This window comes from Lampris incognitus, chromosome 1 (genome assembly GCF_029633865.1).
Source record: "Lampris incognitus isolate fLamInc1 chromosome 1, fLamInc1.hap2, whole genome shotgun sequence".
Taxonomy (NCBI): domain Eukaryota; kingdom Metazoa; phylum Chordata; class Actinopteri; order Lampriformes; family Lampridae; genus Lampris; species Lampris incognitus.
In genome coordinates, this window is record NC_079211.1 from 125836196 (window position 1) to 125980374 (window position 144179).

General features: G+C 42.9%; 4 protein-coding genes across 6 annotated transcripts; 3 read left to right on the forward strand and 1 right to left on the reverse strand.

Moving 5' to 3' along the window:
* The first annotated feature begins 2124 nt into the window (after positions 1-2124).
* On the forward strand, positions 2125-7409 carry rgmb (repulsive guidance molecule BMP co-receptor b). Its single transcript, XM_056279496.1, has 2 exons — positions 2125-2739; positions 4832-7409. The coding sequence occupies exons 1-2, from the start codon at positions 2125-2127 to the stop codon at positions 5573-5575; spliced, it is 1359 nt and encodes a 452-aa protein (XP_056135471.1). The 3' UTR covers positions 5576-7409.
* A 2883-nt stretch (positions 7410-10292) lies between these two features.
* Positions 10293-35682, forward strand: erap2 (endoplasmic reticulum aminopeptidase 2). The gene is made up of 21 exons (XM_056286094.1): positions 10293-10349; positions 19809-20166; positions 20266-20452; positions 20660-20829; positions 20919-21057; positions 21154-21288; positions 21467-21587; positions 21732-21886; positions 22039-22152; positions 22303-22434; positions 22619-22750; positions 22892-22960; positions 23135-23310; positions 24295-24374; positions 24483-24666; positions 27548-27704; positions 27826-28010; positions 28157-28318; positions 33254-33394; positions 33702-33783; positions 35250-35682. The coding sequence occupies exons 2-21, from the start codon at positions 19997-19999 to the stop codon at positions 35403-35405; spliced, it is 2847 nt and encodes a 948-aa protein (XP_056142069.1). The 5' UTR covers positions 10293-10349; positions 19809-19996; the 3' UTR covers positions 35406-35682.
* A 10611-nt stretch (positions 35683-46293) lies between these two features.
* Positions 46294-69141, forward strand: lnpep (leucyl/cystinyl aminopeptidase). 2 transcript variants are annotated; one of them, XM_056273095.1, is made up of 22 exons: positions 46294-46700; positions 49669-49763; positions 49868-50070; positions 54351-54462; positions 54654-54911; positions 55114-55304; positions 56379-56517; positions 57043-57177; positions 57745-57865; positions 57981-58132; positions 58233-58346; positions 58460-58591; positions 58800-58931; positions 60737-60897; positions 60970-61061; positions 61207-61390; positions 61979-62135; positions 63998-64182; positions 64495-64656; positions 65249-65389; positions 65502-65583; positions 66356-69141. In XM_056273095.1, the coding sequence occupies exons 1-22, from the start codon at positions 46673-46675 to the stop codon at positions 66485-66487; spliced, it is 3108 nt and encodes a 1035-aa protein (XP_056129070.1). In that variant the 5' UTR covers positions 46294-46672; the 3' UTR covers positions 66488-69141. The 2 variants fall into 2 exon arrangements, with proteins under 2 accessions (XP_056129070.1, XP_056129079.1); XM_056273104.1 differs by lacking the exons at positions 65249-65389; positions 65502-65583; positions 66356-69141 and having other exon boundaries at positions 64503-64635.
* Positions 69142-112929: 43788 nt separating this feature from the next.
* Positions 112930-126352, reverse strand: slc14a2 (solute carrier family 14 member 2). Of its 2 annotated transcripts, none has more exons than XM_056291772.1 (9): positions 126287-126352; positions 121768-121948; positions 120203-120392; positions 119056-119184; positions 118204-118396; positions 114692-114839; positions 114092-114226; positions 113590-113639; positions 112930-113486 (listed from the first exon to the last, which is right to left on the reverse strand). In XM_056291772.1, exons 1-9 carry the CDS (start codon positions 126308-126310, stop codon positions 113109-113111), a joined length of 1428 nt encoding a protein of 475 aa, XP_056147747.1. In that variant the 5' UTR covers positions 126311-126352; the 3' UTR covers positions 112930-113108. The 2 variants fall into 2 exon arrangements, with proteins under 2 accessions (XP_056147747.1, XP_056147756.1); XM_056291781.1 differs by lacking the exon at positions 126287-126352 and adding an exon at positions 125592-125644.
* Between the last annotated feature and the right edge of the window lie 17827 nt (positions 126353-144179).

Consider the following 144179-nt stretch of genomic DNA (forward strand, 5'->3'; position numbering starts at 1 on the left):
ATCCATCCATCCATCCATCCATCCATCCATCCATCGTGTGTGTGTGTGTTGCAAAAATGCAGACTATGAGAGACTTTGAAGAATAAAGGCACATTATAGTGTCTTGCTCAAGGACACTTGTGCTGCTGGGATGTTGCTGACACAGGGCATTGAACACAGGTCTTCTAGCTAACAGACAACTGACAGCCTGCTGTAAACCTTTGTAAATAAGAGTCTTTGTAGTTGTTGGAGAGATAGTCAAGGTTTTTCCAGTCTCTTAATGAGAATAAACCCTCTCCAGTCAACTCGAGAGAGGTATTTATGTGCTGAAAGAGATAGGAAGTAAAGAGGGCTGCTGTTGTAGCAGCAGCCTGTCAAGGAGACAATATGTTCTCAGTGCACGGTCAGACTGTATTTACAGTAGCGGCAGACTTTCACTGGGGCTAGTATGAGAGTTGGCGTTCGAGTCAGGACTGTGTGCAGTTGTGCATGTATGTTTGCTAGTGTTTGTGGATGTGAGTTGTGTGTGTGTGTGTGTGTGGGGGGGGGTTTGAGGGTTTATGTCAGTATTTAACATGCAGGAGAGAAATTCTAAAGCAGAGTGCGAGTGGGGTCTGTATACCCCCACCCCAGCCCTGCTCTCTGATGCACAGAACACTTGCTGCCCCCCAATGGGTAGGACACCTACTAGACAAAAAGTGCACAAAGAAGAGGCAGATATACGTCGGCATGTGTGGGGATATCATGCATGTGTGTTTTAGTGTGTGTGTCATTTGTGACATTAAGGGACTTTGCTGATGCAAGTAGAGGCAGTGTGTACTTTGAGGTTCACTCCTTGTAAATCGTGCCATCATCAAATGTTTTCTGACAGTGTATGTAATGGAAGTAGAGCTGGCATTCTTACTAAAATAGCTTCTGTGTGTGTGTGTGCACGCGCGTGTGTGTGTGTGTACGCGCTCGTGTGTGAATGTGCATGTGTGAGCACTTGTGTGTGTGCATGCTGCCCGTACCCTGGAGAGACTCTCTCTTGCCTAATCTAATAGGAGCACACTGTGACTGATGCATTAGGGCTGGTCTGTAATCTCTCTCCTCCTCCTCTCTCTCTCTCTCTCTCTCTCTCTCTCTCTCTCTCTCTCTCTCTCTCTCCTCTCTCTCTCTCTCTCTCTCTCTCTCTCTCTCTCTCTCTCTCTCTTGTCGGTCTTTTCTCTCTCTCTTGTCGGTCTTTTTCTCTCTGTGTTGATATATGATATAAAAATCTGGTTGGGTCCTTTTATTTTCACTTGAAAAGAATTGCAGCGGTACCTGAAACATCTCAGCTAATTCGGGCTAAATAAAATCTTTCCTTATCCTCCATGGTTTGTGTGCAGACCGAGATTGATCAAAGGAGCATCTGAACAATCTACTCATACCCCCCCAACATATGAGATGAGAGCACCCTTGGCTCAAGTACTTATGGCTTTGCAAACAAAATGAGCACATTAAAACAAAATAAGAAAACAAAATTAAGTCATGTTTACTTCTCAGTTTTAATTACTTGCAGATAAATTTTTCTTCACTTTGGATTTTTCTGTATTATATTGACTTAAGTCTACCATGTGTTATCAACCCCTTGGCTATGGGCGTAATGTTATCTTATTATCGCACACTGCGTGGGAAAATGTTCTCTATCTCTGTCCCTTTGGCTGTTCTCTGCTCTGGTTTATTGCACTCATGGAGCGGCAATGCTGATTGATCAACACTTCCTAATGGCGCTGTGTTCTCCTCTAGTTTTATTGGGTTTTATTGTAGCAGGCCAGTAGAATTGGGAATTTAAGATCAAAGCTTTTTCCATGTTCAACTGATTTCTGTGTGTGGGTGTACTCTGATGTGTGTGTGTGTGTGTGTGTGTGTGTGTGTGTGTGTGGTGTGTGTGTGTGTATGTGTGTGCAGAACAGATCCGTGTCTCTCACAGGGCAGCCTGGGGTAAACACACACGCTCATTCTGTGTGTGTGTGTGTGTGTGTGTGTGTGTGTGTGTGTGTGTGTGTGTGTGTGTGTTTGAGAGAGAGTCAGAGAGAAATGCCACCTTGTTCGATGATTACATACAGTAGATTAACATCTCAGTTTAGCTTGAAAAAAGAGTTATCAGAGCTGGCTGTACAATAGATGGCTGTTATCAAGGTTATCACACTGACTATGCATATGTCTCCTTCAGGCCAGTGCCAGGTGTCTACTACGCAGTGTCGTATCCAGAAGTGCACCACAGACTTTGTTTCCCTGACTTCCCACCTGACGCCGGCCTTGGATGGCTTCGACACTGAGTTTTGCAAGGCTTTGCGTGCCTACTCGGCCTGCACCCAGAGGACGGCCAAATCCTGCCGGGGCAATCTGGTCTTCCACTCTGCTGTCCTGGGCATTTCAGACCTCATGAGCCAAAGGAACTGCTCCAGAGACGGGCCCACCTCCACCACACACCCTGAGGTTCACCATGAGCCATGCAACTACCACAGTCGCACCCAGCATGCTCACACACATTCTCATGCACACGGCCACACTCACAGCCACAGCCACCCTCATGGCCACAGCCCCAGTCAAACCCATGTGCAGCCTGGGTATCTGTTCTGCGGGCTGTTTGGGGACCCACACTTGAGGACTTTTAAAGACAGCTTCCAGACATGTAAGGTGGAGGGGGCGTGGCCTCTCATTGATAATGACTACCTGTCAGTGCAGGTCACTAATGTTCCAGTGGTAACTGGATCCAGCGCTACAGCGACGAATAAGGTAAAGAAAACTGTCAACTGTTTCTTTCTTTTCTTTTCTTTGTTGTTGAGGAGATGGTGTTGTAATCACGTGCATTTGATCTTGTGAGCTGCTGGAGTAATATGGTAGAATCCAGATCATTTGTGTGTGTGTGTGTGTGTGTGAGAGAGAGAGAGAGAGAGTGAGTGAATGAGTGACGTGTTTTATAATGACGTCTGAGTTGCTGTTAAGTTCTGTGTCTTGAGTTTTTATCAGTGTTACAACGCCCTTGCAGCCCCCCCCCCCCCACTCTCTCGCTCTCTTTCTCAGTCTTACTCGCTCCTTCTCCCCCCTCCCTCAGACTCACAGGTGTGAGGCAAACAGCCTGGTCTTGTGACTGTCTCTTGTGACTGGGGCAGTGTTGGAAACTTAACATCGTTAATGCCTGCATATAGCCTGACCTCTAATACCATGGAATGAGATGAGTGAAAGGACCCACTGTTTGTGTGTGTGTGTGTGTGTGTGTGTGTGTGTATGCGCGCGCGCATGCGCACGCATCAAAAGTGGCAACCTTTGCACTTAACAGTAGCAAGCTTAAAGTAATATGTGTGTTAAAGGTCCTTAGCCCGTCTCTATGAGATACACACTCAAGCACATGCAAATACACAGACTGGACCCACACATGCTCTGGCTGAAGCTAACGAGAGTTTTCTCAGATCACTAAGTGGATGACGTGTCACACAAGGAAATCTTTGTGGTGTTGAAGATGTTTCCTCCAATGATCTGCCCTCTCTAGCAAAGTCGATAGCTTTAATTATTAACACTCTGAAAGGCTCATACACACACACACACACACACACACACACACACACACACACACACACACACACACACACACACACACACACACATTAAGCAAATAGTGTGATTGCTGCAATGTGGAGCTGAAGCTTTGACCTTGTGCCGGAGGTGGGGCAGGTTATTAGTCATGATTATTAGGCATACAAACACACACACACACACACACACACACATTAACAGCCCTACAGGCTTAATGGCCAGCCGGGCCTCATTCCTCATGGCTGTCATGTGAACAAAGCGGCCATTCACCGGAACTATGATGCGAGTGCTAACCCTAATGCTCACACCACACCCTGTATCCACCACCGCTTAAATTCACCACTGCTGCCTCGTGTGTCTTTAGGTGTGCGTGTCAGTTTGTTTGCATAGCTGTGTCAAATTACAACTTGTTAAAAAGCCATTTGGTCACTTGGTAAATGTAGTTCAACAGAAGTCAATAACCTGTGTAATGGGTGAATGTTCGTGTCGATGAGTATGTCTGTATATGTGGGTATGAAAGAGAGAGAGACAGTTTTCGGCTCATTTCCGTGATTGAGCTTCTATGTTGGCTTTATATTGTAATATATACATTTCTGAACATTTTCTTAATTTATATCCACACACTGATCAATTCAGATTTAAAGTGATACTGACATCAAAATCTGAAAATTCCTATTGATAGGCTATGTTCCGAGTTAGAATGTGACCACGGAGAAATTCAGCGGCCAAAACAGCGTGTCTGCGGCCACTCGAGAGAGATCTGTGATTGACTATAGATGGTGTCCAATGACAAATTGTGCCGGTGGATACGTAGTCAGTTTGCATATAGGGTGTGTCCGTAGCGAGATGTTATAAAACCACGGAGAAGCCGTTCTTTTGCCCCCTCCTGCTAGCTACTTGGCTCGAGTTTGTGCTATTTTGCTGAGACTTTATTATCGATCTTGCTATTACTTATTTTTATCTATATAGCTACCTATTTATCTATCAGCCAATCTATCTATTTATCTAAATATCTATCATCTATCTATCTAAGCTATTTGTATCATCGAACGTATTATTCGCCAAGTTGTATTGCACTGCCGTGCCATAGGCCACTGAATTTCTCATTTTTTTCTATGGCAAGTGATGAGCTGGGGAAGACAGTAGCCAGTAGCTTTGAATTCATAAAACCACACCTATTTTCGGTTATGATTCAAATTCCCAATGTTAAAAAATGTGTTCAGAAAGGGCATGTCAGTCTCTCTTTAATGAATTCAGATTAAACTGTAGGTATTTCTTTTTCACCTCCCCATAGATCACCATTATTTTCAAACCCTATGAGGGGTGTACAGACCAGAGGGTCTACCAGGCTGTCACGGACGACCTCCCCGCTGCCTTTGTTGATGGCACTGTGAGCAGCGGAGAACCCAGCCACAGCTCTACCAGCATAGATGGTGGCACCAGTAAGGTCCGGGCACTGTGGATCTCTGAGCGTAGCCCTGGACGCCATGTGGAGCTGCACGCTGGCTACATCGGCGTAACAGTGATTGTCCGCCAGCTGGGCCGCTACCTGACCCTGGCTGTGCGGATCCCTGAGGATCTGGCCCAGGCCTACGACGCCACCCAGGACCTCCAGCTCTGTCTGAATGGGTGCCCCAGTGGAGAGCGCATTGACCGGGGAGGGCACTTACCCTTACCCTCGTCCCCTCCTGTGCTGGGCCTACAGCTCCAGCAGCCCCGTCGGCCAAGCCAGTTTTCACCCTACAGCGCCCCCCGTGGGTTTGGTGTGGAGGGGGCACGGGAACGCTGCCGAGAACAGCTGGAGGTGCAGGACATTTACTTTCACTCCTGTGTGTTTGACCTCCTGACCACCGGGGACGCTAACTTCACAGCAGCAGCATACAGTGCCCAGAAAGACATGGAGAGTCTCCACCCCCACCGGGACAGATGGAGGATCTACCCCAGTAGTTCGGCCCTTGCCACCTTTCATCCTGATTCTCAGTCAGTTACATGCCTTGTCCTGCTCCTGCTTTGTGCACTTAGTTCTGCGCTGATATAGAGCGCGTGCATCAATGTGTGCCTGTGAGTGTGTCTTTGAATATGCCTGTGTGTGTTGATCCACATGTAAGAGTATGTGCGAGCGTGTGTGTGTGCATGTGTGCGTGCATACGTGTGTGTGTGTGTGCGCGCGCAGATGCGTGCACTTGTGCAGTCCACAAGGATGTGTTTTGCTGAGGTCTGACACGGACTCTATTACTCAACATCCCCTTGGAGGTTATCTTCTCTCATGTGTAGAGAAAGCGCTGGACTGTAAAGTGACACTAAGCACTAGAAGGTTTTCTTGTGCTTCAGCAGACTGGCAGAGAGACCTAAAGAGAGCACAGGAGATACAAGCAACATGTGAGGCCTCTTGCTGCCGGGGCTGACTTGACATAATCAACTCTCTGTGGGACAACACAGGAGACATGATGATGTCCGACACAATCACTGTTCATCGTGGGATAGGAAACCATGGACAATGATCCAAACATTCCTATGAGTGTGTATATGTGTGCACGACACAACCTGTATACACTCCAGATTGTAAATAGTGTGTGTTGTTCTCGGTGCACGTTGTAATGACGTAGAGTTTGATTCTTTGTGTGCCATGCCATGTGATTGTTTTCATACCTCAGACAGAGGATGTTGGTTTTAACAAAAGCACTTTATTTTGATTTGATTTGATTTTTTTTTACAAATCCACATCAGTGTTTCTTCTCTCACACGTTTTCCTTTCCCTACAACCTTCCCTTGGATGTCACCTCGAAAGATAATATTGGCTCTTGTCAGTACGCAGGTCCATTGAACACAATGGGCTGATGTTTGTGCTAAAAGTTAAAAGTGATTGAGTTGACTCAGCCCTTGATCTGACGTCAGTTAATGTGAATTGTTCTTCGTTGAATGTATTCTGAATCTTGTCATGGCAATTGTCACCTGTACAGTCTATTTACAGTTTAATCTCTGTTTTTTCCCCCCTTAGTCCTGATTTAAATGTGTCTAAGGGTTGTGTGAAACGTGCGTGTGTTGCTCATTGAGAACTTTTCACTGATTTGTAATTATAACATGCCTTGGTGTGTTGTTATTTCCACTGAACTACATGTAAGGAGCATTCTCACTTCTTTGCCAATCACTTAAGACTGCATCAGCTCACGTATGTTGCTCCGCTAGCTGTTTTTTTTTTGTCGTTTATTTGAGCCAAAGACAGAGGAAGCCTTGTCAGAAAGAGGAATGCCAGTTTTCATGTACAAAGAGAATCACTGCTCCCTACCAAGCCAGCACCCGGTTCTCCCTACAGGCCTCCTATATCTTTTTTGTCAATTTGCTACTGTAGATTCCTACTGCCAGAACTGATGAGCTGCTCCTCACTGAGACACATTTAAAAGACTGGAATGTAGACACACACACTGCTCATTACTGAGAAAACTAGTACACAGTGTCTGCAGGGAAATGATCTCAAATGAAACTACACAGAAATGTGTAATAGGTACTTAGACATCCGTCATGACTATGAGCCTTTATGACGTGGTCGGCCATGTAAGCCCACGCTCAGTCTCTGGCATTGTGATCTCTTAAGTGATGTGTGAGTGTCCGTTTGTTGGAGAGTGACTGCTCAGTGTTGAAATACTTTTAACTTATTTATAAATGTAGTGTCCTGTAGAGGAAGTTAAGCTCCATATTCTTGCTGTTGGATAATAATATTAAAAGAAAAAGTCAGACGTGATTGTACTGCCACCTAGTGGTCATTTCTTGCTATGTCAGTGTTTTACTCAACGTGCGCTAAAAAGAAAAACATGGAGGGAAAAAATGTGTGCGTTTTATTTTAAAAAAGATAAATAAATAAAAAAGACAAACAAACCAAGACCACTTCCCATTTTTAATTTAATTTCAAAAATCATGTGAGTGTAAAAAAACAACAACTTGCGATCTTACAAAAAAAAAAATCCAGCCCTTGTTCTTTCCTTCAATGTTTAATTTGATCAGTGTTTGCCCCAGTCTTTGACATACGTTTACAACAAACATTTAGGTTCATCAGATGAATGAGTTGACAGCAAACAACTAGGTTCATAAAACGAAAGGTAGTAACTGAGAAGTCACAAGGAACTGACAAAGGCACAGAAATGAAACGTTTGAATCTAACTACTAATATACCAAGGAAGAATCATAGATCACAACAGATCTGCACACTGCTCCATATGAACACACACGCACACGTACACACACATACAGACAGACACGTGCACTCATCCATCTGTCTGAGGTTAGGCTGTGATCAGATACAGGGTTTACCCTTACAAACACAGAACTAGTTTTCAACTGTCACCGCTGACGACACCTGGGATCTCTACGAGACGGTTTTTCAGAAGTGCGCCAAAACTGTTAAAGTTGGGGATCTCCTTCTCCTGTGCTGATAGCGAAGAGTGCATCATCATCTCCCATTTTTGTTTGTGGCTGTCTTGTCCAACACTCAGTCGACATGAGAAAGGGATGTTCTCCACACAGCTTCCAGTGGAGGAACCCTCTGCACTGTGTCTCTCTAGTTGTTGGCTCTTTATTGAAACTTAGGGCAGCAGTAATCCCTCAGGTCCGGCAATCTGAAAGTTAAAATTGCTGAGTTAATGCTGATGTCTTCAGGAGGGAAAAAAAATGTAGGGTGCTGAACACAAAAGCAATTGCTGGTTTAACGGTAATAAATACCCATAGATGTGCTTTCCATTGATGTGTATTGTCATAGTTAATACCATGAACTTTGACACCCAGTTAGAAGACAGAGTGTCATTCTTCTTACCACTTAAGAATAGTGTAGGTTGTTATCAGTGTGTTAAAAGTGAGGCTCTTCAGGAGAAGCAGTCTCATGGCCAGAAACATCACCTGGTCAGTCCACACACCCGGATCTGGAGGTAAGACCATATAGACCAGTGCTGATACAGAACAATAGCGACTGCCACAGTCAAAATTAAGAATGTCAGAATTTCACAATAGTAAATCATTATACATTTACCCTCTGTCATTTCATTTTCATCGCAGATGTCCTGATCATCATCTGAAATCATAAAAATGCATGAAATTATATGGCGTGAATTCAGTAAGGACTATAGTAAACACATGTCTGTGACCATCCATGACCTCCTCATACATGTCCAGCTATAACCTTACCTGAGAAGGTGGCATGATATCTCCTGCTGACTCTGGGATGAAGTCGGTGGCTGACAAAGCAGCTGTACGATGACCATTCATCGGTTGCCACGGTAATTATTGCCACGGCGCTGTGGCTTCCATCCTCCCTGTCCTCAGCAATACTATAAGGGGCCCTGGGAAGGACGACTTCCGATGACGACCACCAGTTCACCTCTAGATGACCTCTCCCGAGGTTACTGATCACACAGACCAGCATTGACCTGCCCATGTTTACTCCTGACAGATGCACTGGAGGGGCCAGAGATGCCAGCACGTCCCCCTCTACCCCGCCTGCCCAGGTTGGAGGGAGGAAGACCCAGATGAGAGCGATTCACAGTACAGTGATACACGGAAACATTGCAATGTGCAATGAAGTATACAGAAAGATATCAAGCAAGGGCCTAACAACACAGTGCAGAAGTAAAATACATGAATAGCTGTGCATAGAAATTATGATTGAGGTACTCCTTGTTTTTATAAGTTTTAATGACCGAGTACCTTAAAATTTAAGATCATCAGTGCAAAATATTGCCGGTATTCTTTCTCCACAGGCTCTCTCACAACACCCTAATTGGCTGGGATGATACATATCGCTTGCTTTTTTTTTTTCATCTTAAGGTCCAGATCTCATTATAATTCACAAGACCAGTGGCAATGGCATTTTCTTACCTGTCCACAAATAGATAATAGGCAGGTAAAAGAAACCCCTGGATGGCTTTGTCATTTCTGTCAGCTGCGTGGGTGTTTGAGGTGGATGATGAGATGTCTTCTGTATTCTTTGCCCGGCGCATATGTAGGAGGAAGGCGTTCCACCAGGTTTGATATGGCACAGAGGACAGCTGCAATGGACTGTGTGTGTGTGTGTGTGGGGGGGGGGATTATCAGTTATCATTCATGTGACCTCACACCTGCTGTAGAGCTCCCCCCAAAACACACACACACACACACACACACACACACACACACACACACACACACACACACACACACACACACACACACACACACACACACACACACACACACACACACACACACACACACCTCTTTCAGCTCTGCTGTTATAGACTTGAGAGCCAGAGAGCAGATATGCTTCAAGAGGAGGAAAACCCCGGGGAAGGACAGTACAAAAGGTACAATAGAGAACTGTAGTAGAGACTGATTTGGGGTACGGTGTCAGTAGTGGAACATGTAACCACAGGACACACACCTGCCCGGGGCTGTTAGGTGTGAGGTGAGAAACTGATCATATCAGCATACCATCTTCTGGGGCACACACCTGTATACACTCCCATACACTAATAGCCTCTTCATGACTGCAGGGTTGGATGTTAACCACCCGAGTCCCACATGCAGGCTAGATGACATTCTGTATGGTAAATTCACAATACTGTTCCATCTTAACCTTAACTAACATCTGCATTAACTAACATTAGCTGGAGTAATAGTCCGAGCGACCGCCCTCTCCGGTTGCCACAGTATTGTTCATTGTCTCTTCGCGACGAACACCAGACGCAGGTAGCCTCTTGGTGTTTGGGGCGCGAGCGATGGGCGGGAGATTGAAAGAGAAAACGAAACCTAGAATTATGTTAAAGAAAGAACGATGCTGCTAAACGAAGGTAAAACAGAAACGCAATTAACTTTTACTTCCCGCCACACTTTGCTCTATTTTACAACTAATGGATAAAAAAAGTTGAATCATACAAGGTCGGTAGTAATTTGTGTCAAAAACGGCTCATTTCGTGGTATTGCCGCAGTTTATTTGTCCTCGTTTGAACTGTCGTGTACTGCAGCTGCTGCCAGGGGACAGTAATAGCTCTGTCTTCACCTTGCTGTGTCCACAGTGGTCATGTGGGGACATTTCTATATATACTTACTGATACTTTTGTTTTGGACAAAGCTTGAGCAATATGTCAGACAAAGCCGATTTTGTTAGCGTTGATATTTGGGGGCTAGATAGGACACGCGGTAGAGGACCGCGCGTCATGGCGAACGTTGCATACGTATTGACCAAATTACAAATCGTATATCATGTCATATCAAATATTTCTCTTTTAAATCCAAAGTTTCAGTCAAACTAACCAATTAAATAAATAAATATATCTCCAAAGATTGTGAGCAAAAGACCGACGGAGATGCTCTACTTTACCGCTGGACCCCAAACAGAAACCTACCTGCGCATGCGCAATAACCGTAGGACCACGGGGAAATTGAAGCGTTACTGACGCGCATTTACCTATTTTGTTCTTTCTTGCCCAATGGCAATACAAACACACGGGGGAAAGGTTAATTTGGCACTATTTGTTTTTGTTTTGTTTGTTTTCATAGACCGACATACCCGCTTCTTGGCCCTCTCTGCCCCCCCCCCCAACCTGCTCAATTCACGCCTATAACTGTCAGAATTACACAGTCTAAAATTCTACATAAAATTAATTTTGGATGGCAAAATAAAATCATAGATGATTGTAAGTAAGCCAGTGAATGACTACGTGTGTTATTATTTATACGGTCTACGATCATATTTGATAATGTACGATAAACAATGTTTGTGGGGGGGTATTTTAATAATGCCAATAACTGTTTGATTTTTGAGACAGACGTGAGGCCTCTCTCTCAGGGCATTTTCAAAAAGGCAGACCTGGTCACACTGAGCTTGGGGTTAAGCCGGGCAGGTGAGATGCCATGCAAGACACAATCATGATGATAGAGAATGGCGGCACGGTAGCCCGTGGTGAGCACTGTTGCCTCACTGCAAGAAGGTCCTGGGTTCGAACCCCAGGCTGTCCCAGGTCCTTTGTGGAGTTTGCATGTTCTCCCCATATCTGCGTGGGTTTCCTCCAGGCGTTCCAGTATCCTCCCACCATCAAAAAGACATGCATGTTAGGGTTAATACTCCTGCCTTTGCCCCCGACCAAGGCAATAGGAAAAAGAACTGGAGTTGGTCCCTGTAGTCCACGGGCCAGACGATATTTCGGTACACTCAAGGTGGCAAAACTTACTTATAATTTTTGAAAGGATCCATGTCTGCAGATGATATTTTGGTATGATAACCATTCCTGAGTGGCAGCTGTATCACAGTTATCAGCTCATGAAGTTAACCACCCGCTAAACTAAATAGCATTTTAGACGCTGGTGCATATCCTGGTTTAGCCTCATGGTCAGGACATTTTTCAATGTTCTATAATATTGTCTTTGGTATCATTTTAAAGGGGACCTTCTTAGCTTTCATTCAAGCCCTGTTGTGGATATTTCTCACAAATATAGAGGTCACTTGAGCTCTTCAACCTGTCAATAACACACATCTTTCTGCAATTTTCGCCTAAACTATATACTTTCTTTTAGCCCTGTGGCATCTAGGAATATCAGGGACACAAAACACAAAAACTGGAATACTCACAGGACTGTAAAGATTCAGGAAATGTATAATATACCCATACTATTTCATTGTGTGAGGTGATTGTGAGCCTTAAATGAGAACTAGACCAAAGCCAGTTAGGTCACAAACTGGTCTCTATACATTTGTTTAAATACACAATCAAAATACATGATAAAAAGGAATACCATAGTGAGGTAATGAACTATTTTAATATTTTAAACAACATTGACATTTACATATACTTAGTCAATGATACATGTAATCCCATATCATTAGTGGGTATATGTAATGGTAATGGGTAGGGTAATGGGTATATGTGAATATGGTTACATTATTGTTATCAAGCTCTGGGTAACCAAGTCCAGAATCAACATCCTGTGCATCAATAGACTACTACCACAGTAATACCATCAGAATCATTACACACTGTCATTCATCAAACTGCTCGTTTCTCTCATCATCTGACTCCCCAAGTTCAAAGTCCAGTTCTGGACCATCCTGCTGTTTTTGGTTACTGCAGGTCTGTAACCTGCACATGTCTGTGCATGGAAGTCCATTTGACAGGCACATGCAGCTTGGCATTTTGCATGAATGCACACACTTGCATGTTAGCATTTCCAAGACCACATCTGGTGCAGGTGGGGAGCGCATCCAGTAAATGGCCAGCTTGCCTTCATCGTCTGTCCATCCATACTCAGTAGGGCTTGGCACCACAGGGTTAGCCTGCAGACAGCACTTCCATATTGCTGCCTGATAGTTGGCTCGTTGAACATGCATAAAGAGACAGTCTCTACATGGTGGCAGCTGGCTGGAATCAACCTCTCCCCTTTTGGTGCAGAAGAGCTGGTAACGCAGTTTGTTCACCTCAGCAGTGCTGCTATTAGCAACATACATCCGACAGGTGAACTGCTCAATTTTCTGGAACAGCTCATCACTCACATTCCATGTCTGTCCCAGTTGACTAAAAGTCTCTTGGCAGGAAGTGTGCTTTCTCACTATCTTCAGGGCATTCAGCTTCCCTCGACCAGCGAATGCACTGACAGTGTCGCAGCCTGTGAAGGCATGTAAGCCAATTAGGCTGTCACAGATGCTGTCTCCAAGTGAACTTGCCAGTTTGGTGATGTCGACAAACCGTGTGCGGTTCTGAGTCCCACACTTCTGGTAGATGGGACAGGTGATGTCCTTCTGGAAGCCAAGACAAAGCACCATGACATCAGTGTCCTCAGCTGTGATGATAACTGACTTTGAGCTCGCATTTGCTGCATGCAATGCATGCAGGAGCAGACGGGTGTCAGCTTCTTCATGTGTGGAGTGCAGTTCTGCTGCTTCCTCACACCCATCTTCTGTCAACTTGTAGCAGGTTTCCTCACAGGTCATGTACAACACCTTGCCATGCAGCATAGCTCTGTATCGTGGGAGTTTCCACTCTTCCACCAGAAACTTGATGAGAATGGTCTTGTTGGAGGAACTGCACAGAAATTTTCTCCACTGCTGGACGTGGTGTCCCCCTGCAAGATTCTTGTACTGGAGAGTGATGTCTCCAACCCGGTTCAGTCGTTCAGCATCTTTGATCGAAGTCTGGTGATAGACATCAAAAACAACATCAATCCTCCCACTCTGTGCTCCCTCATGGAGGACCTGGGTCAAGGCTGACTCTGCCACCTGTGCAAAGGTTTTGTTGTTGCCATTCATTTTTTGGACCAGGCTCATCCCATCAATGATGGAAGTAGATGGGATTGGGATGTCTTCTGCAGGAGATACATTCTTTTCAAGCTCTCTGGCAAGTGCAGCCTTGTTTGTTTTTCGTAAGGACCCATCAGCATTTGCCAGTGCCCATGGTAGTGGGCCCAATGGGTAGGCAAGGACATCCTTCAGATTCACCTTCCTGCTTTCAGCCACCAGGATCATGTGACTGAAAAGGTTTCTATCTGCCTTCAGAACCACATCCTGTGCTTTCTTTCCATGAGCTTGTTTTGTGCTGACATTGGAGAATGTTTTCAGACTTTGCTTGGTCATCTTGTCGTGGAATTTCACAGGTGGTGGGTCTGCATCTAACCTTGTTTGCTGGAATGCTTGGTAGGCCTCTTCTCCTTTCTCAAGAGCTCTCAAGAGATCTATGGTCACATCAGGTGGAGCCATGTTGCCAGTGGAGAGGCTAACCAAATCAATCTCATCAGGGGACATAGGATTGAGCCAGTTATTCTCCATAAGGTCCATGAGAGACTGGACATCTGCTTCATCTCTCTTGATCCTTGGACTCTGTAGATCTGGATGAGACCATTTGCACCTGCCTTGACCTGTCAGGTCTCTCAGCTGTCTGAGGTACATGCTTCTATACTCAGCTGTGAGATAATATTTGGTCACAGCTCCTGGCTTCAAGCTGAATCCCTTTGTCCCTCCAGCTGTTTGGGTGTCTTTGTTCACCGTTTCTTCTATAGCTTGGTCAACAGGGATTCGGCCAAAGGGATTGGTGGAGCCCAGTTGGACTGAGAAGCCTCCTTCCATGAATTCTGTGTACACATCTGGGTGTGTGATGGGCAGCTCAGACATCTGGGCGTAGTAGTAGGGGAGGTAGCGTGCATAATTCATCCTGTCATAAGCAAAGCGCCATGGGATCATTGCTCGAATGCTAGCCAAGTGTAGCATCCAGTCTCCCTCTCTGGATGCTCGGATGAGCCCCAACAAGATTTCAACCATGTCCAAATAGGACATCCAGAAGTTCGAGAGGCTGCCGTTTCCACCTCTAAGGAACTCACGGTAGACTTCAAATAGATCCATGATGCGTGTACAAGAGCTGTTCTCGAGGACCTCCTTCAAAGCATGTTGTGAGACTTCTTTCCCAAGGCTGTCAATGGTCTTCAGTGTCTCATTCAGGTGAACCATGTCATTCCTGTGAGTTTCTTCCAACCAGGACAGGAAACCATTCAAGGTCAGTCGCATGAGAGCCTCATACAGGAGCTTGTGTAGTCGCACTGCCCTGTTGTACTTGCGGCCATCCATAACACCAGCAATTGAGCCTTCTGCAATCATGCCAGACTCAATGCAGAGGTCTTTGAGTCCAGCATCTTGGAAACGCTTTCCTATTATTGCCAGCAGTGTGCAGATGGTGTGGAATACCCCAAGCCTAACGATGATATCATGGAACTTGTCATGGTGTTTCCATGTGCTCTCGACAGCCTTCGCATACAGGGCTTGGTCAAAGACACAGACAATCTTCCTCAGGCCTAAGCACTGCATGATGCTCAGTGACTGGTTAAGCACCTCGTTGACAGTAGACATTTGTGTCGCTGGAGCATTGATGGTAGGCAGATAGCCTATATTGTCGGGGATGACCGTCATCTCTCCTCGAGTCAGGATGTTGAAGCCTGTCCAGCTGCTGACTGACTGTTCTTCTTGTTGTGACATGCGTGCTAGGACCCAAAGAAGGTTTTTCTCTCTGGCAAGCTTAGTATTGGCTGCAGTATCGGCATCTGACTTTTTGCTTTGTGGTGGCCCTACCCGTTGTCCAGCATTGTAAGTTGGTAACATTGGTGGGGGTCCATCAATGCTTCTCTTCTTTGTTTTGGGAACAGTGGGCATGGGATGGACAGGAAGTGGGTTGACTGGCTTTGCTTGCACAGCAATCCCATTGACTCTGTGAGATGTTCCCTCACCACTGACAGTTTCTTCAAGACGGTCGATATTGTCCCAGGCTAAAGTTGTGAATATGCCAGGATGGATGTTAGCTGGAAGGGCAATGCCACTCCCTGATGATGAGAGTTTCTGGAGACACAGGGCAGTGTTGATCTCTTCCATCTGTGAATAGGACACACTGTGACCAAGTCGGTTGAGGATGTTTATCAACTCTACATTTCCTGTCAACGATTTGACACTGAATGGCAGAACAATGTGCTTGGAAGGCTTGGTATTTCCACATGTCACTGCATATACTATGTCATGGCCAAATGACTGCAGAAGGCACTGCACTCTCTGGGATGCATGATCAGGATCATTTGAGCCTGTGAGTAGAGAGTACAGGAAGATAATGAGCGACTCTGGAATGGTAGGACTTTCTGCTTCTGGTTTGACTTCAGGCGGCCAGGTTTGAGGAACATCTTGACTTTTAATGTCTGCTCTCAATTTGATGGATGCTTTGGCTATAACATCTTGTGCACTGACACTTTTCAGGGTCTGCAGCTCCCTTTTGAGAGACTGATTTTCTTTGGCAAGTTCCCTCATGGACAAGTTATCGGGATAGAGGAGGAATTTTCCTTTCTCATCAGGGAATATCTGCAAGGCTCCAGCAAACTCACTCTCCAGGTTTCGCCTTAGGTGCTTCTTGGTTGATTCCTTGACTTGGGCAATGCCTTGGGAGTTCATTGAAGCTACCAGTCTAGAAGAGAGATCAGTCATTGTCATCACTTGAGGATTGCCAAAAAGCTCCATCCTGATGAAGAGGAACAGCTCATTGTATGCCTTATTCACAGCAGCTTCATACTGGGCTGCAGCATCATCATCTTCATTGCTGGCAACCTCTCCTTTGGAAACCTCTTCTTTGGTGTAAAGTCTATAGCATGACCTGTGGTAGTGCCCTTCAGCTGCTACAAGGTCTCTACTCACAATGGCAAGGATTCTGCTGTCCCTTTTCTTTGTGGCTGCACTCCTGATCTTTGCATCAGCTCGCAGTTCTCGACACTGCACCAGTACTTCTCTCGTATTCTGTCTCTTGGAATATTTGCTGTTTTTCTGACAAAATATGCACTCTGCATCATAAGTCCTAGATGTACTTGGAGCATGTCGAGCTACTCTCTTAGATTGTTTCTCTTCAGCAGAGACACAACTTTTCTTTTCTTTTGCAAGGAGGCCATCAAGAATTTGCTTCATAGTGAAGATACTGCGACACTTTCTGTGGTAGTAGATTGCTGGAATCTGTCCCTCAGGAATGTCTTTTGCCAGTTTCAAAACTGGTGCATGATTTCGTATCTGAGCTGCCCTGAGCAGAGTTCTCCATGAGTCGACACTTTGTAGTGAAACCAGCTTATCTGTATCATCAGAACAGTGGATAATGCACTCCACCCGTGGGCGCTTTGGTATTGGGTAAAAGCTTGCTTGTTCACCAGTGGCCATATTCAGTCAGTTTTCACCTGCCACATACAAACAAATACATGTAACTTAGGTGTATGAACACTACTAAAACAAAGTTTACTTTGCTTCACCAGCGTCATATTACCATTATTTATCTTACATAGCCACAAATAGATACATTACCTAGTTGCTATGCAACAGCTGTATTTTGTCCACATGAGGCCGCTAAAATCAACACAAGATGAAAGTTCCTCGTAGCCACTTTAACTAATCATATTAACATACACATTAAAAGAACATGCTAACATTATGGGAAATTAGCTTACAATCTTCTCCAGAGTGAGACAAGAAGATAGATACCAGTTTCCTCTATATGTGTTTAGTAGAAAGCTATCTGGCTGCACGTTAGCCTAGCTTAGCACAATGAATGGAAGTACACAGTACTGGTTATCCTTGGTTGTTGGCCAACTAAGAACTGTCCCAGAGTTTAAGCTAGGCTAATCAGTACCAGGGGTGTTGAAATGCTATATTTGTAAAAATCTGGGCAAATACACAATCGTGAGAGGCACAGAAACAGGTTTCCTGAAAGAAAAATGAAATAGCTGCTCATTTGGAAAGGTTATCATGTATTATTTTACTTCTGTTAGTGTACCAAATAAAAGGGCACCAGTGAAGTTGTGTCACCTTGGGTGATATCGATATCTGGTCTGACCCATGGACTAACTGGCTTTGGTCTAGTTAGTTTCTTAGTAATAATGCCCTTCTAATTTAAGGTTCACAATCACCTCACACAATGAAATAGTATGGGTATATTATACATTTCCTGAATCTTTACAGTCCTGTGAGTATTCCAGTTTTTGTGTTTTGTATCCCTGATATTCCTAGATGCCACAGGGCTAAAAGAAAGTATATAGTTTAGGCGAACATTGCAGAAAGATGTGTGTTATTGACGGGTTGAAGAGCTCAAGTGACCTCTATATTTGTGAGAAATATCCACAACAGGGCTTGAATGAAAGCTAAGAAGGTCCCCTTTAAAATGATACCAAAGACAATATTATAGAACACTGAAAAATGTCCTGACCATGAGGCTAAACCAGGATATGCACCAGCGTCTAAAATGCAATTTACTTTAGGGGGTGGTTAACTTCATGAGCTGATAACTGTGATACAGCTGCCACTCAGGAATGGTTATCATACCAAAATATCATCTACAGACATGGATCCTTTCAAAAATTATAAGTAAGTTTTGCCACCTTGAGTGTACCGAAATAGGAAATTTTGGGCTCTGGCCCATGGACTACTGGGCGCTGCACAGCGGCTGCTCACCGCTCCTAGCTACACAGCTCGGTTTGGTTGAATGCAGAGAATGAACTTCGTTGTATGTATGTACAATGACAAAATAAAATTTATTCATTAGTTGAACTGGAGGGTATATGGTAATTAAAAAAGAAAACAAATGCAGCTTGTCTTTCTGATACACTTCTCCCACTGCAGTTATGCGCTCAAACACTTTATCCATGCACGTAAAATTGCATCTTATACAGATGAAAGACAAAGATTTGTTGTCTGACATGTTAGTTAAATCTCCCATGCTCAGCTTTCTTAGCCTTGTTTTGACCCCAATCTTCTTTATTTCAGTTGTTTAAAAAAATATACATACATACACACACACACATATATATATTTCCCCCATAGAAAGACACTAGAGGGTTTTAGTACTCAAAACTGGGCCAGGAATCTCCAGGCACCTAAGAGACTGAATTCAAGATTCAAAGGTTTATTTGTGACATGTACAATGAGCAGCATGAGCAATGAAATGTTATTTTGCCAAACTCCAAAACTGTGCGAAAAACGAGGAAGAGCGACAAGTAAAAGGAATAAGATAACATTTAAAAAGTTAAAAATCTGGGAGTATACTGAAGCTACACTCTGATAATACATATCTATATAGTATATCAGATCTATACACAAATGTGCAAATACTATACAAATGTGCAAATAGATTGGTTGGATTTTGAAAAGCTGTGTTTGGATTGGATCAATTAATGATGCATCTCAATATTTACTTTGATTACAAAATGTTTTTCCTGTTTTGCTTTTTATTTGCTTACTAGCTTAAAGGACATTACATGTCATGAATTATAATGTGTTTGAATGAATGTTATCATAACAATCTTATCTGTTGCAGTGCAAGTCCACGTGACACTTTATTGATATTAAAAAGGACATACACCAGGAGTTCAGGTTGACCACCTTTTTGTCGTAGGCCTAGACTCTTGCCATAGTTTATGTACTATAGCATGATTTGCGATGAGATTGAGATGGCATTAACAAGTTATTGGCACACCTTGATCAATATCAATACCCTCGATGTTATGAAAATTATGGAGCTCCATATATAGCTACTGTGGTTGGGGTTCTTAATGGGTTGAATTGCATTTGGCCCATGTTGTTATTGTGTGGGCTACCGTTACAATAGAAGTTAACTAGCCAGTCTATCTACATAGGACCAGTGAATGGCAAAACTGAGGACTGCCCAAGTCCCAAATGGCCACCATTATATGTCCACATGTTGCCACTATTGTGTTGTATGAGTTGATTAGTGACATAATTTTTTCTCTCACTTACTGTCTTGCAGTTTCATGAAAAAAATCTCCAGGAAATTTCACAACATTAAGCTATCCAGAGGGTTTTTTGTGGCCCCTGCCACATTGTGAACGTGTGACAGTTGATGTCTTTGACGTGACAGACTGCTTTCAGTACTAGCTGTCAACTTGGACAGAAGGCTTAAGTTGCTATCACTGGGTGAACGCCATCTCCTCAAATATGATCTCAGTATGGTTGTTAGTCTCGTCTGTCTTGCATGCATCTCTGGTCGGGTCTCAGCCCAGCCAAAATTCATGGCAGATATCAAGCCCTCCCAATCCCATGCAAGAACAGTCTCCCCAGGCTCCTGGGAATCTGTCCTTCCCCTGGAGCCGTCTCCGCCTACCAAGGTATTTTTCCACTCTTTTCTGTCCATGGTCACGTTGGCTAACATTTTTGCCAATTTTGGATTCCCTGATAAACTAACCACATGTGCTTCTTTACCTTAGGCACATCACTCCCCTCCACTACCACCTCCTTCTGCATCCCAATCTCACAACCCTCACATTTACTGGCTCAGTGCAGATCCAGATTCATGTCCACAACAACACCAACTGGGTTGTACTGCACTCTAAGGGCCTGCAGATCTCCAAGGCAACTGTTTTGGACCAGAACCTAGCTCATCTATCTGACCAGGTTGTTAAGGAATTAGAAATGTTTATTCTACTACTAATAGATATTGTAATGAAAAAAAAAACCTAGAATGGACCAGAACAAAACAAATCAATTTCACAAACATGTTCAGAGGCTTGGCAGGAAAGATTAATTAGATTGGATCATTGTTTGTATTATGAGGTCATGATTTATATCTTGACTGACCCCACTCTCTATCTCTTTGGATAGGTTCTTCCAGTTGTTTACAACCTTGCCCATGAGCAGGCTGCCATTTTCTCTCCCAGGGTGCTCAGTGGTGGGCAAACGTATTTCTTGTGTATTGAGTTTGGGGCAGAGCTTTCTGAAGGATTTTATGGCTTCTATAGGAGCAGCCACAAAACCAATACTGGAGAAACCAGGTAGAATTATTGTGCTGTGAAAACATCTCTTCACCGACAGCAGCATAGAGGATTTGTAAAGATTCACATTCACTTTAATCTGTTTCCAGGACGTTAGCTTCAACACACTTTGAGCCCACTAGTGCTCGGATGGCATTTCCCTGCTTTGACGAGCCCAGTTTCAAAGCCAACTACTCCATAAGGATCAGGAGGAGCTCAAAGCACATTGCGTTGTCCAACATGCCGATAGTATGTATGCTACTTACATGGTATTTTCTTTATCAGTACAATGCCACACATATGCTTGAATGTGAGTTGTTTGCATTATAATTTTGTATACTATAGGAGGAGACAGTAGCACTTGATAAGAACCTGCTTGAGGACAGCTTTGCCGTGAGCGTAAAGATGAGCACATACCTGGTTGCCTTCGTAATCTGTGACTTTAAATCTGTCACTGCAACAACATCCTCTGGAGTGCAGGTTTGAAATCAGTGAAGATGTGCACATTGCCTGGTCCCCATTTTTTGTCCATTTATAAACATTGCTCAAAGACTAAAAGATGAAACAGTCTAGGGAATTGTAAAAAAATAATAAAAAAAATACCATCTTTATATTTGGGAGGTTCTTCATGTAGCTGGCACACTGCTTTCTTCCATAGGTGTCCATCTATGCTGCTGCTGAGAAATGGCATCAGACCCATTATGCTCTTGAGGTTGCTGTCAAGATCCTGGACTTCTATGAGAAGTATTTCAACATCTTCTACCCTTTACCCAAGCAAGGTAATCCTCTAGTTGGCTCTCTATGAACGAGCAAGGTGTATTCTTTCTGCCTTGCACTTCAAATGTCCCTCATTTTCTCTGTCATTGTCTCTCTTTGCCCTGTGCCTTGCCTTTTTCTCACTGTCTTAATTTCCCCTCCCTTAGATCTTATAGCCATTCCAGACTTCCAATCCGGTGCAATGGAGAACTGGGGCCTGACTACATACAGAGAAACCAGCCTTCTCTATGACCCTCACACCTCCTCTGCTTCTGATAAACTCTGGGTTACAATGGTTATTGGCCACGAGCTTGCCCACCAGGTGAGAATGGGACAGTGTTTGGAGTCTAACAAAAGTAGAAATTTAACTTTTGTTAATATTCTTTGTCTGGTTCAGATATCAAAAGTGCCACAGATAAATACATAAAGCCGACAAAGCAGAGAACTGGTAAACCTTTTGTTTTTCCCCCACAGTGGTTTGGTAACTTGGTGACGATGGAGTGGTGGAATGATATCTGGCTAAATGAAGGATTTGCCAGATACATGGAGTACATTTCAGTGGAGGCTACTTACCCTGAACTTGAAGTGGTAGGTGTTGTGTTTTATCAAACATTTTTGATAACATGACAAGAAAAACATCACATGCAATACAAAAACTCATTTGAAATGTGAGGAATAGATGTGTATATTATTTATGGCAGAGCTATTGTAAATCTCCCTCATACTCAAACCACATAGGGGGATTATCTACTGGACACCTGCTTTGCAGCAGTTGGTCGAGATTCTCTGGATTCCTCCCGACCCATATCCAGCCTCGCAGAGAGTCCCACTCAGATCAAAGAGATGTTTGACACAGTCTCCTATGACAAGGTACTACATCATGTTAAACTCAAACACATCCACAATTTCTCAAGTGGCTGCCACATCTGGCAATGACAATGTCTGTGTGGTATGAGCATCTAGCTGTGTCTGGATCTACAACAATAGATTGGGTGGGATGAGTTTGGCATTAAGACAAAAAAACAAACGTTTCTTTCTTTATCTTTCATACCAGGGTGCCTGTGTCCTACACATGCTGAGAATCTTTTTGACAGATGAGGTGTTCCAGAGTGGGATAGTACGATACCTCCGCAAGTACAGCTACAGCAATGCACGCAACCAGGACCTGTGGGACAGTCTAGCTAATGTAAAAAATAAAAAATCTTAGACACAAATTACGTGCAAGATAACATGTTTCCACCTGTCTGTTAACCCCTTGCAAATCAAGAATAAGAAAGACAGAAACTGGTGTTCACAAATAAAGCTTTGGGTTTGTATTCTTCCTCAGACATGCTCAGAGGAAGACTTCACTTCTGGAAGACACTGTTATAGCAGCAGCCAGGCACCCAAGAATGCAGTAAATAAACATACAGCTCTTAACCTCATATTTTTGCAGCAGACAAGTTTGCCTCTGCAAATCTCAAAACAGTTTTCAAGATCATTACTGAGCCTACATTGTTGTGCAGTCTGATGCTCACATCTTGGTGTTGTTTTAAAGGCTTGATCCTTGATTGGCTGTTGTGTTTCACAGTACCTGTTTGCAGGAGAGCACATGGACCTGACAGCCATGATGAACACCTGGACATTGCAGAAAGGTATTCCCGTGGTGACGGTAATTAGGAAGGGATCTCATCTACTATTAACACAGGAGAGGTTCTTGAAGACTGTCCTCCCCTCTGACCCCCACTGGTCTACAATGCAGCAGGGGTAGGCATGCTCAAAATACACTTTTCGCACTCAGCTATACATATTCCTTCCCTTTATGCACTCATGTATGCTTTGCTTAATATTCATCTGTTTTACCCAAGCTAACGAGTCTCCTTAACCTATTAACTCAACTCTGAGCCAGGCTACCACCACAGCAAATAAAACTTGGATTTTAGTTAACCTTAGAGCATTGTTTCCCAATCCAGTCCTCAAGTACTCCCTGTAACCCTGCATAGGAAGGTCTGCTTGTACTTAACCAATCAGCACTTAAAAGGGAAAATTCACAAACTTTTCAACCTTATCTCTGTCTATCTGTGACAGAGGTAGCACATGAAAAACATCTGCAGTTGTTCCCGATCATTTCTGCATCTCTGGAGCAGCAGTGAAACAGAGATTTTTTTTTCTGGCCGACAAGTGACGTATTCTGACATCAGATGGGAACCGGAAAATCTAACAGTCTAGCAGGGTTTTCCTAATTCTCTAATCTACTCAAAACACACTGTTCATGAAACACCTCCTAATCCTCTCAGCTAAGCTAGATTGCCTGTGGTAGAAATGATGTCCCACAATACTGGCGGAGATGATTTTATGGACGACGATACAGAAGCTAGCTTGCAGCAATGCATTCTGGTATGTGTAGGCACTATGGGAAAGATTCTGATTAGGACAACATCGATTTTTCCATTAACAGTACACAGTGAGGACTTTATTGCTGACTGACTACATTACTCATCAGTATTGATTGCACATAAAACAAATCATTGGTGAAATTTCCCTTCAGTTGAGTCAGATTTGGCTCACCTGACATAATTCAGGGCTACAGTATGATTTGTTGAGTAACTAAAAGCGCACCTACTTATAGTGCAGGGTTACAATGAAAATCTGCAGGAAAGGCAGTCCTTGTGGACTGGATTGGGAAACACTGCCTCAGTATTAAAATAAACGCTTACATAATTCAAAATAACAGTGTGTTCCCTTGTATAGGTACCTTTGGCACATCCCCCTAACGTACAAGACAAGCACTTCCAGCACCATCCACCGACACCTGATGACAACACACACAGGTAAGAGGGAAAAAAAACTATGCTCAATTTAACCTATATTCAGTACTGTATCTAAGCTGGTTCTTTTCCATCAGTACCGACAGGCTGTTATTTTTATGTGTCATCTAGACAGTGTGCATGTTGGAGAGGAAGTGGGCTGGGTGAAGGTGAACATTGACATGGCTGGATATTATCTGGTTCACTATAAGGGCAATGGCTGGACTGAGCTGACCAAGCTTCTGAGGGAAAACCACACCACCTTGAGCTACAGAGATAGGACTCATCTGATACACAACACCTTTCAGTTAGTCACGTAAGTATGTGTGTGTGTGTGTGTGCGTGTGTGTGCGTGTGCGTGCGCACGCGCGTGTGCGCGCGTGCGTGCATATCTGTTTTGTTTGGTGTTGTGTGTTGGAGTGAGACAGAAAAGCAGATTTTTTTTTAAGATTTTGATCAGCTGAACAGCTGATCAACTCAGAGTCTGGGATGGATGAAAAGTGGACCTCTCTGAGCACCACCCTCTTTGACAATGCAGCCCAATCCATTGGCTTCAAAACCACGAAACATCAGGACTGGTTTGATGACAATGCCGGAATGATCTCCACCCTCCTGGACAACATGCATAAGGCACACAGAGCCGCCCTCAGCAACCCACCATCCCAACCTCTCAAGAAAAAATGACAAGACCTCCGCTCTGAGGCCCAAGCAACTCTGCGGAATCTGCAAAATGAGTGGTGGATTTTGAAAGCCAACGAAATCCAGGCTCATGCAGACAGGAACGACATGCATGGTTTCTATGATGCAGTGAAGGCCATCTATGGCCCCAGAAACTGCTCCCTGACACCCGTTAGGTCTGCTGATGGAACAACTATCATCAAGGATCAGGCCCTGTTAGTGGAGCAGTGGGCCAAGCATTTTAACACCTTGCTCAACCAGCCCACCCCAGTGGACTCAACTGTACTGGCAGAGCTCCCTGAACAGCCTACCTTGCAAGACCTAGACCTCCCACCATCTTTTAAAGAAATCCTACATGCAGTCAAGACCCTGAAAAACAACAAAACCCCTGGACCTGATAATATTCCAGCGGAAATCCTCAAGGAAGGAGGCTATCTCTGTACGAGGACACTGTGTCTCTATATCCTTGAGGTGTGGAGTCGCGAGTGTGTCCCCCAACAGTGGAAAGATGCCAACATAGTGGCCATTTATAAAAACAAAGGAGACAAATCCATCTGCTCCAACAGTAGAGGTATTTCACTACTGGCTATTGCTGGAAAGGTTCTAGCCAAGATCATGCTCCACAGACAAACACTCGCAATAGCTGAACGGGTCATACCAGAGTCACAATGCGGCTTCTGAAAGGATAGAGGGACCGTTGACATGATCTTTGTCACACGCCAGCTCCAGGAGAAATGCCGAGAACAGCACAAGGATCTATATATAGCATTCATAGACCTCTCAAAGGCATTTGATACAGTTAACCAGGCCCTGCTGTGGCAAGTCCTGAAGAAATTTGGATGTCCGCCCAAGTTTCTCACCATTCTTGGACAGTTTCACTCAGGAATGATGGCCCGAGTGGTAGTGGGGAACCACAGTTCTGAGCCCTTTGGTGTGCAGACTGGAGTCAGACAAGGCTGTGTGCTAGCCCCAGTCCTGTTCAATATCTTCTTAGTCTCTGTTACAACACTGTTATGAAGGAGGTTGGAGAAGCAGGCTGGAGTTACCATTGACTTCAGGCTCAGTGGAAATCTATTCAACATCAGGAGGTTTTAGGCAACCACCAAGTTGACCTCTGAGAACATTATTGAGCTCCAGTATGCCGACGATTGTGCCCTGGTAGCTCACACACCAGACGCCCCACAAAACACTCTGTCGGCAGTTGTAACTGCATACAGGAGAATGGGACTGATTATCAACACCCAAAAGACAGCGGTAATCTGTCAGTTGACTGCTGGCCTCCCAAACCACCCAACAACCTTCACAGCATAAGGGCAACAACTGGCCACTGTTCCTGCCTTCAAATATCTGGGAAGTATGCTATCCGACACCTGCACAATGGACGATGAGATTCAGCACCGCCTCAAACAAGCCTCAACATCTTTCAGCCGTCTAAGGAGAAGGGTTTTCCAAAACAGCAACCTCAATCTCCACACCAAAGTGCTTGTTTACAGAGCAGTGGGCATCTCCACACTACTCTATGGATGTGAGGCATGGACCATCTACAGCCACCATCTCATAAGCCTGGAGGCCTTCCATGTGAAATGTCTCCAGAGGATCCTCGGCATTACTTGGGAGGACAGAGTGCCACACACAGAGGTGTTGGAGCGGGCAGGCAGCTGCAGCGTGGAGTCTACCCTAAACCACCATCAACTCAGGTGGCTTGGGCATGTTATTCGCATGCCCAGCAAACGACTCCCACGTAAAGTCCTCTACGGCCAACTACGCCTTGGTCAACACACTGCTGGTGGGCAGAAGAAGCGGTTCAAAGACCAAATGAAGACCACACTGAAAAGATGTCAGATCAACCCCTCTTCTTTGGAGGAACTTGCTTCCTGCTGCACAACCTGGCGTTCTCACATCTCAGAGGGAGTGAAGTATATGGAAAACCAGCGCACACAACACCGTGCAGCAAAGCGTGCGAAGAGGCATGCTCGCAAAGCTACCCTTACCCCTTCCAGCACCACTTTTACATGCCCGGTCTGCAACCGCAACTGTGCATCCAGGATCGGACTGTTCAGCCACCAAAGGACTCACAAATAGGAGAAGATGGTCATCATCGGACACAATGGACAACGAGCAAGCGTGCATATATGTTTTTTTTAGTGTTGTGTGTTGGAGTGAGACAGAAAAGCAGATTTTTTTAAAGATTTTTTTTTTGGTATTTTATACCTTTTATTGGATAGTGACAGTGGGGGCAGACGGTAAATGAGAGAGGGGGGGTATGACTTGCAACAAAGGTCGCCAGCTGGATTTGCAGCAGCAGCCATGTGGCCATGTGGTATGCGCTGTAACCATTCGGCTATGGAGGCACCCCAGAAAAGCCGATACTTAAAAAAAATCTTTACAAAAGCTAATTTTGTCTGCATGCCTGTAAAGGTAAAATTACACGTATCCAAAAAGAAAAACAAAACAAAACAAAAAACCCCTAATTTTTAAAATGCCATCTGAAACTTGAAAATTCTTCCATGTCTATACAGAGCAGGTTATCTGTCCATCGATAAAGCCTTAGACCTGATGGGTTACTTGCATTTGGAGACACACATAGTGCCACTTCTCCAAGGACTGGGCTTCCTGGAGGCTTTTTACAGCATGTTGGAGAAGCGAGATGAATCTGACCTTACATACAAACTCAGGGTATGGAACGCATGCAAGCACAGCCGCAGACACCAGTGATTATTATTTATGTGATATGGTCAGCCGCCATAGGTGCAACTTGGGTTCATGTGCTTCTGTTTATCTGTGTGCCCTGGTACAGGTGTACATTCTTGGTTTTTTCCGTAATATCATCGACCAGCAGATATGGAGTGACATCGGCTCTGTGTCCGAGCGACGGCTAAGGTCAGAGGTCCTCTCTCTGGCTTGCCACCTGAATGACCCTCCTTGTCTGGAGCAGGCAAATCAGAGCTTCAGAGACTGGCTCCAGTCCAATGGAACACTTAAGTTTGTCCAGTTTTTGAATGCTATAACATGCATCAATATTTGAATTATAGCATTTGATATTGCAATCATTTTAAATCTAAGTGAAAAGAAAAGTCTTTAAACCTGTTATCAAGCTTTTTGCATATATCTGTTTATGTCTAATTTAGCCTGCCCACAGATGTGGCAGAGACAGTGTATTCAGTTGGAGCTCAGGATGAGCATGGGTGGGCCTCTCTTTTCCACACATATACCATATCCCTCTCTGAGGCACACAAGTACAAGATCCTGTCAGCCTTGGCTAGCAGCAAAGACACCAACAAACTACACAAGTACGTGTGCTGTATTCTTCTGCCTTTTGCACAACAGGTAACAATGCCCCTACACTTGACTTGCAAGGGTGTCACTGCCATACAACCAAAGTATGTTGAGGTTAGCTTCCATGGCGCTAAAAAGCAGTGAAGGGGCAAATGGAAAAAAGGATGGGTGACATTGTGGATTACTGGTCAGCAAGAGTGTCATGGGTTCAATCTCCCTCCTGCTGTGCAGAGTTGCATCTTCTCTTAAAGGGATAGTTCAGCCCCAAAATGATTATTCTGTCATTATCAGCTCACCCTCATATCAGAAGAAACCCAGATTAGTGTTCTGTCTCCACACAATATGAAGGAGTAATCCAACAAAATGTCAGAGCAGCTTTTTTCCCCAAACAATTGCAGTGGATGATGGCCAGTTCATTAAAGTTCCAAAACTGGCAAAAAAGCCCATAAAAGTACTTCAAACATCTTGTGCAGCTCAATCCTAGTCTTCTGAAGACATAAGATAGCTTTGTAAATGGAAAAGACCTAAATTCAAACCATTATTTGCTAAAAATCATCCCTTTCTCACTCTTTTCCAAAACAAACCTCACTTGGGCATGTTCAAGTTCAGAGACATTCAAACCAAGACTTTCCCATGAGAATGTCTCTGAAAACTCAGAACATCTTTGAAATTGAATGTGCCTATGCAAGGTTTGTTTTAAAAATGGTAAGGGGAAGATTTGCATTGAATGATGGTTTACATTTGTCTTTTCTTCTCAGAGCTATCGTATAGCTTCGGAAGACTTGGTTTGTGCTGCGTGAGCCATTTGGAATACTTTTATAAGCTTTTTTTTGCCATTTTTTGTTTACTGATATTTTTTGGGAGAAAGCTGCTCTGACATTTTGTTGGCTCAGTGTTGTATGGAAACAGAACCCAAATCCATGTTTTTACCGGTATGAGGGTGAGTAGATAATAACAGAATTTTCACATTTTAGGAGTGAGCTATCCCAACCCAGCCACTGAGGATGCACAAGCCAGTGCATCCTTAGTGCCGGTCCCAAGCCCGGACAAATGGGGAGGGTTGCATCAGGAAGGGCATCCGGCGTAAAATCTTTGCCAAATCAAATATGCGGATCATAAATAAGACTTACATACCGGATCGGTCGAGGCCCGGGTTACCAACGACCGCCACCGGTACTGTTAACCAGCAGGGTGTCGGTGGAAACTATGCTACTGTTGGGCGAAGGAGAAGGAGAGGGGGAAAGCATGTCCAGAGGCAGCTAGAGAGGAGGAAGGGTAGGCATGTGGAGGTGAGAGTTGGAACTTTGAATGTTGGCACTATGACTGGTAAAGGGAGAGAGCTGGCTGACATGATGGAAAGAAGAAAGGTAGGCATACTGTGTGTGCAAGAGACCAGGTGGAAAGGGAGTAAGGCCAGGAGTATCGGAGGTGGGTTCAAACTCTTCTACCATGGTGTGAATGGGAGGAGTAATGGGGTAGGGGTAATTCTGAAGGAAGAGTATGTCAAGAGCGTGCTGGAGGTGAAGAGAGTGTCAGACAGAGTGATGAGTATGAAGCTGGAAATTGAAGGTTTATTGCTGAATGTTATCAGCGCATATGCCCCGCAAGTTGGGTGTGAGATGGATAAAAAAGAAGAATTCTGGAGTGAGTTGGACGACATGGTGGAGAGGGTACCCAAGGAGGAGAGAGTGGTGATTGGAGCGGACTTCAATGGACATGTTGGTGAAGGGAACAGAGGTGATGAGGAGGTGATGGGAAGGTATGGAGTCAAGAAGAGAAATGAGGAAGGACAGATGGTGGTCGATTTTGCGAAAAGGATGGAAATGGCTGTGGTGAATACATATTTCAAGAAGAGGGAGGAACACAGGGTGACATACAAGAGTGGAGGAAAGTGCACACAGGTGGACTATATCTTATGTAGAAGGCGCCATCTAAAAGGGATTGGAGACTGCAAGGTGGTGACAGGGGAGAACGTAGCTAGGCAGCATCGGATGGTGGTCTGTAGGATGACTTTGGAGACCAAGAAGAGGAAGCGAGTGAAGACACAGCGGAAGATCAAATGGTGGAAGTTGAAGAAGGAAGACTGTTGTGTGGAGTTCAGGCAGGAGTTAAGACAGGCACTGGATGGTAGTGAAGAGTTGCCAGATGGCTGGACAACCACTGCAGAAATAGTGAGGGAGACAGCTAGGAAGGTACTTGGTGTGTCATCAGGACAGAGGAAGGAAGACAAGGAGACTTGGTGGTGGAATGAGGAAGTACAGCAAATTATACAGAGGAAAAGGTTGGCAAAGAAGAAGTGGGATAGTAAGAGAGATGAAGAAAGTAGACAGGAGTACAAGGAGATGCAGCGTAAAGCAAAGAGAGAGGTGGCAAAGGCAAAGGAAATGGCGTATGGTGAGTTGCATGACAGATTAGACACTAAGGAAGGAGAAAAGGACTTGTACCGATTGGCTAGACAGAGGGACCAAGCTGCAAAGGATGTGCAGCAAGTTAGGGCGATCAAGCATAGAGATGGAAATGTGCTGACAAGCGAGGAGAGTGTGCTAAGAAGGTGGAAGGAATACTTTGAGGGGCTGATGAATGAAGAAAATGAGAGCGAGAGAAGGTTGGATGATGTAGGGATAGTGAATCAGGAAGTTCAGCGGATTAGCAAGGAGGAAGTGAGGGCAGCTATGAAGAGGATGAAGAGTGGAAAGGCAGTTGGTCCTGATGACATACCTGTGGAGGCATGGAGATGTTTAGGAGAGATGGCAGTGGAGTTTTTAACTAGATTGTTTAACACAATCCTGGAAAGTGAGAGGATGCCTGAGGAGTGGAGAAGAAGCATACTGGTACCGATTTTCAAGAACAAGGGCGATGTGCAGAACTGTAACAACTACAGAGGTATAAAGTTGATCAGCCACAGCATGAAGATTTGGGAAAGAGTAATAGAAGCTAGGTTAAGAGGAGAGGTGATGATCAGCGAGCAGCAGCATGGTTTCATGCCACGAAAGAGCTCCACAGATGCGATGTTTGCTTTGAGAATGTTGATTGAGAAGTATAGAGAAGGCCAGAAAGAGTTGCATTGTGTCTTTGTAGATTTAGAGAAAGCTTATGACAGAGTGCCGAGAGAGGAGGTGTGGTATTGTATGAGGAAGTCAGGAGTTGCAGAGAAGTATGTAGGAGTGGTGCAGGATACATATGAGGGAAGTGTGACAATGGTGAGGTGTGCGGTTGGAATGACAGATGGGTTCACGGTGGAGGTCGGATTACATCAAGGTTCGGCTCTGAGCCCTTTCTTGTTTGCAATGGTGATGGACAGGTTGACGGACAACATCAGGCAGGAGTCTCCATGGACGATGATGTTCGCGGATGACATTGTGATCTGTAGCGAGAGTAGGGTGCAGGTTGAGGAGAGCCTGGAGAGGTGGAGGTATGCACTGGAGAGAAGAGGAATGAAAGTCAGTAGGAGCAAGACGGAATACCTATGCGTGAATGAGAGAGAGGACAGTGGAATGGTCAGGATGCAAGGAGTGGAGGTGACAAAGGCATTTGAGTTTAAATACTTGGGGTCAACTGTCCAAAGTAATGGGGAGTGCAGTAGAGAGGCGAAAAAGAGAGTGCAGGCAGGGTGGAGTGGGTGGAGAAGTGTGTCAGGAGTGATTTGCGACAGAAGGGTACCAGCAAGAGTTAAAGGGAAAGTTTACAAGATGGTTGTGAGACCAGCTATGTTATATGGTTTGGAGACAGTGGCACTGACGAAAAGACAGGAGGCGGAGCTGGAGGTGGCAGAGTTGAAGATGCTAAGATTTTCACTGGGAGTAACGAAGAAGGACAGGATTAGGAACGATTATATTAGAGGGACTGCTCAGGTTGGATGGTTTGGAGACAAAGCAAGAGAGGCAAGACTGAGATGGCTTGGACATGTGTGGAGGAGAGATGCTGAGTATATTGGGAGAAGGATGCTGAATATGGAGCTGCCAGGGAAGAGGAGAAGAGGAAGGCCAAAGAGGAGGTTTATGGATGTGGTGAGGGAAGACATGCAGGTGGCTGGTGTGACAGAGGAGGACGCAGAAGACAGGAAGAAATGGAAATGGATGATCCGCTGTGGCGACCCCTAACGGGAGCAGCCGAAAGTAGTAGTAGTAGGAGTGAGCTATCCCCTATCTGTGTAGGATTCCATCAGGTGCGTCAGTATGTCCCCATACTCCAAAGATTAGCATGCCAGATGACATGGGGATGCTAAAATGCTTGTAGGTATGAGGGCAAACGCATGCAAGGATAAGTTTAAGCCACCTGTGACTCTGGACGTGGACGAAGTGGGTAAAAAACACGTATGCAATAGTCCCATCATGTGGTAGTACTGCAGTATTGCACCTTGGTTATTAAAACAGTATTTTGCGAATCAAGATTTTCCGGTTGGCATTATGATAATGGCCCTTTGCATGCTTAAAATATAGTAGACCCTTTCCATCCTGAAGATTTACATAAATATCCTTTTACATACTTTCTTTCATTGGTGCCTTACTGGAATTTGCTAATCCACAAACATCCACATCATAAAAGCTGCTGTTGTTGCCCATTTTAGTGATAATGATACAGTGCATGGCATTTCATGTCTCCACAAGGTTGTTGTGGCTAGCAAGCGGGTATAGCAGGAAAAGTTCGCAAAAAAAAAGTGCCCACAGATACCACAACAATATTAGCTTAAAAACCCAAGTTAAACTATGCCCCCCCCCTTTTGGGGGTTGGTAAGGTGCAACAGCACTGGCCACTCTGTTTCATTTTAAATGGATCTCTGGGAGCTGTAAGTGCACCATCAGGATTGTAGGATTGTATCTTTTATGGATGCAAATTGAACACTGGGTGGACAATATGGCATAGAAAGCATTGATTACAAAGTCACCCATAGGTATGTTTGTGTGTGTGTGTGTGTGTGTGTGTGTGTGTGGGGGGGGGGGGTTGCATAGATTGCTGGACCTGGGTCTTGAAGGGGAGGTGATCCGTTCCCAGGACCTGTCCTCTCTCATCCTCATGGTAGCGAGGAATCCACAAGGACATCATCTAGCCTGGAACTACGTCAAGAAGAACTGGGACACGCTTGTTCACAAGTTAGTATGAGTATGCATGAGAGTAAGTGTAAGAGTTATTGTATATTGTATTCTTGAAGGCTTCTTAAGTTATTATGGCAGGGGACACTTATGTGCAGAAATTGTCCCCCAATGTTGGAATTGTCATATTTATTGCATAGTAGCTTAGCTATTGCACAGTTTTTGCTTTGACAAATGAGTCCAATATCAGTATGCTCATTTCAACAATTTTTCTGTTTTCCCAACATTATATTTTGTAAAGTTATAGTACATGCTGTGTTAAAGAAAGATCGTTGTCTCTTAAACCCTTCTGTTATCTGTGTTGCAGGTTTCAGTTAGGCTCATTTTGTATTAGAAACATAATCATTGGCACCACAGGCCAATTCTCTTGTCCAGAGGAACTCAGTGAGGTAATACTCTCTTATCGCTATCTATGTAAATGTAAATGGGAGGCAGTGAATGGTCAGGAAACAAAATATGTATTAAAGCAACAATCCTAATGTTTTACCTGCAAACTAATTTCCTTTTTGATGTTCTTTTGCTGAAGTTTAAGACAATAGTGCCCTCCAATCGGTACATGTCCTTTTCTCTTTCGTTAGTGTCTAACCTCTCATACAACTCACCATATGCATTTTCCTTTGCCTTTGCCACCTTTCTCTTTGCTTCATGCCACACCTCCTTGTACTCCTGTCTACTTTCTTCATCTCTCTGACTATCCCACTTCTTCTTTGCCAGCCTCTTTCTCTGTATACTTTGCTGTACTTCCTCATTCCACCATCAAGTCTCCATGTCTTCCTTCCTGTTCAGAGGACACACCAAGTACCTCCCTTGCTGTCTCCCTCACTATTTTTGCAGTGGTTGCCCAGCCATGTGGCAACTCTTCACTAAAGATTTAAATACTTGGGGACAACTGCTCAAAGTAACAGGGAGTGCAGAAGCGAGGTGAAGAAGAGAGTGCAGGCAGGGTGGAGTGGGTGGAGAAGAGTGTCAGGAGTGATTTGCAACAGAAGGGTACCAGCAAGAGATAAAGGGAAGGTTTACAAGACAGTAATGAGACCAGCTATGTTGTATGGTTTGGAGACAGTGGCACTGACAAAAAGACAGGAGACAGAGCTGGAGGTGGCAGAGTTGAAGATACTAAGATTTTCCTTGGGAGTGATGAAGGGTAGGATATTTGAGGGACGGCTCAGGTTGGACGGTTTGGAGACAAAGCAAGAGTAGCAAGATTGAGATGGTTTGGACATGTGCGGAGGAAGATGTAGAGGACAGGAAGAGATGGAAATGGATGATCCGCTGTGGTGACCCCTAACGGGAGCAGCCGAAAGTAGCAGTAGTATTGTCTACTACTACTACTACTTTTGGCTGCTCCCGTTAGGGGTCGCCACAGCAGATCATCCCTTTCCATTTCTTCCTGTCCTCTGCATCTTCCTATGTCACACCAGCCACCTGCATGTCCTCCCTCACCACATCCATAAACCTCCTCTTTGGCCTCCCACTTTTCCTTCTCCTGGCAGCTCCATATTCAGCATAGTAGATTTAAGACAATAGCTAACCCATAAATATCCAAGTCATGAATGCTTTTATCTCCCATTTTAATGATTACAGTCTGGTCCGATGTTCCCAGTGAAAATGAGTTGGCACATAGTAGCTTTTTACACCTTCACCGTCGCTACTACCTGCTTCTTTCTTCATCATATGTGGAGGAAAAAGGCAGGTAGCTGCAAGTTTGAAAAAGAAGCTAAGTTGTTCTGGTTAACTGGCAGATGTCCCAGAAGACTTTGCATTTTTAGCTGTTTATATATATATGTGTGTGTGTGTGTGTGTGTGTGTGTGTGTGTGTGCGCGCGCGTGCGTGTGTGTGTTTGACCCTCCCTAGGTGCAGTTATTTTTTGAGTCCATTGAAGAACAAGCATCTCAGCTGACAGCTACTCGGGTTGCCATAGACAATTTGCAGAAGAATGTTCTATGGGTACAAAGAAATCTAGAAACTTTGAGAAACTGGTTGAATGAACAAATGAACTCCACGATCTGAGAGATGGTTTATCCATGCCTTGCAGCTAATGTCATCAGAGCATCCAAAAGGCATTCTGGGTCCCAGTTCGTGGTTCCTGTTCTTTTGAAGACTATGAAAGGCTGCTCAAAACGTATTTTTCTTAAAAAAAAAGATTTTAAAAGATCCAACTTTCAATAACCGTGTTTGCTCCTTTTGGTTTGCACCTTGGTCGACGCACTTAAGCAACAGAGTCCACGATTTCCTTTTGTCGTATTAATTTCTGTACTCAATTAGACACCATTGTAATAAAAATGTCTTCCTTTCCAAAACAAGAATTGTTCTTACCAGACGATGTAAAGTGGGGCAGACGTCAATAAAAAAAAAAAGAAAAGAAAAGTTACCGCCGTTCAGCGGTAAAAAAAAAAACAGTGTGGCTACAAAACCAAAAGAGCCCCACTTAACTGCCAGCTCTGCCCTTATATACCAGCTGATACCACAGCCACAGTCAGCCAATTGTCAAAGTGGCTGTCAAAATAGGAGTGTCCACCCCACACTTCATCACAGCAATTAACCACAACCAAATTTCGTGTTTTTTTTTTTTTTTTTGTAAACATATCAAAATCATAAATTTGGCTCCAACATCCCAGCCTCTAATTGTTGTGGAAACACTCATGACAATTACAACAAATGTACATATAACGGCGCCAATACACATTAAACTTTTTTTCTTCATAATCACACTGATTAATGTCAATGACACTATAAAGTCCACTTTACATCAATTTCCATCTTTAAGTCTTCCGACTCTTGTTGGGTGGTAACTCGTGTGTAATAATGCATGAGTAAACAGTCCATGAGTGCAATAGTGTGTGTGTGTGTGTGTGTGTGTGTGTGTGTGTGTGTGTGTGTGTGTGTGTGTGTGTATAGTGACGGGGGGGGGGGGTTTACAGTCCATTTTGGGCCTCCAACAGCAGGACAAGCTTTGTGATGGGTTGGCAGAGTGTGTTGGTCTTCATCTGAACAAATCCTCTTGAATCCGGTATGACTTATCCCATAATCCACGAGTTTCTTGGAGCCGTGTCGTCGATGATGAGGACAACGTCTCCTATGACAAAGTTCCTTCTTTTCTTGGTCCACTTTTGTCATTCTTGGAGCTCAGTTGTCATCCTGATGGCAAAACCTTTGTCCAAAATATCTGTCATGAAGCCTTTGTATTCTTCATAGAATTTGTTGTTCCACAGAAACTTTTGCTTTAGGTTTAAAGCTCTTTGTTCAGCAACATGTCGATTGTTGGGGTAATCAAGTCCTCCTTCCCTCAACTGGAGCCCAATACTGTAGTGTCCATCCACCAGTTTGACAGTTTTGGAGACACTTTCCATGAACTTGTGATCCTCAGACATCTCTGTACGTTCCTTGTGTCGATGTTCTGAGAAGTCCAGCTTAATTTGCTTCTGTAACAAATCCTCAATTTTTATGACAGAAATTCTATTTGCCATGACAACAGGTTTTCCAGTATGTGTAATGTCAATTTTTCTTAGTGGTCCATTTATTGTCCAACCCAGGATGGTTTTAACAGCCTATGGGCCATTCATTACTTTTCATGGCTCCAGAGCCTTTGGCACATTGCATCCAATCAGCAAGCCAACATCTGCATCAATCTGAGGGATCTTAACTTCTCTCAGGTACGACCATTGATTCACATCCTCCTTAGTGGTTATACCACTCAACTTGATCAATTTCCCCTTCTTTTTCATCCTTAATGCACATTAAATCTTGAATAAAATCATTCAATTCTTCCATTTCTTTGCACAGTTTAAGAAACTCAGTTTCCATTTTGGACTTGACGACTCCAACATTGCAAACATTTTCTATTAATTGTGTGATTTCATTCTTTCTTGTTAATGCACCCGATTTTGCACTCCTTGATGCTTTCAGTCACTTGAACCTTTCCACAAGCACATTCTCAATATCACTTCCCAGATTCTTCAAGTCCTCCATTTTGTCATTTGACTCCATGGTACAAACACACTTTCAGTTGGTCAGCGCTCAAAAGCAGTGAGGTTTTTGACGAATAAAAAGGTCAAACTTTCAATAACTGTGTTTGCTCCTTTTGGTTTGCGCCTTGGTCGATGTGCTTAAACAACACAGAGTCCACGTTTTCCTTCTTTTGTCATATTTATTTTCTGTTCTCAATCAGACACCATTGTAATAAAATGTTCTTCCTTTCTAAAACGAGAATTGTTCTTACCAGATGATGTAAAGCAGGGCAGACATCAAGACATCAATAAAAAAGGAACATTTACCATCTTTCAGTGTTATTTCAGCAGTCAAAAAACTGTGTGCCTACAAAACCTAGAATTAGCTACCACCCAGTGTCAGCCTCAATCAGCTAATTGTCAAAGTGGCTGTCAAACGGGAGTGTCCACCCTACACTTCACCACAGCAATTAACCACAACCCAAATTTCGTTTTTTTTTTAAACATAATACATCAAATCATCAAAATCGCACATTTGGCTCCAACAGAGTTTCTACTTCAATATACACCGATCAACCAAAACATTTACACCACTGTCAGGTTAAGTGAATAACATTGATTATCTCATTACAATGGCACCTATCAAGAGTTCAAAGTGTGTTGCCTTGGACTCCAAATTCCCTAGATCTCAATCCGATCAAGCATCTGTAGGATGTCCTAGAAAAACAAGTCCAATCTATGGAGGACCCACCTCACAACTTACAGGACCTAAAGGATCTGTCGCTAACTTCCTTGTGCCAGGTAAGGACACATTCAGAGAGGTCTTGTGGAGTCCATGCCTCGATGGGTCAGAGCTGTTTTGGTGGCACGAGGGGGACCTACACAGTATTAGGCAGGTGGTTTTAATGTTTTGACTGATTGGTGTATCATACCCCTGAGGGAAAGCCAATTCTCAGAAAATTGGTCAATAACATTTCACACTTTTTTCTAGTCATTTATTTTGATGGGTTTCAATTTACTAATATACAATTTATTACAAATATATGGTTATAACAAAGGAAACTATTTTGACTACTAACTAGAAATACTTCTCAGGAGCAGCATTTACATCATTTGAGGCTTATATAATTCAAAACATGAAATGAATATACTTAAAATGTGAAAAAGTATGTAAATATCAAAATTAATACTCACTTGCTAATTTCTGATCAGTTTTTTTTCTATAAAAATGTAACTTAAAAATTGAGCCAAACTTAAACTCTGTTGTTATCCAAGTATTATCTAGCCCGGTAGCCAGCACTGAGTTCAGAAAGCAAAACTAGCTACATTACAAAACTGAAAGCCAATTTTTTTTCCCTAGGTGATGGATGAATTGTTTATCAAAAACTTTTTTTTCCCCTAATTCTTACAAAGACTTCAATGGAGTGGAGGCCATGGACTTGACCTCAATTGAATATAGACCGTTTTTGTTGGAATTTAACGTTGCTGCAAGGCATGGATAGAGGAATGCTAAAAAAGATATTTTAATATAGTTTATTTGTGTGTTTAATTTGGAAAGCCTCACACATTTTTTTTTTGATTAAGTGTTTTAAGTAATAAAGTGAAACGAGCTCATCTGGTGCAGTTTGTAATTTCTGCTTGAAGTACCAATGCAAGGCTGGTTGTCGTGTGTGTTGGAGAGAGAAATTCCAAGTACCAAGCATATGCCGAGGGAATTAATGGATTCTTTTGTCCTGGGAAGTTGTTCCTTATAGTCCATGGGCCAGAGCCCAAAATTTCCTATTTCGGTACACTCAAGGTGGCAAAACTTACTTATAATTTTTGAAAGGATCCATGTCTGTAGATGATATTTTGGTATGATAACCATTCCTGAGTGGCAGCTGTATCACAGTTATCAGCTCATGAAGTTAACCACCCCCTAAAGTAAATTGCATTTTAGACGCTGGTGCATATCCTGGTTTAGCCTCATGGTCAGGACATTTTTCAATGTTCTATAATATTGTCTTTGGTATCATTTTAAAGGGGACCTTCTTAGCTTTCATTCAAGCCCTGTTGTGGATATTTCTCACAAATATAGAGGTCACTTGAGCTCTTCAACCCGTCAATAACACACATCTTTCTGCAATGTTCGCCTAAACTATATACTTTCTTTTAGCCCTGTGGCATCTAGGAATATCAGGGACACAAAACACAAAAACTGGAATACTCACAGGACTGTAAAGATTCAGGAAATGTATAATATACCCATACTATTTCATTGTGTGAGGTGATTTTGAACCTTAAATTAGAAGGGCATTATTACTAAGAAACTAACTAGACCAAAGCCAGTTAGTCCATGGGTCAGACCAGATATCGATATCACCCAAGGTGACACAACTTCACTGGTGCCATTTTATTTGGTACACTAACAGAAGTAAAATAATACATGATAACCTTTCCAAATGAGCAGCTATTTCATTTTTCTTTCAGGAAACCTGTTTCTGTGCCTCTCACGATTGTGTATTTGCCCAGATTTTTACAAATATAGCATTTCAACACCCCTGGTACTGATTAGCCTAGCTTAAACTCTGGGACAGTTCTTAGTTGGCCAACAACCAAGGATAACCAGTACTGTGTACTTCCATTCATTGTGCTAAGCTAGGCTAACGTGCAGCCAGATAGCTTTCTACTAAACACATATAGAGGAAACTGGTATCTATCTTCTTGTCTCACTCTGGAGAAGATTGTAAGCTAATTTCCCATAATGTTAGCATGTTCTTTTAATGTATATGTTAATATGATTAGTTAAAGTGGCTACGAGGAACTTTCATCTTGTGTTGATTTTAGCGTTCTCATGTGGACAAAATACAGCTGTTGCATAGCAACTAGGTAATGTATCTATTTGTGGCTATGTAAGACAAATAATGGTAATATGACGCTGGTGAAGCAAAGTAAACTTTGTTTTAGTAGTGTTCATACACCTAAGTTACATGTATTTGTTTGTATGTGGCAGGTGAAAACTGACTGAATATGGCCACTGGTGAACAAGCAAGTTTTTACCCAATACCAAAGCGCCCACGGGTGGAGTGCATTATCCACTGTTCTGATGATACAGATAAGCTGGTTTCACTACAAAGTGTCGACTCATGGAGAACTCTGCTCAGGGCAGCTCAGATACGAAATCATGCACCAGTTTTGAAACTGGCAAAAGACATTCCTGAGGGACAGATTCCAGCAATCTACTACCACAGAAAGTGTCGCAGTATCTTCACTATGAAGCAAATTCTTGATGGCCTCCTTGCAAAAGAAAAGAAAAGTTGTGTCTCTGCTGAAGAGAAACAATCTAAGAGAGTAGCTCGACATGCTCCAAGTACATCTAGGACTTATGATGCAGAGTGCATATTTTGTCAGAAAAACAGCAAATATTCCAAGAGACAGAATACGAGAGAAGTACTGGTGCAGTGTCGAGAACTGCGAGCTGATGCAAAGATCAGGAGTGCAGCCACAAAGAAAAGGGACAGCAGAATCCTTGCCATTGTGAGTAGAGACCTTGTAGCAGCTGAAGGGCACTACCACAGGTCATGCTATAGACTTTACACCAAAGAAGAGGTTTCCAAAGGAGAGGTTGCCAGCAATGAAGATGATGATGCTGCAGCCCAGTATGAAGCTGCTGTGAATAAGGCATACAATGAGCTGTTCCTCTTCATCAGGATGGAGCTTTTTGGCAATCCTCAAGTGATGACAATGACTGATCTCTCTTCTAGACTGGTAGCTTCAATGAACTCCCAAGGCATTGCCCAAGTCAAGGAATCAACCAAGAAGCACCTAAGGCGAAACCTGGAGAGTGAGTTTGCTGGAGCCTTGCAGATATTCCCTGATGAGAAAGGAAAATTCCTCCTCTATCCCGATAACTTGTCCATGAGGGAACTTGCCAAAGAAAATCAGTCTCTCAAAAGGGAGCTGCAGACCCTGAAAAGTGTCAGTGCACAAGATGTTATAGCCAAAGCATCCATCAAATTGAGAGCAGACATTAAAAGTCAAGATGTTCCTCAAACCTGGCCGCCTGAAGTCAAACCAGAAGCAGAAAGTCCTACCATTCCAGAGTCGCTCATTATCTTCCTGTACTCTCTACTCACAGGCTCAAATGATCCTGATCATGCATCCCAGAGAGTGCAGTGCCTTCTGCAGTCATTTGGCCATGACATAGTATATGCAGTGACATGTGGAAATACCAAGCCTTCCAAGCACATTGTTCTGCCATTCAGTGTCAAATCGTTGACAGGAAATGTAGAGTTGATAAACATCCTCAACCGACTTGGTCACAGTGTGTCCTATTCACAGATGGAAGAGATCAACACTGCCCTGTGTCTCCAGAAACTCTCATCATCAGGGAGTGGCATTGCCCTTCCAGCTAACATCCATCCTGGCATATTCACAACTTTAGCCTGGGACAATATCGACCGTCTTGAAGAAACTGTCAGTGGTGAGGGAACATCTCACAGAGTCAATGGGATTGCTGTGCAAGCAAAGCCAGTCAACCCACTTCCTGTCCAACCCATGCCCACTGTTCCCAAAACAAAGAAGAGAAGCATTGATGGACCCCCACCAATGTTACCAACTTACAATGCTGGACAACGGGTAGGGCCACCACAAAGCAAAAAGTCAGATGCCGATACTGCAGCCAATACTAAGCTTGCCAGAGAGAAAAACCTTCTTTGGGTCCTAGCACGCATGTCACAACAAGAAGAACAGTCAGTCAGCAGCTGGACAGGCTTCAACATCCTGACTCGAGGAGAGATGACGGTCATCCCCGACAATATAGGCTATCTGCCTACCATCAATGCTCCAGCGACACAAATGTCTACTGTCAACGAGGTGCTTAACCAGTCACTGAGCATCATGCAGTGCTTAGGCCTGAGGAAGATTGTCTGTGTCTTTGACCAAGCCCTGTATGCGAAGGCTGTCGAGAGCACATGGAAACACCATGACAAGTTCCATGATATCATCGTTAGGCTTGGGGTATTCCACACCATCTGCACACTGCTGGCAATAATAGGAAAGCGTTTCCAAGATGCTGGACTCAAAGACCTCTGCATTGAGTCTGGCATGATTGCAGAAGGCTCAATTGCTGGTGTTATGGATGGCCGCAAGTACAACAGGGCAGTGCGACTACACAAGCTCCTGTATGAGGCTCTCATGCGACTGACCTTGAATGGTTTCCTGTCCTGGTTGGAAGAAACTCACAGGAATGACATGGTTCACCTGAATGAGACACTGAAGACCATTGACAGCCTTGGGAAAGAAGTCTCACAACATGCTTTGAAGGAGGTCCTCGAGAACAGCTCTTGTACACGCATCATGGATCTATTTGAAGTCTACCGTGAGTTCCTTAGAGGTGGAAACGGCAGCCTCTCGAACTTCTGGATGTCCTATTTGGACATGGTTGAAATCTTGTTGGGGCTCATCCGAGCATCCAGAGAGGGAGACTGGATGCTACACTTGGCTAGCATTCGAGCAATGATCCCATGGCGCTTTGCTTATGACAGGATGAATTATGCACGCTACCTCCCCTACTACTACGCCCAGATGTCTGAGCTGCCCATCACACACCCAGATGTGTACACAGAATTCATGGAAGGAGGCTTCTCAGTCCAACTGGGCTCCACCAATCCCTTTGGCCGAATCCCTGTTGACCAAGCTATAGAAGAAACGGTGAACAAAGACACCCAAACAGCTGGAGGGACAAAGGGATTCAGCTTGAAGCCAGGAGCTGTGACCAAATATTATCTCACAGCTGAGTATAGAAGCATGTACCTCAGACAGCTGAGAGACCTGACAGGTCAAGGCAGGTGCAAATGGACTCATCCAGATCTACAGAGTCCAAGGATCAAGAGAGATGAAGCAGATGTCCAGTCTCTCATGGACCTTATGGAGAATAACTGGCTCAATCCTATGTCCCCTGATGAGATTGATTTGGTTAGCCTCTCCACTGGCAACATGGCTCCACCTGATGTGACCATAGATCTCTTGAGAGCTCTTGAGAAAGGAGAAGAGGCCTACCAAGCATTCCAGCAAACAAGGTTAGATGCAGACCCACCACCTGTGAAATTCCACGACAAGATGACCAAGCAAAGTCTGAAAACATTCTCCAATGTCAGCACAAAACAAGCTCATGGAAAGAAAGCACAGGATGTGGTTCTGAAGGCAGATAGAAACCTTTTCAGTCACATGATCCTGGTGGCTGAAAGCAGGAAGGTGAATCTGAAGGATGTCCTTGCCTACCCATTGGGCCCACTACCATGGGCACTGGCAAATGCTGATGGGTCCTTACGAAAAACAAACAAGGCTGCACTTGCCAGAGAGCTTGAAAAGAATGTATCTCCTGCAGAAGACATCCCAATCCCATCTACTTCCATCATTGATGGGATGAGCCTGGTCCAAAAAATGAATGGCAACAACAAAACCTTTGCACAGGTGGCAGAGTCAACCTTGACCCAGGTCCTCCATGAGGGAGCACAGAGTGGGAGGATTGATGTTGTTTTTGATGTCTATCACCAGACTTCGATCAAAGATGCTGAACGACTGGAGACATCACTCTCCAGTACAAGAATCTTGCAGGGGGACACCACGTCCAGCAGTGGAGAAAATTTCTGTGCAGTTCCTCCAACAAGACCAGTCTCATCAAGTTTCTGGTGGAAGAGTGGAAACTCCCACGATACAGAGCTATGCTGCATGGCAAGGTGTTGTACATGACCTGTGAGGAAACCTGCTACAAGTTGACAGAAGATGGGTGTGAGGAAGCAGCAGAACTGCACTCCACACATGAAGAAGCTGACACCCGTCTGCTCCTGCATGCATTGCATGCAGCAAATGCGAGCTCAAAGTCAGTTATCATCACAGCTGAGGACACTGATGTCATGGTGCTTTGTCTTGGCTTCCAGAAGGACATCACCTGTCCCATCTACCAGAAGTGTGGGACTCAGAACCGCACACGGTTTGTCGACATCACCAAACTGGCAAGTTCACTTGGAGACAGCATCTGTGACAGCCTAATTGGCTTACATGCCTTCACAGGCTGCGACACTGTCAGTGCATTCGCTGGTCGAGGGAAGCTGAATGCCCTGAAGATAGTGAGAAAGCACACTTCCTGCCAAGAGACTTTTAGTCAACTGGGACAGACATGGAATGTGAGTGATGAGCTGTTCCAGAAAATTGAGCAGTTCACCTGTCGGATGTATGTTGCTAATAGCAGCACTGCTGAGGTGAACAAACTGCGTTACCAGCTCTTCTGCACCAAAAGGGGAGAGGTTGATTCCAGCCAGCTGCCACCATGTAGAGACTGTCTCTTTATGCATGTTCAACGAGCCAACTATCAGGCAGCAATATGGAAGTGCTGTCTGCAGGCTAACCCTGTGGTGCCAAGCCCTACTGAGTATGGATGGACAGACGATGAAGGCAAGCTGGCCATTTACTGGATGCGCTCCCCACCTGCACCAGATGTGGTCTTGGAAATGCTAACATGCAAGTGTGTGCATTCATGCAAAATGCCAAGCTGCATGTGCCTGTCAAATGGACTTCCATGCACAGACATGTGCAGGTTACAGACCTGCAGTAACCAAAAACAGCAGGATGGTCCAGAACTGGACTTTGAACTTGGGGAGTCAGATGATGAGAGAAACGAGCAGTTTGATGAATGACAGTGTGTAATGATTCTGATGGTATTACTGTGGTAGTAGTCTATTGATGCACAGGATGTTGATTCTGGACTTGGTTACCCAGAGCTTGATAACAATAATGTAACCATATTCACATATACCCATTACCCTACCCATTACCATTACATATACCCACTAATGATATGGGATTACATGTATCATTGACTAAGTATATGTAAATGTCAATGTTGTTTAAAATATTAAAATAGTTCATTACCTCACTATGGTATTCCTTTTTATCATGTATTTTGATTGTGTATTTAAACAAATGTATAGAGACCAGTTTGTGACCTAACTGGCTTTGGTCTAGTTCTCATTTAAGGCTCACAATCACCTCACACAATGAAATAGTATGGGTATATCATACATTTTCTGAATCTTTACAGTCCTGTGAGTATTCCAGTTTTTGTGTTTTGTGTCCCTGATATTCCTAGATGCCACAGGGCTAAAAGAAAGTATATAGTTTAGGCGAACATTGCAGAAAGATGTGTGTTATTGACGGGTTGAAGAGCTCAAGTGACCTCTATATTTGTGAGAAATATCCACAACAGGGCTTGAATGAAAGCTAAGAAGGTCCCCTTTAAAATGATACCAAAGACAATATTATAGAACATTGAAAAATGTCCTGACCATGAGGCTAAACCAGGATATGCACCAGCGTCTAAAATGCAATTTAGTTTAGCGGGTGGTTAACTTCATGAGCTGATAACTGTGATACAGCTGCCACTCAGGAATGGTTATCATACCAAAATATCATCTACAGACATGGATCCTTTCAAAAATTATAAGTAAGTTTTGCCACCTTGAGTGTACCGAAATATCGTCTGGCCCATGGACTATTATCCGATGCGAGTGTCTAAGGACAGAATGCTGTGTTGCTGTAAAGCCCCCTTGAGGCAAATTTGTCATTTACGATATCGGGCAAATAAAATACAAATAAAATTGACTTGACTTGACTCCCTGGACTTTGGTATGATTTCTCTGTAAGAGAGAGTGCATTTTTGTGCAGCACTTGCGCCTTGTTACTTGTGTCGCTGGACAAAAAAATCGCCAAATTAATTATTCGCGTTTATAATATTTAAAGTTCTCACTTCTCACACAGTAAATAAAACGAGTTTACGTGGGTTGGCCCAGCGGCCAGACGGCTTTGGCTCCTCCCTCTTGCCGTATTATCCAATAGCGTGGCAGCTCTGTATTTTGACGGAAAAGCGACTACTGCTCGTATAGGAAGGAAGCTGTCATTTATCGAGCCTAACACTTAATGTCTGGTGAAAGGCGTGAAAGCCAAAATATTGTTTTTATTTTCTGTCGCGTAATAACTGAACTTGCAGAGACGATTTCACTACGCTCGTAAGGCGTAAATAGTTTTAACGACGAGACATGGACAGTGAGGTTATAGGAATCAGCTAACGTTTGCTAACTTAAGTATCCTTCAGCTAGTAAGGTGTCAGAAGTTGGCTAGCTCCATGCTAGCTACAACGTAACGGACGGGACGAATAGACAGCTATCTATCATTAGCTTTGGATAGCTTGCGGTGGGTCCAAATAAAAACTTCCTCATTCGTCTGGCCGTGGTAAGCGTTTGGAGGTTGTTCTTTTTGTACGCGGAGACAACTTCAATCAGCATATAAGTAAACATGGATCCCTTTGACAGTAACAATGCAGGTAAGTCAGAAAGATGTAAGGTATTGGCGAGCTAACAACAGCAGCAAGCTAACGTGCTGGTATTAGCTGCAAGCTCTTAGCAAATGACATTCATGTGGGGGACGTATACTAAGGGGAATAAGTTTAACTTCTGATTAGTCAGCTGACGGTTCCGTTTTATGACACTCGGACTGCATTTTCCAGTTGAAGCTGTGTACAAACTTAAGCGGTCCCAGCCTGGCAATGTTGATATTGCATGCGATCTAATTACAAACTTGACTGCACATTGCAGGCATCTCATTGACCTTTCCCCATTGAGGCTAAACCAGTGTATTTTTTTATCTTTTGAATCAAACAACCTCAAACCTGCATTTTCCAATTGCCTGAGGAATTGCTGTTGAAGTATGCGCTATGCCAACCTCTTGAACATATATTAAACAAACACCGTTGTGAATTTGTTCATTTGAAACAGCCTGTTCTATCTTGGTGTCTAGAGGAGATAAGACTCGACTGCTAGTGATACTGGAGGTTTAGCTCTGGCCAACAGCAGGCAGCTGCTCTATAACCGTGTTACGGTGGTATGTTATGCTTCATAGGCTTTATTAAAACAAACAAAAGGGCTTCTGCTCAAACTGTGCTCATTCACATGTAAGTAAGCCTTATCAAGTATCCAGAGCCTGTTGATTTAGTTCATCTTGGACTTGACCTGAAGAGAAAGTATTGCATAAGGTTTAGGATTTAATCATTTCCAAAACATAATGACTGAGACTGTATGAAGTTTTCTTCACACACACAGCTATCTATTTTTTTATTTGACATGCTGCTTTTGAGCGTACGTACTATTTTTAAGGGCCATTGATAATGATTAAAGTGTCTTTTTTTGTCAGTTTCTTTGACGACATTCAGTGTAATATTCAGTGCTACTGTTCAGAGCTGCGGTTTTACCTGGTCTACCATGCCTGCTGAACTCTTAGATCTTTTGTGTTGATTTATACCTCTATGGCTGTCTGGTAGAGTACTGTAAAGTGAAACAGGAAGAGCGTAGTCCACAGCCAACATGCTTTCTAAATTAACCATACAGGGAGTTCCTTACAGAAGATGCAATTCAGGCATGAGTTATAGTAAGTTGCAGCCATATCCCCATTGTCTGAAGAGTTTTCATATTGTAGTACTAGAGATGGTTACTAATTGACTCCTTGTCCTCATCCCACTTTATTAAACCCTTGTAAAAGAAAACAGTAATTTCAGCGCATCATCACTTTCCAACATGTTTGGGTGCAACAAGTCCATGTTTCATTAGAATTTGATAACATTATTTGGGGTCTATTTTCATCACATTCTCATCCGGATGTTATATATTACCTATTACTTAGCGTCTGACCTATTAATAGATATTTCAATCACAGCACTGTGGACCTGAGGAAGGGAGAAACAGAGATAGTCCATAGAGTCGTTGCATTAGGCCTGTCTTAAGGAACAGACTTCATATGGCATAATTGACCTTGCACATTTCCTGAGTCGCTTTTGCCTTCTGGTGAGTTTTTGAGACAGCTTTGTTAAGTATTGTTCTAACTCAATTATGTTACACTGTGTATTCATTGAATGTTCACTGTCTTTCCATGCCTTGCATTTAACGCCATTATTGAATCAGAATGAAACGGCTTTGTCTTTACAATGTACAAGTATGAGAAGAACTTGTTGAAAAAACTTGAATAGCATAGTGTTTTACAACTTAAGCTTTTATTGAATCAGGGAGTTTAACATTTTTAAGGGGAGAATTCTGCAGCCTGAAAATTCCGTGGATTTAGAAGACGAGACAAATTCCTGGTCACATTCCTGAGTACACAGGCTAGTTTATGGACATTTAAGCTAATAAGCTATTGTAGTCCAGCAAATGACCAGGAACAATGAATTATCAGTGTTCCACACATAAGAATCCTATTCTGTCAGGTTTTTTTTTCTTTCAAAAAAATGTTGGGTTCAGGTTGTGAGAATTGAGTTTGCTTTTCCCACACATGTTCCAGGATCAGTACCAGAAAGGGTTAGGCCAGTACTTTAATAATCTCGTTTGTGTTGACTCAATTTTTTTTTATAGTAAGTGTTGTTTTTGATAATAATTGCCGAATAGTAAAGCTGGACATTGAATTTTCGCAGTGTTAAATTGTCTAGCTGTAGGGTTAAATTTTCTACAATTTGGAGCCACCACAGCTAAACAACTGTATAGGGCTGTACCGAATGTTTTTTTTACATTACATTGAGGTTTTCAAATGAAAATTGGAATGTTTGTTGTCATATTTTGAAGTCAACATAAAAACCCTCAAAGAAAAAAGAAAAAAAATCCTCAAACAAAGTCCTCAGTTTGAATAAAGTGATTCGTCAGATTAAATGAGTTAGTCTTTTTCATTAAATCGACTTTCTTTAATGAATATAACTCGTCAGTTTCGTCAACATAAACAAGAATGAATATGCAAAAAAAAGCTGCGCATTCGAATGTTAACGTTATGAATGAAGCTTCGAAGCGTTGAACTATTTGGTACAGCCCTACAAATGTATGAATACTTCTTTACCCTCCTCACAGATGCTGTCTCTCAGATGCAGTTTTTGTGTTCCTCACTCAGGCGCCCTTGTTTCTGTGACAAGTTTTCTTTTCAATGCTTTAAAGCCATTGTTTAACTAAGCTGCTGCACATATTGTTATTCAGAGGACCAGGAACTACTGCATAAGGTTTACCAACAGGAAATGGCTCACCTCTGTCAATGCTCTGGTAGATGAGGCTTTTTGCTACCTGCAGTGAGATGCTTTTGTGTTAGTGTGGTCATTGCTGCCTCGCTTTTAGTCACATTTTTCTTTGAACAGACTGATACTCCCAAAACTTGAATCATAAAATCTATGTGTGCCACGTTTTACCATTGTCAGCATTCGGAGAGCTTTCATTTCCCTCTCATTTGATTTCCTTTTTTTTCCTCTTTCCTTTTGGTATGTATTGCAGAGCGAGCCAACTTGCCAAGGAACATGATTGAGAACAGTATGTTTGAGGAGGAGCCTGATGTTGTGGATCTGGCCAAAGATTCCACAGCATTTCCGGTACAGCGATGTGATCTTATGCTGTACTCGCCTTCAGTTCCAGTACCAGCTAAGCTCGTTGTGAGCAGTTAACCCACTGAATAGAAAAATTGTGCTCTCTGCAGACATTTCCAGCTCTTGACCCGGATGAGGTGGCGTATGAGCCTCGTAGCTCACGGTTGCTGGTTCGAGGTCTGGGAGAGAATGAGCTGGATGACGAGGAGGAGGACTGTGAGTCTTCAGCTCGTCTCCTGGGTATGTCCTTCATGAATCGTAGCTCTGCCCACAGAGCCAACTCCTCGCCCTACACCAGACAGCCCCCACCCAGGTAATGCACTTGTCAGTTGGGATATTTCTGGTGTGCTCACCTAAAAAAAAAGGTTTTAAAGTATTAACGCTTTATGGCGTTTTTATTTGCACTTATATCCAAAACATCTCACAATATGCCTGTACATTAAAGGCCCCCTCCAATGAAAATCAAGTTTTTAACTTGGTTAACATGTTCATGTGGTATAAGGGTAATGTTACAGGACATATCAGGAGCAAAATAAGCAGTCAACGCCATGGCTGAGCATATCTGCTTTGAAACTGCAGTTTTCCAAGGACAGTCTCAAAAAAATGGATTCAGACAGGCAGGGTTTCATACCTCACAAACCTAAGGAACCAATCCCGTTAATGGATGGGTTGGAGCTTTACATATCATTATGTGCACCCACTTCAGTAATGTGAGCCAGAGGATAAGCTAAGTGTAACTATTTATCGTAATTAATTTTGCCAGCTATAAGTTTCAATACTTTCAAAACGATGACAGAGACATGTCTTGTTTTCAGCTGCAAATTTACAAAAGGAAAAACAGTGAGCCTCATTTATTACCAAAGGATCTGAAAATCTGCAAGAAATTGGTGCAGTTTATTTGGAAAAATCGTAATGCTCTAGGAGCACTGTTTTGAAAAGTTATCACAAAAACAGATGGGTTTGCCACAAAGCTTATATTGAAGCCCGATGCTGTGCCATCCATTTGGTATCCAGGAGACACAGCGAGTACAAGCTGACATGTTGGTCAATTAGTAAGTTTATTTTTCTTTCTCTTTCTCCAGAGACTTTATATGATATTCAACGCGTTTCTTCCAAACTGCACATCTGAGCTTTTATCTTGACAAGGGAGATAACTTGTCAGAGTTGGTGAGGAGGACCAAGGTTTATCTAACATTAGCAACACATCATTAGCTGATTGATAACGTCGTCGAGCCGAAGGTTTATGTTATCTATTACCTTTGGGTTTTTAGTAGAGAGCGATAGATAAAATACATTGTGATTACAATACGTCCACTTGTACACGACCGTGACAAGTCTGTTGCCATCAGGGGGTTTGGACAGAGGGACGTAGGCAAATGTCATCAGTCACAGATATATTTATTATGACACATACATACAGACATGAAGAGCAGACAGAGCTAGCCACAGATCTGGCCAGCATGGAGAGCTTTCCCAGTCTTTCCCCGGCGCACCTCATGCCCCTTCCTCCCTTCCCCGGCTCCGCTTCCTGATGGTGACAGCCAACTAGTGGTGGCCCCGCCCGACACGATATACTGTCCGTGGCACATGCGGCATCTCCCTTGATCCTGTGCCCACGGCCCAGCACACCCCTGCGGCATCAGTCATCTCCAGCTCTCCCTCCATCTCCCTCCATCCGCGTCAGCCTGCCATCTCTCTCGCTGTCTCGGTCGTCTGTCTCGGTCGTCTGGTACATTTGCCTCCACCCAGTGTGGTGGGGGTGAGGCTTCACTTACTATGCTGGCCCAAGAGAACAAACTGTTGGCTCAGCGGGGAGCATAAAGACTCCATGATCATGCCAACTCACCTCCTCCTCCCTGCTGGCTCTAACAAGCCACAGCGAGGTTGTCCAATTCACTCTCCTTCTTTTTTGGAATCAGTTTCTGGTGCAAACATGTGTGCCTGAATTACTCCTATATTACCCGTGCCTTTGTGTAGCGTACAGTAGCAAGCAAAATGAAAAACGTGCAGAGGTTACTGTGATTGATGATTAGAGTTGATGGTGAGCAGGTATATGCACTGCAGGCAAGTGGAGGAGGGGTGGAGAGATGTGGGGTGGGGGGGGTTTAAATTGAGGGTGAGGGTAATTTGCATATTTTCAGGATTTTAACAAGATAATTGGACTTATATTGCAGAAAAAAAACACATCAGACAATTTATTATATCAAGCAGAGCATTTTATGTCTTAAAACATGACTGGAGGGGGACTTTAAATTATCTTTAATTATCTGGCTTAACTGTAAAACACAAAATATACACTTGGAACACCAACTTTAATGTTAAATGCCTGCAATTAAGCTCAACAAAATAAAGGGAACACATAAGCAATGCAATGTAGCTCCAAGTCAATCACACTTTTGAGATATCAACCTGTCCAGTTAGGAAGCAACACTGATTTGTGAATCAATTTCACCTTTTGGTAAATTGTCTAATTTCCACCAGGTGGAAATTAGACAATTTGCAAGACAACCCCTATAACAGGAATGGATTTGCAGGTGGTGGCCACAGACCATTTGCCTGTCCTCATCTTTTCTGGCCGATCTTTGGTTAGTTTTTCATTTTGCTAGCGCCCGCACCACTAGAGGTGGCATGAGGCGGTATCTGCAACCTACAGAAGTTGCTCAGGTAGTGCAGCTCATCCAGGATGGCACATCAATGCGTGCTGTGGCAAGAAGATTTGATGTGTCTCCCAGCACAGTGTCCAGAGCATGGAGGAGGTACCAGGAGACAGGCCAGTACACCAGGAGACATGGAGGGGGCCGCAGGAGGACAACAACCCCGCAGCAGGACCGCTATCTGGTCCTTTGTGCAAGGAGGAACAGGAGGAGCACTGCCGGAGCCCTACAAAACGACCTTCAACAGGTCACTAATGTGCAGGTTTCTGCTCAAACAGTGAGAAACAGAATGCATGAGGATGGTATGAGGGCCCGACGTCCACAATTGGGGCCTGTGCTCACAGCCCAACACCGTGCAGCCCGATTGACCTTTGCCAGAGAACATCTTGGTTGGCAGATTCGCCATTGGCGCCCTGTGCTCTTCACAGATGAGAGCAGGTTCACACTGAACACATGTGACAGACGTGAGAGAGTCTGGAGATGCTGTGGAGAACGTTCTGCTGCCTGCAACATCCTCCAGCATGACCGGTTTGGCGGTGGGTCAGTGATGGTCTGGGGAGGCATATCCTTGGAGGGCCACACAGACCTCTACGTGCTAGCCAGAGGTACCATGACTGCCATTAGGTACCGGGATGAGATCCTCAGACCCATTGTCAGACCATATGCTGGTGCAGTGGGCCCTGGGTTCCTGCTCATGCATGACAATGCTCGTCCTCATGTGGCCAGAGTGTGTCAGCAGTTCCTGTATGTCGAGGGCATTGATGCTATGGACTGGCCTGCACGTTCCCCAGACCTGAATCCAATCGAGCACCTCTGGGACATCATGTCTCGTACCATCCGCCAACGCGATGTCGCAGACTGTCCAGGAGTTGACCGATGCCCTGATCCAGGTCTGGGAGGAGATCCCTCAGGAGACCATCCGTCGTCTCATCAGGAGCATGCCCAGACGTTGTAGGGAGTGCATACAGGCACGTGGAGGCCACACACACTACTGAGCCTCATTTTGAATCGTCTTGAAGAATTTCCACAGAAGTTGGATCAGCCTATGTTCTCATTTTCCACTTTGATTTTGAGTATGATTCTGAATCCAGACCTTAATGGGCTAATGATTTTGATTTCCATTGATCATTCTTAGGTTATTTTGCTCTAAACACATTCCTCTGTCTAATAAATAAAGATTTTCAGCTGAAATATTTCATTCATCGAGGTCTATATTGTGTTTTTAGGTGTTCCCTTTATTTTTTTGAGCAGTATAGATTACAGCCATTTTATTAACTCATCTAAAAAAACAAATCCAAAATGAGAGGTCCATAAAGGCCAAGCTTGGAAGGCGGTGAGCCCTAACCCTGCTGCATCCTGTTTTTTTGTCCTTTGTCCACTCCATACATCTGTAACGAAAACACCGTGAGTCTGCTTCATTCCCTAATTCACTGAGACCATTAATTGTGATGGCCATATGAAGTAAAGCAGTGTGTAATTTGTAAATCAAGAGTTGCTGGAATGCTGAGATCGCTCTGATAGTACACAACCTCGCTGGCTCAGGTTTTCTGGAATGTGTAACGCACATCAGCTCTTTGTTTTTTATTGTTGTTTTAGCAGCAGCTGTTATCCTACTGTGACATGTAGATGTGCTTAAGAGCTGCCATCTTATTTGATATGGTGTACTCCAGCCATGCCTCACACTGCTGTAAATGAGTGTGTACATTTTTATTCTGATCTTTATCCATACCACAAGCCCTGTTAACATTATCCTCAGTTCAGCTCAGCTCAGACGAAGCTTACATTTCATCGCCTCGGCCTCTAACAGTCATTGCCATCTTCAGGTTTTTGAAGGCACATATGTATATCTTAACAAACAAAACACATGTTTTAACATCTCAGTCTCTCTTTGGGGAACTTAAGACAGTGATACAGATATGACTATTTTGTCTTTTTTCAGGTCATGCTCACGACCCTCAGTACGTACCATGGTAGTATGTGTGTTATTCCTGGTGATAGTGGCCTCTATGACCATGGTACTGTACTTCCTACCTGGATGCACCTTCACTAAGGTAAGAAAAAATAGGCAATTCTTTTCTGGAACCTTTCTGTAAGCATGCATAGATTTGATAGATTTATCATACCTTATACACATTGACTAAGCATATATCTCTGATTGTTTATTTATCATACTATTTCTAATTTCTTTCACTCCTACGGCCACTAACGATCTCAACCATGATGCATGCTCAAACATTTGCAGACAGGTTGTCGCAAACCCAACACCACCACTCCCATTGAGCCAGTCTATCCTATATCCACCAACGGTGAACTGTTCCCTTGGACAAAGCTGCGACTCCCTGTCAGCATACAACCTCTAAACTACGATCTCAACCTGAACCCTGACCTCAAGACCATGACCTTCACCGGCCACACTGTTATCACCATGCTTGTGCTGCACAACACCAAACGCATTGTCCTGCACAGTGCAGATCTCAACATTACCAAATCCACTTTGAAGGTAGGTGAACAAACCTGAAAAATTGAGCATTTTAACATGATTACAGGATTGTAAAGCAGATTAAGAATTCCTCATGCTGTTGCAGAATTTGCCTGCCTGCATGTTAAAAGTTGTATAACCATAGGCATCTTAAACTGTCAATATAGTCATTATTTTTCTCATGTTATCTACAAGCTTTTGACCAAAATTTCTCTGTCTGTAGCTTGATGATAATACATCCATAGATGTGACTGTGCTGGAGTACAAACCAAGACAGCAGATAGCTGTCAAGTTTACTGAGGAGCTGAAGGCAGGCCAGCACTGTGTTTTAACCCTGGATTATTCTGCCAACCTGTCACACAACTATGACGGCTTTTACAACAGCTCATACACTGATAAAAGTGGAACCAAGAGGTACACGTTACTAACAAAGAAAGTTGTAAATAGTTGATAACATCTTATAGAAGTGCTACATCGGGTGGGGGATAATGACAGGATCAGATATCACAGAATATTTGACTGAGTACCTCGATATAACTGATGTGACAATATTTTGGGAACGACTGTTGGTGCTTTCATAAGATGTTTACACACGAACAATTTTGAGAAATGATCACTATTAATGTAGATATGATGACCAACCAGGTAGAAGGATTCATTGTTCATTTCACTCAGCTAAAACAGTCTAATGCCTTCAGAGAATTATATCACATTACTGTCTTTAAGAGCAGGGAATGACAATGTTTTATCATATTACGATAACCAAAATCCTAGACGATATCTAGTCTCATATTGTGATATCAATATATTACTGTGCTGGTGCTGCACAATGAGAATTTTCTGGGATGTACAAAGGAAGAGGACCCTGTGTGGCACTGGTTTGGTCTTATAGCTCACACTATTTTCAGGGTTCATACAGCTGTGAAAATACTGTGAAAGTCAGTAGATTAGACTAAATTTTCCAGGAACTGAAAAAGATAAATTATACTTTCAGGAAAGTCTTGGAAATGTCATGGAAATCTGACTTAAGCTGTATAGACTGATTGACCAATTTAAAAAAAAAAAAAAAAAAAAAAAGAGAATGGAACAGTGAATGGAACAATTGCAGTGGGGCTTTAAGAATTTGTTTGTGTGTGTGTCTAATAACTAATTTGTTCTACAGTGGCTCATAGAGTATTTGCAATATAGACTGATTTTCATAGCCTCTATAGTGTTAAAATGCACCTTATCTGTGGCAACGCTAAAAATAGTTTCTTTTGGTCATGGAAATTAAACAAAAATTAAGGAGAAGTCATTGAAAACCAATAGTGAAAACATATATAAACTCTGTATATGGCTTCGTCACATGACCAGACACTAACAAAACAGAAGTGATGTCTTTTTTTAAGTTACACTTGTTTAAGCTGTTCATTTTGGGAAAACAAACAAACAGCACAATTTTGCTTTCTACGTATCATCCCTTCCATAATGAATCCATTTTATCTCCAGTGTCCTAGCTGCCACACAATTTGAGCCTCTGGCTGCCCGGAAGGCCTTTCCTTGTTTTGATGAGCCAGCTTTCAAAGCCTCCTTTCTGGTTAAGATCACCCGAGAGCATGGCTACATAGCGCTTTCCAACATGCCGAAGGTGATATTTTAATTAGTCCTGATCTGATTTATAGGATGGAGAATGGTGACCCCAGTTGATTGCATATGACTCCACTACTAGCTTTGTTTATTTTTGTCTTCTCTCAAATTGACAGAATAAGTCATTTCTCAAGTGTAAGTATTTGACCGCTAAATTTTAAGTTTTGAGGCTGTATTTTTCCTAAATGGTATTATTTGTAAATCCTGAAGACCAAAATTGTGGTCTGTTTGGGGGGGGGGGGGGTCATTTTATATGTCAAACCTTTCAAATTCTGTGTGAATATGCCAAAAGTGTATATGGCTTAAGGAATCATTTTGCTTGCTTCATGATACTGTTTTTAGAATCCTTGTTTATTCATACAGGGTAAGAGTCACTGTGTCAGCATCATAGTTAGCATACACCGTAAGTTAGTACAGGTTTGTATAATGATGAATGAGGTTTAATCAGCTTTTTGCAGTGCTAGCATTACCTCGGCTAGTATTTGTTAGATGATCAGTCCGCCCTGTCCCATGCTGTTCTCTTCAGGCAAAGACCACAACACTTCTCAATGGCCTCCAGCTGGATGAATTTGAAAAGAGTAGCGTCAACATGAGCACATACCTGGTGGCATTTGTCATCGCCAACTTCACCTTTGTTAGCAGAAATGTCTCCAACACAGTGGTATATCTGATGTGTATATCTTTCCACTTGATGTCTATCCATTTATTTGGTCTTAAATGTTCATTTGGTGATTTGATAGGTGCAATTTTCATGTCTGACATTGAATATTGTTACATAGTAGTAATGTTACTCTGTTGGACTCAGAATGATGCCGATTAAATTTGCTACAAGTATAGTGCAGTTCACCAAGTCAACATGTACTCAAACACAATCTGTATAATGGATAAAAATTGATTTACCTAGAGACGTTCTTTTAGCCGTGGTGGGCTGTGTGAAAATATATTCCACAGCTCAAAAATTGTAAATACAAAGAAAATTCCTCATCAGGCTTTGTCACTTGGCCTGCCCCAAAACCAGCAAGCTATTATTATTAAAATTTCATATTTCATGATAACAGCTATCTAAACAAGAGCCATACTTAATCGGCACCATATAATGAAACTAACTCTGGATTTCAGAATACCTCTATCCACCACATTTCTATAAAAATTAGCTGTGTGTGACCAGTGTCATGTAGTCGTTGATACATAGTCTTACATATGTATGTATTTGGTGTGTGTGTTATAGGTGTCTGTGTACTCTGTGCCAGAGAAAAAGGAACACACTCTTTATGCTCTGGATACAGCCTCTAAACTGCTGAAGTTCTACAATACTTTCTTTGATATCAACTACCCCCTCAGCAAACTAGGTGAGAACACAGAAAGTGCATAAAAATTATTTTTTGACCACTTTTCTTTGTGGTCTTATCTTTTTTTATGTCCTCCACTCTCTTTCACCCCTCCGTTTTCACTCTCCTGTCTCAGACTTGGTAGCCATCCCAGACTTTCTGGCGGGAGCCATGGAGAACTGGGGTTTAATCACTTTTCGAGAGACCAGTTTGTTGGTGGACAAAAAGTCCTCTCCCCTGGAGAAGCAATTAGTTGCCTCTGTCATAGCACACGAGCTCGCTCATCAGGTACTGTAGCTGCATTAGCATGTGTCAGTACATGAATGGAACAGATTATCTGATATGAATGTATTGTTGGAGCTAAAATAGCTCTGATGTTGTGTCACAGTGGTTTGGTAACCTGGTCACCATGCGCTGGTGGAATGACCTGTGGCTAAATGAAGGATTTGCCACCTACATGCAGTATATGTCTCTACAGAGAGAGTTTCCCCAGCTGGATATTGTGAGTGCACACATCCGGTCCATGAGTTGCTCATGTATTTTTAAGTCGAAAAAATAAAGTTCATTATATGCCTGCCCTCTGCACTTATTGGTGAGTCTGGTGTTTGTCTCCAGGGAAACCTGTTCCTGGGGGTGCGGTTCAGAGCCATGGCCAAAGATGCATTGAACTCCTCCCATGCAGTGTCTGCACAGGTCGACACACCTGAACAAGTAGCAGAGATGTTTGACTCTGTCTCCTATGAAAAGGTATGCGTTTTTTATATTTAAAAAATAAATATATTAATTAAATTAAAATAAAATACATATACACACACACGTATCAACTATTTTATTTAGCTATTCACTGTAGCTATCTGTCAATCTCACTTCTATTAAATTTCACATTCTTAGTCATCTACAGTAGCCCTCTATCCACTTGACTCTTAACAGTGTGTTTTTGTGTCTTGTGTTTTAGGGTGCATCCATTCTTCTGATGCTTAATGCATCTCTGCCAGGGGAGCAGTTTAGAAAAGGCATAATTGAATACCTGAACAAGTTCAATGGATCAAACACTGTCACTGATGACCTCTGGAACAGCCTCACACAGGTGTGTGTGGGTGCATGAGCATGCACCCATAGAGGCCCGTATGTCCACTTAGTTTCCTGCTATTCGTCATTCACTGGTTCCCCTAATCAGATTGTACATCAGTTGTTCCTCACTTCCACTATGCTTAACTGCCCAGCCTCTTCCTGTTTGTTAGGTCATTGTCTGGCAAAAGGATCGTCACATGATATTAGTCATAAATGCGTAGAAACTTTGTCATCACGTAATGCCTGAGCAGAATATACAGATTTAGGAGCTACAGGGTCCACATGATGGGCAAAACACAACTTGTGATAGCAGTTGCCGCTATTTTTGAACCACTTTACACCAGCGTGCACCAGGATACACACAGGCCATCTGGGTACTTGCAACAAGGCAACCAATCCCTCTTAGTGCTTGTTCGTGTCTAACAGTTTTAACATCATGAACAGTTAGTAAAACTATATGATGGGTTTTTAAAATTATTTTCTTGAAAAAGGTGTGGTTTAGATAATATTAGAATGGATGAATGCCAGACAAGTCTTTACACTTGTTTTTTGTGCGTATCCCTCCTATTTATGTGTATTGATAGCAACATCTCACTCAAAAGTTCAGTATGTAAGATTTTTTTGTTTGACTTCCACTCCAAAACAACCTAAAATGGACAGACTGACTCAGTCCTCTGTGACCAAGTTTCATAGACCAGTGCAGTGTAGCGATATTCCATTCTACAGTTTCACAGTGAGCCTCACCCTTCTAACCAATCAGAGAAGCTCAGAGAGAAGGGGGGGGGCTCTTGGCTGTCAGTCAACTTTGGGCATGAAATTTGACTGTTCAGCTCAGCAGTTCTCAGGTTTAGTGGATTAGTGTAGGCTTGTCTTCCTCAGCCAAATGAAAGTAGCAATCTACTTTTCCTATAACCTGTAGGCTTTAAGGAGGAAAGCTACTTCACAGGAATGAAGGGCTTTATTCATGAAATGATCTTCAGCACAAATTTGTTTTTACACACTTGTGGAGATTTTAGCCCCAACCTTGTCGCATAAAAAAAGATGTAGAGCCTAGGTAAGACCTGAATCTAGACACCAGTCGATGAGGCCCAATGTTGGTGTAACCAAAAGGATAATTTTTACATGATTATGAAGTTCAATACATTGTACTCTCAAGGCATTACTGTGGAGCTTGCGGACAGACTGCCATTACTTTGAAAACAGGGATCGCTATCTTTATAAGTACTTCACCTAAAAATACAAAAGTGCTTCACAACAACAATGTTCGTGTACCTAAGAGATTTGCTGGAAACATATTTTTACACCCATAGATTATCAGCTGTGATGGATTTTAGCCTATTAACAGTGTTACCATGGTTCTTGGGTAGAGGAACAGACTAAGTGCCATTGCTCTGAAAAATAGCAATTTCTATCTTTATAAATACTTTGCCTATAAGTGCTTCACGAACAGCAGTGTTAGTGTTAGTGTAACTAAGAGATTTGCTGAAAAAAATTGTTGATATTCATAGATAATCAACAACAGTACACGTTTTTGCCAGCAATGACAAGCAGACTTGTGTACGTGCATTAACCTGATTTGGAGGGAGGGGTTAATGGAGGCAAGGAGGAAGCAGGGAGAGGGGATGTGGAGTTGTTTTTTTTTGGTTGTGTTCTTTTAAAATCTTGCTCATTTCTCCATAGCTACATATTTTAGCTTTAATAACATCATTTAAAAAAGCTGGATATCAAAACCATAAATAATTAATTGTAATAAGATGCGATCCCTGTCAGGTTGTGGTTTATTTGTTGGTCTTGCACTCATATTTTTCTCTTGGTCCTCAGGCTGAGGTTTCTCCCCAGCACCAGAGTGTCGCAGAGATGATGAGCACGTGGACGCTTCAGAAAGGCTTCCCATTGGTCACTGTCAGTCGCAAAGGAGATGAGGTGACCCTGACACAGGAGCATTTCCTACTCACTGCTGACAATACCACACAATCCTCCAGGTGGGTTACATTCTCTTGCACATCACACACACTCAGAGACAACTTATAGCTAACCGTGTTGTGTACTCCCAGTAGCTTGTGGCACATTCCTGTGACATATGTGAATGACAGCTGCAGCTTGGCCCCTGAATGCAGACAGATGTTTACGTTGAAGTCCAAGTCAGGTGATACATAATCTGTTGAAGTTGTTCATCAAGTCTTAAGAGCTTTGCCAAGCAGAAACTTCAGAATTCCTATGTGTGTGTGTGTGTGTGTGTGTGTGTGTGTGTGTGTGTGTGTGTGTGTGTGTGTGTGTGTGTGTGTGTTCAGGAACTCTTAAGCTGGCAGGAAGTGTGAAGTGGTTAAAGTTGAACTATAAGAACACGGGGTTCTACATCGTCCATTATGGAGACGAGGGCTGGGCAGATCTCATAGATGGTTTGAAAGGAGACGTCAATGTTCTTACATCTGAGGACCGGGCCTCACTGATACAAAACATCTTTGCTTTGTCAAGGTACACACAATAGACATCTACAAAGTGTAGTCATTTTCAACCAGATTCACAAATAATTAGAAATGTAATACCACTATTCGGGCATTCGGGTAGCGTAGTGGTCTATTCCGTTGCCTTCCAACACGGGGATCACCGGATCGAATCCCTGTGTTACCTGCGGCTTGGTTGGGCGTCCCTACAGACGCAATTGGCCGTGTCTGCAGGTGGGAAGCCAGATGTGGGTATGTGTCCTGGTTGCTGCAGTAGCGCCTCCTCTGGTCGATCGGGGCGCCTGTTCAGGGGGGAGGGGGATCTGGGGGGAATAGCATGATCCTCCCATGTGCTACATCCCCTTGGTCAGGTGAAAAGAAGCGGCTGGCGACTCCACATGTTATCGGAGGAGTCATGTGGTAGTCTGCAGCTCTTCCCGGATCGGCAGAGGGGGTGGAGCAGCAACTAGGGTGGCTCGGAAGAGTGGGGTAATTGGCCGGATACAATTGGGGAGAAAAGGGGGGGAAAAATCCAAAAAAATACCACTATTTTACAATATTTTCTATCTGCCTCACATTCTGTCTCTCCCTCCCTCATCTTTTTTCTCTCTACTTTCAGACTGGGTCGAGTGTCATTCCGTCATGTTCTTAACCTGATGAAATATGTAAGCAATGAAACAGAGACTGCTCCTCTGACTGAGGCCCTATTACAACTTGGCACCATCTATCGAATGCTGGACAATAGACAGGAGCAGATTCTGGCTGCCCGCATGAAGGTACATGCACATAAAGACCACTGTCTTCTTGATAATCCTACTTTTGAATCGATAACATGTAAATAAAGTGCTGGTTTGAAAATTGGTTTATCACTCAATCATTCAGCTAAATAAAAAATTTTGCTCTACATTCTCGATGCACTTTTGCCTCTCAAAAAGCTCTATTTTTCAGTATTACGTAATCATCAGCCGTTTTGAGATACATGATTTGTAGCTTACAATTATGAGATGACTGGAAGCTAACTTTAAAACTCAGTTTAATTTTACTCAGAATACCTGCCATGGTTTTACGTTGATTTGGCAAGTTGAGTCAGTTGCTTTTGTTATTGAAAAATGACTAAATGAGGGTAGCTCAAAACTTTTAAAAACTGATAATTTAAGTCACTTTTTTCTAGTTTGGAGTGTTTAATAACTATGCAAATTATGCCCACAAACACAACAAATATTTGTTGTTATGTAATCCTATTAATCAAGTAATAACACAGATTCATAAAGCCAGTATTATTTCCAAAAGGTTCTTCAGTCATGCGTCTGTAGTAGATGGAAAGGCTGGGTTCAAGACTTAAGGCATTTGCACACCAAGTCCCAATTTTTTTGTATGTGTTTATTAAATCCGTCGTCATGGTCCAACAACTCTAAAAAAAAAATTAAAAAAAAATAAAATAAAAATAAAATAAAAACCAAATAACAAAACAAAAACAAAACAACTGTGAGCTAATTGACAGATATGAAAAAAAAACTCATAAAATTTAAACTGTTCCGAGAACATTCATGGGGAGAACTTTTTCAGAGTTGGTTTGTAAACATAAGCGACAAAACGTGCGGCTATATTTATTACCTAATGTGCACATTTTTCAGATGAGAAGCAAAGGCCTTTACTCCTGAACATTTGAACATGCAGATATTTCTAAGTAAAACCACACAGACTTATTTCAAACTTTTGTCTTGTTTACCTAGTGATATTATGCAGTTTGACTTTTATTTGGACTTGCAGGTTTCAGTTCAAGCCTAAATCGTATATAGCTGGTGATCTTCATATAGCTAAGTTAAACAAAGAACTTTTTTTTTCAGCAGTGGACAAGATATTGAATCTGCAGACTCATAATGCTGCTTTTCCTTCATCTTGACTTTTCCACACATTGTACGATTGGGATTAAGGAATTTTTCACAAATAAAGTACAAGAACATGAGACTCATATCCCAGAGCTCTCACATACTTGTAAGAGTGGCATGCAAAGCCAGATATAATATTAATAATTTGTTCGTTAATTAGAGTGAATGTTGATCAAGAGAATATATATCAGGGGCGACTGGTTAGTATGGCGGTCTATTCCGTTGCCTACCAACACAGGGATCTCCAGTTCAAATCCCCGTGTTACCTCCAGCTTGGTTGGGCGTCCTTACAGACACAATTGGCTGTGTCTGCAGGTGGGAAGCCAGATGTGGGTATGTGTCCTGGCCGCTGCACTAACGCCTCCTCTGGTCGGTCGGGACGCCTGTTCAGGGGGGAGGGGGAACTGGGGGGAATAACGTAATCCTCCCACGCGCTACGCCCCACTGGCGAAACTCCTCACTGTCAGGTGAAAAGAAGCGGCTGGCGACTCCACATGTATTGGGGGAGGCATGCGGTAGACTGCAGCCCTCCCCAGATCGGCAGAGGGGGTGGAGCAGCGACCGGGACGGCTCAGAAGAGTGGGGTAATTGGCCAAGTACAATTCTGAGAAAGGGGGAGGATTATATATGTATAAAACTTTGCTAAAAGAAACACTAGACACTCAACGGTAGGGAAACTGCTCAACAAATAAGCAAAATAATCCTATGGTAAATTGTACTGAAGAATGTGTTTTGTTTGGAAATCATAGGTATATATCCTGAAACATTTTGGTGATCTGATGGACAGCCAGAAATGGGAAGAGGAAGGGAATGTGTCTAAACAGGAGCTGCGCTCAGCCCTTCTTCAAATGGCTTGTAATCTGGGTAAAAGTGAATGTATTCACCAAGCCAAAGCTCTCTTCAAGCAGTACATTGACTCCAATAGGACCAAGCTGTAAGCAAGCAACACAGATGTTTTCTGCACTTTTCTGTGGCATGTTTTTTCAAAGATTGTAGTCCAGATTTTTTAAGCTTTATCAGCAAGTCAGCCCATATTCTTCCTAAGACCCCCCCCCCCCCCCCAGAGATCACAAATAATCTGTTTTAGGGATGGGAGCTTTGAATAGATTAAATAAGTAGTTGGGACTCAAATTATGGAGAAAATCTGATTAATTGTATTCTGTGGTGTGTGTGTGTGTGTGTGTGTGTGTGTGTGTGTGTGTGTGTGTGTGTGTGTGTGTGTGCGCGCGCGTGTGTGTTCCTTTAGGATCCCAGGTGATTTACAGCGAGTGGTGTTCACTGTGGCTGCTCGGTCCGAAGACGATTGGTTGACTTTGTTGGAGCGCTACACATACATCACCTATGATGCAGAGAAACGAACGATACTACAGGCCCTAGCATCCACTCAGAACATACGGAGAATTGTGTGGTAAGTGTCTGCGTTTGGTGTGATTGCTACTGTGCTATGGCCCTAGAAGTGACTAAGACCTTTTCCATATCTTCAAAATTTTACATTTTAACCTGTCTTAGCATATGTGATCTAGATCCCTGAATATTTGTTAGACACTTGGGTGAAGTTCCAAGGTGTTTATATAGATATAGTATAAACTCATCCCTTCTCTACAATAATAAAAAAAAAACAGCCCTACTTTCCATTATTATTGCATTCAGCTAATTGACAGCGTTCACCATAACTAGCTGCACCTTGTGGTTTTATGGCACCTTGTGTTTGGTAGTACTAAATTCAAGTTCCTGGCCCCATTAGAGAGCCATGTTACTGATAATGGAAGGTCTTTCCTGAACCATTTCTCGCACTCTTAGTGCAGGACACAACAGCGTGTGCCAGCAGGGGAAAAGCCCTACATGTTTATTTTAAGTTCATAAGATCACAACCCTGATAAAACTTCTTGTTGGGTGGTATGTACAGTGTGTACATAGACATATATTACAGTGAATATACTGTCGAGAATGCTTATGTGATGAACAGAATTGTAAAATTTCACCCATCTTTTTCCATCAAGGATTCTGAGGGCCGGGCTAGAGGGGTATCACATTCAGACACAGGAATTGCCATTGGTCATCAGCGCTGTGAGTGACGGCTTTGCTGGCCACTTGTTTGCCTGGGATTTTGTACAAGAGAATTGGGATCACCTCATAAAGAAGTAAGTAGTTTCTGTTGGCTTCACAAAATGCCCATAATGTGTAGATAAATGTGGTATTTCTTACAAAGATTAGACAAAATAGCAACATACCTTTTGTTATTTATGACCATAGGTTTCCTGTGGGCTCGTTTGCCATTCAGAGCATCATCAAGTCCACCACCTCCCAGTTTTCCACCCAGGCACGCCTGGAACAAGTATGTGTTTCATGGCTTTGTTTTCTTACATAGCATACATTTAAAACAGTGTGTTTGAAGGTCTGAGCATTATATATGGACAGGTATGTCCACATTGATTCTGTATGTGTCCCATATGCTTTGAAAAGATTTGCAGCAGAATCTGATTAGTAATAAATTCTCAGTCTGCATTTGGAAAGTTATGGCATAAACGGGTGACGCCGTTCCCGTCAATCTTAAAACTTAATTATATCATCATCATCATCACAGATCACTTCTTATATCCATCTATTATCCAAACCGCCTATCCCAGCAGTCATTGGGTGGCAGGCGGGGAGACACCCTGGACAGGCCGCCAAGCCATCACAGGGCCTTCATATACATGTACATTAAAATGGCTTAAAAATGGCAAGAGCCTAACGATGTTTGCTGATAGTTATGTTCAATTTTTCTTGCATGTGAAGATTTCTTTGCTCCACACCTTCTTTTCTAATGGTTGTCCAGAATCATTGGGCAACCTGAAAATAGAGAAAATGTCTTCATAAAAAAGGCTTTGGCTCTTTAACTGCCCAATGAAAGTAATTTTAAAGCCTATCAAGACTTGACAGCCTGCACTTTCTGCAACATTTTATATTGTAATGGTTTATGCCGCTATAATATTAATGGATTGGTTACATTAATTATACTTGATGGTTAACTTGATGGTTAAAGTGATTTTGATTAGAAATTGTAGGGTTTTTTTTGTTGTCTCTTGTGTTTATCTAATTTTAAATCTAATCTTGCCTGCTTGCAGGTGCATGGCTTCTTCTCTAGTCTGAAGGAGCGGGGTTCTCAGATGCGGAGTGTCCAGGAAGCTGTTGAGACCATCAGGCTAAACCTGCAATGGATGAACAGGAACCTTGCGACACTCCAAGAATGTCTCTAATACAAGCACTCAACCAGTCTCTGTCCTGGCAACTGGGGCACATCATGAAGACAACAGCAGTGTTTGCACTATTGTAGGACTATGTCTCCCAACTCCTCCTATCTGATATGGAGTACTGTATAAAGCCAAAGGTTGTACTCTCCCTGATTGGAAAAGGTCCTGTGAGAGGTAGTTGCTAGCTCAGGGTGTCTCTGATTGTGTATTTGGCAGGGTGTTGTCAGACACCAATTCACACTCCTCGTTCTACGCTAGGGCTGGGCGATATGGACAAAGTTATAATTATATATCACGATATTTTTGACCGAATACCTTGACATCGATATTTTGACGATATTGTAGAGATGACCATTGGTGCTCTCACAAAATATTTACACAATGGCATTTTTGATAAACACTCATTAATAATGTGGATTTGATGTCCAAACAGGTAGAGACAAATAATGTAATATCTAGAACAGTCTAATGACTTCAGAAGGATGCATCTCTTTACTGTAATGCAGCCTTTAAAACCAGGAAAAGGCAGCACTTATGTCATATTACAATATCTAAAATCCCAGATGATATCGAGTCTTGCATCATGGTATCGATATAATGCCCAGCCCTATTCTATGCTTTTGACCAAACTCCTCCTGCATAGCTTTCACCCCAAACTTGCACCTGTACAGACAATCCTGATTTATGAGCGCAGCCCTTTTCCCTTCGCTCCCCTCGCTCTTGCTGTCAACAGGTACTTTCCGAGATGCTTGCAGTAGGTGAAAAGTGTAAAGAATGTCCGCAGCAAACTACTTTGTATGTACCTGTGGGGTTGTCAGTCTCTTATTTTCACTGAGCCACCAGATACAGCAGCAGCCAGGGGTTGCTCTTCAGACAGTAGTGAGATGTGTGCCTAGAATGACACAACAAAAGAGATGAAATTACTTTTAGAATTTAAAAAAAAAGTCTGTTGTTGCTGTATCATACAGAATCTGTATAGAAATACAAACTGCTTGCCACATGTCACTCACTAAATAACAGTCATGCAACCTGAAGCGTTTACCATGTGAGTAATTGTTTGGCTGATAATTGTTTTACAAATTAAATACCTGACTTTTATTGGTATTAATTGAATGTATGAACAAACTTAAACCACTGTGTAGATAATGTGCAGTGGAAGTTTAACTGAACAACCAATGTGTCTTAAGGGAGAACAGGAAATGCACGTAGAAGCCAAATGTTACATTTTTCTCATTCAGGCGTATTTATAATCCCGGTTTTGCTCACATTGAACAAGTGTTTTTGTCGCTTTCATTCTTTGCGTGCAGTGCAATCATACAGAATTGTTCTCAAACTCGCAGTGTACTTGTAAACCTGTAATTATGATGTAAATATGCATTCTTGTCTCTTGTTTGGATGTATTATTTTGAAGTAACTATATAGACTTTTGACATTTTTCAATTTGCTTTCCATTGCATATATTTTGTGTGTGTGTGTGTGTGTGGGGGGGGGGGATGAACTGTACACATAGACTTAATCAGGAGTCTTGGTTGAATAATTTTTATTCTTGTTGATTTAGACCTCAGTTGGGGGGTCGGTTGCTGATGAATGTTTCGTGTTTTAAGGGCTAATGTGCATATTTCAGATATGAAGCTTATCGAAGAACATCCACATCAGACTTGATTGTCCTTTAATCTGTTATCTGTGTTGTCAGAAATGTTTATCCCCAGCATTACCAACATTAGATCATGTTCCAGTTTTAACAAAGGAAGGCGATTTTGAGTTGTCTTTGTAATTTAAAGGTTTTTACAGTCCACTGCCCCAGAATGTTGTTTGATAATGATGTTGAGGATGATGCGTTATTTCGAACATGTAAATAAGCAGGATATGACATACAGATAAGCCATTGCTTATTTCATTGTAATTATAGCACATTTCATGCTATACCTAGGGTAAAATGTTTTTTACCTCATCTATTCAGTATATAGGTAACATGAAACCTGGGATGTCAGGTTTCAGTAGATCTGGTATTCTGTCAAAGGCCTGTCCCATCTGCTATGCCAGATTGAATGCTATGTTATTAGTTAACTTTTTGTCATTGGACTTTTGGTGTGGAAGCTTTATGTATTCTCCCTTAGCATGAATTTTCATTCAATTTTATAAAAAGAACAGTCAAAATGTGACACCCAACCTCGCCCCTGTAAAACTCATTCAACCACAGAGGAGACCTGCCCAGAGGTCTTCAGCAATATTTTGCAATTCTTTGTACAGGATGGGTGTGGTAATGTTTGTTAAGTTTCATACCTGGCATTTAATGATCAGTTTCCTTTTGTTTGCATTCTTTGTAAACCATTAAGTCCTTTTCGAGTCTAATTTAAACTTTGAATTCCCTAGGCACGTCTACTGAATTAAAGCTGTTGGACAAGAAGCCCCCACCCACCCAACCATGTGATTGATAAAAATTGGTAATGATTTTTGGAGGCGTTGTAGTGTTCAGCTTTAAGAAAGGTCTTCAAGTTGGTGTGTTGGTATGGTCACTGATTTGATGAGAATGTACTTGCAGTACCAATTTCGCTGTTAACCCAGTCAGAGATTTTGATGGTCTGCCGGGTAGGTCTGTTGCCGAAATGATTGAAATCATGTGACTCCTCATGTTAAAAAAAATGTAAATAAATGTGTTTTCTGAGCTTGTTTTTTTTCTTCGTTTCATGGTTCATCCATCAAGCAAGGAAAGTGTTAAGGGTAAAGGCGACGTTTAGAAAACCTCTGGACGCTCCTCCTTTCCAGTGCTCTCACTGTGGTTCACAGTTGTACCACCAGAGGTCAGTCTAGCTCTTTGGACAATTTGCACTGAAGTTGTAGCATTTTAAAAAAAAAAGTATGTGCGTTTTACTTTTGCTGCTGTTCTCTCTCAACTTTTTCTTTCATTTCTTTTCCATCCACCCGTGCATCATTTGATATGCTCAAATCTATACTTATGAAGAGGTGCCATGTAGAGTTAACAAAGGTGGCTAGAATCTTCCAGTTAATTCCTATATGGGCCAACACTGAAAAAATAGAATCCCCACTTATAATGTTTCCAGGCGATGGCTAAGATTTGTTTTTTACATAACCAGTGCCACTGAGCATCCATTATCGGTGCCGGTGGGGTTATTCTCCGGCCAGGCCCATATGGTGTAGCTGGCAGTAGTATGGGGAACTGTGATACAGAAAGAGCTAGTCAGTGGCTATGGATGAGGAGAAATCAGTTCAGTTGGGGAGGGGGGTAGCTCTTAGACCTTGTTTATAGTAAGGAATGGAAGTAGCCGTTGAGGGGGCCCAGATGGACTTGATAGCACTGAGCATGCCTCAACGGTGCCAGTGGGGTTAGCTGTCAGGCAGGCCCGTTGGGTTGCCAGTGGCGGTAGTTAGTTTGAGCCTATTTGGAGCCATAGTTGGGTTTTACTGCTGGGCATGTATAGACAGTGCCAGTGGGGTGGGACTCTTGCCAATGATCACATTAACTTGCAGGATTGGTAGTAGGTGTAGGTTGGCTCTGGAAGGCCAGAACTCACTGTTGAGCCTTCTGGAGGCCTAACTCAACCAAACATCTGGAAAGGAAGGTGCCCATTCGATAACTGTGGCGTAATACTCACTTTGGCACTCTGAGCTGTTGTCACAATTTGGTTGCCAAGTCACTTGGAACCGGATTTATGGAGATTTATAACAGCACTGCCTGATGTCCCCTCCCTGAACGTAGGGACAGGTTGTTTGGTTGAACCAGGCTTCTGTGTGTATCCCCCCTAAATATCACCTAACTTTGAGAAGCTACCTAGAGCTTTCACGTGCAGTTGATGCAGTTAAGTTGTCAGCTCCATGACGCTGCAGGTAATAAAACATTATGAAAGCTCAATCTGTGGCCTATTTCGAGTAACTACATCGGCGGGGTGGGGTGGGGGGTGGGGGTTACTTCTTCTGCAAAGAATTAACAGAATAGTGGAATGGTTCAGTTTTATTCAAAATGCACTTTTAATTAACTTGCAGAGAGCTAGAGAAAAAAAAGAATAAACACAAAATCAAAATGAATTCCAAAAAACGACAGGGTTGAAAACATGCCTGTCTTTTCAATAAATCATGGTTAATGCTTATCTGTATAGTAAGGCCCAATTTATACTCCAAATGTCAGCTAGCAGACAGATGTCTCCCAACAATTTTGACGTCATGAGAGACACTTTTTGTGTCTCCCAGGGCTGTCGTGTACACAACACATTTTCTTATGTCGCAGACTCGCGCACATTATGTCACTTAGCTATGATTGGATAGTTGGATTGAAGGGACGAGGTGTTCGAGTGTTGCCATGGTTTTGCTTGAGAGCGTTGTTTACATTACGCGCGCTCATTCATGAAAAGAATACTCGCTACTGTTTACAACACAGCGCGTGACGCGAAACGTTTCCATAGATACCAGGAGACAGTCAGCGACATGGTGACAGCATAAATGCAACAACTCGAGAGACACTTTTTTGTCTGCTGGGAGACATTTGTCTGCTAGCCAACATTTGGAGCATAAATTGGGCTTAAGAATGTAAAGAGCCCAGTGTCCAAGGTATCCTTAGGTGACTTCTCCACAGTATGGACCCTCACAGTGCAGAGTTTCATCCTAGAGACTTGAAGAAACGAACTGTTGCTTTACATGAACTCATAAGAAAAGGTCTCATTCTTACAATATTTTGCGTTCAGCAAGCTTTCTTACGTGACTGTACTAGATACTATCAGCTGGTGAATCACAAACATCCTGATAGATAGCAGACATCTACAGTGATGATTTCCAAGGGTGTGTGCTTTGTATATAGTCTGTTATTTTGCATTAGTAAGGCCCAGCAGTGAATGCACATGCTGCAAATTAAATGAGTTCAACTTACTGTAAATAGCAATGAGCGAGTGCTACATGGCTGCCATTCGGTCCATCCATGCCTCTTTTATAATTGTGTGGCTCGGGTCAGCCGCCTTACAAACCAGAGCATGTCCACAGTGTATCTTCCATTCAGATGATGGAGGAAGACCATTATTTGCATATGGCCCATCCTCCAGAACCAACCGAGGAGGTACACAGGTGAAGTAATTGCTGACCCTCGTCACCCTGGCCACCACATATCACATATTCTACTCTCCCTTTCAGGAAGCAATCTTTGACAATAAAAACTAAGATACCCAGACCCAAGAAAATGTTGTTCTTCCACTCTTCCACTGAGTATTGGCTGCCATCCACAATGAATAGCACCCTCACTCACACACACACACACACACACACACACACACACACACACACACACACACACACACACACACACACATCGTCATCATCTGCTGTCACTCAGGGTCGAGTATGACCGTCCTCCCTCTGGGTCTCTCTAGGTCCTTAGGTGGGCAACAGAGGCTGATCCTGCAGCAGCATAATGGGAGGATGCCTGCATGTGACAGCTTTTTACATGGAGTGGCTGATGCGCCTGGTAGGGGGTGGCCAGAGTCCAAAGGCATGGAGAACCAAGACGATTGGGGACCACCCCCTGTTGCAGCCTTAATCTGCCTTCACTGCCGTTGCGACCTGGAGACATTTTCCACCAGTTCCACCATTGAGGTCTTTGCTGGATCGCGCTTCATCTGGAACCTTCTCCTTGGCCTATTTGCCTTGGGACCCTACCAGGAGCCAAGCTCCAGACTGCATAGCTCTTGAGATCAGTAGTACATGCAAGCTTCTCCACTACGGCAAGGTGGCGATCCAGGAGAAAACACACACACACACACACACACACACACACACACACACACACACACACACACACACACACACACACACACACAGATTACAACCTCTCATATCCAACCTACATCATCACTGACACCAATTGACAGAAAATCTACTGCTGGTGCCCCGCACATGCCTCTACTTCTCCTTATTCTCCTTAGTAAACTATTTTAGTATAAACTAGTTTTAGGCTGAAAACTGAGGATTTATCGGATTGCTATCGTTATGTGAGCAGCTTTGATATCAGCAACCCTCCAAGTCATATTATTTGAGTGTTCATTTGGCTAAAAAATGGTTTCTAATACCAAACAGGGCTTAGGGGAGTAGCTCCACGTTCTACTGCCACAGACTAAATAATCAATACACATCATCTTTATTTGCTTGAGATTGATGAATTAAGAGACACGTGTTGTACAGAATGCTGAAATTCCCTGACACACCACATTGCTCAAAACTTAGGGAAACCTGTGTCCTTGAAAGACTGGCCAATAAACCCACGTGACAGCTATTATCCCTAGTTCATTAGTGAGATTATTTTTTCAAGGCTTAAGGAATCTGAAACATCATTTGCTTATGTGAGGGAGAATTGACCAGTAAAAAAAATTACAGAGTGCCTTTGAGTGAGGAAATATGGCATGTTTTGTTAATTTAGCTTTTTCAAGTTTATCATGTTGGATTTCAGAATCTCAAGGCATTTATTTTTGAGTGGCATTTTCATTTTTATGTTACATTGTACAGCAGGCACCAGAAACTTTAATATGAACCTATGCCAAAGACAAATAATATCTTTGATTGCATGAAAGCCAGTTTCTGTAATTGAATGTCAGTTGATTAATTATCTCCTAAACACAATCTCTTCGAGACACCGAGACACACACTGCAGTTGAGACGTTACATTTGTGTGAGAAATCCTCGAAAACGAAATGTGTACATTGGCATCATTTGGCAGGATCAATGGCGTTTCTGACCATTCTGGCGCCCTGGGCGAGACCCCCCCCCCATAACACTTTTAAATTTTACTATTACAAACACGAAATAAATAAAAGTGCAACAGCAGGTGTACAAAAAAAGGGTAAACCAACAAAGGAGACTCAATATATTGTGTGCAGTTATAAAATAAACAAAAAATATAAAATGAATTTAAAAAATGAAAACACTAAAGTGCAACCATATATTTAGAAACAGGTGCATCTCTCATCATCTCAATTACAGCAAATAAATAAATCTTAATGTGTGTGATATTCATTTTAGTTTTATCTTCTTTCAGCTTTTTCCCTGTTTTTCAGGGGTTGCCACAGCAGATTTTACAGTTTCCATTAGGACCATGTGAGGGCACAACACCAATGCTCGCCATTGGTAATGCGGGCCTCAACCGATCCAGTATGGTCTTGTTAATCCGCATAATGATTTAGCAAAATTTTAAATCGGATGCCTTTCCTTATACAACTACTAACCCTATAGATGGGGGCACCGGTAAAGCACTTGATGCCACACCAGTATTCATGGACTTGCACCTATATATATATATATATATATATATATATATATATATATATATATATATATATATATATATATATATATATATATATACACTCACCGGCCACTTTATTAGGCACACCTGTCCAACTGCTCATTAACGCAAATTTCTAATCAGCCAATCACATGGCAGCAACTCAATGCATTTAGGCAAGTAGACATGGTCAAGACGATCTGCTGCAGTTCAAACCGAGCATCAGAATGGGGAAGAAAGGTGATTTAAGTGACTTTGAACATGGCATGGTTGTTGGTGCCAGACGGGCTGGTCTGAGCATTTCAGAAACTGCTGATCTACTGGGATTTTCACACACAACCATCTCTAGGGTTTACAGAGAATGGTCTGAAAAAGAGAAAATATCCAGTGAGCGGCAGTTCTGTGGGCGAACATGCCTTGTTGATGCCAGAGGTCAGAGGAGAATGGCCAGACTGGTTCGAGCTGACAGAAAGGCAACAGTAACTCAAGTAACCACTCATTACAACCGAGGTATGCAGAAGAGCATCTCTGAACGCACAACACATCGAACCTTGAGGCAGATGGGCTACAGCAGCAGAGGACCACACCGGGTGCCACTCCTGTCAGCTAAGAACAGGAAACTGAGGCTACAATTCGCACAGGCTCAACAAAATTGGACAATAGAAGATTGGAAAAACATTGCCTGGTCTGATGAGTCTCGATTTCTGCTGCGACATTCGGATGGTAGGGTCAGAATTTGGCGTCAACAACATGAAAGCATGGATCCATCCTGCCTTGTATCAACGGTTCAGGCTGGTGGTGGTGGTGTAATGGTTTGGGGGATATTTTCTTGGCACACTTTGGGCCCCTTAGTACCAATTGAGCATTGTGTCAACGCCACAGCCTACCTGAGTATTGTTGCTGACCATGTCCATCCCTTTATGACCACAGTGTTCCCATCTTCTGATGGCTACTTCCAGCAGGATAACGCGCCATGTCATAAAGCTCGAATCATCTCAGACTGGTTTCTTGAACATGACAATGAGTTCACTGTACTCAAATGGCCTCCACAGTCACCAGATCTCAATCCAATAGAGCACCTTTGGGATGTGGTGGACCGGGAGATTCGCATCATGGATGTGCAGCCGACAAATCTGCAGCAACTGCGTGATGCTATCATGTCAATATGGACCAAACTCTCTGAGGAATGTTTCCAGTACCTTGTTGAATCTATGCCACGAAGGATTAAGGCAGTTCTGAAGGCAAAAGGGGGTCCAACCCGGTACTAGCAAGGTGTACCTAATAAAGTGGCCAGTGAGTGTGTGTATATATATATATATATATATATTTTAAGGGGGGTGCTTGTTGGGCGTTCTCCTGTAGGTGGTGCTCTACGCGACCACCTAGGTTGCCAATGCCTAGAAACGTCCCTGGTCAGGGTGAAGGGATATTTTGGTATACATGTTACAGTACCTGCAAATTTCTGGGTTTTCTTCAATTGAGGATGGATGTGGACTGGATAGGACATGCTGGCTGTTGCACTTTCTGCGACGGTGAAAAGGTGAAACATCACTATAGACCAGCGTTTCTCAAACCTCTCCTGGAGGACCACTTGTCCTGCATGTTTTAGATCTCCCCCTGCTCCAAACACAGCTGATTTAAATGATCAGTGTTGTTATTAGGCAGCTTCGGGAGCTCATAACGAGTTGATCATTTGAATCAGCTGTGTTGGAGCAGGACAAGCGGTCCTCCAGGAGAGGTTTGAGAAACGCTGCTATACTTTTCCTCAGCAAACTAGACTAGAAAACAAGCAACAAAACATACATGCTGCATTCATTTGTTATAGCTACGGTTGTGTTAGCCCTTATAAAGAACTGACCCTTTGGGAGTCTCGTCGTATCGGTTGTTGCTTCTACCAAAAGGTCCTGCATTTGGATTTTAAGAAAGATGGAGGGATCCTTAACAGGAAAGCTATGCTGACCTTTAATTCCTCAAACAGGTGTCCATCATCTTTGGCTTGTCCACTTTTACACCAGTGGCTCTCATGCATAAATAAACTTTTGGGTTTTGCTTAACAATGACAAATAAAAGTTTTTAAAAGGAAGGTTAAAAAAAGTTCAGCTATTAATTTCAAGTACATTTTTTGAACATTCAGAAGTTCCTTGGGGTTTTATGCACAACTCACAAATTCCATTCATTCATGTCCTGGCCAGAAACATGTTTTGATCCCCTCAAAAATATGAGGGGCGTAACCATGAATGCATTTTGAATAATATTATTTTTTTAATTATTATTTTTATTATTTTGACATTTTCCACCTTTGATAGTGATAGCGTCTTCTCCTTTCTCTTTTTCTGTGTGTGAATGGTGTCATGTGAGTCTCCCTTGTGTGCACGTGCAGTCGGTTCTCCTCCCAGGTCTCTGTGGTGATGGTGGTCGCCACTTGGATGCTGCCTCCCATGCCCCTCATCACAGTTTCTTTTTATGAATCCATATAAAAAACATTTTTTATTACGATGCTGATCACGTGGCTTGGGTCCTGGACTGTTCCAATGGCGTCTGGACATTGCTTGGCATTCTATGCATCATATTCTTCATAAATTTTGTAAGTCCATTATAATTCTGTTATCCTCTTTCAATGTTGTATTTTGTAAATTGTATAAACACAACATCTATTGCACGCTGTCCGTCTTGGGACAGAGAGCCCTCCTCTGTTGCTCTCCCTGAGGTTTCTCCCTATTTTTTCTCCCTGTTAAAGTGTTTTTTTAGGGAGTTGTTCCTTATCTGATGAGAGGGTCTAAGGACAGGATGTTGTGTTGCTGTTAAGCCCACTGAGGCAAATTTGGAATTTGTGATATTGGGCTATACAAATAAAATTTACTTCATTTGATTTGATAGTAGAGAGAGAGAGAGGAAAGGCAGGGGATGACATGCAGCAAAGGGCCCGAGCCAGATTCAAAGCCAGGCTGCTGCAGTAAGGACTCAGCCTTATGTGGCACATGCTCTATCCGGTGAGCCACCGGGCCACCCCAAATAATATTCCTTCTTAAACATCTTCATAAAATAAAAACAGGAAATATGGAGCTTAGTGGTAACCTCAATGATTCTCACATAAAAGATTACTTGGTGATTGATATTTTTCTGTTGTCGCATAATATGTGATGCATATTTCTATATAGTTGCAGGCTACATATTCTTATTGTGTGCAGAAAACCTGTAAAAAACGTGTAGTAATGGTTTGTCTTTTGGTATGATCTGTTAATTTTGTTTATTTTATTCTGCAAACGCATTGAGAAAGGGGAAAAAAGTCATGTTATAACATACTTAATTACACTATTTGACCATAATAGGTTAATCCTCTTGATATTGTGTACATATTGTAGAAAAAAATTACCTCACATTGGCAAGATTAAAAAATAGTATTTCTCAAGATTTCCTCCTGTTAATTTAGGCATCGTATAGTCAAGACAACTGTGTTTGAAAATAGAAAAAAGCTGAAAGTAAAATAATAAAATTCTATTAAGATTTTACAAAAACGCATCTGTCTTTTGGAGTTTATTTAAAGAATACATTTCTAACATCTATAGAATGTATACTTGACAATATAATACATCTTCACAAGAGGATCTTATATATATTGACTGATAATCTTGACCTCTGTATTATTAGAATTCAACCTGTATTGTCCGGGTAGCGTGGCGGTCTATTCCATTACCCACCAACACGGGGATCGCCAGTTCAAATCCCTGTGTTATCTCCGGCTTGGTCGGGCATCCCTACAGACACAACTGGCTGTGTCTGCAGATGGGAAGCCAGATGTGGGCAATCTGTTCTGGTCCCTGCGCTAGCGCCTCCTCTGGTCGGTTGGGGCGCCTGTTCAGGGGGGAGGGGGAACTGGGGGGAATGGCGTGATCCTCCCAAGCACTACGTCCCCCTGGCGAAACTCCTCACTGCCAGGGGAAAAGAAGCGGTTGGCGACTTCACATGTATTGGAGGAAGCATCTGGTAGTCTGCAACTCTCCCCGGATCGACAGAGGGCGTGGAGCAGCAACTGGGACGGCTCAGAGAGTGGGGTGATTGGCCAGATACAATTGACCTTTCACAAAGTCCCGCCCCCCTTAGTTACTGTTGCTATGCCCGTCAAGCATTTCAGAACTATCCAGGAAGTAGCCGGAAAACACCAAAACACGAAGGAAGAAATCAGCGCATTGTGTGGGTAAAAGTAACAGTAATAATATGTTAGCTGTATTAGCTATCAATAATAGCGAGTAGCAAGCTTAGCTTGGAGCAGACAGGTATTTTTGTTGATTTTGGATGGATTCAGCTGGCCATGGGGTCTGCTATACTGCGAAATCTATTGCTGACATTGCGCTTCTTGCGTTCTGGGTTTTGGGAAGGGAAAGAAAATTACACCCCCTCCAAACTTTTCACATATCTAGTATCCGATTTGCAGATCCCATAGGCACACCGTTTCAGCATTTTGTTGTGTGTTTGAAAGCTTGACAGACCGTTGCTAAGGTAGGATTGGACAAGCACCGTTCTGGGGCGGTACTTTGCGAAAGGTCAATTGGGGAGAAAAAGCCCCCCCCCCCAAAAAAAATCAACCTGTATTTACATTTTTTTAACCTAATACAACTTTTAGAACATGTTTCATGCCATTTGACACGGGAAGTTGAAGCAAAGCTTAACATGGCTTGAAAAAACTCATTCTACAACATTTATGAGGAACCTCCCCTGCCAAAGGAAACTATTTTTAATTGCTAACTAGAAATGCCACTCGTTCAATCATTTCAACATTTCAATCATTGTTAGGTCACATACAATTGAAAATATTAAACAAATACACTTCAAAAGGGTGTGTGTGTGTATAAATAACATCAAATGACTGCTTACCTGCTCAATTCAACTCTAACTTTCTCTCTGAAAATATCATTTGTACGACAAACTGAAAAACCACCAACATTCAAAAACAGAACGATAACACTTGGGAAAACAAAATTAAGCCTTTTCTTTGAATATTTATTGATAACACTTGGCAGCATAACATAACTGAAAACCAGCTCTGAGGAAGAATACCTTTTCTTTTGACAAAAATGGTTGGGTTTTGGTGGGGGTTGTGGACTGCAGTTCAATGGAATTCAACATTACGAATGTTTTTCTGTTGAAACTTTAGAATTTAAAGTGCTTTTCCCCCTTTTTTTCTCCCTAATTGTACTTGGCAAATTACCCCACTCTTCCGAGCCACCCTGGTCACTGCTCCGCCCCCTCTGCCGATCCGGGGAGGGCGGCAGACTTCCACATGTCTCCTCCGGCTCCGATACATGTGGGATCGCCAGCTGCTTCTTTCCACCTGACAGTGAGGAGTTTCTCCAGGGGGACGTTGTGTGTGGGAGGATCACGCTATTCGCCCCAGCCCCCCCCCCGAACAGGTGCCCTGACCGACCAGAGGAGGCGCTAGTGCAGCGACCAGGACACATACCCACATCCAGCTTCCCACCCGCAGACACGTCCAATTGTGTTTGTAGGGATGCCCGACCAAGCCAGAGGTAACACGAGGATTCGATCTGGTGATCCTCGTGTTGGTAGGCAACGGAATAGACTGCCACGCTACCCGGACACCCTTAGAGTGGTTTTTCTGTCAGAAGTTTAGAATTAAGATTTTTTTTCTGTTGAAAATTTAAAATGCCTGTTGGAATTTTAGAATGTAGCTGCAAAGCTTGGATTGTCTGTGCTATCAGTTACAGTTTGGCCTGAGGGAACCATCTCTCAACTCCAGGATTGTTTTGAACATACAGAATAGAATATATTTGCCCATCAGACAGACCTGGAGGGGTACACTTCATCTTTATTGTCATACTACTGCATGGGCAATGTCACTGTTAGTAAAATGATCCGAGTGTACCCAAATGAGTAACCGCGGATGAACAGTGAATTCAAACAGCTGCTCAGGGCAAGAGACATGGCTTTTTATTCCGGAGAAACCTCAGCCTATGGCATTGCGAGAACAAACCTTAAGAGAGGTATCAGATCTGCAAAACACATCTACAAACTACGAATACAGGAGGACTTCAACAGTAACTCCAATGCACTGAGGATGTGGCAAGGCATCCAGGCCATCACAGATTATAAAAGGAAAAAAAACACAGCATACAACAGCCAACAACACTGCCAACCTAGCGGTGGAATTTTACTAGCAGAGGTATTCACACACATTTTCAACCTCTCTTTATCCTTATGCACAGTCCCTGCATGCCTCAAATCCAGTACCATCGTACCCATTCCCCAAAAAAACCTGTGGTAACCTGTCCCAATGACTATTGGCCAGTCGCTCTCACCCGTGTCATTTCAAAATGCTCTGAACTACTGGTACTCACCCACATCAAAGACACTTTCTTAGCTGATCTAGATCAACACCAGTTTGCCTACTGGGCAAACAGATCATCTGAGGACACCATCTGTGTGGCTCTCAATACAGCCCTCTCTCACCTGGAAAGACCCAACACCTAGGGTAGGATGCTGTTACAGACTAGTCGGGTCTCGGGGTTAAGGGTTAAGCATGCAATACTAGTCCTAACCTGGAGTGAGTAGAAAAGATGAAAAATGAGGGGAGAAACAGAAAGAAGGACTGATTTCCAAGACTAGAGAAATAGCCAGGAGGTGGGCTAGCTTACTGAGGTAGCAGTCAGCAGGTCCCTCTGACAAGGCCTCAGCCATATGGGTCTCAGGTCCTGTAAGCGGCGGACTCCATCTTGGTAGGTTAGTTCAGTTTAGGTTGATGGTGTTAAGCTGGAAAGGTGTGAACTTGTAGTGTCCTGGACAGTGTGTTCAAAATGGCATATCCTGAGGCATATGTATGCAAACTGCCGCCATTAATTAACTTCAGGGGATGCGCCAGCACCTCACAGTGACATCTTATAAGCACTACTTAACCACGCCTCCAATCACTTCTCAATGAAAACCAGTCCAAGTATGAAAGAAAAGGAAGAAGGGAAAAAAGCAAATATAACCCCTATCACTTCAAACAATGCTCTTTGTTGATTTACAGCTCAGCGTTTAACATCAGCATACCAAACAAGCTGGTCGACAAACTCCACAAACTAGGACTAACTCTCTCCATATATACAATTGGATACTGGACTTCCTCATCAACCGCCCCCAGACTATAAGACTGGGCAAACACACATCCTCCACCCTCATCCTGAGCACTGGCATCCCCCCAGGCTGTGTGTTGTGCCCCCTCCTTTATGTACTGTTCACACATGACTGCCAACCCATCCACAACTCAAAAACTATTGTTAAGTTTGCGGATCATACAATAGTCATCAGGCTCATATCAGACAACAATGAAGCCGTATGAAGGGAGGAGGTTCAGAACCTGACAACATGGTGTGCTAACAACAACCTGGTCTTAAACACCAAAAAGACCAAGGCGATTATTGTGGACTTTAGAACCTCCAAGAAGTTCACACACAGTCCTGTCCACATCAACACAGGCTGTGGAGAGAGTCCCCAGCTTCAGGTTCCTGGGAGTCACCATCACAGAGGACCTCTCCTGAGCTGACAACACCTCAACAATGGTGGGTAAGGCACAACAACACCTTTATTTTCTGAGGAGGCTAAGGAGAGCAAACCTCCCCCAAGAGCTGCTTGTCATCTTTTATAGATGCACCACAAAGAGCATCCTAACAAACTGCATGACAGCCTGGTACACCAGCTGCACCAAAGCTGACAAAAAGCTCTCCAGCGTGTTGTGAAAACAGCACAGGACATTGTTGGCATTGAGCTGCCATCACTAGAACATCTTCACAGCACTCACTGTGTGCGGAGGGCTAGAGACATCATAAAAGACATTACAAACCCTGAACACCATGTGGTCCATTCAGGTCCTCCCATCTGGTAGGTGCTTCAGATAATAATGATAATAATAATAATAATTTTATTTATCACTTTTCTAAAACAATGTTACAAAGTGCTTCAAAAAAAAAAATTGAACCGGACAAGGCAAAAATTCTAGTAAGGCCAAATAAGAAAGAGTAAAAATAAAAAGTGTAAATAAAAACAAATATCAAACATTTGTAAAAGATTTAATAAAAAGAAAGGTTTTAAGATGAGATTTAAAAGAAGCTAGAGACGTGGTTTGTCTTAGTTCAGCAAGAAGAGACTTCCGAAGTATGGGGGCTCTAACAGCAAAGGCCCGATCACCCTTTGTAACAAACAGACCTGGGAATAACTAGCAAGGCTCCACCTGCACATCTTAACGGTCGAAGAGGCATATACCAAGTCAATAAATCACAAATGTATGAAGGAGCAAGACCATTTAAAGCCTTAAAAGTGAGCAGTAAAATTTTAAGATCAATTAGAAATATAACAGGTGGCCAGTGTAAGGAGGCAAGCACATGAGTGATATGGTCATGGCTCCTTGTCCCGGTAATGAGCTGAACAGCCGCGTTTTGTACCAACTGCAGACGGTGGGGGGGAGCCCTTGCTGATACCAGAATAAAGTGCATTACAATAGTCAAGCCGGGAATAGACAAAAGCAAGTACAACTTTTTGCAGATCGGCAATTGATAAAAATGACCTAATTTTGGAGATTAGCTTGAGCTGGAAAAAACATGACTGAACATGTTTGATTTGATTATCAAAACTGAGGTTAGCATCGAATATTACCCCGAGATTCTTAGCAGCATGCTTAAGACTACCTGACAGACCACCAAGATTAGTAACAAAAGGGTTGATGGAATTTTCAGGACCAAACAGAATGACCTCAGACTTATGATCATTAGATTTGATCAGACATCCAGGATTTAATGTCAGAGAGGCAAGTTGTGAAATTTGCTAGGGTGCTAGGATCTGTGGGTTTTAGTGGCATCATCAACATAAAAAACACACATTGTGATTTTGAATCACCTGGCCAAGCAGCATGTATATAGAAATGAGAAGGGGGCCAAGAACTGAGCCTTTAGGGACACCACAGCTCAACTGACCCACTGAGGAGGTAGAGTTACCCAGAACAACAGAAAAAGTTTTGTTGGTGAGGTAAGAGCATAATAAGCTAAGAGCCAAGCTCTTGATGCCAATCAAAGTCTCTAAGCCTGGGGTGCCCAACCAGTCGATCATGATCGATTGCGGGCTGATTGTTAGTCGATCGCGAGATGATTTTGAAAAATGGAGTAAGATTTTGAAATTTTTTTTTTTAAAATCGGCAGTCCTTTGTGTTCACATCTTGATTGCCATTGAATCTGACTAACCATTAAGAGGTAAGGTCTGCATTAATTCTGTATTAGTCAGATTCAGCGTCAGTCAAGATATTATTGGCGAATTATCTCACTTGCAAGCTTTGATGTATGAAGGCGTAACCTTACGTTCACTGTCAGTGTCAAAGTGGAGACGGGAGCCGTGACTAACGTTCACAAGATCGGCTTCTCTTTAATTTTCCTAGTGTGGGGAGACGACAAACAACAAAAATGGCAGAAGCCAAAAGATCAAAAACTTATAATTTTCACAATGAATGGGAGGAAGATTATTTTTTCGTTTATTCCAATGCAAAACCCATCTGTCTGATCTGCAGTGCTAGTGTGCCTATAGTACCGAAGAAGGGTAATTTGGAGCGGCATTTTAAAATGGTGCACAAAAGCTATGATATACATTTCCCAGTGAAAACAGCTCTACGAACCAGAAAATTGCAGGAATTGAAGTCTCAATTAGCAGCGCAACAGTCAGTTTTTACGAGACCTAACTAGGGATGCCAACTCGACTTTGTTCTATTCCAGTTGTATTTGGTTGTATTTTTTTTTGGGGGGGGGGGGTTCTGTGTTCGGCAGATCAGAATTGTCACGACAACCTATAAATAGCCTCACCACGGTACAAGAGAACAAATCTAATCGCAAAAATGTACGCCCCACTCTCCCCCATTACACAGCCATGTGCAATGTCAACCCAGAGTGTCTCTCTCTCTCTCTCACACACACACACACACCGGCCTATTGTCCCTCTCGCTATACAAGCTGACCTTTTCGGCACCACACAACAATAACAACGACAAGTAGGCCTAATAGTCCAGCAATAAAAATAACCTATACATACACTGCTCAAATATACTTCTTACTGTGGGAGTGCAGGAATGAGGAGACAGAGAGACAGAGAGGAGTCAGTTCCGTTTACTCGCCACACAAAACGACACCGATACAGCACAATCTCTCGTGGCAACCAGCTAACCGCTAGGCTGCTGCAAGCAAGGCTCCCCGGAAACTCTAAGCAGTGCCTACGTCAGCACTCTGAACGTCCGCCTTAAAGGAGCAGCAGCCCCTGGTGAACCTACCCTCATTTGTGTATCACCACAATACAGAAACCCAGCAAAAATTTACAATATATTTGTCTTACCTTATTGCTGTCCCCCTAGCTCCCTCCGCTTGAATTTGTACTTCTCCTGGCGTTTCGCTGCGCGCAACAAGTCCGGGTTCTTTTTCAAATACTCATACAACTGTCCACAGGTCATGCTGTAGTTGAGCAACACTTGCAGTTCGGCTTTAACCAGATTCTCGGTCATCCGATTTCGTTCCTTGCTCCAGAGCTGGGTCATGAGGCTGAAGACCCTCTCACAGCATGCATTCGATATTGGGATGGAGAGCGCAAAGGAAATCAGTTTCTTAATTTCGCTGCTTCCTTCAGGTAACCGTCTCAAAACCTGCACAAACAGAAGGGAATTCATTTACAATTAGGACATAACTATAAATACAAAAAGTCCATTAAAAAACAGAAACGTAATTCGGTGAAAAAGGTTGTGAAAGAGTTTAAAATGTTCGATTCCTGTGTAAAAGGTTAAAACATTAAAATAAGGTCAACGAAGTTAAAAACTCTGAAAACGTATAGTAAGGATACTTATCTGCCACAGGAGCTAATCGTGATTTACTTGTTGAAAAATTACTGTTTGCTTAGTCATGCCTGCAGAGATCTGCGATTTACTTGTTGAGCCTTCTCGGAAAATGACTGTGATTGATTAGTCATGCCTGCAGAGAGCGGAAGGGGGGACTCTCGGCGACATGCTTCATTAACAATGAAGTTGGCAGAGAGAAAGCGCGGTGTCTTAAGCATCTTTATTGATAGCTCCCTTTACAGGTATGAAACGAGTGGTTAGGCTCTTGAAACGTTGTAATATGTTTGCAAACTATTGCCAAGGTGTTTGGGCAAAGTGCTTACTGAACGTTGAGAGTTTTGAAGCAGTATTTTTATTTTTATATCGCTAATTTGTGTACTGTTAAGTGTTGTGACTTCTCTTATGTACACTATTGTAGTGTTACTATTCGTGGGTTACTAACTTAATCACTATTATATATAAGTACACGGAGACGAGGATGCGGCACAAGTCTGATCTTTACTGACGGAGACATCACACACTACTCGGCTCGACCAGTGTATTACCGAACTCAGTAGTGGTGACAGTCCAACACAATCGAGCACCGAGTGCTCGATCCAATACACCACATCCCTCTTTTCCAACTGAGATGTGGCCTACTCATCAGTTGCTTCAACAGTAGACCCTTTACCGAACCATTAACACTATGGCATTAACACTGAACAAGTCTTTTCTACTTGCATACTTCAATGATTAATACAGCATGTTTTTTTTAAATGACAGATGACTCTCATTAAACAACATAAACCATTTCCTTTTCACATTCTGGTGGTTAGCATGTAAACATTTTGAACATTCAGCAATCTTGCAACATTTCAGGTTAAACACACCTTGTACTCTTTGTTTCACCTTCTTTTTTTTTCTTAATAAACACTTGAATGATCACACAAAAGAACCCTGAGGTTAGTCATTGTATCTGGCAGGGCGCCTAACTGCTCTGCCGCACTTTGTGTAGCATGTGGGTGTACTGCCTGTAGTCGCCGGAGGAGGGTCGTGTGGTGGCAGGTCATGTGGTGGTGAGTCGACTGGCACAGGCGCTTGTGAGGGTGAGGGTTGTACCTCTGGGTCAAAATGTTCCTCACTGTCCGTGTCTCTGAATAGGCTCGGATGTATCTTCCTCAGATGTCGCCTGTTCCTTCTTTGCATCATCCCAGCCGGTGTCTGCACAGTGTAGGACCGTGGTTCATCTCGCTGTCGGATGACAACGGCAGGCTCCCAGCCGCGCCGTGTTTGCATGTGTACGGTGTCTCCTGGGGTCAACAATGGCAGGGGCTTTGCACACTGGTCGTAACGTTGTTTTTGTCTGCAGGTTCCGGATCTTGCTGTGAATGTGCTGTGGGACTGATTGTGTCAGCACAGCACTGGAGCACGGAAGTGTGCTTCGTAGAACTCTCCCCATCAACATTTGTGCAGGTGATACGTCCAGTCCTGTCACCGGTGTGTTCCTCAGTGACAGCAGCACCAGATGTGGGTCAGTGCCGGTCTGCATTGCCTTCTTCAGCGTATGTTTCACTGTCTTTATGGCTCTCTCAGCCATGCCATTTGAAGAGGGAAAACCTGGGCTGGAGTGTGTGAGCTTGAACTCCCATGAAGCTGCAAATGACTTCATCTCATAGCTGGCAAATGGGACATGGTCACTCACTATCTCCCTAGGAATCCCGTGTCTGGCAAACACAGACTTCATCTTCTGGATTACTGTGTATGCTGTTTTGTCAGATATGTTGAGCACTTCAGGATATTTGGTTAGGTAATCAACTAACAACAGGTATGACTGACCGTGTAGCTCGAAGATGTCAGCTCCGACTTTCATCCATGGCAGTTCTGGGACCTGATGCGGCATAAGTGGCTCAGCCTGCTGTTTGGGCTGTAGCTGCTGGCATTGCACGCACTTTTCCACCATTGCCTCTATATCTCGTGCCATGCCAGGCCAGTAGAGAGACTTTCTTGCTCTGGCTTTTGTGCGCTGCACTCCTTGGTGTGCAAGATGCAGCTTCTCCAAATCGTGCTCCTGAAGCTCTGGGGTATGATGATTTTGTCTCCGACCAAGACAATGTCATCTTCATGTCTGCCAAACTCACAGTCTTTGCTCTTCTGGCGCAGCTCTGTGATAAATCTGTCCACCGATATTCCTGTTGACATCGTGTGCGACCAGAATTGATGGCGTTCGAACACGACGTTCTTCCGAGGGCTGCAGTAGTCCTTGAAGGCTTTCAGAACGTCCTCCATCGATTCGTCGTCTCCTTCTGGGATGACGGTGAGTGTGTTATACACTTCCAGCGCCTCCTCGCCGATGGTGTGAAGCAGAATGGCTATTTTAACCGTCTCTTCCTTATCCAACGCACCTGAAGCGGTCATGTACAGCTGGAAACGCTGCTCCCATCTTCTCCAGTTTTCTGCGACATTCCCGGTAAGTAGCGGTGGTGGCGGCTTGAACTGTTCCATATTTGTGCGCAGGCTAGCACGTGTTAGCTAGCTGCCTCAGCTACCAGCGAACTCGTTGAAGTACCGCCCTCGAATTATACCGTAACTCCGTCTTCTGACACCATGTTGTGACTTCTCTTATGTACACTATTGTAGTGTTACTATTCGTGGGTTACTAACTTAATCACTATTATATATAAGTACACGGAGACGAGGATGCGGCACAAGTCTGATCTTTACTCACGGAGACATCACACACTACTCGGCTCGACCAGTGTATTACAGAACTCAGTAGTGGTGACAGTCCAACACAATCGAGCACCGAGTGCTCGATCCAATACACCACATTAAGCAGCTAGCTGAACGCTGTTCCTGTAATGGCCGACACAAAGCAGCATGTAGCCAGAATAAGCGCAATATATTGCGTGCATGTTGATGGTGTTTAGCGCAGTAAGAGATACATAAAGAGTATAAGGTTACTAACGTGTATGTATGTGGTTAGTGTACTATGCATATGAACCCAGCCACTGAGGATGCACAAGCCAGTGCATCCTTAGTGCCGGTCCCAAGCCCGGACAAATGGGGAGGGTTGCATCAGGAAGGGCATCCGGCGTAAAATCTTTGCCAAATCAAATATGCGGATCATAAATAAGACTTACATACCGGATCGGTCGAGGCCCGGGTTACCAACGACCGCCACCGGTACTGTTAACCAGCAGGGTGTCGGTGGAAACTATGCTACTGTTGGGCGAAGGAGAAGGAGAGGGGGAAAGCATGTCCAGAGGCAGCTAGAGAGGAGGAAGGGTAGGCATGTGGAGGTGAGAGTTGGAACTTTGAATGTTGGCACTATGACTAGTAAAGGGAGAGAGCTGGCTGACATGATGGAAAGAAGAAAGGTAGGCATACTGTGTGTGCAAGAGACCAGGTGGAAAGGGAGTAAGGCCAGGAGTATCGGAGGTGGGTTCAAACTCTTCTACCATGGTGTGAATGGGAGGAGTAATGGGGTAGGGGTAATTCTGAAGGAAGAGTATGTCAAGAGCGTGCTGGAGGTGAAGAGAGTGTCAGACAGAGTGATGAGTATGAAGCTGGAAATTGAAGGTTTATTGCTGAATGTTATCAGCGCATATGCCCCGCAAGTTGGGTGTGAGATGGATGAAAAAGAAGAATTCTGGAGTGAGTTGGACGACATGGTGGAGAGGGTACCCAAGGAGGAGAGAGTGGTGATTGGAGCGGACTTCAATGGACATGTTGGTGAAGGGAACAGAGGTGATGAGGAGGTGATGGGAAGGTATGGAGTCAAGAAGAGAAATGTGGAAGGACAGATGGTGGTCGATTTTGCGAAAAGGATGGAAATGGCTGTGGTGAATACATATTTCAAGAAGAGGGAGGAACACAGGGTGACATACAAGAGTGGAGGAAAGTGCACACAGGTGGACTATATCTTATGTAGAAGGCGCCATCTAAAAGGGATTGGAGACTGCAAGGTGGTGACAGGGGAGAACGTAGCTAGGCAGCATCGGATGGTGGTCTGTAGGATGACTTTGGAGACCAAGAAGAGGAAGCGAGTGAAGACACAGCCGAAGATCAAATGGTGGAAGTTGAAGAAGGAAGACTGTTGTGTGGAGTTCAGGCAGGAGTTAAGACAGGCACTGGATGGTAGTGAAGAGTTGCCAGATGGCTGGACAACCACTGCAGAAATAGTGAGGGAGACAGCTAGGAAGGTACTTGGTGTGTCATCAGGACAGAGGAAGGAAGACAAGGAGACTTGGTGGTGGAATGAGGAAGTACAGCAAATTATACAGAGGAAAAGGTTGGCAAAGAAGAAGTGGGATAGTAAGAGAGATGAAGAAAGTAGACAGGAGTACAAGGAGATGCAGCGTAAAGCAAAGGGAGAGGTGGCAAAGGCAAAGGAAATGGCGTATGGTGAGTTGTATGACAGATTAGACACTAAGGAAGGAGAAAAGGACTTGTACCGATTGGCTAGACAGAGGGACCAAGCTGCAAAGGATGTGCAGCAAGTTAGGGCGATCAAGGATAGAGATGGAAATGTGCTGACAAGCGAGGAGAGTGTGCTAAGAAGGTGGAAGGAATACTTTGAGGGGCTGATGAATGAAGAAAATTAGAGAGAGAGAAGGTTGGATGATGTAGGGATAGTGAATCAGGACGTTCAGCGGATTAGCAAGGAGCAAGTGAGGGCAGCTATGAAGAGGATGAAGAGTGGAAAGGCAGTTGGTCCTGATGACATACCTGTGGAGGCATGGAGATGTTTAGGAGAGATGGCAGTGGAGTTTTTAACTAGATTGTTTAACACAATCCTGGAAAGTGAGAGGATGCCTGAGGAGTGGAGAAGAAGCATACTGGTACCGATTTTCAAGAACAAGGGCGATGTGCAGAACTGTAACAACTACAGAGGTATAAAGTTGATCAGCCACAGCATGAAGATTTGGGAAAGAGTAATAGAAGCTAGGTTAAGAGGAGAGGTGACGATCAGCGAGCAGCAGTATGGTTTCATGCCACGAAAGAGCACCACAGATGCGATGTTTGCTTTGAGAATGTTGATTGAGAAGTATAGAGAAGGCCAGAAAGAGTTGCATTGTGTCTTTGTAGATTTAGAGAAAGCTTATGACAGAGTGCCGAGAGGGGAGGTGTGGTATTGTATGAGGAAGTCAGGAGTTGCAGAGAAGTATGTAGGAGTGGTGCAGGATACGTATGAGGGAAGTGTGACAATGGTGAGGTGTGTGGTTGGAATGACAGATGGGTTCAAGGTGGAGGTGGGATTACATCAAGGATCGGCTCTTAGCCCTTTCTTGTTTGCAATGGTGATGGACAGGTTGACGAACAAGATCAGGCAGGAGTCTCCATGAATGATGATGTTCGCGGATGACATTGTGATCTGTAGCGAGAGTAGGGTGCAGGTTGAGGAGCGCCTGGAGAGGTGGAGGTATGCACTGGAGAGAAGAGGAATGAAAGTCAGTAGGAGCAAGACGGAATACCTATGCGTGAATGAGAGAGAGGACAGTGGAATGGTCAGGATGCAAGGAGTGGAGGTGACAAAGGCATTTGAGTTTAAATACGTGGGGTCAACTGTCCAAAGTAACGGGGAGTGCAGTAGAGAGGTGAAAAAGAGAGTGCAGGCAGGTTGGAGTGGGAGGAGAAGTGTGTCAGGAGTGATTTGTGACAGAAGGGTATCAGCAAGAGTTAAAGGGAAAGTTTACAAGATGGTTGTGAGACCAGCTATGTTATATGGTTTGGAGACAGTGGCACTGACGAAAAGACAGGAGGCGGAGCTGGAGGTGGCAGAGTTGAAGATGCTAAGATTTTCACTGGGAGTAACGAAAAAGGACAGGATTAGGAACGATTATATTAGAGGGACCGCTCAGGTTGGACAGTTTGGAGACAAAGCAAGAGAGGCAAGATTGAGATGGCTTGGACATGTGTGGAGGAGAGATGCTGAGTATATTGGGAGAAGGATGCTGAATATGGAGCTGCCAGGGAAGAGGAGAAGAGGAAGGCCAAAGAGGAGGTTTATGGATGTGGTGAGGGAAGACATGCAGGTGGCTGGTGTGACAGAGGAAGACGCAGAAGACAGGAAGAAATGGAAACGGATGATCCGCTGTGGCGACCCCTAACGGGAGCAGCCGAAAGTAGTAGTAGTAGCAGTGTACTATGCATATGGTTGGATAAATATGTATATATTTGTGTTTATTTCTAAAGTAACTGTCTATGTTAAGAAGAAGAAATATAACAAATACAAGAGACAAATGGCTTACTGTTTTTACGTTATACAGTATTTTTCTATACAATATTTTTTCATATTTAAGTTTGATGATTTACGTTTATGTTTATGATTTAATATACCATTTCATTAAATACTTACCTGTTGGATTTGAGTCGACCTTGAAATGGAAAGAAATGCATATAATTGTTGGATATTTTATATTGAAGGAACATTGTACCTATGTAAATATTTCTGAAAATAATGTTGATTCTCAGTGAAGCTGCCAGAGAGAAAACACGGTGTCTTAAGCATCTTTATTGATATCCCCCTTTACAGGGCGTAACACTACAACCCTGACTATGAGAAACTAGCCTCCTCCTCCCAGTGCCAGCGGTCCCACTAAGGTAGAGAATGACGTTTATTTCTACTTTTTTAACTGAGAGAGCTATACTGTATAGTGCCTGTATTTTTTTCTGTTTGTCGTGTGTATTGGATGGGTGTTACAGTAATACAGTTCCATATTTGGGCTGGTAGATCTCGGCTGGCTTACAAATGTAAAAGTAGATCTTGGTTCAAAAAAGGTTGAGCACCCCTGCTCTAAGCGATGTAAGAGGATGTTGTGATCGACCATGTCAAAGGCAGCACTTAAGCGAACTAAAATCGAGCAGTCCATCCGCACACGCACAAATAGACTGGAAAACAGCTTCTTTTCAAAAGCTGTGGCAGTAAAGAACTCAGACATCTCCTTTGTCTGACGAGACTGATGTGCTGCCACCATCGGGGACGTTTGCAATATTTACTCACATGTCACTTTAAGCCACTTCATATCTGTCCACCACACCTTCACTGTATTTTTGCTGATGATGTTTTTGTACCTCGTAAGTTTTATTTTATCATTAACGGTATTTTATACTTTATACTGCTTATATTTTGTACTTATATTGTTTAGACTATGTACTTTTTATTGCTGATATTTTATATTTCTTGTCTCTTTCCTGTGATATTCTTTGTATGCACCATTTGAGGCTGACAACTCAAATTCCGTTGTGCTTGCACAATGATAAAGTTCTTGAATCTTGTCTTTTAACGTGTTAAAAACACAGCTATTATGGGCTTCAGTAACAGGTGTGGAGGACAGTGCACATAATGTAAAGTTAGAATTGGCAGTGATAAATTTAGGCGATGACAGCAATTTTTGTTTGGGTGTGTGGTGAGCCACATGGGGACTGACTGGCTTGTAGAGGGTTGACTTGCCTCTGGTGATGGGTGGGCTCTTCATCGGCTGATCAGTGACTGTCAGGAACTAAGGGCCTATAGACCCTTTTACAGCCTACGTCATCAAAAGTATGCATGCGCATTTAGGCAACGGAAGTGAAATGCTACCCCCAAGTCTCCCTTTCATTCACGGATTCAGACGAGGAAGAGGAGATTACAAAGTTTATTCAGAAGTATAACCAGCATCAAAATGTCCGGTTGTTGTGTGTTTGGCTGTACGAATCGCTACTCTACCAACAGCGGACTGAAGTTTTACCAAATTCCGACGGGATCACGGCCATTTCAGAGCAACCGGAGGTGCCTGTGGTTGCAAGCCATCAAACGTATTGATGAAAACTGAACTGAGGACATGATCAAAAATGCTCGCGTTTGCAGTGCCCATTTTATATCAGGTAAGTTATCTATCTACTCTTTGGTTTCACTGAAATGCCTGATTTAGATGTAGACTAATATCTTAAGTAACCGATAAGCAGCGTTAGCTGGTATTATTTGGCTTATGTGGTGTGTCTGGCTATTTACAGGTGAGGCGTCACTGGACTCACAGAATCCTGATTTTGTACCCTCTGTGTTTAAGTACACAAAATAAAGTCAGAACCCCAAGGCAAAGGTGGAAAGGTAAGAACAATCAGGCCTAACACTTCCTAATCGTTTTAGAATTACCTTTTCCCTCTTTCATTTCATGCTATTCAGTGCACTTTGGAGCTTGCAGCTGCTGGCTTTGAGAAAATGGGGCTGTATTACAAATATTTACCGTCTCAAGTTTAAAGTGAAGATAGGGATGTCTTAAGATAGGATTTTTCTCCAGTTGGTATTAAGCAAATCATAACCTAATATCTAATCGTAACCAAACAGTTAAGATAGGATCTGCAAGTTAGAAATTTCCTGTAATATGGCCTCTGATCAGTATTTCTGTTCATTAATTTAGCTTTTTTATGTTAAGGTACCATAGGAAAAGGAGACGAGATGAAAGGGTTTACACTCCACCAAATCAGCCTGCTCCTTCTGAAACTCCAGGACAAGTCAGCAGCATGGATCACTGTCTTGGTAAGGATATATTTTTGTTGTGCAATCAACCAATTTGTTGTGAGCTTGTGCCGGCATATCCTAACTGTTTGCTTTTCTGTTAAAGCTGAAGAGGACATCCCAGTCCCAAGGACAGAATATGATGATCTGAACCTGAGGTACACTCAGCTTCAGAATGATTATGTCAACCTGCAGCAGGAGTGTGAAAAACTATGGGCTGAAAATGAGAAGCTTAAAGAGGAGCTGCAAAACTCTACGTTTTCCTATGCCACTATTAAGTTCAACATGGGACAACTGATTTTTTTCAAAGGACTTACCTCCATTATCTTTGACTGGCTGTGTGCAAAAATAACAGACAGTGTAGAAAGAATTAGCCAAAACCTCTCTCTACAGGATCATCTATTGGTTGTGCTAATGAAATTAAGGCTGGGCCTAACTAATACTGATTTAGCCTATAGATTTAAGGTATCAAAAACCACCTTATCAAATATTTGTCGGAGCTGGATACCTGCTATGGTCATAGTCCTCAAGCCACTCATTAAATGGCCAAGTAAGGGAGCTATACTAAAGAACATGCCTAAAATTTTCAAGCAAAACTTTAAAAGATGCCGGTGCATAATAGATTGCACAGAGGTTTTCATTGCTAGACCCAGTAATCTAACTGCCAGGGCCCAGACATGGTCAAATTATAAACACACCAGCACCATTAAATATTTGATTGCATCACTCCAGCTGGAGCAATTTCATTTCTGTCCCCTAGTTGGGGTGGGTGGGTTTCTGACAAGCAGATAACGAAGGAATCAGGGTTTTTGGAACTTTTGGAACATAACGATGAGATTCTGGCAGATAGGGGATTTGTAATCCAAGATGAACTTGCAGTTTATGGTGCCACCCTTCGTATACCTCATTTCACAAAAGGAAAAAAGCAACTCTCTGCACAGAAGGTGGACTCATCGAGGCAACTGTCTCGTGTAAGGATACATGTGGAACGAGTAATTGGACGATGGAAGAACTTTAATATTTTCTAAACAGTAATTCCAGTGTCACAGGTTAATATTCTCGATGATGTTGTGATAGTGTGTGGTGCTCTCATAAACCTCTGCAAAAGTGTTGTTCCCAAAAAATCTAAAAAATTAGTGAATTCTATCATTCATATGTTGCCATTTCACAAACGGCACTGCACTGTGAATTGTCAGAACATGTAACATTGTTTTTGTTTTCCTCTCAAAATAATTTAGAACTGCAACTATTAATTGAGAGCTGTTATTAAATATACATTTTGACAACACCTTGATCTGAGTCATTTATTGGAAAAATGGTGCAAATTCTCTGCTTTTAGCCTCTTAAATGTGAATATTTCTCTGGTTTATTCCCTCCTCTGTGACAGTAAACTGAATCTTTGTGTTGTGCACAAAACAAGACATTTCAGGATGTGATCTTGGCCTTTGAAAAACACTGATCAACATTTAATCATCTTTTTCATACATTTTAGAGACTAAACAACTACCGTAATCGATTAATCCAGAAACTAATCAACAGAAAAAGGTCATTAAATGCTGCCCTAAAATAATTCAAATGATGTAATGCATTTTTCTACTTAGCCATGAAAATTTAATTTTATTCATGAATGAATTATTATGGCAATGGTTAGAGAACAAAATAATAAAGTTCCAACATTAGCTGCAAACTGATGTGTGTAAGGATGATTGCCCCCCCCACACACATACAAGGTGCGTATAAGTACACACAGCAGTAACTAACAACAAACACAGCATAAAATGTAAGGAAAATATCACAGATGAAATTATGTTTTTAATATTGTCCTTGGAGGCATTCAGGCCTCAACACATTCCTGACAAAACCATGTTGCTGGCTTCTGCCTGATCTGTACACAGCAGTAGTGAAAGTGGCTGTTGCAGTTGACACAGTCGATTGTTTTGCCTAGAAAAGCTAGGAAAGAAACTAGAAAAGCAACAGGACAAAAAATACTCACCCTGCCATGCCGGTACAATTGGCTGTGAGGACGTAGTTCTCGGGTTTGTTTATGATGACCCATGCCTCGTACATAGCCGTCTTGTGTCCTTGTCTTTGACTTGGCAAGACTTCGGATTTCAGGACACAAAACTCAAGAGTCTATGTCATGTTATCTTACATTTTGTATGTGACCACAGACAACATAGTTGTACGCATCCAGTGACTTGTATGCCCGCAACTTCTCTCTTGTGTATACGCTCGGTTTCTCCACCAAATATGTATATATATCTGGCCACTGGATATCTGGCCACTTAGTAACGTCTTCCACCCACTCGGTAATACCACACGGATCTGGAAGTCGGTTGAAGTTCGCTAAAGTTAATTTATTCAGGTAACTTTCGTGATCTTTTGTCGTTAATCCCCTTGCATAGTTTGACAAACTAGCTAACTCCGCCATACTTCCGTTGCCTAAATGCGCGCGCAACCACACCTACGTCATCACTGTTTACAAACTGTAAAAGGGTCTATACGCCCATTTCACGCCGCGGCCATCTTGGATAAAAAAAACCAAGTGGTGGGAACTTAGCCACGCCCCCTTCTTACTTCGTTGAAAACCCTGCTGGAAGCAACATGTCGTACTGCTGTGTACCATCCTGCAACTCCTATCAAAGAAGGGAAAGAGATCATTTTCGGGGACCACTGTTTTAAACCTTTGTTAAATTCAGCTGACAAGAAAATAGTGCACACAAACCTTAGTTAGATTGAAACATATTTAACTTCCTTTCAGTACAGTCCCATTTTTTAGCCCACACCTTGAGATGAGCAATCACTATCTTAGTTTAGTAAACAATTGATGATTTGAGTTGGTAGCAAGTTCCAGTTTATTGCTACAACAGAATGACAGTTGACCGAACATATTTTAGTTTAAAATGAACCAACAGTTTTGTTAAAGTTAAAGGACAAAGAATGAAAATATTGTAGATGGGACAATCTAATGTATAAATATTGAATGTACAGTATAAAAATGAAATGTATCTTATTTGTTATTTTATTGTGATTAAACAGCTTCGTTGAATACAGCCCTGTGTGTGTGTCTTTCCTCACTGGCACAGGAGAGGCAGAAAGTACTCGAAAAAGAAAAGAACCAGCTTAGTTTTCATATTCTCCCATTCCTCCGCATCAAAGTAGATTTGCTCCAGGTGGTAATCATCTCGGCACTTCACAAAAAAGTCACACCACATCATCCCTGTGATTCCCATTTGTCCCATCATCTGATTGTAGTAGCCATGGCAGTGTTTGAGAGCAAAAGATCCATCTGGTCTTAGAGAAAGGTACTTGCACTCCACAAAGCTGTCCACATCAGGACACTTGATTTCCAGCAGTCCCTGAAGCTGACCGAAGTCATCCACCACCTTTCGGTCAGGGGAGGCACCCAAATGTGGGGCGTTGGGGTTGATGGTGAAACCGCAAGGGGAGACCGAGTGTCCAGTTACTTCCTCATACTGTATAGCTGCAACGGGCTCCAACTCAATTCCTCTCATCATGGCCTGTGTCTGCACAGTCCTCTTCGGTCTCTGCATTCTGGCTGCCAGAGTCTCGAAGTCTGCCACCCTTGAGATATTGGGGGCAGAGGGGTAAAGCAACTTCAGAATGTATACATCACAACATATGTAGTATTAGAAAGATGTTTTATTCACTACAGGGTACTGAAATTTGTTGTGAAATAAATAGCCATTGGTCCAGTCTTACCTTGAGACTATCCTCTTGAAGTCCGATGATGTCAGACGCTGGGCGCGGATACGGTGCCAGGTCTTACTTGTGCTCTGCCCCCTTGTCTCGACCTCCAGTGCCTCAGCATCAGGGTGGGTGACAGCCATGCCACCGTAATAGATGCTCTCATTCCTGTTGAGAGCTGTGGCATAGTTTGATGGTTGTGGTGGCAGTGGAAATGGAGAGTGGGGGTCATCACTAGTGGTGGGCAGGTTAAGTGTTTGGTAGGTCAATACTGAGCCAAGGGGCAGGTCTCCATATTTAGTTTCAACCTTTTTTGCTGGGTGTCTGCTCGATGCCTGCAGTACCTTTAACATCTGGCTGTTACTTCCAATGGCAGCAAGGTTCTTTTGGAGGTCAAGTGCAAATTGGTCGCTTGGTAGGGGGAGTGGAACGGGGCAATATACATTGGGCCTTATGGCATCACTACTTCTTTTGTACTTATTTGGGGGCATCTTATCTGTGGGTGGCTTCAATTTGCATACTTTGAGTGTATTCACAGGTTGTGGTGTAAAGCCCAAGGCCCGAGATGGAATATGCCATGTCTGTGGCAGCGAGGTCTTGCTGACTGTGGGTGGCACAGCATTGTAACCTTTTTTGATGTAATGTGCAAGTACGTACAACAACCCTATCTGATGGTTGCAGTGGCCCTGTCCTGCTTAGCAACTGCATGTCGACTGCCCGAAGAATGCGCCTTTTGATGGAAAATCGACCTGGTAACAGAGAAAGAATCATGGATGAAGTCATGAATAGGCTTTAATTATTATCCTCAAACTAAAAGCATGTTGAATGTTGACATAATGTTGTTTGGGTTAACAAGGACTTGGGAAAAAAATAGTGTGCATTTAGGAAGCACTAGATCATAGTGTTACCAAACATCATGGAAGTGTTCTCCTGAAGGTATGTCTGAACTTTGCCTGGCTACTAACCAACTACCTGCACATGGTAAGGCGGCTCATTCTTCCTCATTGAGCGATATGCCCTCGCCCTGACAGCAATGCCTGTCTCACTCGGCCTGACTGTAAAATCGTATGACAGCACAAAAGGTTAGCAAGTTTATCAACAAATACAGTGTACCTTAACTTAGTAACTTAACAAGCTACAGCTGAAAGTGTTGGATCGGAAGGTGTCACATCGGCTATCCTGATAACGTTGTCAACACAACCATAACAAACGCTAGCTAGGCTAGCTAGCTGACTTACCTTCAATATCAAAGATGTAGCCCTCTATCCAATTGCTATATCCTTTTAGCAGTACATCCCTTGGGATCCGACGCCCCTTCTCTGCCCATTTTTCTATGTCATTTGTGGTAAATGACGGTAGGTGCTCGAGGTTGGTAGTCCAAACCATGTTTGCTGCTGGCCCCGGCTGCATTGATTTCCGATTGAGTAAGAAGAGGGCGTGGCTAAGTTCCCACCACTTGGTTTTTTTGAAATCCAAGATGGCCGCGGCGTGAAGTGGCGTATTGGAAGGAGAGGAGCGGTGGCAGAGGGCGGGACTTCTGTGACTACGGGTAGAAGAATAACATGGTGGCTAAGATGATGAAATTTTGAGTGTGGAGGAGAAGTTGATGTTTGATTGTGATAACATAACCAAAAGGTTAGTGGCTGCAAAACGGAGTTGTGCGAATTCGGGTAGGCTGTCGAGACACAAGGAAATGGATGATGGCTGCCGTGTATGAGGTGAACTGACCTTGCTGCAGTTGAAGCGGCATCATCAGCGAACATGTTGAGCAAGTTTGGATGTTTCTCCCTCCCTTTTTGCCCACCTCCCTCGTGTGTGTTCCCTGCCACTTGACTTCGTCCACTTTAGCACTGGGCTTAAGCAGGAATTTGTCTTTCAAACAAGGTTTTGGGCTGTTGTTCGGCGTGCGGCGAGGCGCTGCACTGTCGTTCTTCATCCAGCGGAACGGACACTGTTGACGGTTTAAATGAGTGGACATTTACGAACGTTATACGAACTGTGCAACAGAATGTATGATGACTGTGCAATACGATGGTGAAGTGTATTGTGGTGAAATGTTTGTTTTATTGCTGGAAGAGCAGATTGAGTGAGGTTGCAGTCCGGGTTTGATGTAAGATTTAAAGTCTGATTTTCAGGGCATTTGGGTTACATTGTGGAAGTGCAGCCTTAAGCTGCCTTCACCTTTTTTCTCAATAGCAGAGTAAAGCGGTTTAGGAAGGAATTTCATACTGGAAATATGAATAAGGTAATTTTATTGTCCTGGGACACTTAAAAGAAACTCCACCAGTGTGAGAAAAGAGTGCCTTTATTGATTTAAGTTTAAATAAATTTGTTATTGTTCCAGTTAATCATTCTACCAATTCTCTCTGCTAGCTAGAGAGTAAGGGGTGAGAAGCTTTGAGGTGGTTACATTCACTTTGGCCTATACCAGCATACAAAATGCAACACCCCAATACATGAGCACAGTTTACCCGTTACAGGTGTAACCACTTTTCAATGGAGAGGAGAGCTTTACCTTTTTTTTTTAATAAGGCAGCATGTTTGTCTGATCCTTTTATTAAATGGTGAAGGTGACTTTTTTAAATACACAATATTCATTTTCATAGAAATGACATTTTTTGACTGACAGGGCAACTTGAATCCTGACTGATCAGTTCAAGCTGTTTAGTTGTCTTGCCCAAACCGGGAGCTGAAATCAGGAAATGAGGATTACATAACAGCCAGAGGAAGACAGCTAGGCCAACTATGATAGCCTTACATAAGAAAATGTGGACATGCTTATCAGAAAATGGGTACCAGTGTATCAAAATCATCTTTTGGTCACACAACCAAATAACCTCATTACATAAAGGCCAACTGGTGCTTAATCTCCCATTCTAAAATACTCGAAGCATGCAGATCTCCATTTCATCAGTCAGACCTCAATCTATCAGGAATACCTTGACTATACTACAAATACTGGAACCAAATCAACCATTCTCACCATGTCTCTTAGGTGGAGACATCTTGCATTATCACCAGAGTTGATCGCCACCACAGTCACGCACTGTATTGGCATCACACGTGTTGGCATCTAAGCCAACATAGCCTCTTTGACGTCAATTCTAACACAAGTCTTCTTTCAGAAAGTCGTGCTAAGGTGTGCAGGAGCAATATTTGTCCTTACTTCACCCTTTGTACTCTCAAATGAGAATGAACTACCTGCCAAGTAGTTAATCATATTCTCTGCTTGAGCCAGGTATTCTACCCATGTAATCAGGCTATTTTAGACCTGGCACAACAGATGAATATAATTAACTAGTTGGCGGAATAGAAAACCAGCAGTACTGTGCATCCCTGATAAACCTGTTTGCCACTACAGACAAACTACTGGATCCCTGCAGGTTACCTGCAGAGCAAACAGATCTGTAGATAAACCACTACTGTGGATTTCTGTGGCCCAATGTGACAACTACTGCAGTAAGATATGGGGATATTTATAGGCCACAAGGCACAGTGTTGTAAAAGACTTGATCTTTGTACAAGTGAACCTACATTGAACAAAAGCTGTCAAAAAATATGAAATTGGTAGTAAATACATTAGATGAGATGAAAAGGTTTACCAAAGCAGTTTGTCAAAGCAGGTGGGTACATTTGGGAAAGTGTAAGCTTGAAGTTTGAATTTAAAAAAAATAATTGGAGCGTAGAGTCACTCAGGATAAGATTTGTTAATGGAGAAATCTATCATATGTTGCCATAACCTTAAAACCTCAACCACTGCTGAGGTGAAGATTCCACATGTCCTCCAAGGTAAGAAACAGAAGTTATCCAATCAGGATGAAGAGCAATTAAGTAAACCTTTCCCTGAGATCCAACACTCAGTATACCCTAGTGCAGGTAACTCAAGCGGTGCAACATTGCTAGAAAGCCAGGGTATATTGTTGTGATATCTACAACAGTTTTTGTTGTTATAAGGCATCTTCAAAAGTTTTTGATGAGATGATTTACATGTACTTTTACATACACTCATTTACTGGACGCTTTTATCTGCACCAACTTACTGGAGTCAGAAATTAGCAGATAAATTTGAATGTTGCTAACAGGCATCATAGAGCGCTACATAATCATATCATAGCCAAAAATGCGTGTCATGTCAAATGCATTTATCACCTTAGATCGACAAGAGGTGAGGGTGTGATCAGAGATTCAAGTTACAAAGTAGATACAAGTTGCCACATATCAGTATGAAAGACATACCATTATACCCAGGGGGACATATCATGTGATGTGCAGGAAGTAGAAGGGCACAATGATAATAGGAATCAGTAATACTGGTGTCTAAGTAAGTAAGGGTATGATAATAATATATACCAATAATGGTAATAAATGATTCATATTAGCTGGAAAATGTCCCCAATCAGTTTGGAAATAGAGACCATTCAAGGATTTAAGAGTAGCCAGTGACTATATCTTGAGGCTATAAGGCACGAAACTAACTGGGGTCAAAAGAAAATGTATCTTTTAACTTAGAAATGGTAGTTAGGTCAGATAATGTCAAAACTAAGGCAGCAGAAGAACCTTCTGCACATGTGGGGAAAAAACCCCATTTGTTATGGGCAGTGTCCCAATGGCACTTAAAAGATATATTATGATCTCTAAATTTTATTTGTCCCATTGCATTAGGAACTACTACTGGCTGGAAGCAAAACCGGAAAATGAAATCTAGAATTCATCTAACATGCATGTGTTGGGACTGTGGAGGGAAACTGGAGTAGTCAGAGGAAACCCATGTAAAATATGGGTTGAAAGGTGCCAACTCCACACAGAGAGACTGGAATCAAACCCAGAACCCACCTGCTAAGAGATGACGTTGCTGTCCATTTGGATGTTGTGCTGACCCATTATTTCAAGATATTTTTGACCCAAATTTCTTTTGAAAGCGTGTTTGATTATTTTGTTACCATAAGCTAAAATAGCGAAATTAAGCAGCCTGGTCAGTGGTGATGTTTTGTGAAGCATGGTAGCTATCACCGCAAGAGCATAGTATTTTGTCAGAGCTTTATGTTGGAAAGTACTGAAGTTATGGTAAGTAGGTAAACATTGAATTTGCTGCATTTCACCTCAGGAGTAAGTTTATTGGTTTCATAAAGCTCTCATATCATCCTGCATGTTAGCATGAAGGAATATATTTGATCCAACAGCTCAATGGTAGTCTGAATAGCATATATTTCTGGCTATCTCACGATCTGGTTTGGTGTCCTTGTGTAACCCACTGATAGTAAACCATTCAGAAAGTTTACGCAAGCACTGTCAATTGTGAGAACACACCATAAGGATGTGATTTTATGAAATCACATTGCTATCTGTGTGAATGTGGTCTGAAAATGTCCACTGAGCATTTCTAGTGTTACTGTCTCTTTAAATCTGCCTGAGCTACTCTTCCTGCCCTGCCTCTCTGTTATTTTACCTTGCTCCAATACACAATGTGGCTGGATGAAGATGAAGAGAAGAAGAAAAGGGTGAGGAGGGACAAACGGTTCTAACTGTGGACAAGTGCCTTGTGTAATCTTTTTTTTTCTTCAAGGAAAACAAATTGAGCTGAACAATTACAGTTGAAAGACTCTGATATTTTTTACATTTTAACATTACCAAATCCCATTTACCCACATCCTGCTCCCCTCTATCTACTCCTACCCCTTCCTGCAGGCCCCTTCTCGGAACAGAATTAAACAACATTACAATAGGTTAATTATAAACATGAAAAAGGTAACAAAAGAGAGAGAAAAAAATAAATTAGATTAAAAAAATACAAAATAAAATAAAGAAGAGAGTAAATAAATAAAAGAATAACTACTGTACTTGCATCTGAGTCATTTTAATAGCCTTTTTGGGTTTTATGAGGTTGGGTAACTGCTGGCTGTGTATGTGGTGGGCAAGCCGCAAGGTACTCACTCACCCCAAGCTGGCCCAAGCCTGATTTCTATGGTTCCACCTCGCCAGGAGGGAGGAAATCAACATATTCAATCAATGGCTTCCAGTGAGAGTAAAACCTATCAGAGGAGCCCCTCAGTGTAAACTTTATTTTTTCCAGTTTAAGTAGAAACAAAATGTCCCATAGCCACACTTTAATAGAGGGTGGCTGAGAAGATTTCCAAAGGATGAGGATTTTTTTATGGGCAATTAAAGCGGCAAAAGCAATAACATTAGATTGGATAGCCATTGTAGAGATTTTGTCTGGGGGTCTACCAAAGATTGCTATGTGGGGACGGACAGATTTTCAACTTCTAAATCTTTGAAATCATGTTAAAAAATGAATGCCAGAAGCCAGTTAGTTTGGGACATGACCAGAACATATGAGCCAAATCACAAGGGGCTAGGGAACATCTTTCACAATTTTCATCCACTTTGCTTGGAAAAAGTTTGGCGAGCTTAGCCTTGCTATAATGGAGTCTATGAACTACTTTGAACTGTATGAGACTGAGCCTAGCACAACTAGTGGAGGAGTTGACAGCTTCCAGAGCCTTTTTTCAGAAAGCATCTGAAAAAGTGGTCTGCAATTCTTTTCCCCAACAAACTCTAATCTTATTGATGACTGACTCATCCGCTGGGGACAAAAGGATCTTCAAGGTGCCTATTACGATGGGATTAGGGGTGAATTGTGAAGAGGAAAGGGGTAGGGTAGGGCGCTACATGCAAGAGCTTGGGGTGAAGAAGAGGAGCATGACTTTGCCTCAATCTTACACCAGCTGCTTTGACATGAGGTGAACCAGAGCATGATCTTGTGGGAATTAGTGGCCCAATAGCAGCCTATGGTGCTGGGCAGTCCAAGCCCCCCCAGGGACCTCTTCCTCTGCAGCAATGTTCTACCAGCTCTTGGATGTGTACCAGCCCAGATGAATGAAGAAATTATACTGTCAATTGTGGCAAAAAAAAATCTGGGCAAGAAGATAGGTAGACGCTGGAACGTGTAGATATCTAGGTAATATGTTCATTTTTACTGTCTGTACTCTTCCCGCCAGGGAAAGTGGTAAGCGACTCCACCTCTGTAAGTCTACCTTGACTGTGGTCGTGAGGGTAGTCAAGTTTCTCTTCCATAATGTACGAATGAATCGTGTGATTTGAATACCTAGATATTTAAATCCTGCATTAGACAGCCTGAAGGGTATAGATGATAATATCTCTGTAGCCAATTGGTTGACAGGAAAACTCTCACTTTTGTGGATCTTTAATTTGTATCCTGAAATTGCACCGAAAGATTTCAAAATTGAAATAATATGAGGGATACTAACTAAAGGATCACTCACATACAAAAGGAGACCGTCGGCATATAGTGAAACCCTATGCTCAGTGCCCCACCTCCGAATCCCCTTCAGTCCTTTCTCCACCTTCAGAGCAATCGATAGTGGTTCAATAGCGATAGCAAACAATAACGGGGAGAGTGGGCACCCTTCACATGTCCCACGGTAGAGTGGAAAAAATTCGGACCGTTGAGTATTTGTGCATACTGCCGCATGAGGAAATGAATAAAGTAGCTCGATCCAGGAGATGAGGCCAGTGCCAAAATCGAACTGCCTTAGGAAAGAAAATGAATAAGCCCGCTCCACCCTGTCGAAGGCCTTCTCAGCGTCAAGGGACACAACCAACTCTGGTTCAGTAGAAGATGGCGGAGTATGAATGATGCCGAGAAGCCTTCGAATTTTTGTAAAGGAGTGCCTCCCTTTTAGAAAGCCGGTCTGGTCCTCCAATATGATTGAAGCCATTAATGATTCCAGTCACCGAGCTAAAATCTTTGTGAGTATCTTGACATCTGCCAGTAGGAGCTAGATCGGACAAAATGAAGCACAACTCAACGGGTCCTTGCCTTTTGTTAAAATCAGAGAACTTGAGGCCTGTGTGAGAGTGGGTGGTAGGGATCCCAGACGGTGCGACTCACTGAACATTTCTAACAGCAATGGGGCTAGTTGGTCTGAAAACTTCTTATAGAATTCAACCGGGAATCCGTCTGGTCCCGGAGATTTATCACTTTGCATAGACTGTATTGCTTCTTTTATCTCGCTAAGTTTTAATGGGGCGCCAAGCATCTGCTAGTCACTAGTCAAAATCTTGGGAAAGTTTAGCTTCTCAAAGAGTGAAGCAAGCTGGGCATCGTCATCTAGGGATTCTGAGGTGTATAACCGGGAATAAAAGGTTTTAAAAATTTTGTTTATAATGCTCGGGTCAGATATAATGGAGCCTGTCTCATCCTGTATCTGAGTGATTTGATTTGCAGCTACCCTAGCTTTTAGTTGATGAGCCAGGAGACGGCCTGCTTTGTCTCCATGTTCATACATTATACATGGACCCCTGGGAGTGGAGGAGGAGTCGCTCGGCCTCTCCTGTCAACAGAAGATCGAGCTCGGTTTTAAGTGTCATCCTATCTTTGTATAAATCGTGTGATTGATTGTTTGAGAGCAGATTGTCAATATTTGCAATGGATGTTTCTAGTTCCTGCTGATGTGCTCCACGGAGTTTATTAGCGTGAGCTGTATATGAAATAATCTTGCCTCGTATAAAAGCCTTGAGGGTCTCCCATAATAGGGATGCGGAAGTATCTTCATTTTGGTTGGTCTCACAGAAGAATTTCACTGACTGACTCAGAGATGTATTTGCAGAAGTGTTATGTCCATTATAATTCTGTTATCCTCTTTCAATGTTGTATTATGTAAATTTCGTGAACACAACATGCATTGCATGCTGTCCATCTTGGGAGAGAGATCCCTCCTCTGTTGCTCTCCCTGAGGTTTCTTCCTATTTTTTCTCCCTGTTAAAGGTTTTTTTTAGGGAGTTGTTCCTTATCCGATGAGAGGGTCTAAGGACAGGATGTTGTGTTGCTGTTAAGCTCATTGAGGCAAATTTGTAATTTGTGATATTGGGCTATACAAAATAAATAAATACATAAAAAATAAATAAGTTTGCCTCTGCTAGTAAAATGGGGTCTAAACGCCAAAATCTAATTCCCTTGGGTTTAAGGTCTGTGGTGGCCAGTGATACAGAGAAATTGCAACAAAAAAAAAAGTCAGAGACGGGGATCCTTCAAAATAAGACTTTTATTGACGTATCAACAAAGTCTGAGTCAGGTCTGCAGAGTGACTGAATATCAGACAAAAGCCTCCCTGTCTTTACACCATTTACAAATCTAGTGAACAACCTACTTGTGTCAGTCAATGTCCTGCTTTTAATCGGGGACCTTGTTGATCAGGACATGTTGGTGGAGCAGGAGCCTCTCTATCAACGCAAGGATGACGTTAGGATGTCTTCAGTCATCCCCCTTTGACAGTCTAATGGTTGTCTTGATATGCTACTACTACTGCTACTACTGTTTTCTGCATAATAATGGTTATACTTACATGATGGAATTTCACCTGTCCTACTTTTGGGCATAAACAAGTTTATCTTCTACTATCGTTCTGTCTTAGTTATATGGCCTTGTGTTACTTGCCACAATTGCTTGTCACTCTAATCACACGAAATGACAGATACCCACATTTGCCCTTATGTAATGCCATAGGTCGAAGTGTAGATCCAAGATCACGGTTGAGTGATCTGAGACTGTTATTGGGGAGTATTTAGTGGAGACAATTGATGGGATGAGTGATTTATCAACAAAAGGAGCGGTGTGCGTGGGGGAAAAAAGGAGTACTGTCTAGTGGATGGATGCAGGAATCTCCAAGGGTCAATGTAACTGTATTGGTCCATAAAAGTAGAGAGAGTCTGGGCCATTTTGGAGGGTGCTATTGGTCTCGTACTGGACCTATCAAGAATTGGATCAATAACACAGTTCATGTCTCCTCCTAGTAATAATAGATGGGAATTCAAATTTGGAATAGCAGACAGCAGCAATTTCATAAAGTTTTGGTCATCCCAGTTGGGAGCATAAATAGATGGTAATATAATTGGTTTCTGCTAGAGTATACCAATGGCTATGACATAACAGCCGTTCGAATCTATGATTACATCCTTAAATGTAAAATTCACATTTTTTTCCTAATCAATAGGGCAGCGCCCCTCGTTTTCAAGTTAAATTTAGAGTGGCAAATCTGCCTAATCCAAGGCCTTTTTAGCTTCCCTTGGTCAGAGTTGCATAAATGTGTCTCCTGAATAAACATTGTCTGCACTTAGGTTTTTAATATGTGTCAGAATTTATTTATGGAATTTTAACCGAAGAATTTAACCCACCAGTGTTTAGTGAAATGATCCTTACCGCCTGCCCACCACCAGCCACCACATCAGTCACGTTTGCCATGATATAGCCCATGACTTCAGAGACGTTTGACCTGACTCAGGATGCAGGAGACAAAAAACAAAATGAGGCACTTGAAAACATAATGGCAAAATATAAGCGGCATAGTCAAAGTGTTTTTTTTTAAACAAACAAAAAACAGACAAAGAGGTCCTCCCCCACACATGACTTCGGCTTCCCCATGCAGTCCCGACCCGCAACTCCCAGGCCGACTGCTCCCAGGTCGACCTCCCTATCCCTGTGTCCCACCCCCCCCGCTCGCCCTCAGCCTCCCCACCTCCCCAATACCAGCCATGGCTTCCCTTTCTGCAGATTTTCTTTCTTTCCCGAGACGCCTCAGTATCCACCCTTCATAAACTATCACCCCAAAAACTTATAACAATATATGAAAATAAACAGTTGTGAACGAAATCTAAGTTGTACAGTGTGTGACTTCCAACACTAATGCCATTGCAAAATGATATAAAAGTTTTAAAAAAAAGAGATCCATGGGTCAAATACATAGAACACATACACACACACACGATGAAAGAACAAACAAAAAAACATAGATATGAGAAAGACAATAAAAAACAATAGAAACAGGAAAAAAAAACAACAGACCAACAAATAATGTCAAATAAGTAAATAGGATTATAGATTCATAAACTTCTGGGTAAGTAAATCGAGCAACAGCAGTCCACTCAAGGTAAATAGCACATACTCAAACCAAACTTTGGTAAGGTGTCCAAGAGTTCAATATCAGCTCTTCATTTCTGCCGGTAGTCAGCTGCGAAAGTTTCTGCTTCCTCGAGCGAGGAGAGTTGCTGTCCAGCCACGTTTTGAAGTGTGATTTGTAAGTGAGCTGGATAAAACAGGGATGGCTTGAGACCTAAATCGTACAGCTTTGACATGACTTGTCGGTACTTCACTCATTGCTCCAGCACCTCTGGGGTATAATCCTCGAGAATCTGTACAGTTGAGTCACGATATTGTAGTTTACCCCGACGTTTGCGAGCCTCCCTGATAATCTGGTCTTTGATCTGGTAGCGGTGTAGGCGAATAATCACAGGCCGCGGCCTCGCTCTGTTTTGCGGTTTAGCGACGAGTGCCCTGTGTGCTCGGTCCAGTTCTGGTGGTGATGAGAGAATCTGTTCGCACAGTAGTTCGTCCAGAAGTTGTGAAAAGAATTCAGTGGGTCTTGACCCCTGATGATTCTGATGTTGTTTCTGCGGCTTCATCTGTCCAAATCCACTGTTTTAGCCATTAGCCTAGTATTGCTTGCGGCTAGAGCCTCACATCGTTCCTCTAGTTTACTGATGCGCTGGTCCTGTAGGTTGGCGTTTGATTCCAAAGACTCGATGCGTTGACCGTGTCCGTCACCACAGACTGTATTTTATCCAATTTTGCCTCCAGCACCCCGAAACTCGTCTTAATCTCTGCCCTGAGCTCTGTTATCATGCTAACGATGCTCATCTCGGAGGAGCCGCTACCTGCAGGCATGTCATCTGGTGTGTCTTGTTTTGATAATTTATTTTGTTTTTGGATCGTGCTGGAGTGTTAAAAGACAGTTGGCCGTTCACGACTCTACTTCAAAACTATGTGGGATGGTGAAAAATGTAAGAATTGAAAGAAATTAGTGGGAGAGCCTGAGGTTATGCTTCCTCTCACATGTTCCCCAAACCGGAAGTCTCGTGTAATCTTCTGACATAACACCATCGATTTCACATCAGGGAAAGAGTCATTTAAATCCACTTTCTCTTCAGTAAGCCAAATAATTACTTTAAAGCAGTCTTCCTACAAAATGTTTTTGAATGTTAAGTCATGCTGATAAAGCCGTGCAGCGTCCTATCATGTCATACACACTTGAACACTTTCCCAGAGAGTAGAAGCTCCTCTTTTACAATACATCATAGTCGATGAGTCATATCATACTTCAGTTTGTGGTTTATTAAACATTGCTTTGATTGTTCCCCATGGAGGATCGCTGGCTCAAAAACAAAAATAGCATTATTTTATACACTGATCCTACCCTATATTTCAAAATCAGACTGAGAAATTAATCCAAGCATTTATAACAAGTAGACTAGAGTACTGTAATGGTCTATTCACTGGCCTCCCAAAATCAGTTGTGCAGCAACTTCAGTTAATTCAAAAGGCGGCTGCACGTGTTCTCACCGGAACTAAAAAGCATGAACATGTTACACCTGTTCTTACATCTCTGCATTAGCTCCCTGTCAAAACTAGAATCAATCAATCAATCAAGTTGCATTTTTATAGTGCTTTTCTAGCTGCAACAGCCACTCAAAGCGCTTTACAATTAATTCACACACACACACACACACACACACACACACACACACACACACACACACACACACACACACACACACACACACACACACACACACACACACACACACACACACACATTTCTTCATAATTTGATTTTCAAATCCTGGTGCTTGTATACAAAGCTCTAAATGGCCGTGCACCTCATTATATAAAAGACATGCTAATTAGATAGAAACCAGCAAGAACTCTCAGGTCCAATGGCAGTGGTCTTTTAACCATCCCTCTACTACTAAAGCAGGGAGAGCTGCCTTTTGTATTTACACCCCAAGTAGATGGAACGCCCTGCCTGATGACCTGAGATAGGCCCCCCGCACTGGACACATTTAAAAGCAGGTTAAAAACCTTACTTTTCACAACAGTCTAGGGCTGAATTCTTGGTGTGTATGTGTGTGAGTGTGTTTTGTATATTTTGATATTTGGTATATTCTGCTCTGATTCCTGTATAACTGCACTAACGCCTGTTGATGTGCATATTTATTTTCTAAATTTGCACTTTTAATATTTTTTTGATTGTATTGTCATTTTCTGTAAAGCACATTGTGTTGCCTGTGTATGAAATGAGCTATATAAACAAAGTGTGTTGTTTTTATTGGCTTGTTTTTTTTTCTCTTCAGTTTATTGTCACAATTCTCTGACTGCGTGTAAAAATGGTGGCACATAATACTCCCCTCAGTAACGCATCCATCTCTGGATATGTTATTCAAAAATAATTTTACATTTTTTACCTTGTAAATACTTTTTTTTGTTTGCATTGTACTGTTTTATGTATGTATTCATTTACCTTTGATTTTGATAACAGTTCATATAAGATGCAAGCAGATCTATTGTATTTTTCATCTGTACATCTGTAATAGAGAGCTTGTACGTATGTCGTCTGGTTTACCCTGTTTAAAACGTGACATTTCAGATTAGAACATGCTAGAATATTCTGCATGTCATGGACATTATGCCGGAAATGAACCTCTATAGGGTTTAGCTTATCGATAATGGTGTAAGCAGCAACCCTGCATGTTATGTGATATAACACAAAATCCTTTTCTTATGACATTTCATAAAGTACAATAACAAATTAAAGCCGCAAGCGGCGTTGGGAGGGGTCCAAGCATTGGCACTGTTGCGCCCCCTATGGAGCAATTTCAATGGTTTTGTCCTCATGATCATGTACCTTCACCCAACGTAAATAATTAACGCTATGATACGTAGGGGCCTTTTATACACCTAGCCTGTAATAGACTACCGTTTCAACATGAAACTAAACCGCTGTTGGTAATGTAATAAAGATTGAAGAATCTTGCTTCAGAAACAGTAGCCCACCCGAGTTTCCAACTAGATATGACAATGTCGGATTACTTGGGTCGCCTGTGTCCTAGACGATTACTGTAATTTTTTAAAATCTCAGAAACATGTGCCAGAGTTTCCAAAACTGGACCAGACGGTGTCCGACTTCTTGCGTCCTAGCCGACTGCCGTAAAAAGAAAAAGTATGTCGTTATACCCAGGTGTCCTGGCGTGTGGTATGTAGAGCTGCAGCGCTTCCACACCAAATAAGTCAAAATAGCGGGCAAACTATATGACTGACATAGGTGGTCCCAATAGTAAAGTTGTTGAGTACATTGAGATGTATGGGTCGATTAAGTTTTGTGTTGATTTGACTTATGCTGTGGGAGTTATGGCCTTTTAAGCATGACCCTTTGTTATAGCGCCACCATCTGGCTGACATGGGTGTTTTGTAGTGCCAGAGTAGTGGGGGGGGCCGTATAAATGCACCTACCAAATTTGGTTGGTCTAGGACTTATGGTTGCATAGCCTCAGACACTTTTAGCTGAGAAACCACGCCCAAACTAATACAAGTCAAAATGGCGGGCAAACTATATGGCTGACATATGTGGTCCCAATAACAAAGTTGTAGAGCACATTCAGATGCATAGGTCTGTGCAGTTTTGTGTTGATCTGACTTATGGTGTGGGAATTACGCATGACCCTTTGTTATATAACCACCATCTGGCTGACAGGTGATTTGTGGTGCCTGAGTAGTGGGGGGCCATAGGAATCCATGTAACAAAGTTGGTTGGTCTAGGATTTACGGTTGCTGAGCCTCACACACTTTTAGCGGAGAAAAATAATAATAATCCTAACAAATACAATAGGGTTCCAGCAGCTTCGCTGCTTGGACCCCTAATAAATGACATATGGCCACCTCACAGAACTGCCCCCTCTTTCCCCAGATCATCTTTCAAATGATCAAATTGTGGATTATGTGAGGTAGAAGCCCCATCAAAACGCATGTATGCAGTTGTGGTGAAAAAAAAAGAAAACCAAGTTGAATTGTAATGCAAAATCTCCTGTCTCATATTTCTTAGACGAGGATAACCGTAAGACACAATTGATGGGTTTTTGTGCAGCATTTACACTTACTGTGAATTTACTTGCCGTGGAAAATAAAACTGGGTCCGGTTTTTTTTGTGCCTCCCCCCTTTTCTCCCCAATTGTACTTGGCCAATTACCTCACTCTTCCGAGCCATCCCTGTTGCTGCTCCAGCCCCTCTGCTGATCCGGGGATGGCTGCAGACTACCACATGCCTCCTCTGATACATGTGGAGTCGCCAGCTGCTTTTTTTCACCTGACAGTGAGGAGTTTCACCTGGGGGATGTAGTGCGTGGGAGGATCATGCTATTTCCCCCAGTTCCCCCTCCCTCCTGATCTGGCACCCTGACCAATTAGAGGAGACGCTACTGCAGCGACCAGGACACATACCCACATCTGGCTTTCCACCTTCAGACACGGCCAGTTGTGTCTGTAGGGATACCTGACCAAGCCGGAGGTAGCACGGGGATTTGAACTGATGATCCCCATGTTGGTAGGCAATGGAATAGACTGCTACGCTACCCGGACCCCCCCCCCCCCCCGAGTGTCCATATTTTGACCGTGCTTATTGATAGATTTATTTTAAAGTGCACCATTTTGGTCAAATTTCTGAACTCAGTAAATGAAGTTATGTTATGTCTATATCAAGCATGATGAAACATTGTTTGATGTATACATAACTGGGTATTAAATAGGTGCTTAGGAAAAAGTGTAATGATCTGCATTTCCTTCACTGACATTTTAAAGTGTGCTTGCTGTAAGCAGCAGTGTGACCAGTTCAGGCCAAAGTGAACTGTATTAGTTGCAAACTTGGTAATGTGCCCGAAGGCAGCATGAGATGTAGGAAGACAGACCTTCAACTTGAAGGTCCCCATGTGGGCAAGCAAGGTCTGCTGAAGTGTCCCTGAGTAAGACAATTAATACCCACCAACTTCAGAAGGTGCTGCACTGAAAACTATCCTGCAATCTTGTCTCCTTGTGAGGCAGGTCAAGTGAAAAAGAGAGTCCCTCTCAGGGATTTATATAAGAGTTAAGTCTTTCACAATATAGACCCACACGGTTTGGAATAAACTTTTAATATTTAAAAAAAATATAGATATGTATACATTTCACAGAAATGTCACACTTTAATTAGCAAACAGTAGTGACTTGTTTTTTTTAATCCAATAACCATCTCTGGATTGCTATGAATTCATGTTATGTATGCATTTTGTGTTTGTATGTGAAGTGGGCATGCACACACGTATATGTGCACATGTGCATGTGTGACCATGTGTGTAATGTATGAGTATGTGTGGGTGTGCAGACAGACGTGACTGTCAAACTGTGTCAAGCATTTTCTGTGATGACAACGTCATTTCAGTCTCTGTTTGTTATCTCCTCCTCAGGCACATGCAGCCTTACGTCTGTCTCCATGTTTTCAATGTATGTGCCCTCAAGCTGTCGCTCTAATGCATCACTCAAACTGTTCTGTTCCTCCATTCTTTCTAGCTCAAGTTTCAGCTGTTCTTTTTCATTAACTTTCACTTCTTCCTCCGTGGTTTTTTGCTGTTGCTCCTCCTTCTCAGCTTTTTCCATCTTCTCCTGCTTCTTGAGTTTCCAGAAGAAGCATAGGTTCTTCTCAGGGTAGGTGACCTTAGCAAGTGGCAGCTTAAAGATCGCCTTGGTCCCCGTGGTTATTAGGAGAAAGGTAAGAGCAGACAGACAGAAAGGCCAGGTGCAGGCAGGCAAACCAAACTGTAAATAGATAAATAGAGCTGTTAGCCTGACTTTAGCTACTTGTGAGTGTAACAGTCTCATATAAGGATTTCAGAAGGTTGGATATAAGTTGTGTTCTTACAGCAGACATAATGTTGGCGATGGCTGAGCCAAGATATGCACAGAAGAAACCTGCAGGAGACCAAGTAGAAACACAGTAAATTATGTGCCATGCCTTTGATCCCGATTCTAATGCAGAACTTCAGGAGAACTAACGGTTCACAAGTCAAGTCAATTTTTTCACAAATTATAAATTTGCTCAGTGGGCTTTACAGCAACACAACATCCTGTCCGTAGACCCTCGCATCGGATAAGGAACAACTCCCTAGAATAACCCCTTTAACAGGGAGAAAAATAGGAAGAAACCTCAGGGAGAGCAACAGAGGAGGGATCTCTCTCTCTCTCTCTCTCTCTCTCTCTCTCTCTCTCTCTCTCTCTCTCTCTCTCTCTCTCTCACTCAAGACAACAACATTGCAAATGTTACACATTGGATGGCAACATTTGAATTGTGTTGTATGTTCAGAATTAGCTAGGTTTTAAGAATTTGTTACTTATTATAGTGCGTTTGGTGGGTGTCTACTTACCACAGGTCATCGCAAGCAAGTGCACCTGCCAGGTGAGAGCATAAAACATTCCTCCAATGGCAATACATGCTAACACACAGTTGTATCCCCAGAGGCCAAAGTAGATGTTTTCAAATGGAGCAGCCAGCGCCAAACCTATAAATCACACACAAACTGATATTAACAAGCATTAGGGAGGTACTAAGGTAGTAAATAGAGAATTTCAAAAAATGTATTTAGGAATGTTAACTGTAAACAGTGAACTAATGTGACAGCCTCTGCTGATTGTTCCTTTAAAAACGTTTGTAGCGTGACTGTGTCTGGAAATTACAACATAGTCGTAATATATTGGATGTGACAATTCTTATAAGCTGTGAATAAGTATGGTTGGGTGACAGACAACGTGAAAACATGATTGAGCTGATGCATGATCAGTTACAAGAACTCCACTAAATGCCAAATTCACTCGATAGGCATGTGCATAAGAATAAGTATAAGATGCCCTCTTTATCTTCACAATGATGCAGAGTCCATTGGAATGAAAGGGACTTGTACAGGAGACACAGAAGACTTTTCCTTATGGTGCTGCCTACATTGCCATATTTGCTGTATGATTGTTACCTGAGACCATGCCCACTGTAGAACCCAGGACAGCATGGGCACATGTGATAGGGGAGGAGATGAAGAGTGCAATGATGAAGATCCCACCTGTCCAGGGGTTGTCGCAGCCATATACCTGCCCTATTCCCACAGGCACTGACTGAAACAGCTAAAGGGATACAAGCAGAAAGACTAAATTGGATTGTAGTAGATACAAAGCAGAGATCAATAGCTGAAATCTTTCCACTAATGAGTTGTGGTAGTAATAGATATAAATATACTATCAAATATACCAAAACACTACCATTATATATATGTATGTTGATGTTCCCTCCAGATCAGTTAAGATGTGCATAGATTTGCAGAGTGCACCATTGCTACGCCAGTTTAAAACAGCTCAAAAAGTTGACAAGTCTGACACACCCTTTCTTTAAATGATTATCAAGTTCAAGTGAAAATTCAGCCTTAAACACCATCATGGTTCTGTGAGAGTATCTGGTATGTGAGGACTCTGAGATGAGACAAGGGGTTGACTGTAAGGATGAGGGTGGACTTCTTGATGTGTTTTGAAAATACTACAATCCTGAGGACACTGAATGTTCTTGGGGACAAAATGCAGACTTTCCAGATGCTTTGAATTCCAACCTGATATTCACACACAGTGGTAAAACATGTCTACCAAATATACCATGGGGTTATATTTGTGCTTCATTCCTGAGCAAGCAATGGGAAATGTGGAGCATAGAAAAATATATTTTGCAAGCATATACATTATATTTTGAAGAGAAGTTATATGCGAGCAAAAATAACTTCATTTGAGCAAACAAAAATCTATGCTCAATAAATGTATTTGCATGTTTGCTATTATCCATATAAATGTCCATATTAATAACAATAATCCCTTTCACTCAGTTTTACTCAAACGCCCTCTCATAAACTCTTGCAAGGTGTGCTGGCAGACTGCTGCACACTAGCTCACATTTTCACTCTCTCGCTCAACCTCTCCACTCTGTGTGCGCTCAACTTTGCCTGCACACTCACTCACTCATTCACTCAGCCAACTTTGCAGACCTGCACACTCACTCACTGAATTGGGAGACAGCCAACCTGACACAACCTTACAAATTCTAGAGAATGATGAGTCAGACAAGTCACACAACAGCATATGTCTCAAGTTACATGGGGATATAATGTTAATCCAAACAACGCAACACTACAGCACTAGACAAGGCATTTATGTAGTATAAGTCAATAGTAAAAAATATTGACCGAAAATGTGTTTTAGTCCAGTTGTAGTCGAATAACTCCACTCTAATCAGTTGTCTTTTTTTTCATAAAGCTTCCAGAAAACAGCCTATCAAAATTTACCTTCTCCAATTTTCTGATTGGTTTATTTTGATGCACATTTCTAACACTGTGCCAGGTTGAGCGAGTGTCCAGCTAAAGTTGAGCACACACAGAGTGGAGAAGTTGTGCGCGAGAGACAATGTTAGCTAGTTTGCAGCAGTCTGCCAGTGCACCAAGCAGTAGTTTGAGAGAGGGAATATGAGTGAGAGGGGTTATTATTGCACATTAATGTGGATAATAGCAAACTGCAAATACGTTTATTGAGCACAGAATAGATTTTTGTTTGCTCAAATGCACTTATTTTTTGCATGCATATAATTTCTCTTCAAAATATAACTTGTGCTTGCATAAAATAGTTTCTGTGCTCTAAATCTCCCATTGCTCACTCAAGAATGAGGCACACACACATTCATAAATATATATATATATATATATATATATATATATATATATATATATATATATATATATATATACACTACCGTTCAAAAGTTTGGGATCACCCAAAAAATTTTGTGTTTTCCATGAAAAGTCACACTTATTCACCACCATATGTTGTGAAATGAATAGAAAATAGAGTCAAGACATTGACAAGGTTAGAAATAATGATTTGTATTTGAAATAAGATTTTTTTTACATCAAACTTTGCTTTCGTCAAAGAATCCTCCATTTGCAGCAATTACAGCATTGCAGACCTTTGGCATTCTAGCTGTTAATTTGTTGAGGTAATCTGGAGAAATTGCACCCCACGCTTCCAGAAGCAGCTCCCACAAGTTGGATTGGTTGGATGGGCACTTCTTTGAGCAGATTGAGTTTCTGGAGCATCACATTTGTGGGGTCAATTAAACGCTCAAAATGGCCAGAAAAAGAGAACTTTCATCTGAAACTCGACAGTCTATTCTTGTTCTTAGAAATGAAGGCTATTCCATGCGAGAAATTGCTAAGAAATTGAAGATTTCCTACACCGGTGTGTACTACTCCCTTCAGAGGACAGCACAAACAGGCTCTAACCAGAGTAGAAAAAGAAGTGGGAGGCCGCGTTGCACAACTGAGCAAGAAGATAAGTACATTAGAGTCTCTAGTTTGAGAAACAGACGCCTCACAGGTCCCCAACTGGCATCTTCATTAAATAGTACCTGTTAGAGCCTGTTTGTGCTGTCCTCTGAAGGGAGTAGTACACACCGGTGTAGGAAATCTTCGATTTCTTAGCAATTTCTCGCATGGAATAGCCTTCATTTCTAAGAACAAGAATAGACTGTCGAGTTTCAGATGAAAGTTCTCTTTTTCTGGCCATTTTGAGCGTTTAATTGACCCCACAAATGTGATGCTCCAGAAACTCAATCTGCTCAAAGAAGTGCCCATCCAACCAATCCAACTTGTGGGAGCTGCTTCTGGAAGCGTGGGGTGCAATTTCTCCAGATTACCTCAACAAATTAACAGCTAGAATGCCAAAGGTCTGCAATGCTGTAATTGCTGCAAATGGAGGATTCTTTGACGAAAGCAAAGTTTGATGTAAAAAAAATCTTATTTCAAATACAAATCATTATTTCTAACCTTGTCAATGTCTTGACTCTATTTTCTATTCATTTCACAACATATGGTGGTGAATAAGTGTGACTTTTCATGGAAAACACGAAATTGTTTGGGTGATCCCAAACTTTTGAACGGTAGTGTATATATGTGTGTGTGTGTGTGTGTGTGTGTGTGTGTGTGTGTGTGTGTGTGTGTGTGTGTGTGTGTGTGTGTGTGTGTGTGTGTGTGTGTGTGTGTGTGTGTGTGTGTGTGTATGTGTGTGTATGTTCCCTCCAGGTCAGTTAAGATTTGCATAGATTTGCAGAATGCACCAGTGCTATGCCAGTTTAAAACAGCTCAGAAAGTTGACTAGTCTGACATGCCCTTCTTTAAATTATTATCAAGGTCAAGTGAGAATCCAGGCTTAAACACCATCATTGTTAAGTGAGAGTATCCGATAGGTGAGGTCTCTGAGGTGAGACGAGGTTTAATGTAAAGATGGGGGTGGACTTCTTGATGTGCTTTTTGAAAATACTACAATCCTGATGACACTGAATGTTCTCGGGGACAAAATGCAGCCTTTCCAGATGCTTTGCATTCCGACCTGATATTCACACACAGTGGCAAAACGTCTACCCAGAGAAATATGGAGAATTCTCTAGAATCTCTCTTACCTTGGCTACATCGATGTTAGCCCAGGTGATGTTGGGTAGCTCAGAGCGAGGCTGGATGAGAACTTGTGGGAAATGGTGGTTGTAGTGGCCAGTAGCCACCATATGGACACACACCAGGATATTGAAGGGCAAGGTGAAAACTGGGAGGTCCCAGCGACTGTTGATAGATGCAAGGGCACTGGACACTATTGGGCTGGAATAGGAGGAGACATATTATTAAAACATTGCACATTGCATCTTCACGATATTTAGTGATGAAGAAAAAAATCTACCAAAATCACCACCCAACCACCTTGACTCAGTTTGCTCTGCTCTTTAAAAGAGGAAAAGAACAGAGAATAAGAAAGTAAGAATAGGGGGATGAGGTGATGGAGCTATGTACTATATTGTTAAGATTCAAACAGAATGCAGGTCATCTCTAACCAGTAAGATCATGTTGATTTAAAAACATTGACAACAGAACCAGTGCCAGACTGAGGTGTGACTAAAGTGGAGATGAACTCTTATATGTCGAGCTGCTCACTTGACTCAAGCAGCATCTGCACCTGTGCGCAAAAGGTATCTTAAACTAGGATTTGACACAATTTAACCTCGAAAAGAACAAACAAAATATCGTCCCGTGACTTGAAATCTTAATATTTAAGTGGTACCATTATTCTTTAAAGCTTCATGCATGCCTAAGTCATTTGCTATGTGAGACTTCATTTCATTGTCCTACATTTTCCCTCGGTGTTTGAGAGGGATAAGACTATAGTTTAATTTGAAGCCTTTCATGTTGTGAAAACTTCCATCTATTTTAATATATCGCCATATCACTCTGTCATAAACACATGGCAACAGAGAGATGCTCACCACATCATAGACATGAAGACGTTGGGTAGCAGGAGCCACCAGTACCAGTTCCCAGCATTGGAGAACACAGCCATGAGTAGGCCCACCAGGATGCCATTGTACCCGTACAGCCCTGCAGCTATTGCACCTCTGATAAAAACAAATAAACGGAAAATTAGTTTGAAAAGTATATGAACAAATGAATGACTCTATGATTGCATTTCTCACTGTATTATGAATATAGAATAGTATAGCTTAGCACAAAAATAGACTATATAGAGTAAACAGAAAAAAATCAAATTGGACATTAAACACAACACACCCATAATACTGAAGTCATGTCCCATAAAAATATGTGTATGTATAAGAGCTAATGCACATGGGACAGCAATAAAACTAGATAACACAAGGGTGCAAGTCAGTAAGCTATGGCCTTAATCTATTACTGTTGCAATTGATGACAAGGTAGAAATGAACACATTGTCATGGTCTTGGCCATGTCTCCAGTTTCCCTTGTGTTTCTATGTGTTTCCCTTTTTCCTGGTGTCTCCTGTTTTCCCGTGTGTGTGTGTGTGTGTGTGTGTGTGTGTGTGTGTGTGTGTGTGTGTGTGTGTGTGTGTGTGTGTGTGTGTGTGTGTGCGCGCGCATGTGTGTATGTGGCTCCCTTCCCTGGCACTCTCCAGTTCATCTCCTGTTTGGCAGCTCATTCACCTTACCTACCCAGTCTGCACCCCTGCCTTCCATCAACTCATCAACTCAACAGTCTATGTACTCTGGTTTCCCATCCGCTCATTGCCAGATTACATAACATAACAGTTAAAAACAATTAATTAACCCCTTTTATTTAATGCCATTGTCTGTGTTCACGTTGTCTGTGTTCGCATGCAATGTCATACAAAAACAGGTCATTTAAATGAAAATTTACCTTGAATTTTGCGATAGAATTTACTGATAAGCCTTCCGGAGGTGTTATGGAGCTAAATCATGAAGTGGGAGTGTGTAATTGAATGTGGCCGTTTGATAACCTATAATGTACCAATTCCAACCCTCTTAACACCTAAACCATGTTTCCCTCTACATAGAACAAGGGTGACATCTGATGCTTTGCACCAAGGTTGCAGTGTTTATTTACTACTATAATTGTATCATTTTTTAAATTTATTCAGACCTGTCCTGTTGCAGTATGAGCGCAGAAATTGTGGCAAAGAGTGTGCCCACAAAGCCGTTGAGGGCCCACCAGTAGTTCTGCAGGATCAGACCCCCAAAAATGATGAGCCCACTCAAAGGGTTGTTCACAAACATCACCTGGGCAGCTCCACGCAACACCCAGTCCAGCAACTGGAGCAGAAAAAACTGCTCTAGAGGATGAGAAAAGAGATCAAATTTAGCCACTCTCCCAGGTTTACCTAGGAGCATACAGATGTATATTTCAGTGAAGGATGCACATTGTTGTATCCTCTGAGTCAGTGTTACACAGTAGGGAGCAGTAGAAAAACTGACATTTGATTTTAAAATTGAGACAATTTATTTTCAAAGTGCTTTTGAGAAAACAAGTTCACCACAAAGTGCTTCAAAGTGTGCCGAAGAACACAGGGAGAGGGTGTGTCATGGAACTTTGAGACAACAGATGACAGCTTCACTAATGGGATTGACTGACTGTCAGCAACCATCAACAAATGTGGCTATTTGAAGATGGGACTTAACATAATGGGGTGGGTAAACTTATTTTCTTTGTGAATACAATTCAATTCACATTTCGTTTACCATATGGATGCCACCAAGTAATAAAGAACATGGTCTATACAAAGCAATAACCTCAGTTATGTGGGTGTTCTTGCCATCAATAGATGATCCACACTTCATTGATTGTGGCGTATATGTCTTTTTTATATATATCTATATATATATATATACATACATATGACTACCCAAACATCTTCCACATGCCACAGCATTTTCATCCATACCTTAGTTTTAGTGTGGCAGGTACCTGGGACCTCTTAATCTATTTGCAACAAGATCATGCTGCCCACTCGCAATGTGCCATAGAACGCAGGGGCGAGGGTGTGTCATCGGATTTTGAGACAACAGATGACAGCTTCACTGATGTGATTGTCTGAATGTCAGCAACCATCAACAAATGTGGCTATTTGAAGATGGGACTTAACATAATGGGGTGGATAAACTTCTTTGCTCTGAATACAATACTAGTTACATTTTGTTTACCATATGGATCTCACCAAGTAATAAAGAAAAGGGTCTTTAAAAAGCAATAACCTCAGTTATGTGTGTGTTCCTGCCATCAATAGATGACCTACACTTCACTGATTGTGACATATGTCTATTTTCTTAGGTACATATGTGTAACCCCCCAAACATCATCCACATGCCACAGCATTTTCATCCATACCTTAGATTTAGTGTGGCAGGTACCTGGACCCCTTAATCTATTTGCAGCAACATCATGCTGCCCACTCGCAATGTTACACACTTTCACACCTGAGAGATTCCCAGTACAAACATAGTTTTCCACTGCTGGTCATAAACAGCAGTAGCTTTACTGCTTTGTTCAAGGGCACATCAACAGTATGTGTAATGGTGCACTCCCAAAGGAAAATCTGGCAGTTATTCTTGTGGAGAGAAAGATATACAGTATGTTGGCTACAGTTACATGTTTATCTCCTTTAAAACATTTTTTTTAAATTGGCTGTTATTCTGCAAGTATTATCTTACTTTTCATCCAATTCCCAAATGCCTCCATGTCTCCAGAGAAGTAGGAGACTCCCTTTAAGAAGCGGGCTCTCGCCTTCTGAAGGGATGTGGGTGTTTCAGGCTGCCCATCATTTGCTGTCTCTTCCTGAGGCTTCTCATGCTCCGAATGTATCACTGCCATCAGAGGCTGGAGTTCCTGAAGCTGATATTGTGGGGAGAAACATATTATTGCTGATTTTGAAATAATTTATAGCAAGAAAGGTGAGATGTTTGTTAGAGATAGTCCTCACAAAACTAGAGCTTTAGATAACAGGTGGTCTTTTTTTACCAACACCCTAGGGTGTATAGGAAGTCCCTGCACCCTGAAAAGGTGGTAGAGACCCCGTCTCACTACATAGACAGAATTTCTCCAAGGTGAATTATGAAATAATGTAAAATATAAATTGATAATAATGATAAAGTATTGTGGCAAGCTGGTGTGGAAGAATGAGTCAAGAAGCAGAGATCTCTTTTTAACTGCAACTCCCATGCCCCATACACTGCACGACCCCGGGAGTGCTCTTTTATTTTCACAATTGCCAGAACAGACCAGATCTGACAACACACAACGAATGCCATAACTGGCATCATCAGTCTATGTCACGGTCCTACAGTCAGTCAGTCAGTGAACGGTCTTCTACTTAGTCCGAGTTGAACCCCCAATCAAACAACCAAACAATAACCAAAACATGAACTAAAACACAATTTTAACCCGAACATTAACTGTCCCATGAGCCCCTGCACTCCCCCAGTGTAGAGCCGCCGACAGTTGGAGAGACCGCCTCCCCAGGTTGCTACATAGCCCCCACTTGAGGGGTCAGTCGTCACACATTACATACATCTCATCACACATTACATAGTCCCTCAAAAGTCCAGGGTGTCGCCGCTGGCAAAAAGACCACCTCACACACTGTGTGTCACAAGCCCTCTTCTGCCGCACTCTGGAGACGGCCCAGGCATGGTGGATGCAGGAGTCACAGCCGTGCAAATTCAGCTCCACGTCTTGTCGACAGCCAAGCCAGTAGAACCACCCCCTGAGGTGGTGGAAGGTCTTGGCATTCCCGTAGCGCCCCACCCCCACTGAGCCAAGGACCATCTTGAGAACCTGGGGACGCGGCACACAGGGCACCAATAGCTGCAGGAGGCTGCTCCCTCATCTGGGAGCTTGCCACCACCAGTATGCCAACCCGTCGTGGAGCGTAGGATTTTACCTCGGGCCCCAGCGCTGACACCTCTGTCCACTTGGAGCGCCTCACCAGCACAAGGGCCACATCTGCCTCCTGCTTCTGCCTAAGTTGCTGCGTGGTCAACAGGAACAACCTCTCCTTGTTGCTAGCAGTCTGGATGGCCACCACCATCGGCGTCATCTGGCCGTGCTCCTCCTGCTGCTGGTAGCAATGGCACTTAATGGATTTTTCCCTTTTTCTCCCCAATTGTATCCAGCCAATTATCCCATTCGTGGGTGGCATCTGGACACTGCTTGGCATCCTGCACATCATATTCTTCATAAATTTTATAATTCCATTATAATTCTGTTATCCTCTTTCAATGTTGTATTCTGTAAATTGTGTAAACACAACATCCATTGCATGTTGTCCGTCTTGGGAGAGAGATCCCTCTTCTGTTGCTCTCCCTGTGGTTTCTTCCTATTTTTTCTCCCTGTTAAAGTTTTTATTTTTTTTGGAGTTGTTCCTTATCCAATGTGAGGGTCTAAGGACAGGATGTTGTGTTGCTGTAAAGCCCACTGAGGCAAATTTGTAATTTGTGGTAGTGGGCTATACAAATAAACTTGATTTGACTTGGCTTTGCCGATGATGTAATCTTGCTGCTAAAAAATCTAAACAGTTCTATCGCTGCACTCCTAGATCTTATTAAAACATTTGGAAAAATATTTGGATACAAAGTTAATTATTCAAAATCAGCTATAATGTTACTTAATGATTTAGAGAGGAAAACTAGCCATGTTTACACATATTTATTTTCAACCAAATAGATAATTTCTAATCTGCTTTAGCAGGAACAAGCTCTGAGGGAGTAGGGTACCATCACGACCTTGTACATTGTTTTAAGACACACCCTTTTTTATTTATTTTTTAATTAAAATTGTTTACATTTTTTTATTCTGTTTTTTTCCTTTTTCTTTTATGTCCCTACTCGGTTGGTGGAGACGAGTTGTGGTAGGGAGAACAGGGGAAAATGTCTTCTGTGTTCTGTATAATTGTTATTAATTGTATATTCTGATGGGATTTGCAAACTATAAAAAAAATGAAAATGAAAGGAATCTGTCTTTCCTTCAATTTTCTCGAAAACTGTTCATCCGATCGACTTCACACTTGGTGGGTGTGTTGCTGATGACTCAAGGAAGTGCAGTGTCAAGTGTGAAGTCGTAAGGATGAGTGGTTCTCTAATTAGCTTGCTCAAACCTAAGTTAATGAGGCTAAGTTAGCATGTTATGTGTTTTTCTCCCCAATTGTACATAGCCAATTGCCCCACTCTTACCCACATCCAGCTTCCCACCCGCAGACACGGCCAATTGTGTCTGTAAGGATGCCCGACCAAGCCGGAGGTAACACAGGGATTCGACCCGGCTATCCCCATGTTGGTAGGCAATTAAATAGACAACTACGCTACCTGGACACGCTAGCATGTTACACTGTTTTTTTTTCTTCCCCAATTGTACATAGCCAATTATTCCACTGTTACCCACATCCGGCTTCCCACCTGCAGACACGGCCAATTCTGCAGGGATGCCCGACTAAGCTGGAGGTAACATGGGGATTTGAACCAGAGATCCTGTGTTGGTAGACAGCTGACATGTTATACGTTCCCGCCCCCCCCCGCTCTTTTTCTCCCCAATTTTACCTGGCCAATTACCCTACTCTTCACATCCGGCTTCCCATGCGCAGACACGGCCAATTGTGTCTGTAGAGACGCCCGACCAAGCCGGAGGTAACACGGGGATTCGAACCGCTGACCCCGTGTTGGTAGGCAACGGCATAGCCTGCTATGCTACCCGGGTGCCCAGCATGTTATATGTTCGTACCAAACGTACAGATGTGATGATGTCACGCGCATGACACAGACGTGATGATGTCAAGTGCATGACGACATTGCGGGTATGAATACCACAGTTCAAACGTCCCCACACTCAGAGTGGTTCTTGAGATGCAAGCAGCAATACTCTAGGCCAAGCAATTGGCCTGTTCCAAACAGGCATGTTTTGAATGGGCACTGCAATAGTAATTATTTAAACGGAAGTTGAGCCATTTATTTTTAAGAATCCATTCGTTGAACATAGATAGTGACTTTTTAGATCTCACAGCACATCACAAAGCACATCGACCCAGAACGTACAATGTTTATGCAGGATGTGGATAGTGATGAAGCATGAAGCAGCAGGGGAGTATGAGTAAAAAAAAAACCCCAAAAACAAAACCTGAGTGGTGCTCAAACATGCAGCAATAAATATGTCAGTTAAACAGTGTACTGCTATGTTGCCAAAGAAAACCCCTTATTTAAACCACACTCAGCCAGATGTAAAGAGAGCTGGCTAAATTCCATTGCAGCTAGGAGACAGGTCAAAACCACCATCATTTTTTCTAGACTTGCTGTTTAAAGGTCAGATAACAGGTACTATTGCACTTGTCTCTAGACCTACATGAATAAAGGATGCAGGGATTGCACACACACACACAAAACCCATCTAGTCAAAATGGTGCATCATCTGACCATGATGAGTGCTGATGGATGTGTAGATTGTGGTAAGGTAGTTTTATTGTGAGCATCAGCTTAAGCCGATTCCTTACTTGGAAAGGAGTGCAGAGTGACTGCCGTGGGGACAAAGGTGGAGCAGCTGATATTCTTTGGAATATTCTGGAGAGGACATAAATCAGGGTGTCAGTCTGCACCACATTGACACTTGGCCATTGCTTGTTGCTGAGTTAAATGAATGATCTGCATTATCTGGTGAGCTTTATTTAGTGTCAAACAATTAAAGGTTTAATGCTCAATAATGATGTCATGCTTTTTATTTTTATTGTTTATTGTTGAATACATAATTTTGAGAGGACCTCATTCCCAGACATTATTAAAGTTTAGCTCTATCTGAAGAAAATGGCAAGATATTGTTAATTCTAGAAAACCAGATAGCAGCTTTTTTTTTAAATTGATTATTGATTTATGGCAGTCTTGACTCTAAGAGGAAACAATATTCCTGCATGACCCTTGGCTTATAAAAAAAGGCATATATCATGGCATTTTACAGTGATGGTTTAGTTATATTATTGGGGATCGGCTTTTTAAAATCAACATTCACTCATGCAGCCACTTAATTATGGAACAAGATAAACATGACACAAAGTAATCGGCTGACTGAAAATATTTGTTCAGTTATCCATTCTTGTATAAAAGAAATGCATTCTCTGTTTTGTTCAGCTATGAATAAGGTGCATTGCTGGTGTCCAATAAGCATGACAGCAGTAGATTTAAGGATTATTCCTACCTGTGAACTGTGAGGTCCCGGCATATGTTAAAGGTTTGGTACAGGATGCTGAGGATGCCAGCTTATTTCATGCTGTAGTTAGAAAACCTCCACACAAACCTTTTATAGCAGCAGACAAAACCCCACCTCCCACTACTTTTCTTCATCTTCCACTTCTCTTCTCTTCTACCCCTCCCCCCTCCTAGTGAGATTTTTAGAAGAAAACGCCACTGTAGTTACCTTTAATGCCATGCCCACCTCTACCCCTATTTCTCAATTTCCCTTTGCCTGTCTCTCTGTCTCCGTCACACAATCTCTCTCTCTCCCTCCCTCTCTCTCTCTCTCTCTCTCTCTCTCTCTCTCTCTCTCTCTCTCTCTCTCTCTCTCTCTCTCTCTCTCTCTCTCTCTCTCTCTCTCTCTCTCACTTACTCACTCACACTCTCTCTCTCCCTCCCCCTCCCCCTCTCTCACTCACTCACTCTCACACTGTCTCTCTCTCACTCACTCACTCACTCACTCACTCACTCACTCACTCACTCACTCACTCTCTCTCTCTCTCTCGCTCTCTCATGCATATACACCCTTTCCAACACACACACACACACACACACACACACACACACACACACACACACACACACACACACACACACACACACACACACACACACACACACTCCTCAAACAGCATTCCGCTGAAGCTGTAGGCGATACAGCTCTGGATGATTGATTTCAGCCCATCTCGTCAACCAGGTGATTCATACCCGGTTCGGGTCAAGGTGAGTGTCAAAGTCAGATTTAATGGCCAGGTATAAGCGTGCAGACACAAGGAATTTCATCTGATGACTTGCTGGACCGGGTTTCTTATGTAAGTCCTGTTAAGTTTTGCAAGAACAAAATAATAAAGGTGGTGATAGGGAGTGACAGATGATTAGGCCAGAGTGGAATTTTTGATGTAAAAGTTGGATGCAAGCTATGGTGCATGATTGCTGAAGTCATTCTTTAACAGTAGTATATGTTATAAAAAAGGCATAAGTCAGCAAGCTAATATTGAGAAAAAAATATGAAAATATTAGATTATCAGGGGGTATCATTTACACAAGATACTCTCTGTTAGTCTGACTGATATTGCTGAAGCCGTAGTTAAAAGCAATTTAGAAATTAATAGATAAACATGCAGACTGAGAAAAAATGGCATGAAAATGTCTTTATGCATGCTCAGAGTCCAGGTAAGAAATCAAAGAACGTTGAATCAGTTCATCTGGACACAGTGTTTATTGACAGATAAGTTTCATCACTCATCTAAGTGACCTCTTCAGTCTCAACTGATGGCATGTACCATTGTAACTCTAGTTAATGGTCACACTCATATTTGCATATGAAACTGATCGATGGTTTAGGTCGTTATGCCACTGTACCACTGTATTGTTTATAAGGGTGGGGATACCTGCAGTCAGTTGAGACTGAAGAGGTCACTTAGATGAGTGATGAAACATATCTGTCAATAAACACTGTCCAGATGAACTGATTCAACTTTCTTTGAATGGCATGAAAATGTTGCAACGGGGGTCGCAGGGATTTTCGAGCCTATCCCAGCAGTCACTGGGCAGCAGACGAGGAGACACCGTGGACAGGCCGCCAGGCCATCACACGGCCGACACATACACTCACACTCATACATAGGGGTAATTTAGTATGGCCAATTCACCTGACCTACATGTCTTTAGACTGTGGGAGGAAACCGGAGCACCCGGAGAAAACCCATGCAGACACGGGGAGAACATGCAAACTCCACACAGAGGATGACCCAGGACGACCCCCAAAGTTGGACTACCCTGGGGCTCGAACCCAGAACCTTCTTGCTGGGAGGCGACCATGCTAACCACTGTGCCACTGTGCTGTGCAACGGACACCAGTAATTGAAAACATTAACATAATACATATACAGTGTACAGATCTAGATAATACTGAATCCAAAGTGTGCATTGTAGTAAGTCATGTCAATTTTATTTGTATAGCCCAATATCAGCATGGAAAAAAGAAAATGCTGGAACAGCGTAAACAAAGCTTAAATAATATCATCAATATCAATGTCAATATCATCTGCCACGTCAAGTCATGAGATTTTTCCCCGCAGGAAGTTAAATAACTTTCAGTGGTGACTGTTGAGTCATTTTTTTTCTTTATTCACCCAGGGGAGTACGCTGAGCACGTGTGCTCTTTTTCAGCAACGCCCTGCTACACGTTCATACTGTTCCACACATTCACACCTGGGAGCTGCCCAGTACAAGCACAGTCTTCACTGGTGGCCACTGAGCAGCTCCAGTACAACAGTTGGTTAAGGTTAAGTGAATTGCTCAAGGGCACATCAGCCATGGATATTGGGGGGGGTTAGCCATGGATATTGGGGGGGGCAGCCCCGTTCATTCACTTCCCCCACCCACATTTTTCTACTCGTCCAGGGGTTGAAACTGATGACCTTCTGGTCACAAGCCCACTTCTCTGACCTTTAGGCCACGGCTGCCGTATCGTAAAAAAGGAGCAGGTTTAGCTCCATAATTCCTCCAGAGGGCTTATTAGATAGATAGATGGATAGATAGATACACCAAGGTTGTCTCAGAAAAGGCAGTTATTGTCTCAGTACCAAGGATGCGCTGACATCTGTGGAAGGGTCAGTTGTAGGCAAAACTTAAGTCATGGGCAAAACATATGAGCAGTACATGACGTCTAACTAGAAACAAGTGGTTCTGTATTTTTCTACTACATTTGTGTTAGTACCAAGGTTACAAAAGTAAAAAATATTTAAAAAAATACAGTATAAAAATACATGCAAGGTAATGCAGAGATATAGAAGTGAGTATGTGGCAATAGGAAGAAACGAACATCGTCGCAACACCCCTTGCGGTGTCAAGTTTCAGCGTGGCGAGTCATTTTGCATACTTCACAAATTGCGAATCAAGATTACACGAGTCATTTTGCATACTTCACAAATTGCGAATCAAGATTACACCGTGATACAAACATCTTTATCATCATCATGATCAGGATAAGGAGGTGTCCAGTCAGGGACTGGCTACAGGTCATGGTCAGATGGGTTAAAATCATTGTTATCATTTCCAACAAGATGTGAGCGGGAAAGGATAACATATTGGTTTCTAATCATGGCATCAATCATACTAGTGATGGCTGACTTTAAACAAGGTATGACACAACATTATCCCAATAGCAAGAAGGCCTATGGCAGGGGTACCTAACTCCAGGCGTTGAGGGCCACAGCGTCTGCTGGTATTTGTTCCAACCATGCACTACAACACCTGATTTAACTAATTCCTTTCCCTCCTTGGTCCAAGAGGTGAGCTTATTAGTTAAATCAGGTCGTGTAGTGCATGGTCGGAACAAATACATGCAGACACTGCGGCCCTTGAGGCCTGGAGTTGGGCACCCCTGGCCTATGGTGCAGCCTAAATCTATCTTGGCAAAAAGTGCCCCCATGCACCAAACATGTCGAACCAATCGAGGCCCCACATGCCATGGCCCACATTTTGCTTCGTCTCATTTACTAATTCGTCTAGTTTGCCCATGGCTTTAGTGAAGGAGCCCACAGGTGCAGTGTTGTTGGGAATGAAGGTACAACAAATGTCACTGAACATTACACAAACACTTCCCCTTTCTGCCAATATCATATCTAAGGCAAGTCTGTTATGGTAGGCCATCTGCGAGGTTGCGTGCACCTGTCCTCCTAACGAGCGCAATGCTACTAGTACTTTTGGCAGCTCCCGTTAGGGGTCATCACAGCTGATCATCTGTTTCCATTTCTTCCTGTCCTCTGCATTTTCCTCTGTCACACCGGCCACCTGCATGTCTTCCCTCACCACATCCATACACCTCCTCTTTGATCTCCCTCTTTTCCTCTTCCCTGCCAGCTCCATATTCAGCATCCTTCTCCCAGTATACCCAGCATCTCTCCTCCACACATGTTCAAGCCATCTCAATCTTGCCGCTATTGCTTTGGCTCCAAACCGCCCAACCTGAGCTGTCCCTCCCATATAATCGTTCCTAATCCTGTCTTTCTTTATCACTCCCAATGAAAATCTTAGCATCTTCAACTCTGCCACCTCCAGCTCCTCCTCCTGTCTCTTCGTCAGTGCCACTGTCTCCAAACCATATAACATAGCTGGTCTCACAACCATCTTGTAAACCTTCCCTTTAGCTCTTGCTGGTATCCTTCTGTCACAAATCACTCCTGACACTCTTCTCCACCCACTCCACCCTGCACTCTTATCACCTCTCTTCTGCACTCCCCGTTACTTTGGACAGTTAACTCCAAGTATTTAAACCCATATGCCTTCGTCACCTCTACTCCTTGCATCCTCACCATTCCACTGTCCTCCCTCTCATTCACACATAGGTATTCCGTCTTGCTCCTACTGACTTTCATTCCTCTTCTCTCCAGTGCATACCTCCAGCTCTCCAGGCTCTCCTCAACCTGCAGCCTACTCTCGCTACAGATCAAAATGTCATCCGCAAACATCATAGTCCATGGAGACTCCTGCCTGATCTCATCTGTCAACCTGTCCATCACCATTGCAAACAAGAAAGGGCTCAGAGCCAATCCTTGATGTAATTCCACCTCCACCTTGAACCCATCTGTCATTCCAACAGCACACATCATCATTGCCACACTTCCCTCATACATATCCTGCACCACTCCTACACACTTCTCTGGAACTCCCGACTTCCTCATACAATACTACACCTTCTCTCTTGGCACCCTGTCATAGGCTTTCTCTAAATCCACAAAGACACAATGTAACTCCTTCTGGCCTTCTCTATACTTCTCCATCAACAATTTTCAAAGCAAACACTGCATCTGTGGTGCTCTTTCGTGGCACAAAACCATACTGCTGCTCGCCAATCATCACCTCTTCTCTTAACCTAGCCTCTGTTACACTTTCCCATATCTTCATGCTGTGATTGATCAACTTTATACCTCTGTAGTTGCTACAGTTCTTTACATCGCCCTTATTCTTGAAAATCGCTACCAGTATGCTTATTCTCCACTCCTCAGGCGTCCTCTCACTTTCCAAGATTGTGTTAAACAATCTAGTTTAAAAACTCCACTGTCATCTCTCCTAAACATCTCCATGGCTCCACAGGTATGTTATCAGGACCAAGTGCTTTTCTGCTCTTCATCCTCTTCATAGCTGCCCTCACTTCCTCCTTGCTAATCCACCACATCTCCTGATTCACTATCCCTACATCATCCAACCTTTTCTCTCTCTCTCTCTCTCTCTCTCTCTCTCTCTCTCTCTCTCTCTCTCTCTCTCTCTCTCTCTCTCTCTCTCTCTCTCTCTCTCTCTCTCTCTCTCTCTCTCTCTCTCTCTCTCTCTCTCTCTCATTTTCTTCATTCATCAGTCCACCAAAGTACTCCTTCCACCTTCTCAGCACACTCTCCTCGCTTGTCAGCACATTTCCATCTCTATCCTTGATAGCCCTAACCTGCTGCATATCTTTCGTAGCTTGGTTCCTCTATCTAGCCAATCGGTACAAGTCCTTTTCTCCTTCCTTAGTGTCTAACCTCTCATACAACTCACCATACACCTTTTCCTTTCCCTTTGCCACCTCTCTCTTTGCTTTACACTGCATCTCCTTGCACTCCTGTCTACTTTCTTTATAACGAGTGCAATGCATTTCTCGTATAATTAATGAATTGTTGTTGATTATTATAAAGATAATTAATCCAGTCAACATTTTTATTGATCGTGCTCCAACAGAAGACAATGGATTCAAACCCTGCTGCCACCTGATTACGGGCTTTAAATGGTACTCTGGGTACTCCAATGCCATGTATCCAAACCTTAGGGTTGTCTGTATATTCCCATTTTTGGACATGATTCTGCTGTTTCCGGGTTGCCATCGTGGTCAGCTGGCGTAATTTGTATTTGCTGGGATAAGACTACTGTAGCGCCTAACGCTCTCCAAGCCATAGGTGGTACGCGCCTTAGACGTTTTTTTTCTCTCCACAGAACCAATAAATGTCAGGGACAGAGAGTCCTTGCAATTACAGTGTCGAAACCATGGCATCATTACATGCGCTGTGGTTTTTACCGTCTTTGGTACAACTGATGCCTGTATCTGAATGGATGACATACGCGATGGAGCAGTTTCCCGTGAAATTACCTACATCTTGCGGGGTGCTACCGTCCTCCAATTTGGTGTTGTTAGCTATGCCGTCACTGAGATTTCCACTGGTATGATAAAAATATTCAAAACTAGTTGTTGGCCAAACGGGGGGTGCCCAATGTGGGACAGGTCCCCCAGTAGGTTTGACTGGTGGGCAATTTTGATTGATGAAATTTTCTAAGTTGCTGGCACTAATCCTTCCACTAAATCCTCTGGCCACCATACAGTACCAGGGACACGTGACATTGGATGACTGGCTGGACTGAGCATATTGACTCAATTTTATTCAATGACCTCCTCACCTCTGCTGATACTGTAGCCCTTAACATCCTCATCCTCCTCGACCTGAGTGCAGCCTTTGATACTGTGAGCCACAGCATTCTGCTCACCAGATTGAAAGCTGTCGGTATTGAAGGCACCGTACTCAGCTGGCTCCAGTCCTACCTCTCCAACAGGTCACACTTCATCTGACGTAACAACCACTCCTCTGTTCCATCCACAGTCACACAAGGTGTTCCCCAAGGTTCTGTACTCGGCCCACTCCTTTTCATCATCTACATCCTTCTTCTTGGTCAGATTCTCCGCCATTTCAACCTGGGCTTCCACTGTTATGCTAATGACACCCAGATATACCTCAGCACCAAATCCCCTCACAATCCACCTCTCTCTCACATCGACTCCTGTCTGTCTGCAATTAAAGTCTGGCTGCAGCAAAACCTCCTCAAACTTTTTTTTTAATTCTTATTTCTGATTTTTCCCTTTTTTCCTCCCAATTTAGTGGCCAATCGATCCCTCTTTTTTATTTTTATTTTTTAGCTCAAACACCCACCCTCGTACTGCATGTGTTCGCCAACTGCATCTCTCCAGCGGGCAGTCTTGAAGGAGACGCCTCCCCACTTTCGTTACAAGACAAATCCAGGCTGAACCACTGCTTTTTCCAACACACACAGAGACACATTCATGTGACGAACACAAGCCGACTCCACCCCCCTCCCGAAGACAGCGTTGCCAATTATTGCTGCTTCATTGAGTCCGGCCATGGTCGGATCTGACGAGACTGGGGTGCGAACCCCGGTCCCCAGTGGGCAACTGCATCGACACAAAGCCGATGCTTAGACCACTACACCACCGCGGACCCCTCCTCAAACTCAACAGGGACAAAACTGAACTCCTCTTCATTGGCTCCAAGTCCACTTTCAGCCAAATCAACAACCTCACACTCACAATCAATGGCACTACTGTCTCCCCTTCCTCCCAGGCACACAACCTTGGTGTGTTCCTTGATTCCACCCTCTCCCTTGAGCCCCATATCTGCCAAATGGTCAAATCCTCCTTCTGCCACTTTTGCAACATTGCGAAAATAAGACCCTCTCTCACATGCCCTGCTGCTGAGACACTGATCCATGCCTTCATCTCCTCCTACCTTGATTACTGCAACTCACTCCTCTATGGCATCAGTGCTAGCTCTACCAAGAGACACCAATTGGTCCAGAACGCATCCACTCGACTTTTAACTTTCACCAAATCCTGGCAGCGCATCACCCCAGTCCTAAAAGACCTCCACTGGCTACCCATCTCGCACCGGATCAATTACAAAGTCCTGGTTCTTACATATAAAGCCCTTCACAAACTGGCTCCCCCATACCTCACCGACCTTCTCTCCTCCTATCAACCCTCTCGGTCCCTCAGATCCACCTCAGCCTCCCTTCTCTCTACCCCCAGGTCCAACCTCCACGGCTTTGGTGTGACCGAGCCATCTCCAGGGCAGCTCCCAGGCTCTGGAACTCACTCCCCCAAATCATTAGAGACTCAGAATCCCTCCCACTCTTGCAATCCCGTCTCAAGACATGCCTCTTCTCCATTGCCCTCTCGTGCCCCCCCATCCTCTCATCCACCCCTAATCTGAGGCAGACTAAGGACCGAGCACTCGACTTGCTGCCCCCTCCTCTCTGAACTCCCTCCTCAATCACATCAGACACTGATGCGATCTGCCCACATTCAAGTCATTAATCAGGACTCACTTCTTCAGACTTGCTTTCATCTGTGATTTATGATGTTTGTTTTTCTTCCCCTTTTGCATCTGTCTACATCGGAGAGTACTGCAGGCATCGTGTGTGGCTGCTGCTTCTCCCTCTTGTAGCCCCCCTTCCCATCCACCCCTGTATGTTTGTGTTATGTTTATATGTTGTCTTGTTTCACCCCATTCATTGTAAAGCGACTTTGATTGTTAGAAAAGCACTATATAAGTTTAATTAATTATTATTATTATTATTATTATTATTATGACTCGGCTGTATATGGCAGCAGAACCACCCACAGTTGTGGTTGAGCTGACATACACACCCAGCATGAATCATTTGACACTTGTTTCTTATGCTTGGCACATTGCCACCACAAATTCTGTCGTATCAGATACTGCTGCTGATGCCCTTTCAAGATGAGCAATGGATTGTCCAGTGAGTTTGCTACATGACTCAGGTTTAACCCTTTCAGTTGCAAAGGCAAACAGTTAAATTATTGCCAGTCTCATTAACAATAATATGCGCAGACATCCATCTCGTGGTGTCCTGCCGATCACCATTCTCACTCTATTACATGTCGGGCGTTGCTGTGGTGTTGTCTAGGGGACTGGGTACCCTTTTACAGGGGCTGGCGTTTATCCACGTTGCCCTCCCGGTGACCTTGACTGCCGTTTCCGTGGTCAGCAACACCTGTTATGGTCCCAACCACCCCAGCTTGTTCCAGGCCTTTTGTCTGTGGTCCTTCACCACTACCCAGTCTCCGGGTCACAGGTCGTGTAATGGTCCCTTTGCTGGTCTGGTAGGGCTACTTTGACATACTGAATAAGCTGGTTTAAGCACAGTACATCGTTTAACCATAATTTTGGGCATTTCTAAAAACACCGTGTTGTACCTGAGCCACCTGGCTGCTGACAAATGTGATGTCTTTTGTTCTAGCAGGATTAATGATACCGCATGAGGTACTAGGAGAGTGAGTGGTGCATATCCCACTATGTCTTTGGAGGCCAACACAGCTTTTTTGGCTGCGGCCACTGATCGCAAACACCCTGGCAGGCCTGCTGCAACTGAATCTCATTTTGCAGAGAAATATGTCACTGGGCATTGTCTGCCCCCATGCTCCTGGAGCAGTACCAATGACATATATCCTCCTTTCTCGTCCACTGTCTGTTTGAATGTTTTTCAGGGTCAGGCAGTCCTAACGTAGGTGATGTTTGCAATACTGTTTTCAACTCTGTAAATGCCTTTTCTGCCTGTCCTGTCCATGGTATGGGGTCATGTGGCAATAAGCCTTTTCCATGGAACATGTTGGATAATGGTGCCTCCATTTCAGGATAGTTAGGTATCCATTGCCTGCAATAGGATGTCATTCCTAGGAAGCTCATAATTTGTTTTTTCGTGCACAGTTTTGGTACCTTATGAATTGCAGCCACCCTCTTAGATAGCAGGGATTTATCTTCTGCTGTTATGACATGTCTTAAGTACTGTACTTGTTGTTGTACTACTGTACTTTTGTCAGACTGACTTTATGGCCATTTTCTGCTAAAAACATTAACAGAGCTCTTGTATCTTTTTCGCAAGCTTGTTTGCTGCAAGAGCAGATCATCAAATCGTTGACGTACTGTCATAAAGCCGATCCCCCCGGAAGGACTAACCCTCCAAATTGTTCCTTAGCCACAGCGTTATGCAAGGTTGGTGACTCCACATAGCCTTGCAGCATCCGGGTCCAGGTCCAACCTTTCCTTTTGAATGAGAATGCAAACCAGTACTGACTGTGCACACACACTTCCGATGGCCTCACAGTCTCACCGTCCCACTTCTGACACCAATGTAGCGAGTTTGGGGGACAGCCAGGAACCGCAGCAGCCGGTACGCGAACCCGGGTCTCCCACACCACGGGCGACTACGTTAACCAGTCGACTAACGGGTCTGACCCATTAGCCAAGGGCCAGCGAGACTAGTCATTCATGATCATTACAATACTTTTAATGGCAGATCAGTCAAGTCAATTGATGTTATGTTGTTCTCTGCATGGTGTTACATCCGATTCTGACTTGAGTTGCAGCTTTGATGAGATGTAAATTCGCGCAGTGGCAGGAAAATGCTGATTTAATAATGTCTGGCTTCACTTGGACATGGTGAAAGGCATACCTTGAGAAAGACCAGTGCTCGGGACATGCAAAATGTGGACTGTGTAGTAAAACGTTAGACATTTTGAACATGGGAGAGGCAGTGCTAGATAGCTAAGCTGAAGGAGTTAAACACCAGGCTGTTGCACAAATCAATTCTCAATGCCATCACCAGCTTTTCCACCCTGGTGACCAACGTGACACCCGCTGCACGCTGCAGTGCTTCCCTCTCGTCAACCATCAAACACGAGATGATTTGGGCCATCAGTCCAAAAACTAAGCCCTAACTGCAGAAGTACTTTGGGCGCTAAAGGTGGCTAATTCTCACTATTCCTACAAGCCATGTGAAGACATAAGCCTTTTTTTTCAGGATAAAATGGTGGAAGTTGAAGAAGGAAGACTGATGTGTGGAATTCAGGGAGGAGTTAAGACAGGCACTGGATGGTAGTGAAGAGTTGCCGGATGGCTGCAAGCACTGCAGAAATAGTGAGGGAGACAGCTAGGAAGGTACTTGTGTCATCTGGACAGAGGAAGGAAGACAAGGAGACTCGGTGGTGGAATGAAGACATACAGTAAAGTATACAGAGGAAGAGGTTAGCAAAGAAGAAGTGGGATAGTCAGAGAGATGAAGAAAATAGACAGGAGTACAAGGAGATGCCGCATAAAGCAAAGAGAGAGGTGGTAAAGGAAAAGGTGAATGGTGAGTTGAATGAGAGGTTGGACACTAAGGAAGGAGAAAAAGACTTGTACCGATTGGCTAGACAGAGGGACCAAGCTGGGAAGGATGTTCAGCAGGTTAGGGCGATCAAGAATAGAGATGGAAATGTGCTGAAAAGCGAGGAGAGTATGCTGAGAAGGTGGAAGGAGTACTTTGAGGGGCTGATGAATGAAGAAAATGAAAGTGAGAGAGAGAAGGTTGGATGATGTGGGGATAGTGAATCAGGAGATGTGGTGGATTAGCAAGGAGGAAGTGAGGGGAGCTTATTAAGAGGATGAAGAATGGAAATGGGGTTGGTCCACATGACATAACTGTAGAGGCATGGAGATGTTTAGGGAGATGCCAGTGGTGTTTTTAACAAGATTTTTTAACACAATCCTGGAAAGTAAGAGGATGCCTTAGGAGTAGAGAAGAAGCATACTGGTGCCGATTTTCAAGAATAAGGGCAATGTGAAGAACTGTAGCAACTAAAGAGGTATAAAGTTGATCAATCACAGCATGAATATATGGGAAAGAATGATAGAAGCAAGGGTAAAAGGAGAGGTGACAATTAATGAGCAACAGTATGGTTTCATGCCACGGAAGAGCACTGCAGATGTGATGTTTGCTTTGAGAATGTTGGTTGAGAAGTGTAGCAAAGGCCAGAGGGAGTTACATCGCGTCTTTGTGGATTTAGAGAAAGCACAAGACAGGGTGCCAAGAGAGGAGGTGCAGTATTGTATGAGGAAGTCAGGAGTGGCAGAGAAGTATGTAGGAGTGGTGCACGATATGTATGGGGGCAGTGTGACTGGTGAGGTGTGCGGTTGGAATGACAGATGGGTTCAAGATGGAGGTGGGATTACATCAAGGACTGGCTCAGAGCCCTTTCTTGTTTGCAATGATGATGGACAGGTTGACGGACGAGATCAGGCAGGAGTCTCTGTGGACTATGATATTTGCGGATGACATTGTGCTCTGTAGCGAGCGTAGGGTGCAGGTTGAGGAGAGCCTGGAAAAGTGGAGGTATGCACTGGAGAGAAGAGGAATGAAAGTCAGTAGGAGCAAGACGGAATACATACAAGTGAACACTAGGGAGGACAGCGGAATGGTGAGGATACAAAGATTAGAGTTGACTAATGCGTATGAGTTTAAATACTTGGGGTCAACTGTTCAAAGCAACATGTGGAAGAGAGGTGAAGAGGAGAGTGCAGGCAGGGTGGAGTGGGTGGAGAAGAGTGTCAGGAGTAGGGATGGGTATCGTTAGGATTTTATCAATACTACTACTCTTATCGGTACTGCTTATCGGTTCGGTACTTTATCGATACTCTTATCGGTTCTTTTTGATTCTTATGCAAGAAAAAAAGACAATTAAGAACAGAATCGACATTGCTTTATTATTCTATTATATAACTTTATATAAATATAAACAAATATTATTTATTCAGCAGCAACAGCAGCAGCAATGTTTTAAATGCATCTGATTTATAGACTTTATAATCAACATTCAACAACAACAAATAAGATAAAAAATAAAAGTAGATAAAGATAAAGAAAAAAAAATTAAAATAAATTTTTACAGCAAAAGGCTAACGGAAGTTCAAACAAACAAGAACCTAGAACATTATCCTAATAGTTCTTCTACAGAAAAATCAACATATCTGCCTTCTCCGGCAGGAGTCGTGATCTCTCCTGACTTATAGTGTGCCCGGCTATTAGCCTAGCTAACTCCGTATCTATGGCTTATATATTTGTAGCTAAACAATTAGCTAAGCAATTATATCTTATTTATTGGCCTATTCGTAATAATTCGTTATTAGCCTAGCTAACTCCGTATCTATGGCTCATACGGCTTACCTGTAGTGGACGTGGATGGAACACTACGAGCAAAGCAGTGGAAAACGCCGCATTTCTGCAGATTAATACCATGTTTCGACAAAAGATGTTTCGACAGATTGCTTGTATTGCCACCCTTACTGGCAAATGATTTGTTGCACTTGTGTCAACGAGCGTTGTTGTCATCGACTTTTGAAAAATATAGCCAAACTTTTGAACGTTTAGTTCTCTCCGCCATGATGAGCCCTTGAGCAGAGCTGTCTGCGCGTGTGTGAGCGAGTGTGTGGAGCACAGCACAGCCCCGCCCCTCGCGCAGTAAGAGAGAGAGACAGAGAGATGGAGAAAACGGCAAACAAGATTATGTTCGCGACGTTTAAATTCCTCGAAAAACACAATTGCCACAATCTCACTCCATGATTTCTCGAGTACCTACCGACTACCGATAGCAGAACCGAAAACGTCGGATCTTAAAAATGCTCCGGTTTTTACTAATTTAGAACCGGTTCCCGTTTAGAACCGGGTTTCGGGGGGCATCCCTAGTCAGGAGTTATTTGCAACAGAAGAGCACCAGCAAGAGTCAAAGGGAAGGTTTACAAGATGGTTGTGAGACCAGCTATATGTTATATGGTTTGAAGACAGAGGCACTGATGCAGACGGGAGGCAGAGCTTGAGCTGGCAGAGTTGAAGATGCTAAGATTTTCATTGGGAGAGACAAAGAAAGACAAGTATATTAGAGGGACAGCTCATGTTGGACGGTTTGGAGACAAAGCAAGAGAGGCAAGATTGAGATGGCTTGGGCATCTGTGGAGGAGGGATACTGGGTATATTGGGAGAAGGATGTTGAATATGGAGCTGCCAGGGAAGAGGAAACGAGGAAGGCCAAAGAGGACGTTTATGAATGTGGTGAGGGAGGACATGTAGGTGGCTGGTGTGACAGAGGAAGATGCAGAGAACAGGAAGAGATGGAAACAGATGATCCACTGTGGTGACCCATTAACGTGAGCAGCCAAAAGTAGTGGTAGTAGTAGTATTTTTCAAATATAATTTCCGCCCAGTCATTTACATCAATTATGGCTACGCAGTGGGGTTCTCAGGGTTTGACATATTTTATTCTGTTAACATCTTACTGGTGTGTCAGCATTACTTAATATTAATTTTGTATCAAACCACATAATGAATTTTAGCTAAGATATACTCTGGCAAATGGGTTTTTATTCTTATTTTTTATGTATGCACAGATGTTTCAGAGACTCTGTGGTCATGAAAATTTGCCCCAAAGCATGGAAAAGTCATGGAAAATTCATTGACATTTATTTGTAAAAATGTATATGCACCTTGAATTGGTGAGTGATTGGTGAGGTACAATTTGTTTTTTTTACCAAATATATTTGAGCTAAAATACTTAATTATAGCAGTGCAATAGTAGCTCTACCCTGGTTGTTACCTGGCTAGCTAAATAGAGTAAGATTTACATTAGCGTTAACATTTAGTTCTAAAAGCAGGGATATTTTGGCTGACATTAGTTTCCGCCATAAAACGTCATGTTCAACTATCTAACTAGCACAATGTTTTATTATAGCCTAACATTACATTGGTTGTCATCATTTTGCTTAGAATTTAAGAACTGCTGTGAGAAGGTAATGTTAAGGGTGGGGGGAGGGTCAGCCCTACGTTCCCTCAGCCCTATGTTACCTCAGCCCTGTGGGTTAGCTATCAAATAGGTTAGCTATCGGTTAAGGTTAGGTTAAGGTAAGCATTGGGTTAGAGATCGGTAGGTAGAGGTTGGGGTTAAGTCAGGTTAAGGTAGGGTAGGTTAAGTTTAGGTTAGTTCAATGAAATAGGGTTCAGGGAACATAGGGCTGAGGGAACATAGACACGCTTCATGTTAATGCTTGTTTGCCTACAATAGCACAAACACTCTGAAATAGAGATGCAATGTATCTAAAGCGAGTGGGTATTCTATTAGCTAATATTATGCTTGTTTTAGGCAAAATGACAGAAATGTATAGAATCAAGGTTAACATTATAGTGTCTGCATGCAAACCTGTTAGAGCTGACAGTAGCTAGGCTGGCTCTTTAGCTTTGAGCTAGCTGGGTAGATTAGCCAGCTAACCACTTGTAAGTTAACAATGTAGCCCAATATTATTAATTCTCTTTGCATTACATGTTACATGTTTTATTGCTTGTTAAATGCTACCCATCTCCAAAAGTCCGCAACTTTGGTGTCATTCTGGACTCCACCCTCTCATTCCAGTCACACATCAAATCTGCCCCCAAATCTTTCGTTCACCTCAAAAATATCTCCAGACTCCGGCAATTACTCTCAGACTCCATGGCAGAGACCTTCATCCATGCCTTCATCACCTCCCGTCTGGATTATTGCAATGGAGTCCTGTCTGGGGTACCTAGCAAAGCCCTAGACAGGCTTCAGTATGTGCAGAATTCAGCTGCCAGGGTGCTTATCCACACCAAGCCCTAGCAACACATCACTCCCGCCCTTGTCCACCTTCACTGGCTCCCGATCAAATCCCACATTTCTTATTAAATCCTCCTCCCCTCACCTATAAACCCCTCCATGCCCATACCCCCCAGTACCTATCAGACCTCCTCAACCCCTGTATTCTGTCCCAGAATCTGCGGTCTGCAGACATGGACCTGCTTTCCATCCCCCACACCAGCCTGCGGGCTTTTGGGGATAAAGCCTTTAGTGTGGCAGCCCCCACCCTTTGGAATGGTATTCCAGAAGAGATCTGTAATGCTGCTTCTTCGAACAATTTTAAAAGACTACTGAAAACCTACTTTTTTACTAAGGCCTATGGCCTGTAGTCTTTTAATCTTTGTTTTAATCTCTTTTTTCTTTTTTTCTTTGTTATGTAGTGTAAAGCGTCCTTGAAATGTGCTATACAAAACTAAGTTGTTGTTTTTGTTGTTAAAATGACCTTAATAAGTGTTTAGCTTTGAATTTTGAATTATTGCATGTTTCAGGTGAGAGAATTAAAACCACACACATTGCAAGTTTTGCAGTTTTACTACAGACCAAGACAATCTCATCAGATACAACCAGCTTCAGCACTGGAGACCTCATCAATGGCCATGCGCTCATTCCTGCTGTGTTTATGTCTTTAAACACAAGGAGCTTGTGGTGGCCAGTGATACAGAGAACTTGCAAAAAACTCAATGAGACGAGGATCCTTCAAAATAAGACTTTTATTGACGAATCAACAAAGTCTGAGTCAGGTCTGCAGAGTGACTGCAAATCAGACAAAAGCCTGCCTGTCTTTATACCATTTACAAATCTAGTGAACAATCTACTTGCATCAGTCAATGTCCTGCTGTTAGTCAGGGACCTTGTTGATCAGGACATGTTGGCCTCTCTATCGATGTAAGAATGACGTTAGGATGTCTTCAGTCCTCCCCCCTTGACAGTCTAATGGTTGTCTTGATATGCTACTACTACTGTTGCTACTGTTTTCTGCATAATAAGGGTTACTTTTGGGCATAAACAAGTTTATCTTCTACTGATGTTATGTCCTGGTTATATGGCCTTGTGCTTCTTGCCACACTTGTTTGTCACTCTAGTCACATGAAATAACGGATACCCACATGTGCCCTTGCATACTACCATAAGCTCTATAGTCACATCTTTCAGGATACCATCGCAAAGGTGTATCATAGGGTCACCAACCATCCTGTAAAATAAAGAATCAGCCCGTAATTGGAAACTAAAAGATGTGTTCTGTATTCAACTGATTCGGGACACTTTTTTTTTCTCCATATTTTTGAGAATCAATTCAGTGCAAACCTAAGGGAGAGAAATATTACTGGTTAGACTATTAAGACAGAGTGATTTGTATGAGATAGAAGGAAACCCTCTTGCTCTGTTATCCCTCAGCCTGTCTGTCATGTTATGGTCCACTACCCAAACGGAGAATACACTTCTCATTGGTTGTGACTCACGATGATATGCCTAACAGCAGTGTGAGATTAAAAAAAAACACAAAAAAAGGCAACCTGCAAGCGTAGTCCACCAGGCAAAACAAAAAAAAAACCCCAAACAAACCAGAGATTATAAAAATACAGAAGGGAATTGAAAAATGATTACCAATGGATGGGATGCATGAGTGAGAATGTGTACAAGGCCAATTGCTCCATCTGCCACTGAGTTTTCTCCATTAGTCATGGAGACACCATTGCAGTTTCCTTGCTGTAATTATATGGTATAGATGGGACTTGTCACAACCAAGTGTGTGGGCATTTTTGTTCTATCTTTAGATAAGTCTACTACTGAAGGGCAATGCAGTAGGATCCATCGTTTTGAACAAAATTTACACTATGCAATAATCAAATAGTTGGAGCTCCTCAGTCTAAGGTTGTATAGTCCAACAGTAGTTGGAGCTCCCCAGTCTAAGGTCGTATAATCCACCCCTACCCCCGCCAGCATTCCTTATTTAAATTTCAGGAAGTTGGCAACCCTAGTGTATCTGTCAATCATCAATCTACTTTCACATGTGAATGGTCTGATTTTCAAGAGATATGTAAGATATGTTCTGGAGGACATTTTTTTTAAAACATCTTGGAAACCACTTTAAACTTCAGAAAACCATTCATTGTCCTTTTTTGATTGTGAATTTAAAACAAACAGCTATTCGGCGCTCAGCTTGCATAAAAGCAGAAAACACAAAAAATATACAGTAAAAGATGTTAGAACTGTGATTCAGTGTTGTGGCCATTAATGTAGCTGGCACCTACGCGTAGACAAAAGTGAAGCCTGAACTTCCATACAGAGAGAGTGAAGTTATGTTTCAGGGGAAGATAGAATAGATCTTTTGGAGTGTATATGTATCTTATGAAACACTAAAACACAAGATTGCGAATTGTTTTCTTTCTATGCAAACTGTCCTACATGTCTCGTGAAGTGCAGTTTAAAAAAAGACTTTCGTTATATATTAATATACTTAAAATGTCATGTTTTTCAGTCAGTAACAGAGGTCATTGCTATGCACAGCATTTCAACAGAAGCCACTCTCATTCAGGAGATAGTTAATTCTATATTT

Bases quoted from the DNA above. Each gene is read 5' to 3' on its own strand.
- rgmb (XM_056279496.1), top strand. From the start codon at position 2,125: ATGGCTGTTATCAAGGTTATCACACTGACTATGCATATGTCTCCTTCA. The intron at 2,740-4,831 runs GTAAAGAAAACT...ACCTCCCCATAG, and splicing joins GCGCTACAGCGACGAATAAG to ATCACCATTATTTTCAAACC.
- erap2 (XM_056286094.1), top strand. From the start codon at position 19,997: ATGATCTCAGTATGGTTGTTAGTCTCGTCTGTCTTGCATGCATCTCTG. The intron at 28,011-28,156 runs GTTTGTCCAGTT...TGTCTAATTTAG, and splicing joins CAGTCCAATGGAACACTTAA to CCTGCCCACAGATGTGGCAG. The intron at 28,319-33,253 runs GTACGTGTGCTG...GGGGTTGCATAG, and splicing joins GACACCAACAAACTACACAA to ATTGCTGGACCTGGGTCTTG.
- lnpep (XM_056273095.1), top strand. From the start codon at position 46,673: ATGGATCCCTTTGACAGTAACAATGCAG. The intron at 50,071-54,350 runs GTAATGCACTTG...GTCTTTTTTCAG, and splicing joins ACCAGACAGCCCCCACCCAG to GTCATGCTCACGACCCTCAG. The intron at 64,657-65,248 runs GTAAGTGTCTGC...TTTTCCATCAAG, and splicing joins AACATACGGAGAATTGTGTG to GATTCTGAGGGCCGGGCTAG.
- slc14a2 (XM_056291772.1), bottom strand. From the start codon at position 126,310: ATGCCGGGACCTCACAGTTCACAG. The intron at 121,949-126,286 runs GTAGGAATAATC...CCACAATATCAG, and splicing joins CGGGACCTCACAGTTCACAG to CTTCAGGAACTCCAGCCTCT. The intron at 119,185-120,202 runs GTCTGAATAAAT...TGTTTTTATCAG, and splicing joins CTCATACTGCAACAGGACAG to AGGTGCAATAGCTGCAGGGC.